The 121,896-nt window shown below is 33.7% G+C and overlaps 2 protein-coding genes across 4 annotated transcripts; one reads left to right on the top strand and one right to left on the bottom strand.

Annotated features, from left to right (window-relative positions):
• Positions 1-6,253: 6,253 nt before the first annotated feature.
• On the bottom strand, positions 6,254-15,286 carry LOC145252444 (uncharacterized). 2 transcript variants are annotated; one of them, XM_080111846.1, is made up of 2 exons: positions 13,731-15,286; positions 6,254-6,898 (listed from the first exon to the last, which is right to left on the bottom strand). In XM_080111846.1, the coding sequence occupies exon 2, from the start codon at positions 6,886-6,888 to the stop codon at positions 6,328-6,330; it is 561 nt and encodes a 186-aa protein (XP_079967972.1). In that variant the 5' UTR covers positions 6,889-6,898; positions 13,731-15,286; the 3' UTR covers positions 6,254-6,327. The 2 variants fall into 2 exon arrangements, with proteins under 2 accessions (XP_079967972.1, XP_079967973.1); XM_080111847.1 differs by having other exon boundaries at positions 13,694-13,844.
• Positions 15,287-25,929: 10,643 nt separating this feature from the next.
• LOC145252442 (sec1 family domain-containing protein 2-like) lies at positions 25,930-116,484 on the top strand. Of its 2 annotated transcripts, XM_080111844.1 has the most exons (18): positions 25,930-26,015; positions 29,454-29,661; positions 34,519-34,767; positions 40,884-41,027; positions 44,954-44,977; positions 53,876-53,947; positions 56,813-56,944; positions 58,373-58,545; positions 74,780-74,903; positions 80,858-80,979; positions 81,288-81,509; positions 85,435-85,534; positions 95,292-95,355; positions 98,129-98,231; positions 98,400-98,555; positions 100,997-101,129; positions 103,753-103,947; positions 115,931-116,484. In XM_080111844.1, exons 2-17 carry the CDS (start codon positions 29,488-29,490, stop codon positions 103,837-103,839), a joined length of 2,079 nt encoding a protein of 692 aa, XP_079967970.1. In that variant the 5' UTR covers positions 25,930-26,015; positions 29,454-29,487; the 3' UTR covers positions 103,840-103,947; positions 115,931-116,484. The 2 variants fall into 2 exon arrangements, with proteins under 2 accessions (XP_079967970.1, XP_079967971.1); XM_080111845.1 differs by lacking the exon at positions 44,954-44,977.
• The last annotated feature ends 5,412 nt before the right edge of the window (positions 116,485-121,896 follow it).

Here is a 121,896-nt window from a genome sequence, read left to right as displayed (position 1 = left end):
ATTATAATTGTTCTGCTTAGATGTAATTTGTAATTAACTCACCAAATGATCCATTTTCTTACTAAGCTTCTTGAATAGTCTATGATAAATAAAAAGATTGGAAAAGTCCATGATAAATAAAAAGATTGGAATAGTCCATGATAAATAAAAAGATTGGAATAGTCCATGATAAATAAAAGGGAATGTAGCTTTGGAGAGTAAAAGTGGGGGATGGGTATAGTGAGCAAAAAAACACTAATTTGAAATTCTATCTTTCTTTGAAAATTTAACTTGTTCCATAAAAAATTAAATTTTTTTTAGCAAAATGATTGGATTTGACACTAAATTAACTGAAGAAAAGTGTTGATATGCCGTAAAATAATGAAACTAAAAATCGTGCTCCAGTTTGTATGAAACACATTAACGGTTGCACACTGTCTACCAAACAGCAGCCTCTGTCCTATCACCGCAATGTTGAATTCCTGTGCTTGTTTTACAAGTACGTTCACAGAATGTGCTCCAACAAACTGCACTTGTACCCTCTATCAACCTGACTAGCAACAAAACCCCACCTCTTTATTGTAGCGACCCCCAAATGCCAAAATACTTTCTAATCTAGTAACTTCTCCTTTGTAACTGTTTGCCTTTGGAATTCCCTCACGGTAACAACATGCAGAAATTTAAAAATGTGAACCAACACCTTGTGCACCCCCCCCCTCACTTAAGATGCTCTTTAAAAATCCAGCAATCATAACCCAAATTCTCACTTAAAAATTGCTTAGCCATAATAAGAATTCTCAAAGGTGTCTGCTTGATGTAAAGTACACTGTCACCAGCCATGCGATCAATTTTAGAAGAGCTGAAACTCATTCTGGTTATTAAGGAATCTAATGACATTGGGAAGCCGACAAGTTCTCTCCAACTATGAGGAACACAGCAAGTTAGCATGGCTCATTTATTTGGGGAATATTTCGATAAAATTTTGATTTTTTGTTTTTTTACAAAGGAGTCACCACTTATCAAGTAATGCTCGGTAGTGGTGGAAATGTGATAGAATTTGATTATTTAAGAGTGGAGCGTAACAAGAACTTGTTCACATTGAACTTGAAAGTCTCATATTATAGTAAGCTGGGAAGTATCTCTGCAGTATTGTGTTCCACAGATGGGTAGTTCTAGGAAGGAAACTTTGCTCATGGTATTTGTGTTTAGTTTCAGGCACAGAGAGTAAGGGAATTGTTGACAGTGGTTGTAGCTAAACGAGTGTTTGTTTTACAGGCAGGGACCATACACCGAAGCTCAGTGGAGCACCTGCTATGAAAATAATGATAGAGCAGAGAGAGGCTCACAACGTCTCTTCCATGACAAAGAGGTTGTAAGGTGGAGAAAAGGATCACCCATTAGATTTCAAAGCCAGTTTTGAACCATGTCAAGGGAGGAAAGGGTGCTTTGATCAACAGTACTCCATCTTTGGACATGTAGAAGATTGTGTTGGGAGTGAGAAACCTTCAAGAGCAGTAGAATGATCCAACCATTTTACCAGCAACAGATTTGAAGCAAACCTTCCACTCCAGGCCAGTTCCCAAAGTTTGTCAAAGCAGAGTGCTTTCTCAAGACAAGAACTATTCATTTCAATTGGGGCAAAGTGAGGATCAGAGCATTGGTGATGAAAAGAGAAGCTTTGGATGCATTAAAATTAGCCACATTTTACACTATTGCACCACAAGCGCAAGGTTGGAAGAAAGAGATTTAGAAAGATTATGGGCATTAATTTTTTATATTTATAAATTCTTTTTCTTGTATCATTAAGTTTTTTTTTTTCAGGTTACTTTAAATTAAGTTACTGTTTTCAGTGAAGGGTGACTAATTTTATTAAACTGATGTGTTTTCAACTTAATACAAATGATACTGTATGTCTTTATGCATATAAAAACACAGTTCCATCTTAAAGAAAAATAGCTTGATTTCTACTTTGTTATCAATCATATTAGAAAGGTTCAATGCATTAGTTGTTGAATCATACATAAACAATTACGATTAATTTTCATTTATCACAAGATGACATGAAATTTTCTTTGATTTTTAACTTTTCTAATTTCTAGCAAACTTTGAACAAATTCAGTGGCTAATTGTGCTGCCAAAATAAAATTGCTATCATGTTTTGCATGAGTTGGGTTTTTTTTAAATTTCCAGAACCAAACTTTTCAAAATTTCAAGAATTAGGCCTTTAAAATTTGAAAACTCAAGCGTTTTTAAATTTTCAGAATCAGATCTTTTAAAATTTCCAGAATCGGATTTCTGTTTTAATTTCCAGAATCACACCTTTCAAAATTTCCAGAATCACACCTTTCAAAATTTCAAGAATCACAACTTTCAAAATTTCAAGAATCACACCTTTCAAAATTTCAAGAATCACAACTTTCAAAATTTCAAGAATCACACCTTTCAAAATTTCAAGAATCACACCTTTCAAAATTTCAAGAATCACAACTTTCAAAATTTCAAGAATCACACCTTTCAAAATTTCAAGAATCACAACTTTCAAAATTTCAAGAATCACACCTTTCAAAATTTCAAGAATCACAATTTTCAAAATTTCAAGAATCACACCTTTCAAAATTTCAAGAATCACAACTTTCAAAATTTCCAGAATCACACCTTTCAAAATTTCCAGAATCACAACTTTCAAAATTTCAAGAATCACACCTTTCAAAATTTCAAGAATCACACCTTTCAAAATTTCAAGAATCACAACTTTCAAAATTTCAAGAATCACACCTTTCAAAATTTCAAGAATCACAACTTTCAAAATTTCAAGAATCACAACTTTCAAAATTTCCAGAATCACACCTTTCAAAATTTCAAGAATCACAACTTTCAAAATTTCAAGAATCACACCTTTCAAAATTTCAAGAATCACACCTTTCAAAATTTCAAGAATCACCTTTCAAAATTTCAAGAATCACAACTTTCAAAATTTCAAGAATCACACCTTTCAAAATTTCAAGAATCACACCTTTCAAAATTTCAAGAATCACACCTTTCAAAATTTCAAGAATCACAACTTTCAAAATTTCAAGAATCACAACTTTCAAAATTTCAAGAATCACACCTTTCAAAATTTCAAGAATCACAACTTTCAAAATTTCAAGAATCACAACTTTCAAAATTTCAAGAATCACAACTTTCAAAATTTCAAGAATCACAACTTTCAAAATTTCAAGAATCACACCTTTCAAAATTTCAAGAATCACACCTTTCAAAATTTCAAGAATCACACCTTTCAAAGTTTCAAGAATCACACCTTTCAAAGTTTCAAGAATCACACCTTTCAAAATTTCAAGAATCACACCTTTCAAAATTTCAAGAATCACAACTTTCAAAATTTCAAGAATCACAACTTTCAAAATTTCAAGAATCACACCTTTCAAAATTTCAAGAATCACAACTTTCAAAATTTCAAGAATCACACCTTTCAAAATTTCAAGAATCACAACTTTCAAAATTTCAAGAATCACAACTTTCAAAATTTCAAGAATCACACCTTTCAAAATTTCAAGAATCACAACTTTCAAAATTTCAAGAATCACAACTTTCAAAATTTCAAGAATCACACCTTTCAAAATTTCAAGAATCACAACTTTCAAAATTTCAAGAATCACAACTTTCAAAATTTCAAGAATCACACCTTTCAAAATTTCAAGAATCACACCTTTCAAAATTTCAAGAATCACACCTTTCAAAGTTTCAAGAATCACACCTTTCAAAGTTTCAAGAATCACACCTTTCAAAATTTCAAGAATCACACCTTTCAAAATTTCAAGAATCACAACTTTCAAAATTTCAAGAATCACACCTTTCAAAATTTCAAGAATCACACCTTTCAAAATTTCAAGAATCACAACTTTCAAAATTTCAAGAATCACAACTTTCAAAATTTCAAGAATCACAACTTTCAAAATTTCAAGAATCACACCTTTCAAAATTTCAAGAATCACAACTTTCAAAATTTCAAGAATCACAATTTTCAAAATTTCAAGAATCACAACTTTCAAAATTTCAAGAATCACACCTTTCAAAATTTCAAGAATCACACCTTTCAAAATTTCAAGAATCACAACTTTCAAAATTTCAAGAATCACAACTTTCAAAATTTCAAGAATCACAACTTTCAAAATTTCAAGAATCACAACTTTCAAAATTTCAAGAATCACAACTTTCAAAATTTCAAGAATCACAACTTTCAAAATTTCAAGAATCACAACTTTCAAAATTTCAAGAATCACACCTTTCAAAATTTCAAGAATCACAACTTTCAAAATTTCAAGAATCACACCTTTCAAAATTTCAAGAATCACACCTTTCAAAATTTCAAGAATCACAACTTTCAAAATTTCAAGAATCACACCTTTCAAAATTTCAAGAATCACAACTTTCAAAATTTCAAGAATCACAACTTTCAAAATTTCAAGAATCACACCTTTCAAAATTTCAAGAATCACAACTTTCAAAATTTCAAGAATCACAACTTTCAAAATTTCAAGAATCACAACTTTCAAAATTTCAAGAATCACAACTTTCAAAATTTCAAGAATCACACCTTTCAAAATTTCAAGAATCACAACTTTCAAAATTTCAAGAATCACACCTTTCAAAATTTCAAGAATCACACCTTTCAAAATTTCAAGAATCACAACTTTCAAAATTTCAAGAATCACACCTTTCAAAATTTCAAGAATCACAACTTTCAAAATTTCAAGAATCACAACTTTCAAAATTTCAAGAATCACAACTTTCAAAATTTCAAGAATCACAACTTTCAAAATTTCAAGAATCACAACTTTCAAAATTTCAAGAATCACAACTTTCAAAATTTCAAGAATCACACCTTTCAAAATTTCAAGAATCACAACTTTCAAAATTTCAAGAATCACACCTTTCAAAATTTCAAGAATCACAACTTTCAAAATTTCAAGAATCACACCTTTCAAAATTTCAAGAATCACAACTTTCAAAATTTCAAGAATCACAACTTTCAAAATTTCAAGAATCACAATTTTCAAAATTTCAAGAATCACAACTTTCAAAATTTCAAGAATCACAACTTTCAAAATTTCAAGAATCACAACTTTCAAAATTTCAAGAATCACAATTTTCAAAATTTCAAGAATCACAATTTTCAAAATTTCAAGAATCACAATTTTCAAAATTTCAAGAATCACAACTTTCAAAATTTCAAGAATCACAATTTTCAAAATTTCAAGAATCACAATTTTCAAAATTTCAAGAATCACAACTTTCAAAATTTCAAGAATCACAACTTTCAAAATTTCAAGAATCACAACTTTCAAAGTTTCAAGAATCACACCTTTCAAAATTTCAAGAATCACAACTTTCAAAATTTCAAGAATCACAATTTTCAAAATTTCAAGAATCACAATTTTCAAAATTTCAAGAATCACAACTTTCAAAATTTCAAGAATCACAACTTTCAAAATTTCAAGAATCACAATTTTCAAAATTTCAAGAATCACAATTTTCAAAATTTCAAGAATCACAACTTTCAAAATTTCAAGAATCACACCTTTCAAAATTCCAAGAATCACAACTTTCAAAGTTTCAAGAATCACACCTTTCAAAATTTCAAGAATCACACCTTTCAAAATTTCAAGAATCACAACTTTCAAAATTTCAAGAATCACACCTTTCAAAATTCCAAGAATCACAACTTTCAAAATTTCAAGAATCACACCTTTCAAAATTCCAAGAATCACAACTTTCAAAATTTCAAGAATCACACCTTTCAAAATTTCAAGAATCACAACTTTCAAAATTTCAAGAATCACAACTTTCAAAATTTCAAGAATCACAACTTTCAAAATTTCAAGAATCACAACTTTCAAAATTTCAAGAATCACACCTTTCAAAATTTCAAGAATCACACCTTTCAAAATTTCAAGAATCACAACTTTCAAAATTTCAAGAATCACAACTTTCAAAATTTCAAGAATCACACCTTTCAAAATTTCAAGAATCACAACTTTCAAAATTTCAAGAATCACAACTTTCAAAATTTCAAGAATCACACCTTTCAAAATTTCAAGAATCACAACTTGCAAAATTTCAAGAATCACAACTTGCAAAATTTCAAGAATCACAACTTGCAAAATTTCAAGAACCACAACTTGCAAAATTTCAAAAGTTGGCATCCTGTAGATATGCCAACCTTATATTATCTCATGATAATTCTAAAAGAAAATAAACAAAATAAAAGATAAACATTTCTTTTGTATTTCTCTTTATTATCATTATTTTGTTGTTTCCTTAGCAAAATTAAACAAAAAAATCTTTCTACGAATCATATTTTCCTTGTAACCAATCAAACCTTGCCCATTGGTTATTTCCTCTCCGATACCAACACTCCTTCGACCATTTCCAAAATGCGGCTGGTTTCACATGACCTTTTGAATAATCTTCCTTCCATAATTGATCTTTGCTCTGAAGCTCCATCTGCTTATGACGTGGTTTCAGTGTGCACTCAACAAATAAACGTCCATTTTTCCGAACAAAATAGCAGCCTTTACATCGACGTTTCGGATTGAGCTTAACTTTGTAAGTTCGTACTTGTTGATTTATGTTGTCGTTTTGAGGCAAAGCGGAAATGAGGGATGGACTTTTCGGCAATAATATCCGAGAGTTTCCAATGAATAGAGAACATTGTCGAAAGGTAGATGAGTGCCGAGGAAATAAACCAAAGTTTGTTGTGTCGGTCAAGAAGTTATTCGCTTTGAAAGGCAATATTCTTTTTAAGGAAGAGAGCTGTCTTCCTTGAGTCGTTCTCCCGGCAATTCCAACAAGAAGAGGAGTCACCAGTTTATTGGCCTCAAATAAGGTTTTCCGCACAAAATTCATACTGACAAACCTGGAATAAAAATAATAAGAAATTATTTTTAATGGAACAAAATGTATAAATTGTTGTTACATGTGGATTCATTATGAAATTTAAACAAAAAATATTTTTTATGTTTTTGAATTTTTGAGATGAGGATTGATAATTTGGATTATTCGGACTACTGTTCTCATCTTGTATATTATTCTTATGTTCCAATTAATGTAAACTCCAAAATTAGAAATCTGAATTTTGATAATTTGGATTATTTGAAATATTCAGATTACAGTTTTCATTTTGAGTGTTATTTTCACAACGTTTTGGCTGATGTAACCTTTGACTTTCCTCAGATATATCTTGTTGAACTCTGGAATCTTTTTGTTGCTCGGGAATTCACATGGAATTTTGAACAAAATTCTTTATTTAATCAACATAAGAGATATCATGTTCTCGTTCCATCAGCCATGACCAGATAGAAAGCTTAAGTAATTCGTAATTGCATTCTTAGTATCGCCTGCACTAAGGATTGAACCTTTAACCATCAGATAAGTTTCACTTAAAACTGTATGGTAACTAGTACTTTTTCTGTTACTAGTCCTTGCATAACCGTAGTTCACTTTGTTGTCTCGGATGTCTGTCTACAAGTTACAACTGTTGGTTTGGAATAGCTGCTATAAATTTTCCACCACAAACAGCAAAAAAGTCTGTGACATTTTGACTTGTCATCAAATCACATTTTGCATTATTTTCATCACATTTGCAAAGACACTTATCCTCAGAACAACTTTTCAACTTCTGGAGGCTATTTATTTTGATATATATCTATAATATAAAGCTGAATGTGTGTGTGTGTGTCTGATCACGAATAGGCTGCTATATGGTTGACTATTTAAAAAAAACTGATTACATATAATGATAGATGTATTGAGGCACAGGAATGGGTATGTTTGATCTGGCAGAACAGTGGTTTATTAAAATTGTGGGGTCCGCGTTCGCGCCTGGTCCACAAAATATGGAAATAAAAAATTAAAAAAAAAAAAACGTTTACAAGTGTTTTTGATATAGATGTACATAAGAATACTTTGATAAGTATGTTTTAACTTAAATAGGGATGGTATAATAAAATTGTGGGGTCTGCGTTCGCACATGGCCTCCATAGAATGGAAATAGGCACAAACTTTAATAAAGACTTTTCATATCTATCTGCGTAAGTATACTTTGATAATTATGTTTCAGTTTGAAGAAATATGGTATAATAAAATTATGGGGTGTTCATTCATGTCTGACCTCCATAGAATGGAAATATGTCACAAAGTTTAACAAGGTTTTTAATATAGATCCACAAAATATTGTGATAAGTGTTTCAGTGTGAACAGGTATGGTATAATAAATTATGGGGTTTATCTATTTTATTTTTACTTTCATCATATTTTGCTTCGGTTTTGATACCCCCAAATTCAACACAAATTTACAACCCTTCCTTTTCATAACCTATCATACTTTCATAAATCAGAGTCCATTTTCTGTAGGCTGTTTTTGAACGCAGTTAACGACGGGTACTTTTGCTCGTATATATATATATATATATATATATATATATATATATATATATATATATATATAATGTTTTTTCGTCAGCACATACTATTCTTAGATTTTATTTCTGAGTATTTTATGTATAAAATTCTCCCATTCATTCTCCTCTACACCTATTAATTACAAGAAAATAATAAAATTCAACGCTATCAAAGAATCAATAAGTTCTCTTCCGTTTCATTTCTTGAATGATGTTTTTATTTTGAGTCGTTGATTTCGGGGAGTTGTAACACATTTGACACAACTCCGATTTTTTGTGTGGTGAAAATTCAACTCTTTCCCAAAAAAAAAAAAAGAACAAAAATTAAAATTGCTTCAATTTAGAAAGATTTCTCCTTTGATAAGACAAGAGTTTTTCTTTTTATTACCTGCCTTCTACAGCGATAAGGTCAGTTTCTAGTAGAAATCCAATCTGATTTTCATTGTAAAACATTCACAGCAAGAGCTCGTCTTATTACCACAACCACTAAGAACTTTTCTTTCTTTTTTTGTCCATATGTAGAACATCAAATAGAATTTTCATGAACACAATTTCTGGCGCTTGTTAAGATATACTCAACAGATTGAGTTTTTAAATATATCCTTGAAACCAAAAACAATATTACTTAATTTTTGTCGACAATAATAATATATCTAAATATTACAAAATTTTATCAAGTAGAAAAACTGCTATTGTGTGTTTAATAAAAAAAAAAGTTTATCACTATAGGCTAAAATATTGGCCGCCATTCAAAGGTGACAAACATTTTAGCCTCTGAGTTATGTCCATTAAGTTTGTAATCTTATCGTCTATGTTAAAACATCTACAAAAAATGCAATTTTCACCCATTTTTCGTAAAAATTATTTTCAATGATAATTTTCTACTTGATGAATTTTTGTAATATTTGGATGTATTACAATTTTTAATATGACAAGTAATATTATTTTTTGCTTTTTTTTTTTTTTTTACACAGTGATCACCACTTATCAAGGCCCGGAAGCCACTCAGGGATAAGAGTTATTGCAAGTACATTACGTTAGTGTGGAGATTTGATGGAGTGTTTACTTAAGGGGCGGTTCATTAGGAATTTGTTAACGTTGGACTTGAAGACATCCAAGTTATAGTCCGGAGGGAAGCAGGCAGACGGAACAGAGTTCCACAGGCGTGCAGTTCTAAGAAAGAAGCTTTGTTCATGGAATCCACGTTTTGATTTAGGCACAGATATAGAGTGGGGGAAATTTTTCACAGTCGATTCAGCTAGATGGGTGTTTTTCGTGAAAGATTGGCGAGGGGGGACCAGAGATTGGAGTTCAGACGAGCACCTGCCATGGAAATAACGATAAAACAAGGATAGGCTCGCAACATCTCTTCTGTGGGAGAGAGGTTGCAGGGTAGAGAAAAGGGCATCCTCCACTAAGCCACGAAGTCTATTTTGTACTCTGTCAAGGCATGATAGGCTGTTTTTGGCAGCTCCTGCCCAGATATGGCAACAGTATTCCATCCTTGGATGTACTTGGCTTTTATATAGATAGAGGATTGCATCAGTAGTGAGATATCTTCTGGAGCGGTAAAAGGATCCCACCATCTTTCCAGCGACCTTGGTTACAAGGACATATTTAAAAAAAAAATCAATCTGTCGACTATCTTAACAAGCATGGCATTTCTTTCCAAGAAATTTTAATCTGTAGAACACCTTATTACAAGATTTCTTCCCTGTGGACTACAACATGGTTGTCTGCAAATCCAATGTACACAAATAATCGTCAGCATAAGTAATACAATTTTGTTTATCCCCTTCATTTTTAATCCTCTCATATTTTTCAATAAATTAACAATCTATTCATTTGCTTTCTCCTTGAGTGACTTTTATCCTTGATAAATGGTGACTTATTAGCAAAAAGGTGAAAAAAAAGTTCCTGAAAAGGGGCTCTCCCACGGCCACCTCGGTAGCCACGACTCGCCCCAATTCGGCTGAAAAAAATATAGATGGTCAGTTTTGCTAGCATTCCTTCACAACTGAGGACTTGTGTTTACTCGCATCGGTCTTTCTACAGCTGAGGCTCCATATCAGTTTGATTAGTCCTGATTCCAACGGAACAAACAGGAAATAGCGAGCTGTTACCGAACAATCAATTAGTACTGACATTGAACGAAACAACTTTGCATATTTTTTTTCAGATTTAAGGATCGGAACAATTACCCAACAAAATAAGTGGTGCTAATGCACTTACTGATCCGCGCTATTTTTGAAATCATCTTTCCAAGTTTAATTAAAGTTTTATATGTTTTTTTATTCAATTGTAAGGTTAAAGTATAGAATATGTACAAAACACCCTCTCCTCTCCATGTTAAGAATGGCTTTTTAAATAATAACGTTATTATTTCAGTACGGATCAATAAGTGCACTAGTACCAAATAAGTTTTATAACATGAATCAATTTTATTAAATTTCTTTTCTGGGTAAACTTGCTGGAAACTGATTCCGGGTGAATGCCGGAACCATCACCATTTTCTTTTCTTGGGTAAGGACTTTGTGCCATGACCTTTGTAAAGAGGAGGCTGTGCTTATGCAGTGCTTATAGGCAAGCACCTGTTTTTCTTCCGTTTTATCATGGTATAAACCCCTGAACCTTGGGTCTTTTTTTTGCCATTTCACTGACTTCATTTATGTTACGCACAAGCATAAACACAGGCCATGAAATGTGCACTCGCGTACCAAACTGCCTTCTCACATAGCGTAGTAATCTTTGGCGAACAATTTAAAATTAGATGAAAAACATGCGCACTTGCGTGTATAAAAATGGTCACCACTGATAACATAAGGAATTACATGTATCTGTATACAGATTTTTCATTATTTTTCAATTTTCTTGTGTCTTTATTGAAAGGTGAAAGCATAAAAAAGCCATTCTTAACATGGGGGGGGTGTTTTATACTTATTCTGTACTTTAACCTTACAATTGAATAAAAACGGTAAATATGAAGAATTACTCCACCCTCGAAAATTCCTTTAAAATTACCATTCGTATAGGTTTTCGGGGTCGCTGACAAGTACGACAAACGAGTAGTTTCCAAGATATGAGGAAATGTTAGTTTAAAAAAAGTGGGGGATCACTTTTCTATAATAATTTAACGTAAAATGAGAACCCACATTGTGGTCACAATTTGAGGAGGGGGGGGGGGCTTTCTTTCCACCCTCGGAAAATCCTTTAAAATTTCCACTAACGTTTAAAATTCCAAGAAACAAGTAGTTTCCAAAATACGAAGAAATGCACCCACTGTATGGTCACTTTTTTGTTGTTGTTGTTGTTGTTGTTGTTGTTGAGGTGGGGGGGGGCTGCCGGTTTGTTTTTCGTTCTTGTTTTTGGAGGGGGATGTTCAATTGTAGTTTTTTAACAGGTGCTTATGCAGTTTAATTAACCGTTTTAACGCAAGTAACGCGCCGACATTAACCAAGCAGAAGAACTGTTTAATATTTTACACAACTGTTTACATTTGGTGGGATGCGCCGGTAGAGGGGCGGGGGGTGTTGTGGCGGCCGCGGCCCCTCTACCGCATCCCACCAAATGTAAACAGAAGTTTTGTAAAATATTAAACAGTTCTTCTTCATAAGCACCTGTTAAAAAACAGTACAAGTTTTATAGTTGAATCTTTCTCGCTCCAAAAACAAGAACGAAAAACAAACCGGCGGGTTTGTATTACTGTACACATAGATTCGAAAAAGTTGTCAAAAAGCAAATATATAACAAATACATATTATCAAAGGCAAGATAAGTTACTTTTCTACCAAACTGGATACATTTTTTTTTGTTTTTATTCAATGTAACATGTTTATTCAGCTCGTAAAACATACAGTGTTTACCGATGTATTGGAAAATTCAAAATGGCGCCCGACACTCTCTTTAACATAGTAAGTTTGGGAAAAGGTGTTATAAATAATAAACTAGACAAAATACTATTAAAAAAACACCGAATATATATCAACTTATGTCACGATAACATATAAAGAGCGAATTTCTAACAGTATTTTTTCTAGTTTATTATTTATAACATCTTTTCCTGAACTTACCGTGTTAAAGAGAGTGTCGGGCGCCATTTTGAATTTTCCAATACATCGGTAAACACTATGCTTTTCGAGCTGAATAAACATGTTACATTGAATAAAAACACGAAAAATATATCCAGTTAGGTAGAAAAGTAACTTATCTTGCCTTTGATAACATTTATTTGTTATATATTTTTTGACAACTTTTTCGAATCTATGTGTACAGTAATACAAACCTCTTGGAAACTACTTGTTTCTTGGAATTTTAAACGTTAGTGGAAATTTTAAAGGATTTTCCTAGGGTGGAAAGAACCCCCCCCCCCCGGAAAAAAATCGTGGCCACAAAGCGGGTACTCATTTTACGTTAAATTAATATAGAAAAGTGATCCTCCACTTTTTAAAAACTAACATTTCATTATATCTTGGAAACTACTCGTTTGTCGTAACTTTAAACGTTATTTTCGTTTTCAGCGGCCCCGAAACCCCATAAGAGTGGTAATTTTAAAGGAATTTTGAGGGTGGAGTAATTCCTCATATTTACCAAGGTAAATATGAAGAAAAAAACACAAAACTTTAATTAAACTTGGAAATACGATTTAAAAAATAGCGCGGATCAGTAAGTGCACTAGCACCGCAGATTCGTTTTTATCACACTGAAATCTATAATATATATATGATTTTGACATGAACGTGAGACGAGCCTTAAAGTAAAATTTTACCCCTACCCCCACAAAAAGGGGAGCACCCTGAGCATAGAATCCATGCTCGAATCTGCAATAATAAATCTACTACAACAACAAGAGACGAAATGAATACTTATGCAGAGAAGATACCGTGCTATTTTTTTTTATTTTTTATATATAGTATTTTCAAGTTGATTAAATTTTATGGTATCTTTTGTTGATTAAATTGTTAGGTGAAAGTACAGAATAGTTACAAAACACCCTACTAAAGTTAAGAATGGATTTCTAAAAATTAACGTTATTATTTCAGCACGATACCTTCTCTAAGTATCAGCCTTTACGTCTCCAAAAGGAGTAGGTAATGTCTGGGAGGATAATCCTCTGGAACGAAGAATGGGAAACTAGAATTGTTTTTGTTTTTTCTATTTTGGAGGTCACTACACATTGTCATTGGGAAACATAATTCGGGGTTTCATGATAGCCGGACACTTCAGAGGATATGAAACAAAAAAGAAATACATACTTTTTTACTAAAATCCAAATCCCAAATAAAACAATACCTTTGGTTGCTTTGGTACGAGTATGTTTGGAAAATGTTAAATCCACATTTGGGGCAAATTCACTAGTCGTCGGCCATTTTGGGTTTTCTGAATAAAGGGAGATAATTCATAACGAAACACGTAATCTAAGTTTTTCTTTACAATTATCCCGCCACGAACAAGATCAATTTTAGGGAAAATTCCTATTTCAATCACGTAAATCATTTTGAGTGAAATGGGTTTTGGCAGAGTTTAGTAATTATTCCTAAGTAGGGAATCATTACTATTACCGATATAAATTATTTTAAAGGTTGTGGGTGCTTGTTTACATTGGTGATCTTTAGGGTCTGCCAAAAGATTGTGAAAAATGGACCGCATATTTTCGTGACGTCAGATTTGTATTAACTATACGAACTATGGAAAAGGAAAAGCAACTTAATGGTTCTTTTAAAACCTTTGTTTATCTTCTTCAAACGGCAATTAATAATTAATCTTTGTTATAATTTTGTTAGGTTTTAAGATTTACACAGTTTAACGATTAATAATATTATAAACATTTGTATATTAAATATGAAATACGGTTTTACTGAATGTTCATTTGGTTACCTGCGGAGTTCCATATTTTGTTCGGTAAAAAGAGACGTACAAAATATGAGGAGGGGGGGGGCCTACAAAATGCTTAATATTTGTGCAATAATATTTTCAAATTGGTTTTAATCTGGCGATAAAATAGCTGACAAGAGTATCAGAATTTTTGTAGGAATTTTTGACACCCCTAACACGAAACTGCGAATACAATATAAAAATCTCGGAATTTCTCTGTTAAAAGTGGGTTATTTATTTTCTTTATGGATTATACTTCCAAAATAAACTATTACAGTTGTTTTAAAAGTAATAGAAATATTTTATTTTTTTTTTTAAACAGTAATGAATTTTCCCGAACTCAATATTTTTCAATTTTTAAACTCAATATTTTTCAATTTTTAAATTTTAAAAATCTATCAAAATTTTTCTATTGATTCTATTTTTACGATATTTTCAGGGTCAATGTGAAATTTTATGTTCTTTCCAATAAATCGAATATAATATTTTAGACAAACGTTTTTTTTTTTAAATTCACGAACCCCCCCCATCCCAATTTTTAAGTGTCTATTAAAAAGTAAATACTTAATTTAGTAACCCGAAAGTAAATAATTAATTTACTCACAAATTGAAGAGAAAAGGTCAATACATAATATATTCAAATTAAAAAAAACAAAACATAGTGTTCTTTTAGAATTTTACCTGTAAAGTTTGAAGTTTAAAACCTTTTTTTTAAACCACGTTATTTGTTTTTTCTTTTTTTTTTTTTTAATGGAACCTTGGTCCTTGCTCCTTTAATTGAAAAAAAAATTAGGGCTTGAATTACATTTTTCGAGGAGTTATAAGCTTGGAAAGACAGGGGTCGAATAATTCACGCCTCCCATTTTGTAAATGTCTAACATTAATTAATTTAGAACCCGATAAGTACATAATTATTTACTCACAAATTGAAGAGAAAAGGTCAATACATAATATATTCAAATTTAAAACAAAAAAAAAACATAGTCTTCTTTTAGAATTTTACCTGTAAAGTCCGAAGTTTAAAACCTTTTTAAAAAAAAAACACGTTTTTTTTTTTTTTTTTTTTTTTTCTTTTTTTAATGAAATCTTGGTCCTTGCTCCTTTAATTGAAAAAAAAAAATTAGGGCTTGAATTGCATTTTTCGAGGAGTTATAAGCTTGGAAAGATGGGGTGGAATTATTCGCTATTTTCACGAAATTTCTGACACTGCTAGTAAAACTTGATATTAAAAAAAAATTAAACACAATTAATTAAAAATTTATGTTGTAACGGAACATTTTGAAATAATGGAATTTTAATCTTTTAAAATTTAATTAATGTTTACGAAGTTTCTTTTTCTTGGCAAGTCAACTGATTATAGTATATATTAATTCGAAAAAACGCTATTTAAAAAAAAACAACATAATAACATTAAGTTTATATCAATTTTTTAATTGCAACTTCAAGGTAATGTTTTGTTCAATATGTGTATTTAAATTTAAAAAAAATATTTTTTTACTTATTTGAACTCTTATGTTTCATAATAAATAGAAACTTCGATAGATTTAAATATATTTTGTTCAAATTTGCAAAAAATAAATAGGGAGGGGGGGGGGAAGACGCACTAAAAAAATATTTCCCCTCGTATATTTTACGAAAACTGCATTTTATATGTAATTTCATTTCAAAATGGATAAGTATCGAAAATTTCACAAAAATCTGACCATTAGTTGATTTTTGCTAGATTTATTAAATATGGGTATGTTTTCACATGGGTCTACTACATGGGAACATTATTTTAAAGCGCCAATTATGTAAACACGATTTTCGTCTCGCAATTTCATCATTTTCGTTTGACGAAAAAAATTTGTAAAAATTGTTACTGGTTTATTTTGCCCTTCTTTTAAATGGTACAAAAGTTATACTGATAATATTAATTTATAATAAAGTTACATCGTGTTACATATAGGGTGGGGTAATTCTGTGGTGAATTTTGGCAGTTTCTAGTGATCTTTTAAACCAACACATTTCAAGTGAAAACATTATTACGTACTTCCAAAAATTGTGAATAATGACCCAGTAGTTGACAGATCAGTTTAAAAAAAAAAAAATGTCGTTTTAAGCAAAAACAATATTACGTACTTAATTGTCATGTCGAAAATAGTAATATATGTGCATATATGTATAACATTTATTGCGACATGGCAAAGAAACAACCACAACCATACACCTAGCCTCAGACGACAAGTTTTCCAACATCTCCACACTTTATCTCACTCAGGAGAAAAAGCTACTCTAAAGTTAATTACACAACGTTTCGTGTGGCTGAATATGAACACAGATATTCAAAATTGGACTAAGACGTGCATACCTTGTCAAAAACACAAAATTCACTGACACACGAAATCACGACTGGGTTCCTTTATCACACTCAATGCTAGAGCTACCAACATCCACATCGATTTGGTAGGACCGTTACCCACTTCAAAGGAACACACCCACATCCTGACTATCGTCAATAGATTCAGCGGATGGCCTACCACCATAGCCGTTAAGGATACTTCAGCTTCAACAATAGCCAGAGCCCATACTTCAGGACTGGATAGCCATTTTTGGAGTACCCACAGTCATAGTAATCATAACAGAGGTTCGCAGTTCCAATCGACACTCATTACGGAATTCAATCAATTACTGGGAACAAACCACATCAAGACTACAGCATATCACCCATCCTCGAATGGCTTGGTTGAACACTTTCACAGGCAGTTAAAAACGTCCCTGGCAACGAGTCTGAACAGCACAGAGTGAGCAGACAATATACCTTTGATACTATTAATGATACAGAACTCTGTAAAAGAAGACTTGCAAAGCACACCATCGGAGGTAGTTTTCGGTTCCACTTTGACTCTACCGGGTCAATATTTTGAGCAACACACGGAGATCTCACCTACAACCACGTTCGTAACAGAGTTGAAAGACAAAATTTCACACCCACCAGGAGGACAGACAGACAATCCTATATCCCAAAAGATTTTCGCACCACCAAACACGTATTTGTCAGGAATGACTCAGTGAAGAAGCCATTTTGTCCAAATTATTCGGGTCCATACCCAGTTCTGGGAAGGCAGGATAAATATTTCACTGTTTCAAAAAATGGGAAAAGAGATACTATCGCGTTGGACTGACTTAAACCAGCATACGTTGACAAAGATTTTCAAACCATTCCCCCACTGAAGCAACATCTTACAGAACCTATTGTTGTACAGAACGCCGACATGAATACCAAAACGAAAACCAGCAGGAAAGTACACTGACCGAAATGTTTCAAGGAATACATTACATATTGAAAAAAAAAGATAGAGAAGAACAGTTTTATATCTTTTTTTCAATCTGGGGGGAGTATTTGTGCAGTCACTCACATACACACAAACACACACACACACACACGCTCGCGCGCAAATAAACAAACCCTTATTCATTTCAATTTCCCCGCGCATTTTGCACAAAAATAAGTTCTCCCAACAACGGCACAATTTCAAATACGCCCACACACTTTTTTCACAACAACAAAAATAAAATTAACATATTTCTGGCTGACGTAGTTGGTGACAGTATCACGTGACACAAGCGACCAATGAGAAAATTCAGAAGATCGTCTTTTTAATGCTTTTCCAAAAAAACAAAATATCAGCTGTAGCAATCTTGTTTTTGAAGCCCAAAATGTATAAAAACGCATGAAACAGTCTTCTAGGAAGAATTCGATTAATTCAGTTCATTTCGTTCATTCAGTCACTTCAGTCTTCTTCCTTTCTTCTCGCTTCAACGACACACGAGAACATGCCTCTCTGCCAAAGCCGTCAACACCATGATTACACACGCTACGTGGACACTCAAAAATCACTTTTGCACACATGCATCCATTCTGCACATTTTCTAATTAATAACACCGAATTACTTTCCTCACAAATTACTTTCCTCATGGGACTTTCAAGTAAAGCGAACTTCACCAGATAAAATACAAACTTTAAAATAATCCCTTTATTTTCACACAGTACTTTAACCTTCAAAACTCCTTGATTCCATGAAAGACTTTCATCTAACATTTTAATCATAATGACTTCAAAAGATCTTTCACTGATCGGACCTTTGTTCATTTACCTTGTTGTTTTTGTTAAAAAATAAATGCGGTGCATTTTAAAGCAGAAGGAGGTGTCGTTTTCTTTCATTTTTTTTTATTATTTTGTTTGGGGCAAAGAGATTTAATTTTATTTGAACTTCTGCAACGCTACACATATAAAAAATTATGGAAATTCATTGAGTAAAAAATTATTTAAGAAGTAAAAGTAATTTTTACGGAAAATTGGGTAAAATTGCATTTTTTTTATAAAGTAATATTTGAAGGAGAGGAATGAAACTTTCAAGTTATGAATGCATAAGTTTAAATCATCATAACAATGCAATTTGCAATCAGTTTTGATCAATTCGGCAGAATTAGAATGAGATACGTGCAATTGGGTTGCTTAAACAATTACTTAATGCAGTCTGTTGTTTGAATAAAAACATTTGAGTGACCTTTAAAAGTGAGAGGTGACCCCACAACAGAGATCAATGAAACCATGTGACTTGAGATATTACTTTCATGCATTTAGTAGCATGCAATGAAATTTAGTGTAGCCAATCCCCACCTGCTTATGTTAAACATAGTTTTGCTAATCAGGGTTCTGGCTATAAACAAGCAGTCAGCACCCTAGAAAGTAACTGACACCCTGCTGCCTTGCAGTCTAGGTTCTTTTTTTCAGCCAAAGGCTAAGAGTAAGGTTCTTGACAGAAACCTTGGAGGATCCACATTATTGTACACGAGCATGTGGGCACACCCTGGTGATTGTGAATGCTGACCCAGCTATGGACTAAATAGTATCAACCTATAGGGTATCACCACGTGGACGGACTTCCGACAGTCTAGATTTCCGACAGGATGCTGCAGCCAACTAATGAGTCAGTTGTTGCGGCTCCCATCCATGCCACTGGAACCTACTGAGGGCGGTTAAGATAGTGGACTGAGGTTTGTGCACCCCCCTACACTTACAATTTCTTTTTGCACAGGTATCTTCTTCATCACTCACATCCTAAGATCTGCAGCAATGCGATAATGGGTGACGGGGACAAGCTCCGGATAGAGCTTTAAGCCTCTAGCTTGTGTCCTGCATGTTAGGTGGCCCTAGCAAGATAGTCGCTGAGAGTTTGGAACCGGAACAGTATCTCTCTTTGGTCCTACCAGGGTGACTGAGCAGCCCTATTCAGGAACTGTACTCCAAATGGAAGAGAAGCCTGTTTGTTTTGTTTTTTTTTACATGGTAGTCACCACTTATCAAGGCCCGGAAGCCACTCGGGGATAAGGGTTATTGTGTGTACAGTAATCAATGGGATAGTATCGTAGTAATCGTTAGTCTTGGAGATTTGATAAAGTGTCTTATTTAAGGGGGCGGTTCATCAGGAATTTGTTTATGTTGGACTTGAAGACATCCAAGTTGTAGTCAGGTGGGAAACAGACAAACAGAAGAGAGTTCCACAGGCGTGCACTTCTAAGAAAGAAGCTTTGTTCATGGAATCTACGTCTTGATTTAGGCACAGATAAAGAGTGGGGAAAATTATTAACAGTGGTTTCAGCTAGACGGGTGTTTATTGTGAAAGATTGGCAAGGAGGGACCATAGATTGGAGCTCAGACGAACACTTGCCATGGAAATAACGATAAAACAAATACAGGCATCACTGAGATGAGGTTTGCTGGTGAGAGGTCACTTGAGGAGGTCGGTGAGGGCTACACCCTTTTCTGGAAAGGTCTCCTGGGGGATGTCCGTTGCATTCACAGTGTCAGATTTGCCATCTGGTCATCTCTGCTTCGCCATCTAATTGAGACACCAACTGCCATTGATGAATGCCTCATGACATTGCACTGACCAGGAGTCATTATGCGACCCTGATCAGGGCCTATGCTCCCACACTTGACTTGAAGGCGGACATGAAGGACCGTTTCTATGACAACCTCACAGCTACCATCAGGAACACCACAGGCAGTGATAAGATCATTCTGCTGGGCAATTTTAACGCCAGACTTGGCAAAAACCATGAGATATGGCAAGGAGTCATTGGACGTCATGGAGTCAGAAATGTAAACAGAAATGGCCTCCGACTTCTGTCCCTCTGTACGGAGCTGGATCTCATCATTACCAACACTATCTTTCAGCTATGTGACATGTACAAGATTTCCTGCATGGACCCAAAGTCCAAATACTGACACCTTATCGATTTCATCATTGTCAGACACTGTGTTCTGCATGACATGCTCTTGACCTGTACCATGCATGGTACTGAATGTTCCACTGATCATCGCCTGATTTGCTCAAGTCTCCAGCTAAATGCACATCCACCTGCCCGTCAGCAGAAGCCAAAATGACGTCTTCTCTACAAGATCCGTGTGTGATGCCACTGCCGAATCCATCCCCTCCCCCACTACTGTCTCATCAGTGACCACTGCTACCCTTACGGCAGAATGGCAAGAAATCTCAACCACTTTTCATGGTGCCTCAGAATCCATTCTTGACTACTCTAAGAGGCGACACAAGACTGGTTCGACAATTGTACAGTGGCCATCAGTTCCCTCATATGCGAGAAAAATGCCACCCATGATGCCTTTCTTAGAAATCCAGCATCTTCCACACTCCGCAAGCATTTCTCCTCCCTCTGTGCCATGATGCAGCAAGAATTGTTTCAAATAAAAAATGAGTGGTGGCTGAGAAAAGCTAGGGAGATCCAAAACTGTGCAGACCTTGGCGACACCCATGGTTTCTACGATGCAGTAAAGATGATTCATGGCCCAACGCAATGCTCCTTGCACCATGTGTGTAGTAAGGATGCTGCTCTCATCAAAGAGAAGAGCGTTATCCTTGAAAGATGGGCTGAACACCTGTAGGAACTGCTTAATAAGATCAATGCCACCAATCTTTCCATTGTTACTGATCTCCCCACTCTGCCATCCATCTCCATGCTGGACAACCCACCATTCATCAGCCTAAAAAACAACAAGGCAGCTGGTCCCGATAGCATACCCGTTGAGATCCTCGAGTGTAGCGGAACTGACCTCCTCCTACGTCTCCACAGACAAAAACGAACATTCTTAATAAATTTCTTATAAACAGAGCTCCATCCAAGATGTGACACTAATACTCCAAGAAGTATTTGACTCTTGTACAGGTAGAGAATTGCGTTGGGATTAAGATACTTTCTGGAGGGGTAGAATAATCCCATTATCTTTCCAGTGATTTTGGCAACAGATCTGATGTAAGTCTTCTATTTCAGATGAAGAGTAAAGGTCCGTTCCAGAAGTTTTTGAATCTGGGTGGTTCATCGAGGCGAGAGGCATTTATTGATGCTGGGGCAAAGAGGGTATCTGAGTGTTTGTGATGAAAAGATGAAACCAGTGTTTAGAATCTATTTTTTTAAGCTTGGAAAATCTCCTAAACTTTCTTGCATGCAATGCTGAACTTGATTGGTTTCAGATAAATCGTTTAATTCAATAAATATGGCATGCTTTACTCATAAGAAATTCACACAGAAGATTGATGCATTTACTTGGATCAGCAATGAGGATTTAGTGTTTGTATTATTTGGATTCTTTGGACTACTGTTCTCATCTTCAGTGTTGTTTTCACAACATTTCGATCAATGTAACCATCGACCTTCTTCAGGTGTATCTTGTCGAATTTGTTGTGAACTATTCATACTAGAATTTTCCACAAGGACCCATAATGGATAAAGTACTAAGTAAAATTCAGTTGTAAGTGACAGTCTTCTGAATGTTCAATTCTCATTGTAGACGATGATAAGAATACAATTGTGAATTACTTAAGACTGTCATGGCTGACAGGACGAAAGCATGCTACCCTCATGGATTAAATAAAGGATTCAGTTCAAAATTCTGTGCAGATTCATGAGTTTGATAAGATACACCTGAAGAAGGCCGGAGGTTACATCAGCTGAAATGTTGGGGAAATAACACTTAAGATGAGAACAGTAGTTTGATTAATCCAAATAATATTAATTATGAGAAAAAACTCTGACTTTCCTTAAAAACCTCTCTGGCCTAATCACCAGTTCTCATTAGATCACCAAAATTAAGCAATGTTAAACCTGGTCAGTATAAGTTAGGTGACCATTTGGGAATACCAGGTGCTGTATGTATAAGGATGTTGACACCTGCTGCAAAAACCTAATGTTATCATCTCCCCAGGCGGGGATATGTGACTGAGGATCGTTTGTGAATTTCATACATCCATGAAACTTCCTTCTTTGAAGGAAGTTGATTCAACCTGCCTAGGTTGAGTGCTGCTTTGATACAGTATGGAGCGGCGGCAGGGGAGGGGGGTACTTCCTTAACCCCCCCAAACTGTGTTAGTAGTCAAGAATGTCAGAATTAGGATATACAGAGGCATCCTTCTAGTCTCAAGAGACAATGGATACCTCCTGTAAGGGTGTTTATAGTGAAACAACGTATATGATTGCACCTCTCTTAAATTAGCATTGGTTGAGTCCAAAGTTAAGAGGAAGTCCACAGTGGTTGCAAACAATACTGGTATAAGTAGAGGTTTGCTTCTCCTAGATTAGTTGCATAAGAAAGGCTTGAGAGTCTAGTCTACTCTACTATTCAACCCATAGCTGGAGAGAGGATGTATAAGTTCATACCTATCCTCAGAGTACTAGTTAACATAATCCAATAGCCCAATTATAATTTGGACCGGTTGTTCGGATCAGGGTAAAGACCGTAGTGCATAGTAATAATGACACAGATAAAATGATGTTGATAAAAATGACACAATGAATGAAAATAAAAAAAAATTGCATAAGTGAATAAAAGAAAAAATGGCACAATGAATAAAAAAGAAAACATGGTACAAGTGAATAAAAAGAAAATGGCACAAATGAATGAAAGAATAAATGGCAGAAGTGAATAAAAAGAAAAATAACACAAATGAATAAAAAGAAAAAATGGCACAAGTGAATAAAAAAGAAAAAATGGCACAAAACAAGAAAATAGAACAGCGGTTATCAAATTTTTTTATGCAATGTAAACCATGCACTTGTTCGAACATGTTTTCCCTCACATATACACACCCACATGTACGCACGCATGCACACACACACACACACACACACACATATACACAGCCCCATACACACACTCACATTCATGCACACACACACACACACACCCGAACTGTGACATCACTTCCTTTTAAGTGAAAACCAGACATGCGCACCCAGAACACTAACTCCAGTATAAAAGTCAACAAAACCTGTTAACTTCCCTTTTTTTGTCTGGACCAGCGTTCAAGCTGCTTAGTCGACGAACCGACCACACATTCTAACGTCACTTTCCCTGCTACTCTAATGTGGGGCAAGCGCAAGTACACTTTATACGCTTTCTCTCTCCATGAACTGGATTGACTTTTCTCACTCTATCTCCCCTTCGCTTTGGTCCATCAAACAGACATGTGCGCGATGTTCTACTGAGCTTAACCCTCTCTTTCTACAGGCCGTCTTGCCGCTTCGCGTTTCTCTATTGCATTCCCCTTTTCCTTCCACGCGCGTAGTCGTCAACGGCTGAATGAACACGTGTACACCGAAGACTTTCATTTCTCAACATAAAATAAACGACATGTTTATTTTATTCCAGCATTTGAGTTCCTTGTTTCCTTCATTCAATTCGTTTCATTATTTTTTCTTGTAGCAAGTTAGGGTATTTTATATCCTGGTCCGCAACAATATACAAATACTTCAAGGCAGGACAATGAACCAATGAGTTTTAGTTGTATACGTGTTATTATATCTGACTAGTTGTTGTATCTTGATAACTCTGTTCAGTCTCGAAAGACAAAGGATACCCCCTGTAGGGCAGCTGCGCATTTAATTGTGAGGCAAGGGTTGCACAATCCTCAATCCCATTCAATCTTGAAAGCAAAGGATACCCCCTGTAGAGGCAGTAGTGCATGTAATTGTGAAGCAAGGGTTGTGCAATCCCAACCACACCTCTCCTGAATCGGCACTGGTTGAGTCCAGTAGCAAGGAGAAATCCAGGACGACTGGAAACAATGCTGAGATAAGCAGAGAGCACATACAGCACCTGGAAGTCCCAAATGGCCACCCATTTAATACTGGCTAGGTTCAACGTTGCTTAACTTGGGTGATCCAGCAGGAATCGGTGTGTCAACGTGATTATGCCGTATCGGTTGTTGTATAGGGAAGTGAGAAGGATAATAAATAAACATAGAGATGTATTTAGGAAAATTTAGAGTTAGGGTTTAAATATTTTACTTTAAAATGTAGATATAATTTTGGTTTTTATTTGTCAAACTTTTATTGCTTTTCCTTTATATATATTAGCAGGGAGACTCAACATTGCCCGGGATTGAATGATGATTAATTGCCTACTTTACTCTGGGATCTATAAGCAATTTTCAACTGCTACAAATAATTGCTACAGATTCATCGCAGTGCATCTGGAGAAAGCTTCACATGCCTCGCTTCAGCGACTTGGTCCACAATATATTGTAGTCTACATTGCACTGTAGAGAACCTACTGTTGATTTTATAAAATTACTTTTATATAATAGCATGAATTAAAATTTAAAATGCAAAAGTCAAGTATCATGGTTCAATTGTGCTAAAATAGAAACATTCATTTCAAACGTGTTCCTGTTTTATCAAAGAACCTACTATGGACGTTATACAATGAACCCTTTCCCTTGTGCAGTGATAAAACTTTTCAAATCCATTTTGGATATTTTGATCAAAATCGGACTGTTCCTTTCTTTAACTAGACTTTTTTGATTTTCAATTTTCAATACTTATCAGAGGCATTCCAATACAAAACCTATTTAAGAACACTACTTTCAGATCTATAAAGTATACGTGAGTGAAATTAAAATAAAATCATCCCAACTGTTTCGGAATCCATAAGGAATAAACACACACAGAGTACCTTTTATATATATTTAGAGATAAAAATAGAGATATCCTAGATTATGATAAACTCATTGTGAGATTTTCATCTATTTTTTTTACACTTGTGCCATTTTTTCTCTTATTTATTCACTTGTGCCAATTCTACCTGTGCCATTATTACCTAAATCATAGACCCTAAATTCGATGTTGCATGATAATTTAGAAAACCTGAAAGTTGTCAGAATTTTGTTTTTTTACTTTTATTTAGCTCAAACAAGGTGTTTTGGGACTATGTAGGGAGCTGAGCAACGAGATGCCTGTTCGCATTACATTTGAACGTTTGCATGTTAGTACAGTCAAGAAAGCAGGAAACCTAGAAGGAATTCCAAAGCCTAGTAGTTTGAGGAAAGAAACTGAGAGTAGAAGACTTTCTGACATCTAGGAATCTCCATAGTGAAGGGGTGGAATTTTGGTACTTGTAGGGTTAGTTAGGGGTATTTAAGTCAAGTGCTACAAGTTCGGCAGGAAACATTCCATTCTCCACCCCCATCAGATGTCATTTTTTTTCTTTTTTGTACCATTTTTTTTTATTCTTGATTTTTTTTTAAGCATTTCTTCTGTTAAAATAATTGAAGAGTTCTACAATCAAGAACAAATTGAGACAAGTGTGTTTAGAGTTGCCTCCCTTGCGTCATGCTCGTCACAACAATGATTTCCATATTATGGTAAGCAAAAACCTTAAAAACAATCACTAATTCCCCGTTTCAAACAATATATATTTTTTTTTCTATCGATAACGAAGATGGGCTTTGTGCAAATATTTTTTCTGGTTGTATTGTTATTTATAAATGTAACTGAAATAGAAACTTTCAAAAGAAAAACGTGTTGTCTGCTTTTTTTTTTCCTCCCGAGAAGATGCAACTTTTCCCCCCTTTTGTTTTATGACTTTTTTTTCTTTTCGTTTTATTTGCAAAAAAGTATTACGTGTACAATTCCGCTATTTTCAAACACCCGCTTTTTATTCTTTTTTAAAATTAAAAATAAAATCCATAATAATATTATTTTCATTTTTTTTTGTTAATTCGGAATAATGTCGAACATTTTAAAACTTTAAAAATGAAAACACGACTGTTGTTTTTATAATTAAAAATTGGTTCTTATGCACTTTTGTTACCGTGCTGAAATAATAACGTTATTATATAGAAAACCATTCTTAACATGGGGATGGTGTTTTCTAACTATTCCCTACATTCACCTAACAATTTAATAATAAAAGATATCGTAAAACTTGAATTTATCTTGAAAAAGTGCATAAACGACTTAAAATTTTAGTTTGTATTTTCAAATTTAATTATTACGAAATTATTTTAAATATTTGCCCGTTAAAACAACACTAACGAACTAACAATAAAATTGGGTGCTAATATAGATAAGCCCCCATGGCTGCCCATATTGGCTCGCTCGGTGTTTCAACAGCTGAAAGGTCACCAGACAAAATGAAATCCGGGTTCATGAAACAAAAAAAATAGGGGGGGGGGAAATAGTACGTTGCATGTCCAAAATTCAACCTAATTAAAAAAAAACACACACACATATTTTTGATGTATGTACCCATAACAGAAGGAAAATGTCACATTCCAAAAATCACGTAAATTAATCAAGTATTTGTTTGAACTACGAATATAAAATTTTGGTAATTTTTTTACGACCCTGCACTACTGCAGTACTCCTGCACTCCTGTGCCGTGCTGAAATAATAACGTTATTATTTAGAAAGCCATTCTTAACATGGGGAGTGAAGGGTGTTCTGTACTTCTACCTAACAAGTTAATAAAAAAGATCGGTACTAATGCACTTTTTTCTCCTTGTTGAAATAATAACGTTATTATTTAGAAAGCCATTCTTAACATGGGGAGGGTGTTTTGTACCTATTCTGTATTTTTACCTGACAATTTAATAAAAACAGATATAAAACTTTAATCAAACTTGGAAATATTATTTAAAAAATATCACGGGTCAATAAGTGCATGAGCACCAAAAGATATCATAAAACTTGAATCTAACCTGAAAAAATAGCGCAGTAACATAAGTGTAAGCACCTTTTTTTTTCACCTCAACACTCATCTTTAAAATGACGCATTTTACAGGGTTTTTGGGCTTGCTTAAAACAAATATCACATTTATATTGGGGGCATACAGTTTTCTGGGTATTAAGACATTTTTTCCAATGTATTAATTTATCAGTGGCCATTCACCGTTCTTAACATGAGGAGGAGGGTATTTTGTAACCTGCATGCGCATTAGTAAAACATGGCCTCCAGTAAAAACATAATGGATTACATTGGATAAAAAAATGTCTTAATATCCTGAAAATTACTTGTCTGCCTCAAATGTAAATGTGATATTCGTTTTCAGTATATCCGAAAACCTTCAAAAGTTGTTGATTTAACGGTGAATGGTGAGATGAAAAGAAAGTAAAAAAACCCCCCAAAAAAACCTAAATTTTATAAGGAAGTGAGAACGATGTGTGTTGATCCGCCATATTTAATAAAGGGAGACAACTCATATCAAACTAGCCTGTAATGGCTACAATATAGTATGATTGATTTTTTAGCAATTAATAAGTGTATTCAATATACTTATTTCTGATAGGTTCATAAGAGTAGTGGTTGATGGGCAGAAATAAGAAGCTCATAGTATTAATGCTGGAGTCTCTCCGGAGTCCATCCAAGGCCCAACTCTCTTTCTAATCTACATCAATGATCTTCCAAATCATATCCTTAGATCATTCGTAGACATTTATACTGACACTTCCATCTATGGCAGCACATCAAAGACTGTAAACTACCAAGTTCTCTCCGATTCTCTGTCTTCTGATCTTAAGCATGTGGTACAATGAAGAAAGAGGTGGCTAATTACTTTTAATGCATTTAAAACCAAGCTTCTGTCTTTACATCATCAACACTGATCCCCATCTGGCATCAGTTGAATCACTCTCATCTTGGGGAGGCTCCATGTGTTGTCATTAAACTAACCCCAACCCATTTCGTTGTCATTAAACTAACCCCAACCCATTTCGTTGTCATTAAACTAACCCCAACCCATTTCGTTGTCATTAAACTAACCCCAACCCATTTCGTTGTCATTAAACTAACCCCAACGCATTTCGTTGTCATTAAACTAACCCCAACCCATTTCGTTGTCATTAAACTCAGCAGTTTTCAGTTTTCTTTTCAACATCATTTGATGAATGTTTCAAATGAAAACAATGTAACAAAGCACATGTAGAAATAACAATGAAATATAAATGGCTAGCGAAAATATTAACAGCAGCCGTTAAAGCACATATGCAAATTAGCAGGTGTGCGTGAGCTCGTGTTGCAGGAAAAGAAGAGAAAAATACTTCATATGGTCGAGAGAGAAGCAAAGTGCATGCCGAGCAAGATGGATGTGTGAAAGTCAAGGGCGAGAAAGTGCTGCCTGGCGCCAGCATGGGGTAGCAGCGGCAGAAACTTTTAAGAAAACCCGTGTGTGTAAAGTGATTTTGGAAAAATAATGAAATGTGTTATTTTGGAAGAACCACAGAATAAATGCATTTCATTTGCACTTTTAAAAAAAAATGCTGAGTTGGATTTATTTATTTATTTTTGTTTCTTTGCGATGGTACCAGATAGCGTGGGGTAAGTCCTAGAGATATTTGAACTGTAGCAACACAGTTAATAAGTTATGATCACGCCACATTACAACAACAGTTCTTGCAGAAAGGTGTTGATGTCCTTCTGCATACAGCACCTGGTATTTCCAAATGGTCACCCATTTGGTACTGACCAGGCTCAATATTGCTTAACTTTGATGGCCTAATGAGACCTGGTGTGGTAATGTGATTATGCTGTATAATGCTGTCCTCATAAATAATCAAACTGTTCATTGTTTGCAATCCTTTCATAATATTCATCATTCAACTGACAATTTATCTTATTAACCCTTATCTTCCAGTTGCTTTTAGCCTTGATAAGTGATCACTCATAAGTATAAAAAATCTTCTCATAATATTCTTCATCATTCAACTGACAATCCCTTCATCTCATTAAGCCTTTTCTTCACATAACTTTTTGCCTTGATAAGTGGCAATTTATTAGTAAAATAAAAAAATTTGTTTTTCAGATTTTGCCTTAACTCCATTTTGTACATATCAGTCATGAAGCCGCTTTTACAGTGTGCATCCGAATTATGGATCTCTGTCTGCCTTCACGTCAAACGAAGTGTTGTCTTCATTGACAGCGTGTGTTCGGAGATTCTTCACTGGAATGGAGGGGTGCTAAAACTTGTGGAAGCTGGAGCAATGGATGTGAAAGAATTTTCATCGTTCGAGGTAAGCTGTCATTCCGCATCTTTGAAATGTTGAGATGTAAAAGCTAACCCTTGTGATCACGGACGTTGGATGTAAAAGAAAAAAATGCACATTAGACATCTATACACAGTTTTTTAATTTTGAAACTTTGCCAGGAGAAATTCTGAAAGCCTTTATGTTACTAGCAAAAATGTGTGACCAGAAATTGCATGGTTCTGCTTGTATATAATTATAGCACAACCAATAAAAAAAAAAAAGGCAATTCCTGGAAAGACCACAGAACAGATATTACAGACTCCACCCCTACCCACCCCCAAAAATCAATAATTAAAGAATAAAATAAAGGAGAAGATACTGCCTGGGAGAACGGTATCATCACACATATACTCTGCTAAAGCCAAGTCAAATTTATTCCACAGGTCCAACTCTGTATATCAAGTTTCAAGTCTGTATGCCAAAAATTGACATAGTTTGGTAGAGACCGTTCTGCATATAGAAAAGGTCACTTTTATATATATACTAGCTGTAACTACTCTAGCTGAGATACAAAACCAAAATCTAAAGACAGTAGCATTACAAACGTGTGCTGTGTTTCTGTGGACATTGGCAATATTACATACCTAATGTGCTTCAACAAGTCATATCTTTTTTATTTGTGGGTCAATTTTAAAAAGAATTACATCGATGGAAACAGAATGGAATAAGCATTCCAATGATGTTAATTTATTTTTCTTTTATGCGTTCAATATTTTTATGCTCCAAGTTAAAAATGAAAAAACGGTAAAAAATATGACGACAACAAAAAGGGAAATTGTTTTTTCAATATTTACATTTCATACATTACGTTTGGATACAAATGCGCGGGGTCAAATTTGATTGGATATAGCTGAAATTTTACAGGCTATATAAACATAGAAGTCCATTTCTACTGGACTTTGATTTATATTTTTACGACCACAGGAAGCAAAGTTACGACTGAGAAAAGTTGATGAAGAATATTTCAAAATTGATAAGATAAATTGGCATATATCAATTTTCATATAGATAATAGTTTCAGAATTATTTTCATGTATGATATGTAAATATTTGATAATTATTTATTGTGCGGAAATTTCTTTAAAATGTTATTTTTTATATAAATTCAAATCTGCTTAACAGGAAAACGGCTCGCTATGCGCTGACCAGCGCTGAGCTGACTAAAGTCAGCGCATTAACGAGTTTCGTTTGTATTCTCTTAAAAATAGCAATGGCTAAGAACACATTACCCAAAAGTACTTCCTTTAAACTCCTTGGCCTAATATTTACAGGGAATATGAACTGGAATAGATATATTGAGAGCATTGCCAAGGCTGCTGTGAAGAAGGTGGGCTCTCTATACCGTGCTAGAAAACTACTTACGCCTGAAAGTATTGTGTACCTCTATAAGGCTACCATTCGCCCATGTATGGAGCACTGTTGTCACATTTGGGCTGGTGCATCTGCTACTTGTCTCTCACTCCTGGACAGGGTTCAAAAGAAGAGTTGCCAACCTGATAGGTCCTGAACTGTCATCTATGCTTCAGCCTCTGTCCCATCGACGAAATGTTGCATCCCTCTGCCTGTTTTATAAGTGCTTTAATGGTGAATGCTCTGAGGAACTACAAGCACTTGTACCCCCTCGACGTGAATACCCTCGACAAACCTGACAAGCAGCTAAATCACAGTAGTGTAAGAAAGTCTTCTACTCCAATAGTTTCTTCCCCAGGACTGCTAAACTTTGGCACTCGCTTCCGGGATTCTGCTTTTCCAATTGTACTGACATGCAGAAGTTCAAGTTTAATGTGAACAAACATCTTGCCACTCATCTCTCTTCATAATACCCCTGCAACTTATGTCCCTGATAGTAGCCCCCCTACTTCAAAGTGGCACTTGCCTTGTTTAGGGTGAAAATTTGAATTTAAAAAAAAAAAAAGTAGAAAACTGTTTTTTCTGCTTTCGAAACGAAAACAGAAAAAACAGTTTCATTTTTTATTCTGAGTTTGTCAATTTAAAAATTATTTTCAACTTTTTCAAATTTGATTTCCAAACAATACCCCTAACCCTAACCCGAACCAAAACAAATTATATCTGTCAGTCTTAGTCCAATATGACTTGAGTTTGCGTGTCACAACTATCACGTACAAAAGTAATATATCTCCATCTTCGTTTATCCGAATTTAAAATGATTCTTTTGTTGGCACCTGCTAGCGTCTGTCTTGTCTCGTTCACGTGTCTCCACGCAAGAATTCACATAAGAGGTAAAATCTCCCCTTGATCATAGTTCTATCGTCATAACAATAGCAGGGTTCTGACTTCAGACAGACAGATACCAAATCTTCATTATTAATAGATATTGAAATTTATATTTTCTTTTTCTGTATTCATTTATTAATAACATAATATACAATTGTATTTTCTATACACAGTTTTTTAATTTTGAAACTTTGCCAGGAGAAATTCTGAAAGCCTTTATGTTACTAGCAAAAATGTGTGACCAGAAATTGCATGGTTCTGCTTGTATATAATTATAGCACAACCAATAAAAAAAAAAAGGCAATTCCTGGAAGGATGCTATCATGACCACAGAACAGATATTACAGACTCCACCTCTACCCACCCCCCGAAAAATCAATAATTAAAAAATAAAATAAAGGAGAAGATACTGCCTGGGAGAACGGTATCATCACACATATACTCTGCTAAAGCCAAGTCAAATTTATTCCACAGGTCCAACTCTGTATATCAAGTTTCAAGTCTGTATGCCAAAAATTGACATAGTTTGGTAGAGACCGTTCTGCATATAGAAAAGGTCACTTTTATATATATACTAGCTGTAACTACTCTAGCTGAGATCAAAACCAAAATCTAAAGACAGTAGCATTACAAACGTGCGCTGTATTTCCGTGGACATCGGCAATATTACATACCTAATGTGCTTCAACAAGTCATATCTTTTTTATTTGTGGGTCAATTTTAAAAAGAATTACATCGATGGAAAGAGAATGGAATAAGCATTCCAATGATGTTAATTTATTTTTCTTTTATGTGTTCAATATTTTTATGCTCCAAGTTAAAAATGAAAAAAAACGTTAAAAAAAATGACGACAACAAAAAGGGAAATTGTTTTTTCAATATTTACATTTCATACATTATGTTTAGATACAAATGTGTGGGGGTCAAATTTGATTGGATATGGCTGAAATTTTACAGGCTATATAAACATAGAAGTCATTTCTACTGGACTTTGATTTATATTTTTAAGACCACAGGAAGCAAAGTTATGACTGAGCAAAGTTGACGAATGTTTCAAAATTGATAAGATAAATTGGCATATATCATCCATTTTCATATAGATAATAGTTTCAGAATTATTTTCATGTATAATATGTAAATATTTGATAATTATTTATTGTGTGGAAATTTCTTTAAAATGTTATTTTTTATATAAATTCAAATCTGCTTAACAGGAAAACGGCTCGCTATGCGCTAATGCGCTGACTAAAGTCAGCGCATTAACGAGTTTCGTTTGTATTCTCTTAAAAATAGCAATGGCTAAGAACACATTACCCAAAAGTACTTCCTTTAAACTCCTTGGCCTAATGTTTACAGGGAATATGAACTGGAATAGATATATTGAGAGAATTGCCAAGGCTGCTGCGAAGAAGGTGGGCTCTCTATACCGTGCTAGAAAACTACTCTCACCTGAAAGTATCGTGTACCTCTATAAGGTTACCATTCGCCCATGTATGGAGCACTGTTGTCACATTTGGGCTGGTGCATCTGCTACTTGTCTCTCACTTCTTGACAGGATTCTAAAGAGCGCACCAACCTGATAGGTCCTGAACTATCACCTATGCTTCAGCCTCTGTTTCATCGATGAAATGTTGCATCCCTCTGCCTGTTCTATAAGTATTTTAATGGTGAATGCTCTGAGGAACTACAAGCACTTGTACCCCCCTCGACGTGAAAACCCCCGACAAATCCGACAAGCAGCTAAATCTCATCCCTACACAGTAGAGATCCCTAGGTGTAAGAAAGCCTTCTACTCCAATAGTTTCTTCCCCAGAACTGCTAAACTTTGGCACTCGCTTCCGGGATTCTGCTTTCTCAACTGTACTGACATGCAGAAGTTCAAGTGTAATGTGAACAGACATCTTGCCACTCATCTCTCTTCATAATACCCCTACAACTTATGTCCCTGATAGTAGCCCCCCTACTTCAAAGTGGCACTTGCCTTGTTTAGGGTGAAAATTGAATTAAAAAAACAAAAAAGTAGAAAACTGTTTTTTCTGCTTTCAAAACGAAAACAGAAAAAACAGTTTCATTTTTTATTCTGAGTTTGTCAATGTAAAAATTATTTTCAACTTTTTCAAATTTGATTTCCAAACAATACCCCTAACCCTAACCCGAACCAAAACAAATTATATCTGTCAGTCTTAGTCCAATATGACTTAAGTTTGCGTGTCACAACTATCACGTACAAAAGTGATATATCTCCATCTTCGTTTATCCGAATTTAAAATGATTCTTTTGTTGGCACCTGCTAGCGTCTGTCTTGTCTCGTTCACGTGTCTCCACGCAAGAATTCACATAAGAGGTAAAAGTTTCCACCTGAAACTGAAAAGGAGTTGTCTCCCCTTGATCATAGTTCTATCGTCATAACAATAGCAGGGTTCTGACTTCAGACAGACAGATACCAAATCTCCATTATTAAAAGATTATTGAAATTTATATTTTCTTTTTCTGTATTCATTTATTAATAACATAATATACAATTGTATTTTCTAAATGCAAAATCTGATTTGATCACAACAATTTTGTTGACTTTGTTTCTTGAAGGTTTTTCTTTTTTTTATTTAGAGTGCCGCTCCCGCTCAGAAGAAAGGTGTGTTTATTGTCAGCAGCATCCTCCACGATGTGACGGCAGCAGTCATTCGAGACGTCATCCAGGCCAGTAGCTTTCAATATGTTGTCGTGATCACGGCTGTCAGTCCTCAGGTCCATGTCTTCAGCAAAATGGGAAACCACAGCCCGGATCTTATGGGATCTCTTGGGCTTGACCTTTTCCAACAATTTGAAGAGAATTTATTAGAATGGATGGGCAACATGGTAAGTCGGACATTAGAATGCATTTCACTTAGTTTGCCGTCATCTTATTTTAGATTTTTCATTTTTATTAAATGTTCTTTGATTCTTTTTCTTACTCGTTAAACTACTTTCATTAAAAAAATTTTTATATATACAAAAATCCCAAAATTTTTCAAGTTTACAAAATGAATAATAAACTTAAAGCAAGTATAAATATAGATATTAATAATAACCAGATGAAAAAGCTCAATATTTGAGACAGAGCATTGATATAAGTAAATCGCATTTGTAAACCTAATCCGCCGGTCATTGGTATGTGACCGACCCACATGTTACATTAAATGTCCTGGAAAGGGTCTGCGTATGAAGATCTGTTGATTAGACGTCTTTTTGTCTAGGTGAAGAGAAAAAGCATACCTGAGATGTTGGCTCCTTCTCTTTCAGAATGACATCTTGTTCTTTGAGGGTTTGACATGGTTGGAATCTTCTTTGTCTTGCGGCCCGCTTCGTTTGACTTAACGCAGACATTCAATACAGGCACAAACAACCCACAACACAATTGTAATCTATAAGATCTTAACTATTTTATTTTACAAACATATACATTACAATACAATTAACATATACATTACAATACAATTAACATATACATTACAATACAATTAACATATGCATTACAATACAATTAACAGATCATAAATAATTTTATTTTACAAACATATACATTACAATACAATTAACAGATCATAAATAATTTTATTTTACAAACATATACATTACAATACAATTAACATATACATTACAATACAATTAACATATACATTACAATACAATTAACAGATCATAAATAATTTTATTTTACAAACATATACATTACAATACAATTAACAGATCATAAATAATTTTATTTTACAAACATATACATTACAATACAATTAACAGATCATAAATAATTTTATTTTACAAACATATACATTACAATACAATTAACATATACATTACAATACAATTAACATATACATTACAATACAATTAACAGATCATAAATAATTTTATTTTACAAACATATACATTACAATACAATTAACAGATCATAAATAATTTTATTTTACAAACATATACATTACAATACAATTAACAGATCATAAATAATTTTATTTTACAAACATATACATTACAATACAATTAACATATACATTACAATACAATTAACAGATCATAAATAATTTTATTTTACAAACATATACATTACAATACAATTAACAGATCATAAATAATTTTATTTTACAAACATATACATTACAATACAATTAACAGATCATAAATAATTTTATTTTACAAACATATACATTGCAATACAATTAACAGATCATAAATAATTTTATTTTACAAACATATACATTACAATACAATTAACAGATCATAAATAATTTTATTTTACAAACATATACATTACAATACAATTAACAGATCATAAATAATTTTATTTTACAAACATATACAGTACAATACAATTAACAGATCATAACTAATTTTCACAATTAATTTAACAATAAGCTCTTCAAAATTAACTAGCCCCAACTAGTGCTGAGGGAGGGGCTGCACCCTCCCCTCATTTACAGAGGGACAGAAAATATGTACTCACATCCTGGCTGTTCAGACAAAAACAGAGATCAAGAAAAGGAAGGGAATCGTGGGATTGCATTCTGGTTGCTTATTTCGGAGTATCCCCTCTGATTATGGCCAAATCTCCTCCTCGCCATGCTAGAGGGGGAGGGGGGAAACCCACCACAACCGGGGTACTAAGGTATAGTGCCACACATTTACCGTCAAATAACTTAGATCATTACGATTTCTATTGCATCTTTATATTCACGCAATCAGCTTTTTCTATGGATTATACCACATTTTTCTATCTTCATCAAACCTGGACTTCATTTTGAATATCCTTTTAACGCACATATTTTTTTGCATTATCATCAACTTTTATACAAATATGACTTCTTGCATAATATATACTTTTAATTTATGTGCTAACCAGTAAAATTTATAGTCTGCCTATGAATATCGTTTTGCTAATTTCCTCTGAGGATAAGAGCCATTCTTTGAAACTCCATAGAATAAGGAGAATTTAAAAACTTTTTGTATTCCTTGTCAAATAATAAATTGTAATTTTGAATTTACAAAGTTTATACTGAATTTCTTAAGCTAAATGTAAACATTACGCAAACATACAGCAGATATTTAACACTTGTAACGAACAATTATAAGTGAAACACACGAAAACATTAATTATTAATAAAAAAAAAATATTATAATAGTTTCTAACAACAACACTTAACATAAATCACAATCCATATTTCCAAAATTAACAAATATGTGAACTAGCCCGACTGCGTAATTAATATCTACCTCCTACTTCCGGCCACGGATGTAAATATGGAAGCCCTGTCTGAATAGTTGTACACACCTTTTTATCATTTCTTGACAGAGATTTATCTTGAAAAATTTGTATAAAAAAAGCTGATCTAGAAAACTTCTAGTTTGGAGATGATATCTTCGGAATGGAGTGGGGGAAGACTAAATTGGTATTGTTAGTTGTTTAGATGCATTTTTTTTTGGTGGGTGGGGGGGCGTTAATAAAATTTTAAATTGCACTTCAGACAATAAGTTTTTTGATTTATTATATCATTGTTTATATCATCTAATTTTGTTTTGAAAACTTGAATTTTCTCTGAAAAAGGCCTTGTGAAACTTTGAAAAGTCCTTGAAAATTTATACGAACCCTGATACTCATTAGTTTTAAAAAATCCTCTCCTAATATTCTTCATCATTCAACCGACAATCTGTCCATTTTATTAATCATTATCCTTAAATTGCTTTTAGCTTTGATAAGTGTTTATTCATTAGTATAAAAATTCTTCTCCTAATATTCGTCATTCAACTGATAATCTATCCATCTCAAGTAACTTTTTGAACCTTGATAAATGGTGAGTGAGTAAAAGAAAAGATCTTGCAAAACTAACGTTGTCATGACTTACGTGCTGACAAATAAGTGTTATCCTCTATATAATGTTTTTCTTGATGTCTACGGCTGTAAAAAGACTGAAGATAGATGTAGAATCTTACACTGCTACATCAACAAGGCCGGTGGCAATGTGCTAGCGTCCAAATTCTGGTGAATGCGAAACTGTCGGGTTAGTAGAATGCAAATAACGTTTCTGTATCATTCCTTTGTGTGTTCTCAGTCAAATCTTCCCTGATTTCGTATGTGACTGCTCAGTCTTGCTGTTCTCAGTGTTTGGTGTAAGCACTTGTGTTAGATGGCAAGTGCTTGATTGAACTCCAATCTATGGTCCACCTTGCCAAACTTTCACAAAAAAAAACTCTACTAGTTACAATCACTATATATGATTTCTCCCACTCTCTAACTATTCCTAAATCTAAATGTAAATTCCATGAACAAAGTTTTTTTCTCGGAACTGTCTGCCTCTGTAACTCTGTTCCACTGGCTTGCCTCTCAGTTGAATACAACATAGTAGCCTTCAAATTGAATGTAAACACGTTCGTGTTGAGCTGTTCTCATGAATACTCAAATTCTACCCAACTTACACGATTAACGATTACTACACTACCATCTTACATTCATTAATCCTTATCCTTGAGTGGCTTTCAGGCCTTGATAAGTGGTGACTCCCAAGTAAAAAAAAAAAAAGAAGATATAACCTAAAAGTCAAAGTTATTTATCTTGGACCGGAGAAGGGAGAGTTATTTCCCTTGGGGTAGAAGTAAGCTCTACCATGACAGTTTTGAAAAGTTAACAAATGTTTCACAGGTTTTAATCATCATGCATCCAATGGCTTCTACCTTTTTAATCTGTCGGGTTGTTGAATAAATCTGTTAAATGTTATACTTTTCCCGATGATAATTTTTTGAGTTGGCATTAAACTAATCATGTGTATCTTCAGATGTGACAACGAGGTAACTAATATCATGTGAAATGATCTTCAATGAAATGACATGAGTTTCAATGAAATGACATGCGTTTCGATGAAATGACATGAGTTTCGATGAAATGACATGCGTTTCGATGAAATGACATGAGTTTCGATGAAATGACATGCGTTTCGATGAAATGACATGAGTTTCAATGAAATGACATGCGTTTCAATGAAATGACATGAGTTTTTATGAAATGACATGAGTTTTTATGAAATGACATGAGTTTCGATGAAATGACATGATCTTCGATGAAATGACATGAGTTTTTATGAAATGACATGAGTTTTTATGAAATGACATGAGTTTTTATGAAATGACATGCGTTTTGATGAAATGACATGAGTTTTGATGAAATGACATGAGTTTTTATGAAATGACATGAGTTTTTATGAAATGACAGCGTTTCAATGAAATGACGTGAGTTTTTATGAAATGACGTGAGTTTTTATGAAATGACGTGAGTTTTTATGAAATGACATGAGTTTTTATGAAATGACATGAGTTTTTATGAAATGACATGAGTTTTTATGAAATGACATGAGTTTTTATGAAATGACATGAGTTTTTATGAAATGACATGAGTTTTTATGAAATGACATGAGTTTTTATGAAATGACATGAGTTTTTATGAAATGACATGAGTTTTTATGAAATGACATGCGTTTTGATGAAATGACAGCGTTTCGATGAAATGACATGAGTTTTTATGAAATGACATGAGTTTTTATGAAATTACATGAGTTCTTATGAAATGACATGCGTTTTGATGAAATGACATGCGTTTTGATGAAATGACATCAGTTTTGATGAAATGACATGCGTTTCGATGAAATGACATGCGTTTCGATGAAATGACATGCGTTTCGATGAAATGACATGCGTTTCAATGAAATGACATGAGTTTTTATGAAATGACATGAGTTTTTATGAAATGACATGAGTTTCGATGAAATGACATGATCTTCGATGAAATGACATGAGTTTTGATGAAATGACATGAGTTTTGATGAAATGACATGAGTTTTGATGAAATGACATGAGTTTTTATGAAATGACATGAGTTTTTATGAAATGACATGAGTTTTTATGAAATGACATGAGTTTTTATGAAATGACAGCGTTTCAATGAAATGACATGAGTTTTTATGAAATGACATGAGTTTTTATGAAATGACGTGAGTTTTTATGAAATGACATGAGTTTTTATGAAATGACATGAGTTTTTATGAAATGACATGAGTTTTTATGAAATGACATGAGTTTTTATGAAATGACATGAGTTTTTATGAAATGACATGAGTTTTTATGAAATGACATGAGTTTTTATGAAATGACATGAGTTTTTATGAAATGACATGAGTTTTTATGAAATGACATGAGTTTTTATGAAATGACATGAGTTTTTATGAAATGACATGAGTTTTTATGAAATGACATGAGTTTTTATGAAATGACATGCGTTTTGATGAAATGATATGCGTTTTGATGAAATGACAGCGTTTCGATGAAATGACATGAGTTTTTATGAAATGACATGAGTTTTTATGAAATTACATGAGTTCTTATGAAATGACATGCGTTTTTATGAAATGACATGCGTTTTGATGAAATGACATGCGTTTTGATGAAATGACATCAGTTTTGATGAAATGACATGCGTTTTTATGAAATGACATGAGTTCTTATGAAATGACATGAGTTTTTATGAAATGACATGAGTTTTTATGAAATGACATGAGTTTTTATGAAATGACATGAGTTTTTATGAAATGACATGCGTTTTTTATGAAATGACATGCGTTTTTATGAAATGACATGAGTTTTTTATGAAATGACATGAGTTTTTTATGAAATGACATGAGTTTTGATGAAATGACATGCGTTTTGATGAAATGACATGAGTTTTTATGAAATGACATGAGTTTTTATGAAATGACATGAGTTTTTATGAAATGACATGAGTTTTTATGAAATGACATGAGTTTTGATGAAATGACATGAGTTTTGATGAAATGACATGCGTTTCGATGAAATGATACGATCTTCAAATCTATGCAGAAATAAAGTTCAACTCATGTTGTTATACAGATTAGATGTCTTTTCATAATTTTTTTTCTAATTTTTTTCTTCAATAGAATTACACAGCTGAAGTGTTCCATGTTCCACTCTCGACTATTTGTCTGGGACAGAATCTGTTTGTAATGCCTGCGTACCTTCCAATGTTTCCGCTCTTAAAAATTGATGTGAGGGATATCGACATACGGCTGAGAATTTCAAAAGTGAGTCTTTTTTTTTTTTTTTTAATTGACGTTTTTTTATATTTTTTAATTAGTTGTGTATATCATGTTTAAGCAATGTTGGCCCAGGCTCAGATGGGTGACTTTTTGGAGTGTCTAGTTGACATAAGTAATTATTGATTATATAATGGGAAGTTGTTTGTGTGTATGTTTGTATGTTCAAGTAAAAATAAAAACAACAAAAAAAATACCCATAAAGTTGGTAAAGTTTTTAATCAAGAAATTAATTCCCTTATGCCGACTCATTCTTTTATAAAGTGTGTGTGTGTATGTGCATGTATATGCCTAGAGAGAAGAATGGGTTGGGCAGAGAAAAAAAGAATAAGGCAAAACTGGTATGTAGAAGTTCTAATAGAAATATGTTATACTTTTTCTCTGAGCAATGCCGAGTAGCCTTGCTAGTGTTAAATAAAACAGTTTCTTTTTGACTTCTGTTTTCTGAACATTATTATTATTTTAACTTTTATGTTGAAAAAGGTATGCAGAGAGAATGTTTGGAAAGAAAGGAATGTTTAGTAAAATATTTAGGTTAACTTAGAAACATAACAAGGAAAGAATGTGATGGACATAAGCAGATTAGGTTTTCAAACCTAGGGATAAAAACAAAAAATTTGGCTAGAAAAACGTGTTTCAAAGTCGCATGTTAAAAGATGTGAGTTGAATTATGCCATAGCAAGAATTGGTTTTAATGTATACCAGCAGAGTTAGGAGTTAGAACAGAGACGGGAGATGGACGAAGAGTTAGAGTTTTTTTTTTTTTTTTTTTACAAGGGTGTCACCACTTATCAAGGCCCAGAGGCCACTCGAGGATAAGGGTTAATAGATATACATTAGTCATTGTGATTTTAGCATAGTAAACAGTGGGAATTTTGAAACTTGGATTACTTAGGGGGACGATTCAATTAGAACTTGTTCACATTGGACTTTTTCTTTTTCTTTTTTTTTTTCATAGGTATCAACTCATTATCAAGGCCAAGAGGCCACTCAAGGATAAGGGTTAAAGAGTGTACAGTAGAAATTGGACAATATAATAATCATTAGTAATGAAAATTTGTTAAATTTGATAACTTATATGGAACGGTTCATCAAGAACTTATTTACGTTAGACTTGAAGACAACCATATTGTAGTCAGCCGGAAAGCAGGAAAACGGAAGACAATTCCACAGGCGTGCAGTTCTAATAAAAAAGCTTTGTTCATGGAATCTACGTTTAGATTTAGGCACAGATGAGGCCTGTAATGGCCGTGAACGGGGAGAAAAAGCAGAATCTGAAAGATGTGTGTAATCTTCCAACAGGAAAATATTTGGAATAAAAGCTGTCCGAAAATATAGCTGGAAACTTCTAGTCATTTCTTTGGAAGGAATGTTCATTTCAGCATTGGCAGGTTCGTCAATCAAAACCCTAAGATGAATGTAGCTAATGTTTTCCTGTTTAGCAAGATGGATTTCCCCAGAGAGATGTTTCATCCCTTCGTTGTTAAGGAAAATGTTTGTTGATATATTGTTATACATCCTGTTGAACTGTACCAATATGTGCAGTGTAATCAGTTATACACATTGCTATAAAGCACATTATATACCCATGCTCACATTATATATATATATATATATATTTCTTTTTTGAAGCAAGTCATTATTCAAGCACGTCTGATTGAACACGACAGAATTATTCTTTTTTCGGATTTTTCTGGATATCTTTTCCATTCGCCGAGCAGTCTCTTTTATTTCAGCTGGCGTGTTGCATAGAATGGCGTCCAATAGAAAGCACTTGAGAAGAATATGGCTGAAGAGCAACGTTTGGGTGCCATTTTATACAATACACCAGCTGAAATAAGAAAAACTGCTCGGCGAATGGAAAAGATATCCAGAAAAATCGAAAAAAAAGAATAATTCTGTCGTGTTCAATCAAACATGCTTGGATATATAAATATATATATATATATATATATCTCAAAATTAAATTTTAGTCATTCAATGAATTTAAAAATTTATGAAGTGAAGTGTTTGAATTTCAAATCAAATATTTTTATTATTCTATGTAAGACAAAGAATACATTAGAAATATTTTAACTCCTTATCCTATAGGATTTCGATGTCTACCATCTCTTCAGAGGAGAAAATATTAGCAAATAATTATAATGGTTTACACCTTATTTGCTAAAGTCAGTGAGACATGGAAAATCACAATTAAAATTTGTTTAAGTATTTAAATGTCATAGAGTAATGGAAGTTAAGAAAAGGATATAAAAATTCACATCCAAATTGCATGGTAAAATCCGAAGTGAATGTCTTTGATAGCAGTGTTGTAAAATGATCCAAACTGTATTTTGAGTAATCCACATCACAATGTAATGGTCCGAAGTAGGCATTTTTCCTGGAGCAATTTTCTTTGTTTATATAATGGGTCCAGTAAAAGAATTTTGATAGTTAGATAATTTTATTCTGAAGATTATGTATGTATAACATTACATTCCTGCAACATAACACTGTCGACCAAAGGATGACTTTTTCAGGCATGTTTACAAAGTGTGATAATTTATGGAAGTGAAAACTGACCAATAAGAGTTGAGGACATGCGTTGCATGATCAAAAATGGTATAAGAATGATATAATAGATGTGTAATGTGAATCTTAATGGCAGACTTAATCTGATGACGTCAGAAGAAAATTAAATCTGGAGAGTATGTGTGCAGGACAGGAGACTTTGTTGGTTCGATCATACTGGAAGAATGAATGGATGAAAGTTCTTTGGTTAGTATATATAGACCAGTTGTTGTAGCAGGGTCTGTTGGTTGGGCTGGCCAAGGAAAGCATGGTAAAAAGTGATAAGACATGAGAGAAAGAGGAATAAAGATCTTCTTAAGTGACACTCATCATAGGCAGGTTGAACTAGCTTCCTCCAAAGGAGAAAGTCTCATGGGTTGGAAGTCAAAGCTGTCCAAAACATGCCAACATATAAAATAAATGTTAAACTTAATATGATGATAAAAGGATAGATAAGAGTTCCTGGGTTATATGTGGACCAGTTGAGATAGCAGGGTAAGTTAACAGGGGAATAGAGGGAAAAGATGGGAGGAAATTATAAGGATGAATTTGTAATAAAGGGGGATAAATAAAGACCTGGTCAGAGATAGGTTAGCTTGGAAGTCATTTTCTAAAAGTTGTCCACCACATGCCAGCATGTAGAATGGATGTTAAACCAAATTTGATAGTGAAAATCTGTTTTTCATTGATTTGATTGAACCAAAAAAAAAAAAAAAAATTAAGTGGTAGGGGAGGTAATTCTTTAAGAAACTAAAACTCAGAATGTTTTAAGAGGTACTTGTACAGTTTAATCAATACATTAAAAAATGAAAATATCAAAAAAAGTTTATATTGTACGTATCCATTATGGAATGAAGTTCTAAAAAAAAAATGCACTCAATTTCATCAAGTAGTTTTTATTTTACAGTGAAAAAAACAATTTGTTATGATACCGAGCAAAAGGTTTGATTTTTAGAAAGAAAAGCTAGAATTAAAGATAGGGAGGGAGTGTCGGCGCTTAAACTGGAGTTATCTCCCCGTGGCGTTTTTAACTCCAAACAAAAATTAAGAAAAAATCCAAGATGTCTGCCTTCAATGCACTCTCATAAAAACGCGTTTTCCCGCTGTAAAAAAAAAAAACTACTCAATCAAATTAAGTGAAGTTTTTTTTCAGAGATCTTCAGTTCAAAACGGATACGTACAATATAACGTTTTTTTTGATATTTTTATTTTTTAATGTCTTGATTAAACTGTACAAGTGCCTTTTTAAGAATTAAATATTTTTTGTGTTTTTTATTTTTGTTCTTTGTATTTTTTGCTTCCATTATTTATCATACGATGTGCAAACCATTATTTGATCAGCCGTCACTTTCTTGTTTCTGTAGAGTCAGTCACCCAATCCAGAAACTGTAAGAATTTTTGTTTTTACCTTTTCTTTAAATGCATGCACAGGTGTTGGTAGCCAAAAGTTGTGGGTGCAGTTTATTTTCTTTTTTTTTATAAAAACTTGAATTGCATGTGGTATTACTTATTGTTTTACTTTTTTTTTTTTACTTTTGTTTTTATTTTGTGTACACTGCTTCAAATTTTTGTATTATTTTGAATTATTCAAACTACTGTTCTCATCTTGAGTTTTATCTTCACAACGTTTTGGTTGATGTAACCTCCGACCTTCTTCACGTGTATCTTGTTGAACTCAGGAACCTACACAGAATTTCGAACCGAACCCTTTTTTTAATCCATGGGGGTAGCATGCTCTGATTCCGTCAGCGATGACTGAGTAGAGTAGTACAAGTGTATTTTTGGGTCGCTCACACTGAGGATTGAACCTTCACTCTTCAGGAATGTAACTTTTACAATTGAATTTCACCAAGCACTTTATCTACTATACCATGGGTCCGTGCAAGGGTTTTGTTTAAAATTCTGTGCAGATTCACAAATTTGATAAAAAAAATTCCAGAGTTTGACAAGATACACCTGGAGAAGGTCGATGGTTATATTGACCCAAATGTTGTGAAGATGAGAACAGTAGTCCGAAGAATACAAATAATCAATCCTCATCTCAAAAAATCCGAAACGTAATTTCAAATTTTTGTTTTCTCATTTGATGGAAAATAAAATCTACATAAAAAACATTTCTTTGAATCAACGTGCAAGAATAAACCAAGAACATTTTTTTGTTTTTCCATTTGCAAAAAAGAATATTTGCCACTCTTTAGTGATTTGTAAACATATTTTCTTACTCAATGATAATATAACACTATTTCATACACCGGGCAACACCAGATTACCTTGCTTACGGACTGAGGGTCAGATGTGGTCGTCGGTTTGACACTTGGTCAAAAAGATCCCAAATTGCAGAGAAATGATAAAACTGGTTCATGTTGAAATTTTCTCGATGAAGTGTGATGCTTGGTGAAAAGTCTGAGATTCCCAGAGAAATGCTAAAATATGTTCTTATGTGGTTAGGGATGCAACATATAGCGAAAGAAATAATTGGGCATGAGAGGAAAAGGCTAGTTTATTGAAACTGTTGGGGGAGGGAATCCCTATTATGTTACCCAGCATCTTCTCTCCTCTTCTGATGAGAAGCATTAGGCTTCGAAATACCATGGTATAAAGAGTTTTACTTATTCTACACCCCTAATTGATGCAACATCCTTATTGAATAAATCTATATACATTAGTATATATTTTTTTATTGTCGTTTTCTTATTTTATTGATATTCTATATAAACTCCAAAGAAATTTGCTGAACTTTGCTTTATCCTTATGAGTCTCCTCCTAAAGAATCAATCATTCTTTAACCCCCCCCCATATATATATATATATATATATATATATATATATATATATATATATTTGTAGTCATCGGCATACAGTCCTGTTTCGTTGTATCACAACTCATCAGTGCCGCTAGACTAGCACCTCTCTCAAGCCAAGGATCGAACCTAGAACTGTTGTGTTGACAGTCGGCAGCTGTACCTCTCGACCACGGAAGCGACACCCACAAATAACTCGTCCGAATGTCTATTTAAACAAACATCCGTCCGCTACTTGTACAGTGCTCAAACCGCCTGTTTGTAAACAAACCGTGAGCTTTGCATTTTTCAGCCAATTAAGTAGCGAGTAAGAATTATTTATGTTAGTGCTCTACCAAATAGGGGGGGGCTTTAAAATATATTTGTAGTCATCGACATACAGTCCTGTTTCGTTGTATCACAACTCATCAGTGCTGCTAGACTAGCACCTTTCCCAAGCCAAGGATCGAACCTAGAACTGTCGTGTTGACAGTCGGCAGCTGTACCTCTCTACGACGGAAGCGATAAAAAAACCACTAAGGTGAAGATGCTATTTAACCATATTATCGATTAAACAATCAACAAGAAATCTATATGAATTTAAAAATGATAAAAAATAACAGTAAAATTATCTAAGAGTTTCTGGCGTAACGGATAACGCGCCAGACTGTAATACATATGGTCTCAGGTTCAATCCCAAGAAACAGTCACACCACGCTGAGGAGAGATAGGATCTCGAAATATGCATGTCAGTAGATTGCTGTTTTGCAAGTAAAATAAAAATAATAAATGCATAAATAAAATATTGTTTCCGTCCAAATAAAATATGGGTGATTTTCTAAGAAAAAAGATCTTCAAGGTGAAGACGCTAATTAACCATATTATCATTTAAAAAAATCAACAAATCTATATAAATTTCTCTCTCTCTCATATATATATATATATATATATATATATATATATATTTATATATATATATATGAGATATATATATATATATATATATATATATATATATATATATATAAATAAATAATAAACCTAGTCAATTAATAAAACCATGGTTTTCATGAAGAGACTCCTGTTTTCTATAAACTAGACTGAGTCTCCTCTTGAAATTCTGGTTTCCTTTATATGTAAAAGTTGTTCCTAAAGTAAGGCCTCCTATTTTTTAACTCAAAAACTAAAATGTTGAAGAGCTATGAAGACGGAAGTGGTACTATTAAAACAAGCGACCTTTTGTGCCCCAGAATTTATTTTTTTTGCATAGTCACCACCATTCTCAATGCACTTTATCACCCTCTTTTAATGCCTCAGTCATAAAGTTTGGAGCACGCTTTGTTACTGATATCTCTGTTATCACTTTGAAATCAACAAAGCCATCTCCTAATTGTGTTGACATCAACTGTATTGGTTTCATAAACTTTCAACAGGCACTGGTGAATGTTGATTGGTTCAATTTTTTCTACATGGAAGAATTCAATGACACTTCTCTGTTTCTGACATACATCCATGACGGGTTGCTTTCTTAGATTTCACACTGTCAATATCTGCAAGAGAGAGATGAAACTTTTGGTCATGAATGCATAAGTTCAGTCATCATAGCAATGCAATTTGCAATCTTTGATCGATTTAGGTTGAATAAAAAATAGGAGAAATTGCTTTTGGAACATGCGTCATACTTGGCTTCTATTTTTATAAGTAAAGAAATATGCTTTTATCTTGATAATTGAGCACTCTATTTGTTTTTTTGCACATCTTTAAAATTTTATGACTGCAAGAATTTTTAAGAGAAAAAAGTTTTTTGTTTCTGCATTTATTTTGTGTTGAGTTTTCGTATTTCTGTGGATTGTTTTGCATTCGTGTGTATGATTTTTTTTGTCTTTTTATTTTGTTTTCAATCATTTTGTTAATCATGGTAATATCATGTTTACCCCCCACCTCTACCCTGCGCGCATACGCTTCAATCAGATTGAACGCTTACTATATATATCTGAACAGGCATAATTTCTGGTGAAATCCGACTTTGAAAGTTTTGTAACCCAATTTGTGAAATCCATAGAAAAGTTTTGTAACCCAATTTGTGAAATCCATAGAAAAGTTTTGTAACCCAATTTGTGAAATCCATAGAAAAGTTTTGTAACCCAATTTGTGAAATCCATAGAAAAGTTTTGTAACCCAATTTGTGAAATCCATAGAAAATGGTTGTGGAAAAATATTAACAATTTTGAAATTAAATAAAAACCAATGACTGCTATTTTTGTTTGTTTTTTTCCCCCCCTGAACCTCCACATTGTTTGTATTTGTGCTACGTTTTGACTGATGCATTCTCTGGCCTTCTCTTGTTGTATTGTTCATTTATGAATGTTTGTCCTGTATTTAAATATTAACGTCATTGATTATTTGTGTAAGTCGATATTTCTTACATACTTAAATATGATTATTATAATAATTACATTTAATTTTCAAAATGATTTGAAAAAAAAAAATAGAAAATCGGAAAACAAAAATAAATTGGGCAACACTGGATGAGATGAACTCTTAGTTAAAATCTATAAAGAAAATTGTATATACAAGCCATATGTGTGTGTATAAAAAAGACAAAAGGAAAAACAAACGTTTTTATTATTTCTTCCTGTGTTTAATTGTTTTCCTTCTTCTCTCTTTCATTTTATGATGTATTGTGTATTGTATCCATATATATATATATATATATATATATATATATATATATATATATATATATATATACTTGTTTATTGTTATATAAACATGGTCACATCCTGCTGCTACAAATAGCCACTTGTTTCAATCAAACAACAGATATCATCAGGCAGCGACTTGACTATTCAAAAGTTCAGACTTGACTATTCAAAAGTTCAATGAATAATCTTTATTCATTGAACTTTTGAATAGTCAAGTCGCTGCCTGATGATATCTGTTGTTTGATTGAAACAAGTGGCTATTTGTAGCAGCAGGATGTGACCATGTTTATATAACAATAAACAAGTATTATCAGCTCTTTTTATTGAGCACTATCTAACAACCTCGTTGAATTCATTAGTCCATTACTTTTGAATAAAAAAACCCGAGTATATATATATATATATGGATGGATATGTAAGCATCCAATGTAATTATGTGTGTGTAAGTATGTATGTATGTATGTATATACACACACACATATACATATATATATATATATATATATATATATATATATATATATATATGTATATCTACACATATGTTGTAATTTAAAGTTATAAATTAAAAAAAATTTTTTTTAAAAACTGTAAATTCCATACCATTTTGTAAATCACACTTTTAAACCATTTTACTTTTATTTTAGCCACGTTCTTAACACGTTAAAGCATATTTTTTTTTTTTACACACAAGACTCTTCACTGTTTCAAATAATTTAAATGTAATTTGAACTCAAGCATATAAAAGCATCCAGATTTTAAACGAAACAGAAATCAAAAACTGGAAAAAATTACAAAAAAGATCATCAAGCAAAAACACTCCATGCTATCTCACAATATCTGTCTGAATGAAAATATGCTACCTAAATACACTATATATATATATATATATATATATATATATATTTCTATAAAAATTACAATAAGTTTACCAAGGTAATCAAAATGGTAAACTTAAAATATATTATAAATATTAAAGAGTTAATATTTACAAGTAAAATAAACTCAGCCAGATTTAAAAGCTCAATAAAACGAAAAGGAAATAAAACTTATAATATGAACAAATGTTTAATAAAACATGTTAAAAGACATCTTGAAAAAGAGTTAAAAACATATTTAATTTTAAAAAAGGAAACACAAGATAAGTGGATAGTCCTTAATCCGCAGAGTTTCGAAGAAATACTCTCCTTCTCATCAGAGGGCAGGAATAAGCAAAATGCAGGATCGGATTTTGCATATAAAAGTATTTAATGAAACTACAAGTAAGTCACAGATCTTACTTGGTTAAAAAAAAAAGGTGAGGTAAGGGGAACAGGAGGCAAAAGAAAAATGATAAAAAGATTTCACATGAATGAATAGTGCGGTGAAGGGTAAAAATCCAGAAATGGTAAAATCCAAAACGGTCGAATTTAAAATTTCAATCCAATGGGTAAATTCCAAATAGTCCAAAATAATCCAAAAGGCAGAGTTCCTTGGAAAAAAGCGCAAATGGAATGAATTTCAAATCATTAAAAGAAAAGTACTGGAGAGAATATTTAAAAACACGTCTGTCAATGAATCAAAAAAATTGAAATATGTTTTTAACTCTTTTTCAAGATGTCTTTTAACATGTTTTATTAATCATTTGTTCATATATATATATATATATATCTTGGTTTGTTAGTCATAATTGCCCGAATCATAATTGATAAAAATCCCGAGTATCAAAAAATATATAAGGTTTTTCATTGTACAAATCTGTCGATAAAAAGGGCACTTCTTCATTATTGTCGTGAATTCGGTCAGCCGAAAAGGTGATATTTAATTAAAAAAAAAAAACAATATAATTAGGTATATTACATTCGTTATTGTTGTCATTGATATTTTTTGTCAATGACAACAATAACGAATGTAATATACCTAATTATCGTGTCACAATTATTTCGATCTTCAATGATTTCACGAAAAAGGGATTTCGGCTATGGTCATGTGACATGTGATAAAATTTCTTCGAAAACTATTTCATTTAATCATTAATTTCTCCCTCATCGTTTTTCGTAAGTTTTGGCTATTTTCATTACTGTGGCATGGCAATTCAGTAGATACTATTGGTTTCACTTGAAAATCAATATTTCGATTTCTAAATTAGCAACAATAAAAAAAAGCATCAAATTGTTTATGAATATTCTCATTAATTATATTTGAAAGCAATATATTATATTTTCTTGGAATAAAACAAAAACAACAGTTTACCAAACTTATTTCCTTTTTTTGAAAATATTATCCTACAACATTTTTACATTCTTTTCTTCTTTATTTATTCTGAATTATCATTGGTTTCCCACTTACTTTGTTAGTTTATTTTAGAAACAGTTTTCTTTTCAATTTTCCATCAGTTTATCTTTGATAAAACACTATACTACATACAAAAAGAAAATCGGCTAATTTTTTTTTACTTTTCGAGATTTTCCAGTGCGTGTTCACATACAAGTCTATAGTAAAATTAAACCCTCATGTTTCCCTTCTGTCAACCGTCAGGAAGAACAGGCAGTGAACGTTCATTGTATGATTTAAACGGATATACCATTTTAATTTGAGATATTGCGCTTCACAATTGCAATAACCATTAACACGGTTCAGGGACAATTTTTACATTCGTGTGATTTTACATCTACACCATGATGTTTTCTCACATGGACAAGTATGTGTTGCGTGTTCTACAGTCGGAAAATCAGACAATCTCTACATCTGCACAGAAAAAGGGAAACCTCCAAATATTGTGTATACAACAATATTGAGAACATAAACATAAGATATATATTTTTTCTTTTTCGTTTTGTGTTCCATTTAAAGAAACTGAGCCACAGCAATGCGTGGTTGAGTACAGGTAGTATATATATATATATATATATATATATATATATATTAGTCATATGTTATAAAAATATATGGCAATGAAGCTACACAGAATCTTCCGTGTTTTATGTCCGTAGTGTTTATGCATATATATATATATATATATATATATATGTGTGTGTATATATATATATATATATATATATATATATATATATATATATATATATATGCATACATATGGTGCTTAGTTTAGCTAGCTAACCAATCAGATTCATTGTTATATCCGTGGATTTATGTTTTCATCATCCAATGGCTGAGCTTCACTCAGACATGTTCAGCTGATTTCTATTTCTTGTTCTATCATTCTGTTTTTTATAGGATAGCATACGTTTTTTTTTTTAATATGTCGAATTAATAGTTGATCTTATCTTAATACTTGGTATATGCTTGCTTTTCTTTTGAGTATTTAGCATAGTGTTACTTATATGGTGGATTTTTATTTTGTTTATTTTTAAACTTTTGAGCCATTATTGATGCTCTGAAAACTTACCAGCTCGATACTGCTTGTTTTTCAAACCAAATAAAAGCTTTAAATTCCGTTAAAACACAAAAGTGGAAAAATAAACAAAATACTGATAAAAATCCACCATATAAGTGTCAATCAGTGTCACAGTGACGCTTATTGAATGGATTTCCACAAATATTTTGTTTATTTCTGAACTTTTCAAACATTTTTTTATACTCCAAAGACGGTGTGTTTTCATCGGCCATCTTGATTGCTGGTTTAACTTACCAGCAATCAATACTGCTTGTTTTTAAAACCGAATAAAAGCTTTAAATTCTGTTAAAACATAAAAAATTATTCAGGCAAGCAGAAGAGTAATTTATCTTGCCTTTGGTAATGTTTAGTTGTTATAAATTTAAATTTTTGACACTTTTTTTGTTTGTTGGCTTCTCTGTTAAATCCCCGAAGAGCCGGTTTCATTTCTATTGTTATATGACTTGGGACTCAATATTGTACCTGAATCTGCAGTTTCCTTTATGGAAACTTTGCCAAAGTTTTTAACGACAAAAACAAATGTTTGTCATGTTTTGATCAGACTATTCTTATCTCGAGTGTTGTTTGTGCAACGTTTCAGTCGACATGGCCATTGAGATAATCCCGTCAACTTTATTAGAGTTCCTATTTACAATGACTCCCCACGGGACAGAGTTAGACACCAGGGTTGGTTTTTAACATGGAGAAATGGAACAAAAATTAATTATCTCCCTTTAGCAACTAAATTTCTTTTCACACATATGAAACCATGGCAAAAAAAAACAAAAAAAAAACAAAAACAACTTGGAGCCAGTGACTTTTCTCCTTTCTTTTCCAAGATGGCGACCAACATGCCTGACAAAGGTCGAAGGCTAAACTGACTAAAACGTTACACAAATAACACTCAAGATGAGAACAATAGTCCAATCAAAATACAAAAGTAATACAATCAGCCCTCATCTCCAAAATTCAGAATTGTAAGAAGAAATGTATTTTTATTAATTTTCTATCAAATAAAATTGTATCCCATTTTTAATTATTTTACAATAGTGACATATTTCCATAATGATCGACAAAAATATAGAAGCAGCAGCATTTGTTAAGGCTTAGATTCATCATATAAGTAAGCTGTTGTGTATAGATCATACCTCACCCCTTCACTGTAAAGGTCCCTAGATGTTGGAAAGTATTCTACTAAAATAATTTCTTCCCTTGCACTGCTAGACTTGGGAATTCCCACCCTCTTTCCTGCTTCTCTAAGTGTTCTAACATGCAATAATTTCAGTATAATACTAACAGATATCTTGCTGTTCAAATCCCTACATAGTTGCTCTGTATAAATTACTTAATATTTTGTTTAATCCAGGGCAATGACAGTCAGTTCGACTTATGACTTGAGTACATTTTCGTTTTTATATCTTTCAGCCTGAAAAGACCAGTTGTCTTCCAGATCTTGAACTCCACCAGTTATCAAGAAACACACAAATATTTTTTAAGGTGAATATAATATTTGTCTCCTTGTTTTTCTGTCTTTTGCATTTATTTTCTTTTCATTTTACTTATAGTTTCATTATTTTCTTGAAGCAAAATATTTACGTGAATGGACAAATGGATAACGTCACAATCTATGGAATCAAATATGCTGCAAAGGTCAAATTCTATGACTTCTATTTTTGCAATCATTTATTCATTATTATTGTGTCCTGCTGTCCTTTGCCAATAACTCAATCTGAAGTCATTGTTGTCCATCTTGCAATGATGTTTCCAATGGTTTAGGATTGCACGGATGGAATCACGATTGGGTAACCATCTTTTGCGACTTCACCCAGGACAGCCGTGCATGGGCCACCGTGGTGCAGGCCAGAGAAGCTAGCTCAACCCAATCAGGATGAATGTCATTACAAGTACATCTAAGTAATTATTACCACTGGGAAAGATGTGCACTCTAAGTGCCCCCCCCCTTCCCACAAAAATATGAATAAAATAACAACTTTTGTTCAATTAACTGTGTACAATAAATTGTTTCCAATGGTCCTTGGTATTAAACAACAACAAAAGGATTGATATGCTGTAAAACAAAGAAAGCAAACAGCATTCATGTATGGAATTTATGTGTGGAATTCATGTGTGGAATTCATGTGTGGAATTCATGTATGGAATTCATGTGTGGAATTCATGTGTGGAATTCATGTATGGAATTCATGTGTGGAATTCATGTGTGGAATTCTTGTATGGAATTCATGTGTGGAATTCATGTATGGAATTTGTGTGGAATTCATGTATGGAATTCATGTGTGGAATTCATGTATGGAATTCATGTGTGGAATTTATGTGTGGAATTCATGTATGGAATTTATGTATGGAATTTATGTATGGAATTTATGTATGGAATTTATGTATGGAATTTATGTATGGAATTTATGTGTGGAATTTATGTGTGGAATTCATGTGTGGAATTCATGTGTGGAATTCATGTATGGAATTCATGTATGGAATTCATGTATGGAATTCATGTGTGGAATTCATGTATGGAATTCATGTATGGAATTCATGTATGGAATTCATGTATGGAATTCATGTATGGAATTCATGTGTGGAATTCATGTATGGAATTCATGTGTGGAATTCATGTATGGAATTCATGTGTGGAATTCATGTATGGAATTCATGTATGGAATTCATGTATGGAATTCATGTGTGGAATTCATGTATGGAATTTATGTGTGGAATTTATGTGTGGAATTCATGTATGGAATTTATGTGTGGAATTCATGTATGGAATTTATGTATGGAATTTATGTGTGGAATTTATGTGTGGAATTTATGTGTGGAATTCATGTATGGAATTCATGTATGGAATTCATGTGTGGAATTCATGTATGGAATTCATGTGTGGAATTCATGTATGGAATTCATGTGTGGAATTCATGTATGGAATTCATGTATGGAATTCATGTATGGAATTCATGTATGGAATTCATGTGTGGAATTCATGTGTGGAATTCATGTGTGGAATTCATGTATGGAATTCATGTGTGGAATTCATGTATGGAATTCATGTGTGGAATTCATGTATGGAATTCATGTGTGGAATTCATGTATGGAATTCATGTATGGAATTCATGTGTGGAATTCATGTGTGGAATTCATGTATGGAATTTATGTGTGGAATTTATGTGTGGAATTCATGTATGGAATTTATGTGTGGAATTCATGTATGGAATAGAAAATTAGATTGAAACTGGATTATTGTAATATTTTTTTTCACCCCACACAAGGCATATTATCGCTTGGATGCAAAGGATTACTATTTGCAATCATATCTAGCAAGGAATTGTGGGGAGTTGAGTAGCAAGATGTCTGTTCACATGACAATCTCTGGTCTCCCCTTGCCAAACTTTCACAAAAAACACTCCACTATCTATGATATGATATATAATACTATGTTTAATCGAGATCACTCTAATGATACCAGATTTGTGCCTATTCGATGCGAATGACAAAAGTTTTTAACGAACATACAAACACAGACGAGTGTTCTTTTATATAATAGATACCAATCAGCAAAACAGATTTTGCTTAACTTATTTAACCCGATCTCTTATGGAAGTGTGGGATTATCACTTGGAGTCTTCAGAACATTGTTAGTTTATATTACTTGAATGGATCGGATTATTGTTCTTATCGTGAGTGTTTTTAGTGCAACGTTTCGATCGGATTGTCCTTCGATCTTCATCAGGCATGTCGGTAAGTGTTTGGAAAAGAAAGCAGAAAAGTTACTGGCTCCGTAGATATTTTCGTATTTCTGTGAGTCAGTCTCCACTTTTTAATCATTGTTTCGAATTTGTGAGAAAAAAAATTAGTTGGCAAAGGGGAGGCAACTCTAATAAAGATCGATCAAAAAAGTGGAAACTGACTCACAGAAATACGAAAATATCTACGGAGCTAGTAACTTTTCTCCTTTCTTTTCCAAACAACAACCAACATGTCTGATGAAGTTCGAAGGACAATCCAACCGAAACATTACACCAAAATCACTCAAGATGAGAACAATAATCCGATCAATACAAGTAATATAAACAATCGACGTTCATCTTAAAAATTCAGAACTTTAAATATCTTAAGTTAAGTATTATGTATGCAAAATCTAACAAAGGACTTGCAAATATTAAAAGTGCTAACTTAGCTCCCCAATCTCAAGTCAAATTAAAATCCTGTCCACCTAATCGTGCATATGAAAGTACATCCTATCCATGAGAACTTGAATACCTACTAGACAACATTCTTGGGTATTTTCGGTCTTTCTCTCTATATGTAGGGGTTTGTCTGATTAATTCAAACTATTCTATTGATTTTACTTAGATGTTCATATCATCCTTCAATGACATTTTGGAACAATTGTCCGTGAAAGAAGACGTCTATTCTGTGGGGCACACGAGTCGATTACTTGCCACGGAATTAGAAAATTACCCCCCTGCAAAAGCACGACGGAAGGTGAGGAAAAACTCATTTTAAAAAGTTTTTTATAATTTTTCAATTAATAAAAAATTATACAGCATTACTTGGCTTTCTAAGATTTTCAAACTTAACAAAATGATGCTTTCAAAAAGTGTCAATAAATCCTCCTTGTATTCAATATTCGCGCCAACCACATGAACACATCGGATTAGACTTTGATACTAAAAACATCAACGCGATCATATGTACAGTTTTTCTAAACTTAGTAACACAAGCAAAATGAAAAAGAAAATTTTTTTAAATGACAAAATAACAAAGTTTTCTTTGAAAAGGGTGGATACATAAATACTTCTGAAAATCTCAGAAAAAATAATTATACAGGGTGGCCACAAAGTCACGCACCAATGTTAATATTTATTTTTTATTAATATAATTTTTTAATTTTCTAATTTTTTTATTTCAGATCAGACATGCCATTGACTACAGTACTTGTAAAGAAATTTGAATAAATGTTACTACTATAACTTTTTTAATTTTTTAACATTGGTGCGTGACTTTGTGACCACCCTGTACTTTAAAAAGCAAGTTTAAACCAAGGTTAAATTTTGAAAATTTTAGAAAACCAAGTAATGTTGTATGATTTTTTGGCACTTGTACAGTTTAATGAAGACATTAAAAAATGAAAATATCGAAAATAAAGGTTATATTGTACGTATCTGTTTTTGACTGGAAAAAAAAATCATTTAATTTGATCGAGTAGTTTTTTTTTTTTACAGCAGAAAAACACATTCTTATGAGAGCGCGTTGAAATCAGCCATTATGGAAATTTTTAACACGCCACGGGGAGATAACTCCATGTAAAGCGGCAATACTCCCTTCCGATCTTTAATACTAGCATTTCTTCCTAAAAATTTAACCTTTTGCTCGGTATCATAACAAATTGTTTTTCACTGTAAAAAAACTACTTGATGAAATTAAGTGAAATTTTTTTTCTGGAGAACTTCGTTCCATAACGGATACGTACAATATAACCTTTTTTTCGATATTTTCGTTTTTTTAATGTCTTGATTAAATGGTACAAGTATCAAAAAATCATACAACATTACTTGGTTTTCTAAAATTTCCAAAATTTAACCTTAGTTTAAACTTGCTTTTTAAAATTTAAAAATTCTTTTCGTTTCTGATAAAAGTTTTACATTTTCCTATTCAACACAAAATTCCATAATTGTACAAATGGATATGCTTCGAATATCACATTTGAAGATTTCTGTGTATTTGTTTCACAATTTTCATCCTCTTTTCTTTTTTCTCTCTTACTTTGTTCTTTCTCTCAGGAAAAATCATGTTTTCTTAATCTGGAAACAAATATGTCAAAAATAAAATTAAAAAAAGATGGAGGTATATCCTTTTAGTTTGTATAAAATAATGAAAAACTGAATTCTCTTATATTTTTTAATCTTCCAGAATTGCAACCACAAAGCATCAGTGATATTTATTGATCGGTCATTAGACATTGTTGGTCCAGTTGGTCATCAAATGGAGACGTTATTTGATCAGCTTTTGGCCACACTACCTTCTCTGCCCGGTCATAGTATAGACAGATTGGTCAATATTGAACCTTTGCGCTCAACTGTTGAGTAAGTAAAGCCTTTTAAAAATATTCCTAAAAATGAAAATGACGGTTACTAATTTAAGTATGCTATGTTTTTTGGGTGCAGGTACATACCTTTCACCTTTTCAAAAAAATATTTTTTAAATAAAAAAATGGCATTTGTACAGTTTAATCAAGACCTTCAAAAATGAAAATATCGAAAAAAAAAAAAAAAAGGTTATATTGTATGTATTCGTTTTGGATTGAAGATCTCCGAAAAAAATTTCATGAAATTAAGTGAATTTTTTTCCAGAGTGACATGTGGCCGAGTGGTCCTAGACGACGTATCAAAATTTACAGTTACCCAAAGGTGCTGAGTTCAATCCTGAACGAAGGCAGTGAAAAAGTAACATTCAAAACAGAGAATCAGCAACTATGTCCCGAATCCTAGCTGGAGTCCGAACACGGTACCCCCGTAATAATAATAATAAAGGGTTGGGTTCAAGACTCCTAACAAACGGTTCCACAGTTCGATATGAAACACCTGACGAAGGCCGGAGGGCAAAACGGCCGAAATGTTGTGACAATAACAACCAAGATGAGGAAGTCAGTCTGACAATCTCAATCAGGAATGTTTGTTGAAACGGACATGTAGTGCAACACGTAAAAGTTTGAATAACAATAATTTCTAAATGACTGTCTTCTGAAGGTTGATGGTTCAATTCTTATTAGAGGTAATAACTATGAATAGCATAAACATCAACACTTCTACACAGTGAAAGAACGAGAACAATCTACCCTCATCGATTAAAAGTTTGAAATTTAGATTTTTAAGTTACAAAAATTCCAAAGTTCAACAAAATCTACCGGAAGAAAGTTGGCGGTCACATCATCTGAAAGATAACAACCAATTCATGTTTTTAATAAAAAAAAAAAAATAATCATTTTAAGTTTATTGACATAAATAATCTAAACTATAATTTTATGAATTGAAAAGAATTTCAAGGATTTTAAAATTTTATTTTGGAAGAATTTATCATTTTATGATTAAGTGTACAAGTTTGGTCAGAGAAACATTTTTTGAAATTGTTAATATTTCACATTATCTTTAAGGACTTTTTTTTTTTAAATAAAAAATTTTTTCTTTCAAATAATAATTATTCATAGAAATGAAAATTATTTTTACAAACTAAATCGAAGTGAGGTAAAGAAATATTCAATAATGAAAGTATATTTCGTACTTATGCAGAATAAGGACCATGCTATCATCCAAATTTTCGGGGCAGCTTACGTAAAATGTTGAAAGGTGCAGGACCAACGTTTTGTGATTTTTTAAAAAAAAATTTTAATTTTATTTTTTTTCAAACGCTGGCCAATTTTTTTGATGAAAATATATTATTTCTATTATTACAAAGATAATTCAATGAAAAAGTGAAAAGAGTATTCTTTTCATTGTTATGAAGAAAATACAATGAATTATTTTTATAGGAATTCTTTGAGATGAGTTTGTTTGTGGACTGTTATCCTCATCTTCGTTGTTGTTTTATGACGTTTCGGCCAACTATTTCTCTGGCCTTCTTCAGGTGGTTAATCGCGACAGGATAGAAATGCTGCGTCTCCTAACTGTACCCTCAGTAATTATTGCCTTCCATAGCTATTATCGCCCCACCACGTTTTGGCCAATTTAATCCTCTGGTCTTCATCAGGTGGTTAACCGCGACGGGATAGAAATGCCTATAGTGAACAGAGGTTCTAGGTGAGCATTGTTTCAATCCTACCCAAAGCAGGTCTGTGGATTAGTTGGCCAAAATATGGTGAGACGACAACAACTATGGAAGGCAGTAATTACTGAGGATACAGTTAAGACTCGGCATTCCTATCCTGTTGTGATTAACCACCTGAAGAAGGCCAGAGGATTAGTTGGCTGAAACGTTGTAAAACAACAACAACTTTGGTTTTTTTAATTTAATTTTCACCCCCAAAGAAGGCACAGTGCTACTTTGATGTAGGGAGCTACTATTTGGGACATACTTTGAAGGAGTACTAGTTAGGGAGTTGAGCAGCAAGATGTCTGTATTACATTACACTTCTGCATGTCATGAAGTTGGGGAAGTAGGAAGCAAGGAGGGAATTCCAAAATCTAGCAGTTCTTGGGAAGAAACTATGAGGATGAGGAGAACAGTCTGCAAATAGATTATTGGACAGTTTTTATGAATCTTTAAAAAATTTTTAAATTAAAATAAAAGACATTCATTCTCAGGTAAGTTTCATGAATGAATATTTATTTTTTTAAGTAATGATTTTTTATGTTGAAATCAAGATATTTGTTTTAATATCGATTTTAACTGTGTTTACCTAAACTGTTTAAAATTTTCTTTTTGGTTACAGGTTACAAAAGGATATATAAAATATATAACAAACAACCTTAGTATGTATATATATATATATATATATATATATATTATATACCTATTGTCTGTTGTATGTTAGTTGGAGTCACTTTATAGAGTGCATTCTTAATTTCTATTATTATTATGGATGTGGTCATGTGACAATATGTGACCCACTGACTGGTTGCCGACCCCCAAATGTTGTGTATGCCGTGGATTTCTTGTTCAACTTATCTTCTTATGGCCGTATCGTCATTTTCTTACTGGTGACTGTTGATGAGAACACACGCAGGTCAACAAGTAGAAAAATAAAATAGAAACAAACACAGGAAAAACACAACACCGATACTTCACATGCATATCGGTTGGAAACTGGGTGTTTGTGAAACAACCCTCTACATGCTGAGGTTCACATTTATATCTTTACTGTCGAGGCCGTCTTCATCAGTTATTCGATTAATTCATTTCTGGTTGTTCAAGGGCTCTCAGCCTGGTCCAAACCATAATCTGCCTTCAGTGGCATTCAAACTCCTACTGTCCACCTGTTGTCAACAGTTGCCTGCTGCTAACTAACTACTGACTACTCAACGTTGCGATCTCAAGTCCCCCATCTCGGCTAACCGGAAGCTGCCCTTCCCTTTCTAAGCATCTCATTGATTACCCCCCACCCCACACCCGGTCAAGTGTCATTGATTCTCTTTGTTATCCATTCTGTAGATTTCTATTGTCATTTGTCAAATCTAAAAGCTCGATTTAAAAATACCTACAGATTCATGGTTTGTCATTTCCTATCTCTTTGTTTATTGTAAGTCATTTCCTATCTGTCTATTGTCCCCCCCCCTTCTCAGCACTTAGTGACGCAGGTCATCTTCATAGTATGACAGTCATATATTAATCTCATTACACGCAGGTCATCTTCATAGTATGACAGTCATATATTAATCTCATTACACGCAGGTCATCTTCATAGTATGACAGTCATATATTAATCTCATTACACGCAGGTCATCTTCATAGTATGACAGTCATATATTAATCTCATTACACGCAGGTCATCTTCATAGTATGACAGTCATATATTAATCTCATTACACGCAGGTCATCTTCATAGTATGACAGTCATATATTAATCTCATTACACGCAGGTCATCTTCATAGTATGACAGTCATATATTAATCTCATTACACGCAGGTCATCTTCATAGTATGACAGTCATATATTAATCTCATTACACGCAGGTCATCTTCATAGTATGACAGTCATATATTAATCTCATTACACGCAGGTCATCTTCATAGTATGGCAGTCATATATTAATCTCATTACACGCAGGTCATCTTCATAGTATGGCAGTCATATATTAATCTCATTACACGCAGGTCATCTTCATAGTATGACAGTCATTTATTAATCTCATTACATGCAGGTCACCTTCATAGTATGACAGTCATATATTAATCTCATTACACGCAGGTCATCTTCATAGTATGGCAGTCATATATTAATCTCATTACACGCAGGTCATCTTCATAGTATGGCAGTCATATATTAATCTCATTACACGCAGGTCATCTTCATAGTATGACAGTCATATATTAATCTCATTACACGCAGGTCATCTTCATAGTATGACAGTCATATATTAATCTCATTACACGCAGGTCATCTTCATAGTATGGCAGTCATATATTAATCTCATTACACGCAGGTCATCTTCATAGTATGACAGTCATTTATTAATCTCATTACATGCAGGTCATCTTCATAGTATGACAGTCATATATTAATCTCATTACACGCAGGTCATCTTCATAGTATGGCAGTCATATATTAATCTCATTACACGCAGGTCATCTTCATAGTATGGCAGTCATATATTAATCTCATTACACGCAGGTCATCTTCATAGTATGACAGTCATAGATTAATCTCATTACACGCAGGTCATCTTCATAGTATGGCAGTCATATATTAATCTCATTACACGCAGGTCATCTTCATAGTATGACAGTCATATATTAATCTCATTACACGCAGGTCATCTTCATAGTATGGCAGTCATATATTAATCTCATTACACGCAGGTCATCTTCATAGTATGACAGTCATATATTAATCTCATTACACGCAGGTCATCTTCATAGTATGACAGTCATATATTAATCTCATTACACGCAGGTCATCTTCATAGTATGACAGTCATTTATTAATCTCATTACACGCAGGTCATCTTCATAGTATGACAGTCATATATTAATCTCATTACACGCAGGTCATCTTCATAGTATGACAGTCATATATTAATCTCATTACACGCAGGTTATCTTCATAGTATGACAGTCATATATTAATCTCATTACACGCAGGTCATCTTCATAGTATGACTGTCATATATTAATCTCATTACACGCAGGTCATCTTCATAGTATGACAGTCATTTATTAATCTCATTACACGCAGGTCATCTTCATAGTATGACAGTCATATATTAATCTCATTACACGCAGGTCATCTTCATAGTATGACTGTCATATATTAATCTCATTACACGCAGGTCATCTTCATAGTATGACAGTCATATATTAATCTCATTACACGCAGGTCATCTTCATAGTATGACAGTCATATATTAATCTCATTACACGCAGGTCATCTTCATAGTATGGCAGTCATATATTAATCTCATTACACGCAGGTCATCTTCATAGTATGGCAGTCATATATTAATCTCATTACACGCAGGTCATCTTCATAGTATGACAGTCATATATTAATCTCATTACACGCAGGTCATCTTCATAGTATGACTGTCATATATTAATCTCATTACACGCAGGTCATCTTCATAGTATGACTGTCATATATTAATCTCATTACACGCAGGTCATCTTCATAGTATGACAGTCATATATTAATCTCATTACACGCAGGTCATCTTCATAGTATGACTGTCATATATTAATCTCATTACACGCAGGTCATCTTCATAGTATGACTGTCATATATTAATCTCATTACACGCAGGTCATCTTCATAGTATGACTGTCATATATTAATCTCATTACACGCAGGTCATCTTCATAGTATGACAGTCATATATTAATCTCATTACACGCAGGTCATCTTCATAGTATGGCAGTCATATATTAATCTCATTACACGCAGGTCATCTTCATAGTATGACAGTCATATATTAATCTCATTACACGCAGGTCATCTTCATAGTATGACAGTCATATATTAATCTCATTACACGCAGGTCATCTTCATAGTATGACTGTCATATATTAATCTCATTACACGCAGGTCATCTTCATAGTATGACTGTCATATATTAATCTCATTACACGCAGGTCATCTTCATAGTATGACAGTCATATATTAATCTCATTACACGCAGGTCATCTTCATAGTATGACTGTCATATATTAATCTCATTACACGCAGGTCATCTTCATAGTATGACAGTCATTTATTAATCTCATTACACGCAGGTCATCTTCATAGTATGACAGTCATATATTAATCTCATTACACGCAGGTCATCTTCATAGTATGGCAGTCATATATTAATCTCATTACACGCAGGTCATCTTCATAGTATGGCAGTCATATATTAATCTCATTACACGCAGGTCATCTTCATAGTATGACAGTCATATATTAATCTCATTACACGCAGGTCATCTTCATAGTATGACTGTCATATATTAATCTCATTACACGCAGGTCATCTTCATAGTATGACAGTCATTTATTAATCTCATTACACGCAGGTCATCTTCATAGTATGACAGTCATATATCATTCTCATTACATGCAGGTCATCTTCATAGTATGACAGTCATATATTAATCTCATTACACGCAGGTCATCTTCATAGTATGACAGTCATATATTAATCTCATTACACGCAGGTCATCTTCATAGTATGACAGTCATATATTAATCTCATTACACGCAGGTCATCTTCATAGTATGACAGTCATATATTAATCTCATTACACGCAGGTCATCTTCATAGTATGACAGTCATATATTAATCTCATTACACGCAGGTCATCTTCATAGTATGACAGTCATATATTAATCTCATTACACGCAGGTCATCTTCATAGTATGACAGTCATATATTAATCTCATTACACGCAGGTCATCTTCATAGTATGACAGTCATATATTAATCTCATTACACGCAGGTCATCTTCATAGTATGACAGTCATATATTAATCTCATTACACGCAGGTCATCTTCATAGTATGACTGTCATATATTAATCTCATTACACGCAGGTCATCTTCATAGTATGACAGTCATTTATTAATCTCATTACACGCAGGTCATCTTCATAGTATGACAGTCATATATTAATCTCATTACACGCAGGTCATCTTCATAGTATGACAGTCATATATTAATCTCATTACACGCAGGTCATCTTCATAGTATGACAGTCATTTATTAATCTCATTACACGCAGGTCATCTTCATAGTATGACAGTCATATATTAATCTCATTACACGCAGGTCATCTTCATAGTATGACAGTCATATATTAATCTCATTACACGCAGGTTATCTTCATAGTATGACAGTCATATATTAATCTCATTACACGCAGGTCATCTTCATAGTATGACAGTCATATATTAATCTCATTACACGCAGGTCATCTTCATAGTATGGCAGTCATATATTAATCTCATTACACGCAGGTCATCTTCATAGTATGGCAGTCATATATTAATCTCATTACACGCAGGTCATCTTCATAGTATGACAGTCATATATTAATCTCATTACACGCAGGTCATCTTCATAGTATGGCAGTCATATATTAATCTCATTACACGCAGGTCATCTTCATAGTATGACAGTCATATATTAATCTCATTACACGCAGGTCATCTTCATAGTATGACAGTCATATATTAATCTCATTACACGCAGGTCATCTTCATAGTATGACTGTCATATATTAATCTCATTACACGCAGGTCATCTTCATAGTATGACAGTCATTTATTAATCTCATTGCACGCAGGTCATCTTCATAGTATGACAGTCATATATTAATCTCATTACACGCAGGTCATCTTCATAGTATGGCAGTCATATATTAATCTCATTACACGCAGGTCATCTTCATAGTATGGCAGTCATATATTAATCTCATTACACGCAGGTCATCTTCATAGTATGACAGTCATATATTAATCTCATTACACGCAGGTCATCTTCATAGTATGACTGTCATATATTAATCTCATTACACGCAGGTCATCTTCATAGTATGACAGTCATTTATTAATCTCATTACACGCAGGTCATCTTCATAGTATGACAGTCATTTATTAATCTCATTACATGCAGGTCATCTTCATAGTATGACAGTCATATATTAATCTCATTACACGCAGGTCATCTTCATAGTATGGCAGTCATATATTAATCTCATTACACGCAGGTCATCTTCATAGTATGGCAGTCATATATTAATCTCATTACACGCAGGTCATCTTCATAGTATGACAGTCATATATTAATCTCATTACACGCAGGTCATCTTCATAGTATGACAGTCATATATTAATCTCATTACACGCAGGTCATCTTCATAGTATGGCAGTCATATATTAATCTCATTACACGCAGGTCATCTTCATAGTATGGCAGTCATATATTAATCTCATTACACGCAGGTCATCTTCATAGTATGACAGTCATTTATTAATCTCATTACATGCAGGTCATCTTCATAGTATGACAGTCATATATTAATCTCATTACACGCAGGTCATCTTCATAGTATGGCAGTCATATATTAATCTCATTACACGCAGGTCATCTTCATAGTATGGCAGTCATATATTAATCTCATTACACGCAGGTCATCTTCATAGTATGACAGTCATATATTAATCTCATTACACGCAGGTCATCTTCATAGTATGGCAGTCATATATTAATCTCATTACACGCAGGTCATCTTCATAGTATGACAGTCATATATTAATCTCATTACACGCAGGTCATCTTCATAGTATGGCAGTCATATATTAATCTCATTACACGCAGGTCATCTTCATAGTATGGCAGTCATATATTAATCTCATTACACGCAGGTCATCTTCATAGTATGACAGTCATATATTAATCTCATTACACGCAGGTCATCTTCATAGTATGGCAGTCATATATTAATCTCATTACACGCAGGTCATCTTCATAGTATGACAGTCATATATTAATCTCATTACACGCAGGTCATCTTCATAGTATGACAGTCATATATTAATCTCATTACACGCAGGTCATCTTCATAGTATGACTGTCATATATTAATCTCATTACACGCAGGTCATCTTCATAGTATGACAGTCATTTATTAATCTCATTACACGCAGGTCATCTTCATAGTATGACAGTCATATATTAATCTCATTACACGCAGGTCATCTTCATAGTATGGCAGTCATATATTAATCTCATTACACGCAGGTCATCTTCATAGTATGACAGTCATATATTAATCTCATTACACGCAGGTCATCTTCATAGTATGACTGTCATATATTAATCTCATTACACGCAGGTCATCTTCATAGTATGACTGTCATATATTAATCTCATTACACGCAGGTCATCTTCATAGTATGACAGTCATATATTAATCTCATTACACGCAGGTCATCTTCATAGTATGACTGTCATATATTAATCTCATTACACGCAGGTCATCTTCATAGTATGACAGTCATTTATTAATCTCATTACACGCAGGTCATCTTCATAGTATGACAGTCATATATTAATCTCATTACACGCAGGTCATCTTCATAGTATGGCAGTCATATATTAATCTCATTACACGCAGGTCATCTTCATAGTATGGCAGTCATATATTAATCTCATTACACGCAGGTCATCTTCATAGTATGACAGTCATATATTAATCTCATTACACGCAGGTCATCTTCATAGTATGACTGTCATATATTAATCTCATTACACGCAGGTCATCTTCATAGTATGACTGTCATATATTAATCTCATTACACGCAGGTCATCTTCATAGTATGACAGTCATATATTAATCTCATTACACGCAGGTCATCTTCATAGTATGACTGTCATATATTAATCTCATTACACGCAGGTCATCTTCATGGTATGACTGTCATATATTAATCTCATTACACGCAGGTCATCTTCATAGTATGACTGTCATATATTAATCTCATTACACACAGGTCATCTTCATAGTATGACAGTCATATATTAATCTCATTACACGCAGGTCATCTTCATAGTATGGCAGTCATATATTAATCTCATTACACGCAGGTCATCTTCATAGTATGACAGTCATATATTAATCTCATTACACGCAGGTCATCTTCATAGTATGACAGTCATATATTAATCTCATTACACGCAGGTCATCTTCATAGTATGACTGTCATATATTAATCTCATTACACGCAGGTCATCTTCATAGTATGACTGTCATATATTAATCTCATTACACGCAGGTCATCTTCATAGTATGACAGTCATATATTAATCTCATTACACGCAGGTCATCTTCATAGTATGACTGTCATATATTAATCTCATTACACGCAGGTCATCTTCATAGTATGACAGTCATTTATTAATCTCATTACACGCAGGTCATCTTCATAGTATGACAGTCATATATTAATCTCATTACACGCAGGTCATCTTCATAGTATGGCAGTCATATATTAATCTCATTACACGCAGGTCATCTTCATAGTATGGCAGTCATATATTAATCTCATTACACGCAGGTCATCTTCATAGTATGACAGTCATATATTAATCTCATTACACGCAGGTCATCTTCATAGTATGACTGTCATATATTAATCTCATTACACGCAGGTCATCTTCATAGTATGACAGTCATTTATTAATCTCATTACACGCAGGTCATCTTCATAGTATGACAGTCATATATCATTCTCATTACATGCAGGTCATCTTCATAGTATGACAGTCATATATTAATCTCATTACACGCAGGTCATCTTCATAGTATGACAGTCATATATTAATCTCATTACACGCAGGTCATCTTCATAGTATGACAGTCATATATTAATCTCATTACACGCAGGTCATCTTCATAGTATGACAGTCATATATTAATCTAGTAATACACACGGACGAAAAAACGCTTTGGATAATCACAGATTTCAAGGTAGTTCTACTAAAATAGCCATATCTTTTAAACCAAAGCACTTCAAGTCTTCAAATTACTACTGTTTTGTTCGGAAATGAATATACTTTCAAATGAATTAATAAATATGAATGTACATTATATATTTTAAGAGTTTTAAGCAAATAAAGTGATAAAAATGTGAACGTCATAAAATGGCGTTTTCGGTAAGGTTTTGTAATGACCCCCCCCTGTTTTCTAAAAGTCCGTACCGTGATTGTATGAAGAATTTCGTCATGAAATTTGGGAACCAATTAGAAGAGGTGTTAATCTTAATACTGTCAAGTGTCCGAAATATTTTTGACCATTTCTTTTTTTGTCGTGTTAAAAATAAGACTTTAATATGACGAGTATTGAACATTTTGAAAAAAAAATTATTCGGACACCCAGTAGTAAGTAAATCAATCTTTTTACTATCTTTATCAATTAAAAGTATTATTTTATGTTGAGTAGGACCGCGGTAATTGATAATTTAAAAGGACCTACCCGAAAAAAAAATTGTTTATATTTCTCGAATTTGGTCAAATGAAGTTAGTATTTTAAAGAAGCAGCAGCAGCTCCAGCCTGTAGAATCAGCCATAGCACAGCACAGTGTAAACAACACGCGTTCTTTAATTTTTATTCAAGAACGAATTAAGAAAAATATGAAAATATGAATATAAATGTTCTTATACGTTTAATGAGAGCTATTTTGTTATCAGAATAACATTAGTTTAGAACTATTCGGTTTTCAGAATGTATAATAACAATCCCAACCAATTCGGCATTATGAATCTGTTGCAATTTCTTACATTGCTCGTCAAATTTAAAAACATGGTTAAAAAAACAAAAACTACAATTAGGAAGCTTGCATGCACTTTTATTCTTTAAATTAGTCTTGAACAACGAATTAAAACAATGTTTTACTGCGAACAGCCACAAATGTTTTTTTTTAAAATCAAAATAAGTATCAAAATCTCGTTCATACATAGATTCGAAAAAGTTGTCAAAAAACAAATATATAACAAATAAATGTTATCAAAGGCAAGATAAGTTACTTTTCTACCTAACTGGATATATTTTTTGTGTTTTTATTCAATGTAACATGTTTATTCAGCTCGAAATACATACAGTGTTTACCGATGTATTGGAAAATTAAAAATAGCGCCCGGCCCGACTCTCTTTGACACGGTAAGTTTGAGAAAAGGAGTTAAAAATTAAAAAACAACTATACAAAATACTGTTAAAAACTCACCGAATATATGTCAGCCTATGTCACGGTAACATATTGAGCGAGTTTCTAGCAGTATTTTGTCTACTTTTTTATTTTTAACTCTTTTCCCCAAACTCACCGTTTCAAGAGAGTCGGGCGGCGGGCGCCATTTTAAATTTTCCAAAACATTAGTAAACACTGTTTTCAAGCTGAATAAACATGTTACATTAAATAAAAACACTAAAAAATTATCCAGTTAGGTAGAAAAGTAACTTGCTTTTGATAACATTTATTTGTTATATATTTGTTTTTTTTTGACAACTTTTTCGAATCTATGTGTATAGTAATACAAACCCTCAAAATCTATATCAATATTCTTGAAATTTTAAAAGCAGTTAGAAAACACATCAAACTACAATTAGGAAGCTTTCTATTTTGTTATTTTTTTTTCTACTTATTAAGCGAAAGATATTTTACAACCTGCTCCAGCGTAGTATAAACGGCCTATGGAATTAACACCTTCAATCTCAAAAATAGAAATCAACAAATTTTTGAACGCTCTCTTTGAAAAAAAGCTCTCTTAACTTTACCTCTAATACAAATTATGTGTGGCAAGTCTCCTCCTAAAACACTCTTTAACCCTAACAATAACACTAAGTTCGAGTGGCAAGCGCCCCCCCAACAAAATACCTCTGTAAGCCACATACAAGCATCTAAAACAAACAAACAAAAAATAGACCCTTCCTTAAAGAAAAATACACATAAAAATAAATTGGTTAACTGTCCTAAAATGCTAGAATGGCCAGGAAATGATGAATTATTTTACATTAAATTTTTGTGAAACTAACCGCTCCCCCTCTAATATTGTTTTTGTTAGCTTTGTCTCTGTCAAGTTTTCAGTATGTTCACACATAATTTTCCTTAGCCCTACAATTAATTCAAAGTCCGAATGGCAACCCTCCACATATTCTCATTGCATAGAAACCCTCTTAAAACTACACATAATCATCTTAAAAAAAAAAAAAGCATGCATATTTTCCCATAGAAAAAAAAAGTTAACTGCCCTAAAATGCTAGAATGACCTGTAATAGGAACTTATTTTACATTCAATTCTAAAATAATTTGTTTATCTTTCATTAAAGTATTTCATGGCATTTTATACATAATTTCCTAAAAAGGTAGAATCACATTTTGGAGGGGTGGTCAGAAGGAGTTGAGTGGGGTTAAACAGAAGGTGTTAATCTACAATAATACCAAAGAAATATTGCAATATATTCATTTTTTAAATGGTCTTATGTTTAGATTTAAGTTTTTTGTACATAAAGCACATTACAATTCAACTTTGAGTTCTCCAACTTCTTTTCTGTTTATGGATACATGGCATTTTTAAGGAATTGCTGCATATTTATGCACATTTACTGCAGATTATTTGGAAACCATAAACTTTGGGAGATTTTCAGTTGCATATTCTGATTCCTTGTACAAAAATACACTTATATGGTAAATTTCATTTCTTAGTCTTGTGTTTTAACAAAGATATGACATTTTTACTGAAAAAGTAGTGCAAAAAATGTGACGAAACGCATATGGTCTTAAAGAGGGAAAAATATCCAAACGTGTGAGGTACAAAAATAGCCATAACTTCCTTAATTTTAATCAGATTTCAAAAATTTAAAAAGATTCTTTCTTAGCTCATCAAGCTCTTTCTATGCATACCAATATTGAAATATTCAATGCTATTTCAATTTTTTCATGTGTATTGCTAATTAATCTCATTACACGCAGGTCATCTTCATAGTATGACAGTCATATATTAATCTCATTACACGCAGGTCATCTTCATAGTATGACAGTCATATATTAATCTCATTACACGCAGGTCATCTTCATAGTATGACAGTCATATATTAATCTCATTACACGCAGGTCATCTTCATAGTATGACAGTCATATATTAATCTCATTACACGCAGGTCATCTTCATAGTATGACAGTCATATATTAATCTCATTACACGCAGGTCATCTTCATAGTATGACTGTCATATATTAATCTCATTACACGCAGGTCATCTTCATAGTATGACAGTCATTTATTAATCTCATTACACGCAGGTCATCTTCATAGTATGACAGTCATATATTAATCTCATTACACGCAGGTCATCTTCATAGTATGACAGTCATATATTAATCTCATTACACGCAGGTCATCTTCATAGTATGACAGTCATTTATTAATCTCATTACACGCAGGTCATCTTCATAGTATGACAGTCATATATTAATCTCATTACACGCAGGTCATCTTCATAGTATGACAGTCATATATTAATCTCATTACACGCAGGTTATCTTCATAGTATGACAGTCATATATTAATCTCATTACACGCAGGTCATCTTCATAGTATGACAGTCATATATTAATCTCATTACACACAGGTCATCTTCATAGTATGGCAGTCATATATTAATCTCATTACACGCAGGTCATCTTCATAGTATGGCAGTCATATATTAATCTCATTACACGCAGGTCATCTTCATAGTATGACAGTCATATATTAATCTCATTACACGCAGGTCATCTTCATAGTATGGCAGTCATATATTAATCTCATTACACGCAGGTCATCTTCATAGTATGACAGTCATATATTAATCTCATTACACGCAGGTCATCTTCATAGTATGACAGTCATATATTAATCTCATTACACGCAGGTCATCTTCATAGTATGACAGTCATATATTAATCTCATTACACGCAGGTCATCTTCATAGTATGACAGTCATTTATTAATCTCATTACATGCAGGTCATCTTCATAGTATGACAGTCATATATTAATCTCATTACACGCAGGTCATCTTCATAGTATGACAGTCATATATTAATCTCATTACACGCAGGTCATCTTCATAGTATGGCAGTCATTTATTAATCTCATTACATGCAGGTCATCTTCATAGTATGACAGTCATATATTAATCTCATTACACGCAGGTCATCTTCATAGTATGACAGTCATATATTAATCTCATTACACGCAGGTCATCTTCATAGTATGACAGTCATATATTAATCTCATTACACGCAGGTCATCTTCATAGTATGACAGTCATATATTAATCTCATTACACGCAGGTCATCTTCATAGTATGACAGTCATTTATTAATCTCATTACATGCAGGTCATCTTCATAGTATGACAGTCATATATTAATCTCATTACACGCAGGTCATCTTCATAGTATGACAGTCATATATTAATCTCATTACACGCAGGTCATCTTCATAGTATGACAGTCATTTATTAATCTCATTACATGCAGGTCATCTTCATAGTATGACAGTCATATATTAATCTCATTACACGCAGGTCATCTTCATAGTATGACAGTCATATATTAATCTCATTACACGCAGGTCATCTTCATAGTATGACTGTCATATATTAATCTCATTACACGCAGGTCATCTTCATAGTATGACAGTCATTTATTAATCTCATTACACGCAGGTCATCTTCATAGTATGACAGTCATATATTAATCTCATTACACGCAGGTCATCTTCATAGTATGGCAGTCATATATTAATCTCATTACACGCAGGTCATCTTCATAGTATGGCAGTCATATATTAATCTCATTACACGCAGGTCATCTTCATAGTATGACAGTCATATATTAATCTCATTACACGCAGGTCATCTTCATAGTATGACTGTCATATATTAATCTCATTACACGCAGGTCATCTTCATAGTATGACAGTCATTTATTAATCTCATTACACGCAGGTCATCTTCATAGTATGACAGTCATATATCATTCTCATTACATGCAGGTCATCTTCATAGTATGACAGTCATATATTAATCTCATTACACGCAGGTCATCTTCATAGTATGACAGTCATATATTAATCTCATTACACGCAGGTCATCTTCATAGTATGACAGTCATATATTAATCTCATTACACGCAGGTCATCTTCATAGTATGACAGTCATATATTAATCTCATTACACGCAGGTCATCTTCATAGTATGACAGTCATATATTAATCTCATTACACGCAGGTCATCTTCATAGTATGACTGTCATATATTAATCTCATTACACGCAGGTCATCTTCATAGTATGACAGTCATTTATTAATCTCATTACACGCAGGTCATCTTCATAGTATGACAGTCATATATTAATCTCATTACACGCAGGTCATCTTCATAGTATGACTGTCATATATTAATCTCATTACACGCAGTTCAAGGGACATAATCTTGTTTATATATGTGTTGTGCATGGGACAGGTACGTAAGATCCGCAAAGTATGTAGATAAAAATAAATTATATGTATGTGAAATACGAATGTAAAAATCATAGAATATAAACACATTCTGAAATCATCGTCACTTTTTGTTTTTGTTTTAAATTAGGTCTCCCATGGATACTTGTGTTGATCGATTGGATACGTCTGGAGTTGCTCCCGGTTCCCTTCTTTCTGGCGTTGATGAAAATGAACAAGAACTTATAGAAACACTTGTCATCAATAAACAAAAGGTAAAAAGATCCCCCCCCTTTTTTATATAGAGCATACTTTGGTGCTAGTTAATAGTACCATCGCAAGAAAAAACAAAAATAAAGAAAAATCTGCATGATGTCGACACCCATGACAGAAAGAAAACGTTGTACACCAAAAATCATGTAAATTGATAAGTAGTTTTATATTTATAAAGGAAATGATTTTTATGCGGTTAATGGGAATTCGTAGGCATTACAATGATGTACAAGGCTGATTTTAAACTCTATTTATGAAAAAGTTTAACAAGTGATGAATTGGAGTTTTTCCAATGCCTCCTCCCCATATTAAGAATGACTTTCTAAGATGTAATAGTTGCTTCTGTTGTCTACACATTATTTCATGGTTGTTACTCCATTGCAATGCTTAAATACTGCCCTGTGCTGCAGCTGAACAGACCAAACCTATACATTCACATAGGACGCTCTGCATAATCACGTTTGCTAGAGATGTACTGACAATTGTCTTTCGCATTGTGTTCTACTGTCCTGAACGTACTGCTTCAAAATAAAAATGTATCCCTGTCATATTTTCGCTGTTTTGTATTGTCTAACATAATATTCCTAAGTTTTATGCATCCTCTAATTTGCTTAGTAGCCTCCGTCTATTGCTAATGGTTTTATGGCCATCTATAAATATAAAAGCGAAAATGTATGTACCTATTTACTATGCCTCCCCACGGGACAGAGTTAGACACCAGGGTCGTTTTTTAACGTGGAGAAAAGGTACAAAAATAAAAATTGTCTCAGTCGTGAAGGACTAATGCTCCACGGAAAGAGAACAAGAAATGGAAGTGCAGCATCTGAAGAACAGATACTACACTTTGATCTTGTCCCGAATGTCTGTATGTATGTATGTGTGTTGACTTTTTCTGTATGTCTACAAAAGGCTTTTTTTTTAAAACTTTTTATATCACATGTAAATCGTAATATCTCACAGTTGTCAACGGAGCTCGCCTGTCTATTTAATTTGCTCGACTTTGGGAAGATAAATATTCAACAGTTTTCGCTCACCGCATGTGGATTAAGCCTTTTCCTATAATTAATTCTGGCGGCATTTTCCGGTTTTCCCCTACCCCCGCGTTCCGCAGTAAATGAAATGCTACTCTGCAGTCAACAGTTGACCTCATTAAGTCATTAAAACGTGCACCTGCCAAATCTAAGTAATTAAATAAATTCAAATACATTTCCGTTGGTATGTCACGGTGGTGCAATGGTTAACGTCGCACGTTTTTTTTTTCACACTTTAATTTACAATTTTGCCTCAAGGGTTCCGATTCGATCCTCATACTTACCTACCAAAACATTTTTTTTTATTTTAACCCCATCCCCTTGGAGTTTTCATTTACCCAAAACCACACATACCTCCAAACACCCGGGCAACGCTTTTTTCCCCTCCTTTTTTTCCCTTTTATTAAGCTAGTGGCTTAATAAAGGGGGAAAAAAAAATTTGCAAATGTTTGAATTATTTATAATTATCTCCCTTGGCTTTCAAAACTACTTCATCCCAATCTATATATTAATACCGTAATATCAGCGCTATGAGAATTCCAGACGATTATGTAAGGGAGATAACTAGTATGAACTAAGTAAAAATAGCATTATAGTATATAGACGCTAATTTAATGTTCGTCGTATGGTATCACCTTCTATCCTCCTTTGTAATAAATAGGACGTCTCAATCACAGAAGACGCAATGTAAAGAAAGAATAAAAATAAAAACATGAGGTTGCTTTTGGGGCCGTACGTGAAATTAAAATATACTTTCTTGGTCTTCTAGCTAGGACGGAGTAGTGATGACAGATTTCCTGGCAAAGGCTACCACAATTACACGAGCCTATTATGCTTCACTTTTGAGGGAATTAAGGGAAGCTATCAAAATCAAGAGGCAGGGCAAGATCAGCAAAGGTACCCTCCCCCTGCAGGACAACACTTTGGTCCACAACTCGCATGTCGCCAGATCAGAAGCACGGATGTGTGGTTATGAAATCCTTTCCCATCCTCCCTACTCTCCTGACCTTGCACCCTCTGACTTTCACCTCTTCCCAGCCATGAAGTTGTTTTTGAAAGGAAAGTGTTTCCCAGATGATGCAGCCTTGATTTCTGAAGTCACGTTGTGGTTGGAGGACCAACCTGGGGTGTTCTACAAAAACGGTCTCCAGAGCTGCATCAAACGATGGGAGAAATGCATAACTCTGGGTGGTTCCTATGTAGAGAAAGACTAATAACTGTGCCAAGTTTCATTGCTCTACTGCTATGGAAAGTGGGTCAGAGGCATTACTTATTGCACGCCCCTCGTATGTATTTGTGATGGAAAGAAAAAGCAAAACGAAGTCCGAGTCTTAGTCACAGTAAAATAAAAAATTCCTCACTTTAGGAGTCAGTTTGATCGTTTAAAATTCTGAGGTCAGAGTCAAATAAATCTTTGGCTTTGACAATAAAAAAAGGTTCTTGTCCAGAATTGCCCCAATATTAAAAAACAAAAATACAAAAAAATATTTATAATGTACATACCCATGACGGAACAAAAATATCATATTCCAAAAATATGTAAATTGATCAAGTAATTTTATTTTTATAAAGAAAATAATTTTTAAACAATTTTAAGCAATTTATGGGAAATCATAGGCATTACAAGGTAAAGCTTGCAAATTTGAATTATTGTGGAGTTATCTGTTCTTGTTTCTTCAAGCTGACGATGAGAGATAATCTCTTTTTGCTTACTCATAAAATAATTTGATTTTCTTATTAAAAAATAAAACTACTTGATCAATTTATATGATTTTTAGAATATGACATTTTCATTATGTCATGGGTATGTACATCATACAGATTTTAAAAAAAAATTTGTTTTTAAATATAGCAAATTCTGATGAGAAAAGAAGTAGAAAACATTGTTATCTATACTAATGCTAATGAAACTCAAAATATGCTTGTGGGACACATCAGCATCTTACAAACGTTTTATCAACCAAAAAGAAATAGCTATATTTGACAATTTTACTTACTTAGGAAGCTCCATAAGCAAGGAAGGGAGTATGAGTCTCAGTATAGAAGAGGTAAGGCCTCAACAGCATTTAATCAGCTTTACAAGATCTGAAGAAACAAAAATTTACTCTCAGATCTAAATTAAGATTTTATAACCGCAACGACTTGTCTACTGCTATGTGGAAGCGGAACTTTGCATCTCCAAATCATTCAATAAAAGAAATTAGATGCATTTAATTTCATGTTCATGAGAAAGATTCTAGAAATCAAATGAATTGATCGAATTATCGACCAAGAAATCAGAAACTACACTAACCAATAGGTAGTATCATTAATAATCTGCAAACGATGTCTAGGCTAGCTCGGACATATCCTAAGATTGGCTTCAGAGAGAATTGCTAGCCAAATGCTCCAATGAACTTCTGATGGAAAAAATAGAAAAGGAAAAAAATAAAAATGAACTGGGAGAAACTAAATCGAGATTTGATTGCAACAGAAAGAAACTGGAGGAACGTTGTGGATCCGACTTAAGGTTGAAAGTTATGAATATTTTGACTGCCGCATGCATCGTAGGAATGTCTAAGTCATTTTGTGTTAATATAGTGAATACAACTTGTTTATATATAGTAGACTAGCGGGGGTACCTGGCGTTGCCCAGGTGTGGAGAGGTGGTGTAGTAAGGAGTCAGTACAACTAAAAAAAAAAAAATAGACGCAGCCTGGGTGGAGAGAGGTGTTGAAAAAAAAAAAGAAAAAAAATTTAAGCGAACGGTAAAATAATTCAGTTTTTGTTTTCAAAGGAAAAAAATCCCATTATGTAATAAGAAAAACAAAAAAAGTGGTAGGAATAGGCAGGCAGGCTCGAACCTGTAACGTGAAGAAGGAAAAGGTGAAAAAAAGAAAACCACTTAACGCCTACGACGACCATGACATACGACTTCGCTGCTGTTCAAATTAAGGCTAGTCATTGCAAGCACAAATGACTTTGCAAAAATGTCAGTGTAAAAGTAACTCCTCCTTGTACAAAACTGTCCAGTTGAGGGTGAAGAAATGTTTTTAGCCAATTTTTTGATATTTGTTGTCCAAGACATTTAGCTTAAAAAATGATACTGATCTCTTGAGGATCTGTCGTGTGTGTGGGAACTTTTTGTGAGACATACAAACACAAATATACACACACACACACATTTTGCCTTTTATATATTAGAAGATGAACCAAAATGCTCAGTTGTAGTATAAGAGCCCAATATGTGCTTTATTTGCATACTACGCAATTAAGATTTCATCGTATCATATTTGGTTTTCATAAATTGATTCTAAAATCCGTGTACCATAATATGGCAGAATCTTATTGTTTTTATTTTTTCAAAATGGCATAAAAATAAACGACAATATGATGATAAAATATGACAATTAAAAACGTTTCATCACGTTAAAAATAACAATAAAACACTCAACGGCAGAAAGCTATTCACCAAGTCCAGCTGCTGACTCTTAACCGCATTATCAATGTTTTGAGAGAGAAAGGGTGGGTTGAGGTATATGCAAGAGAAGAAAGTCTCACTGTGACGTTACGAGCAAGAAAACGAATGTCCCCTGATTTGATTCGCTTTCAAGTGAGCTGAATAAAGAATCTTTGTGAGTTGATGTAAAAATGGTTGCTAATGAGTGATACACATCCGCATCTGAATGTAAATGCGGGTTTATCGTATAAAAAAAAAATGAACAATGTAAGGCTCTGAACATTGCCGAATTTTTATAAATGGCCGTCAGAGAAAAATTATATAAAGATGAAATAGAACCAACATATATGTTATCGAAAATATCACAAATGCACCAGATGATCAGCAGGAGTCAACAAAGAAAAATGGTAAACAGCAGGGGAGGGGAGGGTGTCTTTAGGTTGCCAACTCTCTTTTGAACCCTGTCCAGGAGCGAGAGACTAGTAGCAGATGTACCAGCCCAAATATGACAACAATACTCCATACATGGGCGAATGGTGGCCTTATAGAGGTACAGGATACTTTCAGGCGTAAGTAACTTTTTGTCACGTTAGAGAGAGCCCACCTTCCTTGCAGCAGCTGCGGCAATGCCCTCGATGAAACTGTTCCCACTTGTGTTCCCTGTGAACATTAAGCCGAGAAGTTTGAACGAAGTACTTTCAGGTAATGTATCATTAGTCATAGCTATTGGTGGTTGAGAAGATTTCTTGTAATTATTAAAGGAAAGAAGTTTAGTCTTGGCAGCATTGAATGTGACCATCCATTTTTGTCCCCATTCCTCTACAGACTGGAGGTTTTCCTCTCGGGTTTCCGTCATGGCCTTAGATATGTATTCATTTGTTTTCCCTTTGTGCCTGTCATAGAGCGTGGTGTTATCAGCAAATATACACATCTCAAAAACAATTTTATCAGTGAGGTTATTTATGAATACCAGGAATAATAAACGCCCAAGGATCGACTCGTGAGGTACACCCGGATTTGGATTTTTTGTTTTCTTCATCATTCTTCCATGATGCTGATTCCTTTTTTGGTGCTACATCTGGCATGATGTTTGATGGAGAACTGTGATGTTGCTTTGGGATGAAACAATAAATGAATTATAGACTGTAAAAATTGACATCTGGATTTACTTTCGGCAATTTCATAATTTTTGTTTCCTTTATTTTGTCCTTTAGTTCTCACATTCTATGAGGAGTAAAAATTGCAAAGGGAGCATGCTTTTGTTCTGTAGGCATGAGTAAAAGTCTTACATAATTTGCAATTGTATTTTGAGTGTCACCGACACTGAGAATTGAACGAAAAACACTCAAGATGAGAACAATAATCAAAATAATTTAAATAATACGAATTATCATTCTTGATCTAAAAAATTTACAAACAAAAAAAAATATTTAATTTCTTTTTCATGGAAAAACCATTATCAACCACATTCATTTTTTTTATTCAGGATGCATTGTCAGAAGTCAATCATCGACTTCTTGAAGCAGCAGTACAAGAAAAGCTTCCCGTCAAAGTGTCTAAAAATCGTAATATTCACGAGAATTTAAAAGCAACACTTAATTTATTCAAGTAAGTAAAATTTATATACTATCTTGTATATCTTGTATATCATGTATATTTTTCTTGTATTTATAATTAATCTTCATTTGTTTAATTTTTAATATAAATGTACATGCATATATATATATATATTTATTAATTTGTTTTTCAGTGTAATTAATAATTTCTAAGTTTTAAGTTATTTTGAATTTTAATTTATTAGAAATGTTTTGTTAAAGTTACTCTAAAGTTCTGTTATTTTTATTTTGCTTTGTATTAATTTTTAATTTTAAAATTTTATATTTGTATAATTATTCATCTATTGTTTCCGCACACAGAGGTCGCTATAAAGTGATGCAGCCGCATTTGAGCAGCATCCAAATTGCGTTGGCGCTGGTGCAATTAGCCAAACATCCATCCAACAGTCAGTTTACACATTTTCAAGCAATGGAGAAAGTCTTATTACAAACAACGGCAGAGAAAAGTGTCTCCCCGCTCAACGAAATTTCTGAAATCCTTTGCATGTGTCAAAGTCAACAACATAAAACTCCTCGGGAAAGGTAAGACGGAAAAACAAATTCTGATTTTATTTTAACATTTTAACACCCTCATGAAAATATTTTTTTTTTTTTTTTTTTTTACACGGTGGTCACCACTTATCAAGGCCCGGAAGCCACTCAGCTTGCTATAAATATATAAGTTAAGATTTTGTTATTGGCATTTTTTAGCGGTATTAACAACTTCGAAACACTGTTGTTTTATTTTATTTTCCGCTACGAGGGGATATAAGTAATTCCCCTGACCCACTTTCAGTTGTCTGATCTAGCTGAAATTTTGCATGTGCAATGATTTATATCTCTACGGGTTATGTGGCAAATTACAGCTCTGAACTAATTGTGGTTTCTGTTTTACAGGTGTTTGAACTGAGTCAGGTGTGAAATGGAGCCTGTTGAATGTCGAGCAGTGATCTGGTTTTTTGTATTTGAAAGGACGCAAATCACAGAAGACTTTTGATGAAATGAAAGAAACTTATGGTGATAATGCCCCATCATATGACCTTGTGAAACGTTGGTATCGTGAATTCAAACATGGCCGGAAGTCTGTGGAAATAGCTCCCAGACCTGGTCCCCCCCACCTTCTGCCATTGATGAGGCATCTGTCTGTCAAGTTGAGGCTGCCATTTTGGAAAATCGGCGCATTACTATTCGACAAATAGCCCAAGAAGTCAAGATTAGTACAGGGTCTGTGGAAACTATCATTCATGACCATTTGCATATGCATATGCCAGATGGATTCCCAGGTTGCTCACACCATTCCAGAAGCGAGAACGCGTTGAATGCTCAAGGATGAATTTGGAGATGTGTCAAGAAGATGAGTTTTTCAAATGACTGATTACACAAGATGAAACCTGGGTCCATCACTATGATCCAGAGACCAAAGCCCAGTTAATGCAGTGGAAGCACTTGAACTCACCACCTCCAAAGAAGGTAAGAGTGCAGCCCTCCGCTGGCAAGGTCATGCTCACAGTCTTCTGGGACCAGGATGGAGTAGTGATGATAGATTTCCTGGCAAAGGGTACCACAATTACAGAAGCCTATTATGCTTCACTTTTGAGGAAATTAAGGGAAGCTATCAAAATCAAGAGGCAGGGCAAGATCAGCAAAGGTACCCTCCTCCTGCAGGACAACGCTTCGGTCCACAACCCGCATGTCGCCAGATCAGAAGCACGGGCGTGTGGTTATGAAATCCTCCTCCATCCTCCCTACTCTACTGACCTTTAACCCTCTTCCCAGCCATGAAGTTGTTTTTGAAAGGAAAGCATTTCCCCAGTGATGCAGCCTTGATTTCTGAAGTCAGGTCGTGGTTGGAGGACCAACCTGGGGTATTCTACAAAAACGGTCTCCAGAGCTGCATCAAACGATGGGAGCATAACTGTGGGTGGTTCCTATGTAGAGAAAGACTAATAACTGTGCCAAGTTTCGTTGCTCTCCTGCTATGGGAAGTGGGTCAGGGACATTACTTATTGCATGCCACTCCTACCTTAGCGTTTTTTTTTTTTGTTTTTAAGAGCTATAAGCTCTTATTGTTATTCCTGTATATATGAATAGATTGCCCTTATTTTTTTATGGGACATATTTATTTATTTATATTCTTAAATATAATTTTACATGCATAAAAGTAGACACGCATGTTTCGATCCTGACCTGTGCTGACGAAGGCTAAAAGCGAGAAACACGCGTATCCATAGGTATACTTTTATGCACGTTAAATAATATTTAATAATAATATACAGGGTGTTCCAAAAGTCTTGGGAACATTCCAAGTCCGCATAACTGCTTAATTGTGAATGTTAGTAAGATGAAAGCGGTGCCATTAAGTTTTTTGTAAGGCTATACCAAAATATACCAGATATGTTTTTTAGTTTTAGAGATATTCAATGTCAAAATGTGCCCAAGACTTTTGGAACACCCTGTATATATATATATATATATATATTTATATATATAATAAAGTAAAGTTATTTTTTTTCCTCCCTTAATCACCATAGGACTATAAACAGAGACACTACATAAATTTTGATTATGATCACACTTCCTGCCAATAATTAATGCATGTTTCCATAAATTAATTGTAACTTTAGTTTAGTTTCAGAATTTCCTACAGTTATTCTGTCCAACCTGACTTACTCAAAATAGTCATATTTAGTAGAAGTTACTTTTACTCACTAAAAAAGATTTACTCCCACTCTTCAATCATACACTAGAAATTCTCCTTCTTTGGATACACTTTTTAAACTTAGTTCGTCATTGTTTCATTTTTTTATTATATGATATTATCTATCATCAAAAATGAGTTCTCTCAGTAAATATGGACCATGCGATCTTTAACGGTGATTTTTTAAAAAAATGTTCTAAACAGGATGGCCACGTGGCTCATGTGAAATCGTCGTTAAAGATCACACAGTTTACTTTTCCAGTGACACCATACCATGAGAAAGGAAAAAGTAAAAGAAAAAACGCAAACTGTTTCTATGCCTGATGAAAACAGTTGATTTTAAATAAATGTTTATTTTTAAAAAATCTGCGTTATATTGGCTTCTTAAAATTACAAATTTCAATTCAAATTTACACAATGTTTACATTGAAGGGAAAAATCTATTAAATAAATCTCACACATCTGTGTGTTTGTGTGTGTTCGTATGCCCGCTAAAAACTTGTCTTATTCGCGTCAGACATGCACAAGTGCAGCATTGTTAGAAAGAGTGATCTCTCGGACAAAAATATAAAAAAAACTTTGCTTTCAACACGGATTGCAAATCGCACATGCGCGAATCTTTAGTTACATTCTTTTGTTTTAAATAGCTAAATTTGCGATGATATAACATAGGTGGTTTCGTAGGCCCATCAATAAAAGCATTTGCTTATTAACATCAGAAAAAAATGACAGGTGTGAACTCGTGTTATGTAGTTCATGCCTGTCATTTTTTTTTCTTTTTTTTTTTTTGGCTTAAAAAGTTTTACTTTTGGTTTCATTTCTAGCTGATAGCACCTAAGTCTTTTTTTGTTTTTCTGTTTTTGCAACAGCGCCAACATTCTCATGCCCCCGTTGTAACAATTTTTTTACGATCGTGCAATAAATTTCTCTTTTGTCGATTATATTTATTATTACTTTTTTAAAGTTTTATTTTTTTTTAAGTTTTTCTTATTTAAAGTTTTATTTTTTTTAAGTTTAAAAAAAATAAAACTTTAAAAAAAAGTTTTATTTTTTAAAAGTTTTATTTTTTTAAAAGTTTTATTTTTTAAAAGTTTTATTTTTTAAAGTTTTATTTTTTAAAAGTTTTATTTTTTAAAAGTTTTATTTTTTAAAAGTTTTATTTTTTAAAAGTTTTATTTTTTAAAAGTTTTATTTTTTTATTTTTTAAAGTTTTATTTTTTAAAGTTTTATTTTTTAAAGTTTTATTTTTTTTAAGTTTTATTTTTTAAAAGTTTTATTTTTTAAAAGTTTTATTTTTTAAAAGTTTTATTTTTAAAGTTTTATTTTTTTTTAAGTTTTAGTTTTTTTTAAGTTTTAGTTTTTTAAGTTTTAGTTTTTTTTTAAGTTTTAGTTTTTTTTAAGTTTTAGTTTTTTTTAAGTTTTAGTTTTTTTTTAAGGTTTGTTTTTTAGTTTTAGTTTTTTAAGGTTTTTTTTTTTTAAGGTCAAATTTAAAAGAAATTCTTTTGCAAAATTATTTTTAAAAGTTTATTTTTTTTAAAGATCAAATTTAAAAAATTCTTTGGAAAAATTATTTTAAAAGGTTTTTTTTTTTAAGATGAAAATAAATACTTTTGAAAAATTTATTTAATTCTGTTTCACATTTTATAATTTTCTTTTGCAAATTTGGAACTATTTTTGTTTTTATACCATGAAAATATTTTTGTTTTTATATCATGAAAAAATCTTTTAAAATAAAATCGTTTTTCACAAAATAATTTTGTTGTTGATCAGGTTGTACAGTTTAGATGACGTCTGGTGTCTCCTCCTTTTCTGTTATTCGCTTGCGGGAAAAGATCGCTTTTTGTGGGCAAAAGAAGAACGAGGATTACAGGTATGCAATTTTAAATTTCACCCCCCCCCCCATTTTTTCTTAATGAAAATCGCTCCAGACAAAGCATGAAGTCACTTGATATAAAGATATGAGATGCCTATTGCAAAAAAATATTAAAAAACCAAACTTTAAAAAAAAAAAACTTAAAAAAAATAAGGCTATAGGTAGGAGGAAAATGATCAGCAGAGGGAGGTCTACAAGGCTGCAATTTGTGGAAAAAAACTACTAGAATCTGAATGTGTCTTATAATGAAGTATCAGAATAGTGGGTGAAGACTACTAGACTTTACAACTAAAGCCAAATTAGATGATGTAAAAATCACTCCTTCTCATGTTCACGATATCATAAAAAACTTAGACACCTCAAAGGCGTGTGGGCCTGATCTCATCTCTGCTATACTAATTAAGAAATGTTCAGCTGAGCTAGCCGCCATACTTTCCAAGCTCTATAATAAATGCCTTGCTGAATCTTGCTTCCCTAATAGCTGTAAGATGGCCTCTGTGGTACCAGTGTACAAGAATTCAGGTGAAAGAACAGACCCTTTCAATTATCGCCATATTAGTTTCCTCCGACTCTTCGTTAAAATCTTTGAGACCTTAATTAATCTGGCAAACAGTATGGATTCAGGCAATGTCGTTCTACTGCAGATATTTTAACAGTCATCTCTGAATGCATTTATCGTGTACTGTAGCCCTTGATATATTCAAGGCCTTTGGCAAAGTCTTGCATAAAGGGCTGCTAATGAAAATTAAGTCATACGGTATAACTGGACGTATACTAAATATAATTAGATCCTTCTTAGACAATAGAAGCATACAGGTTGTCATTGACGGACGTACATCCAAGCAGCATAACATTGATATGGGAGTGCCTCAGGGGTTGATCCTTGGACCATTATTATTCCTGGTATTCATAAACGACCTCCCTGATAATACTGTGTCTGAGATGGATGTATTTGCTGATGATACAATGCTCTAGTGCAATGATGAGGAAAGAACAGATGTACATAAATCTAAGACAATGGCAGAATCATTAGAAAATTACCTCCAGACTATAGTGGAATGGAGACGTAAATGGACGGTAACATTTAATGCTAGTAAAACTAAGCTGCTCTCCTTTAACAATTACAAGACACCTCTCCAACTGTCTATATCCATGACAAATAGCACCCTACCTGAGAATTCTATTTTCAAACTCCTCGGCCTTACATATGCAGGTAATATGAACTGGAAAAAATACATAAAGGACATTGCAAAGGCTGCTGCAAAGAAGGTGGGTTCCCTCTATCGAGCTAAAAGACTACTCACACCTGAGAATATCCTGTACCTTTACAAGGCCACCATTCACCCATGCATGGAGTATTGTTGCCACATATGGGCTGGTGAATCTACCACTAGCCTCTCCCTCTTAGATAAAGTCCAAAAAAGAGTTGTCAATCTAATCGCTCCCGCTTTATCAACGAAGCTCTAGCCCCTGTCTCATCACTGGAATGTTGCATCACTGTGCCTGTTTTACAAATATTTTAATAGTGTGTTCTGATGAACTCCTTTCACTTGTACCCCCTCGACGTACATATCCCCAACAAACCCGCTTAGCAATAAGATCTCACCCCTTCACTGTTGTTGTCCCTAAATGCCAGAAAGCTTTCTATTCTAATAGTTTCTTCCCTCGAACAGCTAGACTTTGGAATTCCCTTCCTGCTGCCTGCTTTCCTGGATGTACCGATATGCAGAAGTTTAAATGTAACATAAACAAATATCCTGTTAATCTTTCCTAGACATGGCCCCAAATAGCATCCCCTTACGTCTAAGTGGCGGTATGCTTTCTCAGGGGTGAATATGAGTAAAAAAAAAAATAAATAAATAAAACAAGCTGGAACAAAGGAAGCTGGAAATAAGACAATTCTGATGAATACTTGCAATATTAGTATTTATAAAAAAGACTGAGACTAGCAACATCACATCTAAAAAAAAAAAAGTATGGGACCAATCAAATTACAGATATGTTTCTGCACCTTATCAAGAACCCTTAAAAAAATAATGGCAGCAATACCCCATGCATGGTTTAATAGTAGATTTGTAGAGATAGAGAATAGCACCGAGTGCGATAAAAGTGTTCAGAGTGATTGAGAGAACCGATTTTACAGTGCACCTTTTTTTTTTAAAAAACAACGCAAACTTTAGAATGTCCAAGCCAAGCTTCAATTTGAATGGATTTTTTAAATTAAAAAAAAATTTTTTTTTATTACATTTTCACCCCAAACAAGGCACACTGCCACTTTGGTGTAGGAGGCTACTATCAGGGGCAGCAACTGCTGGGGCACTATGTTGGGATTTGGGCAGCAAGATTTTGGTTCACGTTATACTTGAACTTCTGCATGTCAGTACAGTTAGGGAAGCAGGGACCAGGAATGGAATTCCAGAGTCTAGCGGTTCTGGGGAAGAAACTACTGGATTATAAAGATCTTTTACATCTAGGGATCTCTACTGTGTGGGGGTGGGATTTAGCTGCCTGTCGGGTTTGTCGAGGGTGTCTACGTCGTAGGGACACAAGTGTCTCCAGTTCGTCAGAGCATTCACCATTAAAATACTTGTAGAACAGGCAGAGGGATGCAACGTTTCGTCGATGGAACAGAGGCTGAAGCTTTGATGCCAGTTCAGGGCCTATCAGCTTGGCGACTCTCTTTTGAACCTTGTCTAGGAGTGAGAGACTAGCAGCAGATGCACCAGCCCAAATGTGACAACAATACTCCATACATGGGCGAATGGTGGCCTTATAGAGGTACAGGATACTTTCAGATGTCAGTAGTTTTCTAGCACGGTAGAGAGAGCCTACCTTTTTCGCAGCGGCCCTGGCAATGTTTTCAATATAATTGTTCCAACTCATGTTTCCTGTGAACGTTAGGCCAAGCAGTTTGAAAGATGTACTCTAAGACAGGGAGTCACTGATGATTGCTATTGGTGGCAGAGAAGGTTTCTCGTAATTATTGAAGGAAACCAGTTTAGTCTTGGCAGCATTTATGTCCCCATTCCACTACAGATCGAATTGTCATACCTCTCCCTAAGTAAAATAACAACTTATGTTCAATGAATTGTTGGCAATAAATATTGCTTTCGTGTTAAATAATTAAAAAAAATTGTTGATAGGATGTAAAACAACTTGAGCTAATCTTTGGCATCCTACAGTTGTTGAAGTTGAATATCACAAGATGCGTCTAATTGCCTACTATGGTATGGTCTCATCTCAGGTGCAGCTGAAGTGCATGTTTTTCCATGAAATCTTATTTTAAATGCACCACTGACTTCCAAACTGACCTATCTCTGGCCAGGTCTTTATTTATCCCTCTTTCAAATCCATCCTTATCACTTTTTTCCATATTTTCTTTAGCCTTCCCCATGAACTGGACCTGCTACCTTAACTGTTCTACATCCTCTGATACAAGAATTATCTCCTGTTCTTTCAGCATGGTCATATCATCAAAGTCTATTTGCCACACATCTGCTTATACTGTCCATCTGCTGCTACTAGATCAGTCTTCTGAAAATCCCAGTTTTGGGATCTAAAATGTACAAAGCAATGATGTTTTTTTTTTCTTTTGCAAAACTCAGTTCATAGTCTAAGAAATCAAAAATGAAAACATTTTTTAAGAATCATGCATAAATATTTTAAGATATAAAGAACTTGAAGCATAAAAACATTTTCCAAAATTACTGGATCGGCATTAAATAAATAATAAAAAGGATTGAAATGCCATAAAATAAAACAACCAAACACTTCCGCTGAGATTTTCAGATTTAAGTTTACAAATCCCTCCTCATCTGATGCAAACCAGAATCCAAAACTTTTGTGCATTTGTAACTTTATTGGTAACTTCTAAAACTGACATCATCATCATCATCATCATCATCATCACCACCACTGCGACAAACCTGTCCACATTCATTACAAGTTAAATTAGTTTATGATCTTAGAGATTCTAATTGAATCCTGCTAATCTTGTTCTTAACCATAAATCTATTGCATTAAATTCTGCAAGTTAAGCTGACCTTCTGAAATGCAACTTCTGTTTTGAATTTGTTGTAAAATTTTGTAAATGTCATCGCTTCTAATTTTCAAAATTTGTTCTTTTTTTTTATTAGCTTCAAAGTAAATCGACTATAAAAGATGAAAGTTCTGTGAATTTCTTGTTGTGTTATCCGCAAACAGACCTCCCCTTTCTTACTGTGTACTCCCCCCCCCCGTCGCGGCCGCCTACGTTGTTGTTAACGCTCCATGAATGTCGGCAGTTTGCGTGCAGACACATTGCAGTAAAAATATGCAAAGTTTCCTGTGGTTTTTTGCTGTTATTCTCAGTTATCTCCCTTTGTGCTTGATAATTTCAAACGACCTTCACACTGTTTAGTTGCAAACGACCTTGGCATTCCTAGAGCAACAGAGACATCAGTTAGTTTGCATGCTGATGTCACGTTCACTGTGGAAGAGGAAAAGAAACTGAATCTATTGTTTGCCATCGAGACAGACAACCGTTTTTTCTTTTCTTTTTTTTTTTCTTATTTGTTTTATTCTAACTGAAATAGCTATGATGTCTACAATTCACCTTATTAAAATTTAGAAAAAAATATCATTGTTATTCATTTGGGTTAGGAAGTGTCTGTATTGACTAATATTTATAGATTTTTATAGTACATTTTAATGTAGTATCTGTTCTGGTGCAACATGTCATCTTTTATGTCTTCTGTCAGCGAAGGAATAATCTTTCTAGACTAAGTCAATTTAAAGTTTTTTTCCAAATCCAAAACGTCTCTTTTGGACTAACTGAATTTTCTCAACATCAAAAACTGACCTTTTGCTTAACTCTGCCCTCGTGGGGAGACAAATGAATAAAAACTTAATAGATTTTGGATATATAACTATATATTATTCTAAAGCTGAGCTGATTAACATTTGTTTCCCTAAGGTTTTTTTTTTTTACACAGTGATCATCACTTATCAAGGCCCGGAAGCCACTCAGGGATAAGGGTTATTGCAAGTACATTACGTTAGTGTGGAGATTTGATAAGTGTTTACTTAAGGGGGCGGTTCATTAGGAATTTGTTAACGTTGGACTTGGAGACATCCAAGTTGTAGTCCGGTGGGAAGCAGGCAGACGGAACAGAGTTCCACAGGCGTGCAGTTCTAAGAAAGAAGCTTTTGATTTAGGCACAGATATAAAGTGGGGGAAATTTTTGACAGTGGTTTCAGCTAGACGGGTGTTTTTCGTGAAAGATTGGCGAGGAGGGACCAGAGATTGGAGTTCAGACGAGCACCTGCCATGGAAATGATAAAACAAGGATAGGCTCGCAACGTCTCTTCTGTGGGAGAGAGGTTGCAGGGTAGAGAAAAGGGCATCCCCCACTAAGCCACGAAGTCTATTTTGTACTCTGTCAAGGCAGGATAGGCTGTTTTTAGCAGCTCCTGCCCAGATATGGCAACAGTATTCCATCCTTGGACGTACTTGGCTTTTATATAGATAGATATAGGTTTTTTTCCTAAGATATATATGTTTTACAGAAAATCAAAACAACATTGGTTTCAAATCCAAACAAAAGAGAATCTCTTTACTGGAATCCAGTAAAGGAGAGTAATTTTGTTTGGATTTGAAACCGATGTGATTCCAATCTTTTGTAATACATATATAGATAAATATTATTATCATACCTCTGATGTTGAGGGTGTAATTCTTGTTGTTGGTTAGGTTTCCATCTTTTTATTTATTTATTTAGATTTTGACTTTTTGCAACATGTAAAGATTGTGTCTGAAGAGTTTGCTACATTCAAAAATACAGTGATAACATATTTTTACTGTTTGTTCAAGATTGCTAACGAAACAAATCTGTAACATATACTCTTGTGAGAAAATAAAAGAATGCGTTTGTTTTTTTTAATTTGTTTTTTTTATTACATTTTCACCCCAAACAAGGCATATTGCCACTTTGTTGTAGGGGGCTACTATCAGGGACATGGGCATCAGAGGTACTGTGTAGGAAGTTGGGCAGCAAGATGTTGGTTCAGGTTACACTTGAACTTCTGCATGTCAGTACGGTTGGGGAAGCAGGGACTCGGCAGGGAATTCCAAAGTCTAACTGTCCTGGGGAAGAAACTAGAGTAGAAGGCTCTCTTACATCTAGGGATCTTTACTGTGAAGGGGTGGGGTTGTACTGCTTGTCGGGTTTGTCGGGGGTATTTATGTCGAGGGGGGCACAAGTGCTTGCAGTTCGTCAGAGCATTCACCGTTAAAGTACTTGTAGAAAAGGTAGAGAAATGCAACATTTCGTCAATGGGACAGGGGCTGAAGTTGTTGCCAAAAATTGTGAATTGGACTTATATGTATATATATATACATATTTTATTTTATTACCGTTTTATCTGCTTAGTTACTCCTTTCTTCTTTCTTTATTCTTTTCCACTCTCTTTCTCTCTTATCTCCGATCCGTGTCTGGCTGAAGTTTTTAAACTCTATTTCACTCCTTTTCGATGTTTATTTAATTATTAAATCTTAAAATTTAAATGTTGTAAAATCAGAATTGACCCCCCCCCCCTTTTTTCTTCGTCTTCTTCTAATATCGTTTTTCCAAATCATAATAACCACTTCTGTTAAAGTTCGACAAAGTTGCTGAATCGTTGATACGATTCCGTAACTGAAACATGTGTAACTAAGAAGATAAAATGGTAATAAAAAAAAAATATATATTTGCTCTGCAATAGTATTGAGCACTTTCTTTATATTTGGTATTGTATTATTTATAGTATTGTCTATCCTGCTATAACTGGAAAAATGTTACTCTTGGAATATGTTCAAGAAAATCATTAAAGTGTGTGTGTATATATATAAATTACAATTAAATTTACCAAAATGATCCAAGATGGTAAAACTAAAGTATATTATAAATATTAAAGAATTAATATTTATAAAGTAATCTCAATCAGATGTAAAAGCTTGATAAAACCAAATAGAAGATAGAGCTTATAATAAGAGCAAATAGTTAATAAAACATGTTAAAAAACACTTTGAAAAAGAGTTAAAAACATATTTAATCTGAAAAGGAAACACTTAATAAGTGGATAGTCCTTAATCTGCGGAGTTTCGAAGAAATACTTTCCTTCTCATCAGAGGGTAGGAATTAGCAAAATGCGGGATCGGATTTTGCACACAAAAGTATTTAATGAAACTGCCAGTAAGTCAAAGATCTTACTTGATAATAAAAAGTGAAGCAGAGGGAATATGGTGAAGAAAAAAGTGATTTCACGTGAATGGATAGTCTGGTGAAGTGTAAAGTATCCAATGACGGTAAAATCCAAAAAAGTAAATCCATACTTTTTTACTGTCAAAAATTGTAAATGTTAACTGAATTAAAGGAATAAATTATAAGATGGCCAACATCATGAACTTTGGAATATAGTCTTTTGTCATTTATTCATTCTCTCTCTCTCTCTCTCTCTCTCTCTCTCTCTCTCTCTCTCTCTCTCTATATATATATATATATATATATATATATATATATATATATATATATATATCAAATAAGTTTAAAGAATATGGATAAATTCTTTGTATAGGTATCATCATTATCAGAGTATTTGAAGCTCAACCTTTGAAGGTGGAGCATAATATAAAAATAAATTTAAAACAAAATATCAAAATAAGATAGATATATATATATAAAAATATAGATATATATACAAATTCATTTGCAGGAAATAGCATGATGTAGAAATGATTTTCCTCCATCTTTTATGCGTTATACGTCATTTATCTTCCCTGTATTTCATTTTACATTTCCATCCTAATGTATCCTCAACTAGATGTCGCATTTCACTATATCTGTAACCTAGCTCTCTTCTCCTCTTCTGATGAGAAACATTAGGCTTTGAAATGCCTAGCTACATAGAGCGTTTTTTTCTATATAATGTTTTTCATTATTGAACTAACAAATTAATTCATATATATATGTATATATATATATATATATATATATATATATATATATAAATATATTTATTTCCATTCCAGTTAATTCAATTGTAGAGAAAAGAAAATTATTCTATTATATAGTCTTTCCGAGCAGAGTTTGGCAGCATTAATCCAGTCAGAAAAGCTTTGAATTTTTTTTTTTTTTACATTTTCACCGCAACCAAGGCACATTGCCACTTTGATATCAGATATAAGCTACAGGGGTACTATGTGGGGAGTTGGGCATCAAGATGTCGGTTCACGTTACACTTGAACTTCTGCATGTCAGGACAGTTGGGGAAGCAAGAACCCGGAAGGGAATTTTAAAGTCTAGCAGTTCTGGGGAAGAAACTACTGGAGTAGAAGGCTCTCTCTTACATCTATGGATCTCTACTGTGAAGGGGTGGGATTTTGCTGCTTATCGTGTTTGTCGGGGGTATTTACGTCGAGGAGGTACAAGTGCTTGCAGTTCGTCAGAGCATTCACTGTTAAAGTACTTGTAGAACAGGCAGAGGGATGCTACATTTTGTTGATGGGACAGAGGCTGAAGCTTAGATGACAGTTCAGGATCTATCAGGTTGACGACTCTCTGTTGATCCTTGTTCAGGAGTGAGAGACTAGTAGCAAATGCACCAGCCCAAATATGACAGGCAAGCATGTTAGCCTTCTCGGTTGCTGAGCAAACAACCTCATGATTGTTAGATAGTGGGGGGATTGTTGATTGCCCATTATTTACTACACTGTTGTAGATTTTCCAGAAGTCACAGGTTCCTAATTTTTGTGCTTTGATGCGTTTTTGGGTGGTTTCAGTAAATTCTCTCTTAGCTGTCGCTATTTCTTTCTTACAGTTACTTCTAGCTTCTATATACTTCTTCTTTCTGTTTGGACTGGACTTACGTCGGTTAAATCTGCGGTACGCATGCTGCCTTTGCATGATGGAAGCTGCACATGTAGAAGTAAACCATTGGGGAGAGTGGGGCTTGCTATAAAATTTCCGCGTGGGAACATGTGCTTCAATTGCAGTTTTGAACCACTCAGTGGTCTCATTTGCACACTGTTCAGCTGGAAGTGAGAAGATATTTCGCCATAGGGTGTCTCTGATGAGATCCCTGATAGCTTCCCAGTCAGCTTTTTTATAATATCTTATTGTTTTGAGCAATGGCTCTTCAGTTTTGACCCTAGAGTTTAGGGCGATTTCGACCATTATCAATACATGATCAGCGTTCCCAAGTGGGCTGTGGGCATTCGTAACACAATCGTCGGGAACTGTGGTCAGAAACAGATCTAAAAGTGATGCGTGTTGTTCTTGCTGGTCAGGGAAACGGGTTGGAAACGTAATCATCTGTGATAGGGAATGAGATGTAGAGGAGCTATGTGTTGTGCTACCAGCTGCGTCTGTGTAAATAATTGAATTTGTCACAAAGAAAAAGTCAGTCGGTCAAAGAAAGAAAAAGGCTGTGTGGCCATCTCTTCGCTATCCAACAACTGCCTAAACCCACCAAACCCCATGCGCCTTTCCGAAATTCCTTGTAAAGATTGGTAGTATTAATCCAGTCTGGATCAACATGTTGAGACAAAAAGCTATGATTCAAAAATTCAAAAAAGATTCAGTATATTTTATTCAGCACCTCTAGTATCGGATTGGCTTGTACTTATCACTCCTGGCTATAAATATAATCGTCCAAATTATAAGTATTACAGTATTATGCAAAAAATATTGCAACTAATTTTTCCTGTGTATTGGTACATTTCTCATATTTTTTCTAGGCTGGAATTACAAAAGAAATCATGTCAGAACTTAACAATCTTCCTCCTGTTACGAAGTCGCTTGGTAAGTAAAATGTCGATATTTTCTATTTTGAACTTCGTTGTGATCTTTTTGTCATAGAAATTTTTCATTTTTTTTTTTTTTTGTTTGAAAGGTTATTTTCACCTTTCTTCCGCACAAGACTAAGGTTGATACAAATTTTGTTTTATGTAGCGTTTCCAGGTACTAGTGATGGGACGATTCCAATATTCTTCCAGATTCCGATGCAATTACCAATTCTGTACTAAATTCCTGATTTCGATTCTTTATAAATATTTAATGATTGGCGTAAAAACACATATTAAATGTGCAGATATGTTCTTAAACGAAAAAGCAACACTTGTGGGGGTCGGGTGATCTATTGATTTTCGTTTTACTGATATTTTGAAATCAATAAATACTTACTATTTCAGCGTTACTACGAGTAGTGAAAGGTTTTGCTTTAAACAATATTAATAAAAAAAGGCAAAAGAATCGTTTTTTGGATCGGAAAATTTTTCTGCTGCCAATTCTGATTACTTGTCCGAACACTATTAGACACTAATTAGGTTTTAAAATATAATATTGGTTCAGTATTAGATCCACTGCTCTTTCTGCTTCTTTCTCTACAAATCTGCTATCAAATTATGTATGGAGCACTGTTGTCATATTTGAGTTGGTGAATCTGTATACCATTTGAGGGTTCATGATAAGGTGCAGAAAAGTATCTGTAATTTGATTGGCGCCCTTTTTTTTCTCTGCTTTCTCTCTCACAGACGTGATGTTGCTAGTCTCAGTCTTTTCTACAAATATTATTATGGCAAATGTTCTTCACAATTGTCTGCTTCCTTTGTTTCAGTTCGTTTAACTCTTTAGTCTAGTGGTCTCCATCAATTCACTGTTTTCATACCATTGTAATACAACTTCCTATTTTGGTAACTGATTTCCAAGAACTGCTTGTGGAATTCTCTACATGCTGACCGTTTTCCTCTTATAGCCTTGGTCTTTTCAAAACTAAAGTTAATAGGCGTCTCCTGTCTTTGCGCTAATCATCTTTCGTTTTTATTAAGCTTCTTACATCAAGCGACTTCACGCCTTGTTTGAAGCAATTTCCATAAAAATAGAATTAAGAAAAGATACAAATCTGAGATTGATCGGGATTCCTTATTTAATGCAAACGGAGACAATCATAGCTGCGTCCGATATTGAGTTTGGAGTCCTTGTTGGCATGAGTAGCAATGGCCATAAGCTGACCTACTGAAGTTTAGCATCTGTTTTGAGACTGCACTTCATTTTTTTCTGTCCTCAGTTAGTGGAGGAGATATCCTTTTACACTAGGCAATTTTAAAAAAAATTTTTTTATCCAAATTACCCCTTTTTGAGGACCTGGATATTATCCACATTAAAAAACTTTCCAGCAAAGGACAATCTCTTTCATTGATTTCTGCATTTAACACTGTTGACCTCTGGAAGGTTATGCAAACAGATGGTAATCCGCTTATTTTTTTGAGTTGGTGGGTGAAGATGTGATTTTTTTTTTTTTTTTTTTTTTTTAACGCAGTGTCACCACTTATCAAGGCTTGGAGGCCACTTGAGGATAAGGATTAATGAGTGTACAGTAGTTAATCGGACAATATCATAGTAATTGTTAGCAGTGGAAATTTGGTAAATTGGATTATTTAAGGAGACGGCTCATCAAAAATTTGTTTACGTTGGACTTGAAGACGACCAAATTGTAGTCAGCTGGAAAGCAGGCAAATGGAAGAGTTCCACAGGTGTGCAGTTTTAAGGAAGCTTTGTTCATGGAGTCTACATTTAGGTTTAGGCACAGATAAGGAGTGGGGGGAATTATTGACAGTGGTTTCAGCTAGACGAGTGTTTTTTATGAAAGCTTGGTGAAGGGGGAACATAGATTGGAGCTCAGTCGAGCACTTGCTATGAAAAATAATGAAAAAGCAGAGACAGGCTCGCAACATCTCTTCTGTGGGAAAGAGGTTGCAGGGAAGAGAAAAGGGCATCTCCCATTAGGCTACAAAGTCTATTTTGAACTCTGTCAAGGCAGGATAAGTTCTTTCTAGCAGCTCCTGCCCAGATGTGGCAACAGTACTCCATTCTTGGGCATACCTGGCTTTTATATAGATAGAGAATTGCATCAGGAGTGAGATATCTATTGGAGCAGTAGAAGGATCCCATCATTTTTCCAGCGACCTTGGCAACAGATTTGATGTACGTGTTCCATTTCAGATCAGGAGTAAAAGTTCAAGCCCAGAAGCTTGTCAAAACATAGAGCCTCCCAAAAATAAGAGCCATTCATTTCAATTAATACCAGATAGGAATCAGAGCATTGATGATGTAAAGATAGGAGCTTGCTTTTAGATGCATTAAAAGTAACCAGCCACCTCTTTCCCCATTGCACCATGTGATCGAGATCAGAGGAGAGAGAGAATCAGAGAGAACTTGGTCATTTACAGCCTTTGATGTGTTGCCATAGATGGTAGAGTCATCAGCATAAATGTCTATGAATGATGTAAGAATGTGATTTGGAAGATTATTGTAGATTAGTAAGAGAGTTGGGCCCAGGATGGACTCTCGAGGGACTCCAGCATTAATTCTGTGAGATTCTGATTTCTGCCCATCAACCACTATTCTTATGAACTTATCAGAGAGAAATGATTTAATAATGATGCAAAAATTATTTTATAGTTTCGTTAACATTTCAAAAATGTCCTCATTATAAAATTGTTTTTCAAAAAGTTTCTCTTTTGAAATTGTAATTTTTAAGTTTATATTATACAATGTGTTTTTTTTTTTTTTTTAGTGAAGGACTGTCATACAGAAAGTGCAATTTTAGCCGTAGTTGAAGACGTCTGGGAAAAACTGCGGTCAATAGGAGATGCCCGGGAAGACCTGAAGCTCTTTAGGTATGTCCAACTCTTTTAATTTGTCAATACTCTAATATATTTCTCATATAAAGGCTGAAAAAAATTTGAATCAATTTCAAATTGGTTTAATATAAAAAAACAAAAGCTGACTTGAACTTTCGTTATTGAAAACAAAAAATTATTTAAAAATTTGTTTTATTTTTACAGTTCGGTGTTGAGTTCTGGTGATCAAAACAATCCCCCGATGTACAGACCAATTTTAAAACAGATGATTGAACATATCTATGCGGCAGGAAAACCTGATTTAGGGGACATTGAATGCAAGTCTGGAGGTTTAAAGGATTTATTAAAAACCGGTTTTAGGTGAGTTACACAACTGGTTCAAAAGTGAACGACTGTTGCATGACGAAAACCTAGTTGTGATCATTAATATCAAAAACACATGAAAATTCCCAATTATTGTCTTTACTTTGTTAACTGCTTTATACTAGCCAGTGTTGCCCAGGGCAAAAGTATGACATACATCTATTGAAAATTTTATCACTCTCTTTTTTCTCTTTCCCTGTTTGCAACTTTCCTTTTGCTACCCAGCCCATTCCTCTCTCTAGAAAAAAAACAAAAAAAACCCCACATACACATGTTTTCTAGATTCCTTGAGGAATAAGTAAGCATATGGAAATTAATTCCTTGGTTAAAAAATCCAAGTTTATTCCATTTAATCAGTACATAATCTAGCCCCTTACTCCTGATGAAATCAAACTAGTTTTAGGTTAAAAAAGTTAATAATCCTTATTAAATTTAAAATATTTTTCATCGGAGGCGATGCTGATAAAGAAAATTCCAACTTTGTGGGTATTCATTTTGTGGTTTTTGAGTTTTAACTGGACATACAAATGCGTGCACATACAACAATTATAGGAGAAACCGAACTTATGAAAAAGAATTTCAAAAACTCTGTCAAATATACCTGGTGAACCAAGTGCAAGAGAAATACAAACACTTGTACGTAAAGGGAGGCTTGGATTCTTAAAAAAAATCTCTTGATTGGAGTGACTGAAATTGTGAGTGACTATCTGGTATCCAGTAGGATGTTCCATCCCCAAGCAAAACAAAATGATAAGAAAATGAAAACAAAAGAAAGACAGCTGCCCTTTATATTATAGACTAGCCTGGGTGCCTGCCATTGCCCGGATGTTTGTGTATTGAACAAAAAAAAAAAGAAAAGTTGTAGGCAGGCTCGAACCTGTGACGCAAAGACGGAAAAGAAAGTGGAGGTGTGTGTAAAGGTGTTGATTGAGCAAAAAATGGGAAAATGGGGAAATTCCAAGCGCAAAAAAGAAAATGGGAAATTTTCAAGCGCAAAAAAAAAAAATGGGAAAATTTCAAGCGCAAAAAAAAAAAAAATGGGAAAATTCCAAGCGCAAAAAAAAAAAAATGGGAAAATTCCAAGCGCAAAAAAAAAAATGGGAAAATTCCAAGCACAAAAAAAAAAATGGGAAAATTCCAAGCGCAAAAAAAAAAAAATGGGAAAATTCCAAGCGCAAAAAAAAAATGGGAAAATTCCAAGCGCAAAAAAAAAAAAAAAATGGGAAAATTCCAAGCACAAAAAAAAAAAAAATGGGAAAATTCCAAGCGCAAAAAAAAATGGGAAAATTCCAAGTGCAAAAAAAAAAAAAAAAATGGGAAAATTCCAAGCGCAAAAAAAAAAAAAATGGGAAAATTCCAAGCGCAAAAAAAAAAAAAATGGGAAAATTCCAAGCACAAAAAAAAAAAAATGGGAAAATTCCAAGCGCAAAAAAAAAAAGAAAAATGGGAAAATTCCAAGCGCAAAAAAAAAATGGGAAAATTCCAAGCGCAAAAAAAAAAAAAAAAATGGGAAAATTCCAAGCGCAAAAAAAAAAAAAATGGGAAAATTCCAAGCGTAAAAAAAAAAAAAAAATGGGAAAATTCCAAGCGCAAAAATAAAAAAAAAAATGGGAAAATTCCAAGCGCAAAAAAAAATGGGAAAATTCCAAGCGCAAAAAAAAATGGGAAAATTCCAAGCGCAAAAAAAAAAAAAAAAATGGGAAAATTCCAAGCGCAAAAAAAAAAAAAATGGGAAAATTCCAAGCGCAAAAATAAAAAAAAAAAAAAAAAAAAAAGTCGTAGTAGGCAGGCAGGCTCGAACCCGTACTGCGAAGGAGGAAAAAAAGAATGTGAAAAAAAAAGTGACGTGTTAGCTGTTGCGCCCATCGCCAAACCAGAAGTGATGATGTAGATTTAAATTAAGGCTAGACACTCAAAAAGAGATGATGACTTTTGAAAATATTGGCGAAAAAAGTGTCTCCACCCTGTAGAAAAGTTGAGGGTGAAGGAATTAATGTTTTGGGCCAATTTTTCAATATTTGTCATCCGAAAGGTCAAGCTTCAAAATGATACTGATCTTGTGAAAATTTTTCTCCTCTGTCGAAAGTTTTTGCAAGACATACGTTTAAACAGACAACTGCCCTTCATATAATAGATTAGCAAACAGCATGAATGATACTTTAAACATCCGAAAAAAATGGAAATTGCTTACAAAAATCAAACAAAATCACTTATGAATAATATTTAAAATATCCACAAAAACAAGTTGTAAAACTAAATGGAATCGTCATTAAAAATCAAACTCATTCATAAATTTTATATTTCGTTAAGTTATTGTGTGACGAACATCTGCAGAGATTTATTTGTAAATAGTTTTGGAATTTTTTTTTTTTTTCATCTGAAAGAAAAATTATAAAAACTGAAATTTTTTCATTTCTTCTTTTTTTTTTTTTTTGCAGTCTTTTTATGAATGTTGCCAAGCCGCGTCCGAGCGACAATCCATTAATAATCATTTTTGTCATTGGAGGAATCACGTCGACAGAAGTAAAACAAATCAAAGAAACCCTTGCAGCTGTTCGAGCAGATTCAAGGGTAATAATTTGTCTCTGTATTCTGTCTATCATTTTTTAAATTCCTTCTTTCTCTCTCTTTCTTTTCCACTCTTTCCTCCATTTCCATCTTTCTTCTCCTGTTGTTGTATTTTAATGTGTTGGACATTTGTAACATAGCATGTATTGAAAAATTAGCAGCAGCTGTAGGATAGCTGATTGGTGAAAATATTAACAGCAGCCATCGTTTTAGCACATATGCAAATTAGTAAGTGTGCAACAGCTTGCATCACAATAAAAGGAAAGGAAAAAACATGTGATCGAGAACAGAAGTAAAATGCGTGCTGGGGATGATGGATGTGTGAACACAAGGGCGAGAAAGTGATGGCTCTTTTCATTTGCATTTTTAAAAAAAAAAGTTTTGGTAGGTGAGTATGAGGATCGAACCCGAACCCTTGAGGCAAAGTTGAAAATTAAAGTGTGAAAAAAAAAAAACGTGTGACATTAACCATTGGACCACCGCAACATACAACACAGACACGTTTGAATTTATTTATTTAACTATTAAAAACAGGTGTCCGCAATAAAAGTTAATTCTGCTGCTCCAATTTGACCTAATTAAGAAGGTCAACTAGAGGTCACGCAGTTAACTTTTGCTAAGAGGCAGTGTTTGGGTTTGTTTGCCCAAATTTGACTGTTTTTTTTCCCCAACAGATGTTGGGGAGGGGGAAACCAGCTCCCAATTATTCAGATTGAATAGCAATTGTCTGATATACAAGATTGATCAAAGCTGATTACTTCTGGACGTTTCCCAGCATGATGCCGAGAACACCTCCGTTTGAATTAGTTTCGCTTTTTATACGAAAAAACCCAATCAACACGCGGGAAGCCAAAATAGCAATAATTTTGTAAAAGTCGATGTAAATAAATCTAGATACGACACGCTTTCCCAAGTCCTAGATATTATTATCTAGGGCGTATATAAATACTTGTAAGCGATCGTTGGAACTACTGGAGTATGAGGCTCTCTTACATCTAGGGATCTCTACTGTGAAGGGGTGGGATTTAGCTGCTTGTCAGGTTTATCGGGGGTATTTACGTCGAGGGGTACAAGTGCTTGCAGTTCGACAGAGCATCACCATTAAAGTATTTGTAGAACAGGCAGAGGGATGCAACATTACGTCGATGGGACAGAGGTTGAAGCTTAGATGACAGTTCAGGACCTATCAGATTGGTGACTCTCTTTTGAACCTTGTCTAGAAGCGAGAGACTAGTAGCAGATGCACCAGCCCAAATATGACAACAATGCTCCATATATGGGCGAATGGTTGCCTTATAGACGTACAAGATACTTTCGGACGTTAGTAGCTTTCTAGCACAGTAGAGAGAACCTACCCTCTTTGTAGCGGTCCTGGCAATACTCTCAATATAATTGTTCCAAGTCATGTTTCCTGTGAACATTAGGCCAAGGAGTTTGAAAGATGTACTTTCAGATAAAGTCATTGGCCATTACTATTGGTGGTAGAGAAGGTTTCTTGTAATTATTGAAGGAAACAAGTTTAGTCTTGGCAACATTGAATGTGACTATCCATTTTTGTCCCCATTCCACTACAGATTTGAGGTTGTCCTCTAGTGTTTCTGCCATTTCTTTAGTTATGTGTTCATTTGCTTTTCTGTCGTGTCTGTGATAGAGCTGGGTTTCATCAGCATATATACCCATCTCCCAGACAATTTTGTCAAGGAGGTCATTTAGGAATATTAGGAATAATAGAGGTCCAAGCTTTGTAAAGATATAGAATAATCTCTGGTACGAGTAATTTTCTAGCATGGTAGCGGGAGCCCACTTTCTTTGCAGCAGCCTTGGCAATGTCTTCAATGTATTTGTTCCAATTCATGTGGCCTGTGAATGTTAATCAGTGGTTGAGAAAGCTTTTTTAGTTAACAGAAAGTTTGGTTTGGTTGTTTTGTTTTATGGCATATCAACCCTTTTCGGGTCATTTAATACTGATGGTTATTGAATGCAGAATCCAATTATTTTTTGAAATCGTATTCATGTTGCATCCAATTATTTAGTATAAGGTTTTTTATATTTCAAGCTTTTTGTATCTTCAATCGCTAGTTTGTAGTGTTTGGTTTGGTTGTTTTGTAGTGGATTTTAACATTTTTGTTCCCTGAATGAGTTTTGCAATGGAAGAGGGGAAAGGGTTACAGTATTAATGTTTGATACATTTTAAGTTAGGAAACCAGTCAGGAAGTGGGAGAGATAGAGAAAGGGGGGAAATAGGAAGAAGAAAAAGGGATTTTTGTTTTTGTTTTTGCAGGACATAATTAAGTTTTGCAAATGGAAGTTGAAAAACAAAAAGGCATCAATGTTAGGTGCATTTCGTCTCAGGAAGCCAATATCTTCAGACAGCCTGATCTGGTAGCATCAGAAGTTAAAGAAAAGAAGCTTAGGCTTAGTAGCATTAAACATAACTTTTGCTAATTTCCAAAATAGCTCTGGACCACATCAATAACTTTCGCCAAGTCAAGCCATTTTGTCTATGTTTCGACTATATTCACCGTTTCCCTTGCCACGATAATCTGTTATCAGTCTTTGTAAGATGAGCATGTCGTGTGTTCATATGCATATGTTGATTTTTTTTCTTTTTTTTTTTTTTTTACAGGTTTTGATTGGAAGTACTCGAGCTGTGGAACCAAGAGACCTGGCCTCATCAATATTGAGTGGAGACAGAAATAATCCGTGGATATAACCGGATGTTGACCCCAATCCCCAACACATACATCGCCTCTCTTTCTTTCTCTCAGACATGATTGACAGATTTTGTGCAAAACTTGAAGTTCAGATTGTAATCAGCAAAGCAAGTGTAAATTCAATATTCCCATTTCTGTTGGCCTCATAATGGAACAGGTTTAGCATGACACGTGAATATACCTTTACGAAAGTTGTTTATTGGCATCTGTAATCCTCAAAAATTTTGGGAGTTATGTTCAGAACATAGTTTAATCAAGTAAATATGGAAAGCAACTGTTACCTTTTTTCTCCACGTCATTGGAATGGTTTGTTGAAAAAACAAGCACTGATACACATGATTCTCGTGTTGCCGCTGGAGTTATGTAAACATTGTCTTTAACTGCCTTAGCGACTCCAGATTTTTTTCTCAGCGTTGACTCTCTAAGCCATTATTGTGAGCATGCATGTTCGCACAGCAGTGAAGGTTTGAGATCAGAATTTTCCTTCTTCCTATAAGACACATTCTCAGACAGCTTTATCTACTGAAAACCCTATTTCACCCATTTGTACATCAGTAATCACAGTTCTTTCCACTCTGGCTTATATCGGAGCCACTTTAGCAAGCTAGGAGGCGGACACAGTTGTTAGCTGCTGTTGGAGATGAGAGTTATTTTACAGACACTACAGGTGTGTCTTCACTGCCATCCTTTGGCAATGAAAATGTTCATTTCTTTTTCAAATCTAAACTAAATCTAAATATTTATTTTCAAATTCATTATGGTGGAGAATAACATTTTTCTTTTATTAAAAATCCAAATTCATTAAATATTTGCCTTAAAATATTTTAACACTAAAAATTTTTTTCACTCTTTGTAAACGTTATTAAAACTTTGAAAGTCAGTACAATGCAGTATATTTTAAGAAATAAATATTTATTTTTTTATAATCCAAGTTTTTGGTGATATAACACCTTCTTAAGGGATTTCTTTTTTTCTTCCTCTTTAACCTTCTATGCGGTAATGGTTGAACAGATGCTGCCGCTTGATCTTTTCGAGACTTGAACATTTAAAATATCACCATCGAAACAACATAGGGATTAGAAAAAGTGCAGGGAGAATACTTCAAGCGACTTAAAAAAATTCTCTCATCAGAATTATCACCAAAAAACAAAATCACTGGCATCAATCAATTGGCAATACCCGTTGTCTCTTATGGATTTGGCATAATCAATTGGCCACAAAACTGCATCAATAGCCTTGACGTAAAAACTCGGAAAATGCTGGCCCTTCATAAAGTCATTTACAAACATCAGTGCATGGACAGGCTGTACTTACTGAAGACAAGACTAGAAGGATGGCAACAACATAAGAGAGCAGGCAGGTTCATGGAAGAACTGAACCAGAATTAAAGTGATAAGGAGGCTTCACTGCAATGGCTTAAAAGTGACAAATTTCCATTTGGTGAAGAACGATTAATTATAGCTGCACAAGACCAAGGCTTGCTCACAAATGGATTTAAGAAAATGCCCGGTCTACAAAAAACAGACCAATGCAGATTCTGTCACTCAGCTGTTGAAAGCCCAAGCCACCTAATGTCTGGATGCAAGATCCTTCTAGCCGATGGTCATTACACTGCTCGCCACAACAAAGTATGTAGATACTTACATTAGAAGATCTGTGGAGAGATGCAACTAGATAGGTCGTCGAACATCTGGGAACATGATCCACCACCGATAACATCAAATGGAAAAGTAACAGTGTTCTACGACAAAGACATACAGGCAGGCAGATACATAAAAGACAAGGCCATCAAGCCAGATATAGTAATATGGAACAAACCTGAAAGGACTGCACTCATTATCGACGTCACAGTTCCAAACAACTTTGGTCTTAATAGAGCAGAACGGGAAAAGATAACAAAATATCAGGACCTAAAAAATGATCTAAAAACAACATGGTCTCTGAAAGAAATAAACATTATACCAGTTGTGACAGAAGCAACTGGCCTAATAAAAAAGAATCTTCAAAAATACTTAGAAGCAATCCCTGGAAGACCAAGCTGTAAGGAAATACAGATAGCAGCCATAAAGGAAACAGTGTCTTTTCTTAAAAGAACCCTCAGATATAAATTTAAACTGTAATAGAATCAAGTGTTAGCCCCAGGAAGGAGTCCGTTGATCTCTTCAAACTAACAAAAGTAAAATAAATAAAAAAAAAGGGACTTTGTTTCACTATTGTCATGTAGGAGGATGAAAAACAAATGATAAAAAAAAAAACAGAAGAAAATTTGGATTATAAAAAAAAATAAAAGTTTTTTTGTTTTTTTAAATCCTGCATTGTACTGGTCAACACTGCTTTAATTAAATTCATTCGATTTAAAACACAATTATTAAAAAAAAGAAAAAATGTCTCAAAATAGATAATGTTTAACTAAAAAAAAAATCTTAATGAAAAAAAAAAAAACAATTTTTTTCGATTAAAATAAAAATAACAAAAAATTCTGCTAAGTACTTTAACACGTAAAAAAAAATATGAACTACAAAAATCAAAACCCAACTATTGTCTTCTTCATCCAGTTTTGGTATTTAACATGCTGCAAATGTCCCAAACTGGCTCTCCATGCTGTCTGATTGAAATGGTTGATATCAGTCATATTGCATCAAATCACTTATGTACTCTAGCCATGGTCGACTATACTCCTAAGTGCCTGTGTTATCCAGACATATTATGGAGTTTATGCAAGCTGTATATAGTCAAACTACCCGATACGTTAGCTTAAATGCTATTTAGATCCAACTTTTAAAATCGCACCAGATAACTTCATGTTATTAACATGGTTCAGCTTAAATGCTATTTGGGTCTAAATTTTAAAATTGCACACAATAACTTTATGCCATTAACATGGTTCAACGACGACTCAGCTTAAATGCTATTTAGGTCCAACTTTTAAAATTGCACATGATAACTTTATGCCATTAACGTGAGTCAACAACGACTCAGCTTAAATGCTATTTAGGTCTAACTTTAAAATTGCACACAATAATTTATGCCATTAACATGGGTCAGCAACAACTCAGCTTAAATGCTATTTAGGTCCAACTTTTAAAATCACACACAATAATTTATGCCATTAACATGGGTTAACAATGACTCAGTTTAAATGCTATTTGGGTCTAACTTTTAAAATTGCACACAATAACTTTATGCCATTAACATGGGTCAACAACGACTCAGCTTAAATGCTATTTGGGTCTAACTTTTAAAATTGTACAAGATAACTTTGTTATACCATTGACATAGTTTGACAATGAGAATTGGCTAGTCAGACTCAAAGTTTGATACTTCAGCTTAAATGCTATTTGGGTCTAACTTTTAAAATTGCACAAGATAATTTTAAATATTAAAAGTTTAATATTAGGTTTTGGTATTTAAGGTGATGTGAGTGTCTCGATATCCATGGTGGGCAATACCAGGGAACATCTCACACCTATTCTCCATGCAGTCCGATCCAAAGTATTGATTGATATCAATCAATACTACATGCAGTCAAATTATTTCTTACACACACTCAAGCCAGATCTTTCTTGGTCTTCCACACTCCCTAGTGTCTGCGATATCCAGACGTATTACGAAGTTGATGCAGGAGGTTGCACGCTGTACATGGTCATACTACTTGAGACACTAAACGCATAAGACAGTCCAAATTCCACAAATATTAAGTTTTTGTTAGAACATGGTTGAAAGGATTCTTTTGTCTGATTTGCAGTCGTACATCCACACGATCATTGCATGGTCATTACGCTGGAGCCATTATATATCAGAAATGTTTGGCGTCCATGTTTTGCTGCCATGCAACCAAATAATTTTTACACTTCTAATTTCTCAAGTTAGAAAAATAGCAAGTGTTTTGTGTAAGATATAAATCAGAGGTTAATGTGTGACGTAAGGGAACCAACACACTGTAGCCTCAGTCACAAATTAGACAAACAATAGGAAAAAACTTCAACTGACTTTTTTTTTGCCGTTGTACAACAGCATTTATTTCCTCTATCTCCCACCATGCGTGACTTCTCATTATGGCTGTAACATCTCTCACATGATCTTGAATGTGATCGTTTTCTCGAATGTGCTCTTTCTCCTTTTTATAGTCTTTTTTTTTTTCCTTACCCTGACATCATTTTGCTCACGGCTTGGTATTTGTTATAAATGTAGTTTGCTTGAAGCATTGTTTAGTGTGTATATAAATAAAATTTATAAAAGGCGAAACAATGCAGAGGTGTAACGGATAAATGCACACTCAAGCAAATGAAACATATAATAATGATGGAATAAGCTATGCAGATTCAGCTTTTGTACTGACATTGTGTTCTTACTTGCATCAGTGTGGTCAGATGGAATTTCCATGTTGTATGATATTTCGAGAAAATTGTCCTTCATCAGATATATGTTTGACTTTAATTCAAACATGCATACTGGGGTTGTCAGTTTTGCAGAAATTGAAAATTAATTTTATTTGTTTAAAAATTTTTATTATTATTATTCTTTAAATTTAATAATGTAGTTTTTTTTTGTTAATATTTATTATTATTTTTATTTTTTATTTATTTATAACTGAATTTGCACATTAAGTTATAATTGCTTTTTACTTGGTAGGCACCACTTATCAAGGCCTGATAGCCATTTGAGGATATTAATAATCGTTAATGATGTTAATTGGGTAGAATTTGATTATTTATGGGGATGGTTACATTAAGTTTGAAGGCTACTACGTTGTATTCAGCCGAGAAGCAGACCAGTGGAACAGTGTTTCACAGGTGAGCAGTTCTAAGAAAAAAGCTTTGTTCATGGAATCTGCGTTTACATTTAGGCACAGATAGAGAGTGGGGGAAATTGTTTATAGTGGTTGTAGCTAGTCAAGTGTTTTTTGTGAAAGTTTGGCAAGGAGGACCATAGATTGGAGTTCAGTTGAGCACTTGCCATGAAAATAACGATAAAGTAGAGACAATCTCACAATGTCTCTTAAATGGAAAACGGTTGCAGAGAAGAGAAAAGGGCATCACCTACTAGGTTTTGAAGCTGGTTTTGAATTCTATCAGGCTGGGTAGGGTGTGCCCAGCAGCTTCTACTCAGATGTGGGAACAGTACTCACTTGTAGGACTTACCTGGCTCTTATATAAATAGAGAACTGTGTTGGAAGTGGGATACCTGCTGGAGCTGCAGAGTGATCCAACCATTTTTCCAGTGATATTGGCAACAAATTTGATGTTCCATTTCAGATCAGGAATGAAGGTCGATCCCAGAAGCTTGTCAAGACGAGGAGCTTCCTCAAGATGAGAGCTGTTCATTTCAATTGGAGCGAGGGGGGGGATAAGAGTGATTATGACGAAAGGAGAGAAGTTTGGTTTTCGATGCATTGAAATAACCCAAAATTATTTTCTGTGTTCTTATTAAGATGGTTAATGATTTGTAAAATAATAAAATAATTTGTTAAATAACATAAAAAAGATGATAAAATAGAGAAAATGTAAATAACTACTTTATTAAGTCGTGAAACAAAAGACGTATTTACAATTTATTAGGCGTTAACTACAAGTTTATGTTAATGGAATACAAACTCTCTCGCATGCTCTGCGCACCTTATTTTATGTCTCCGGTGACCGAAAGTCATATGATACCACGCTACGTCACAACAATAATATATATTATATATGAACAATTTTTTTAAAATGTTATTCTGAGACAAAGTATATTTGAAAAAAAAATGTTTTATTGTTTAGGAATTAAATTTGAGTGATGTCATGTACAGTGTAATGCTAAATCTGTTCCTTTCACAGACCAACAGAACTAATTAGTATTTTTTATTTATTGTTAACCATTTTCTTTTATGTTTTTGAATTTTTGAGATGAAGATTATTTCGTCCAATGTTTTCACATCTTGAATGTCGTTTTCGCAACGTTTTGATCGATGTAACGTCTGGCTTTTTTTTTAGATGTACCTTGTCGAACTCTGTAATCTTTCTGTTGAATTTGAGAAAACGTTTAATTGCTTCCCCACGAGTAGTATGTGACACAGGTCATTTTTAATGTGGGGGGAAAACCAGCTCCCCAAAAGGGGCACTCTGGCAACAGGCAACAATACAAATTGCCTTAGTATAGAAGGGTTTCTTCTACATTGACTAAAGACAAAGTAACTTAAGTGTAGCATCAGAACAGATACTACACAGGGATCTCAGCCTGAAGGCCGATATTTACCTCTCTCCCACTGTGTGAGGATGTGACACAAGGTCGAAAAGTGAGAAAATGAGTTAGTGCTCCGAGCGGAGTACTTTGGCCCTGCAAAAATATGTCTGTATAGCCCCGTTGGCATTCCCTGGTGAGAGCACTTCAGGCAACAAGTGATAAACTTGCTCCTCCCGGAAGCCGAGAGGCAAGGCCTGGGAGGGTGGACCTTCTAGGGCTACACAACTTTTTGCAGAAGTTTGACAGCAAAAAGGTCACCGAAATGGCCTAATTTCCGCCGGACTGATTGTTGAGGTTGGAACCTCGATTAATGTTAACTGCAAAGCTAATAACCTATATTCAACTCGAAGGCCAGATACTTTTTTTTCGGATGGAACTCTTTATTTAATCCACATTGTCAGTTAGGGTAGAAGTCTTAAGTTAATCTGCAATTATATTTTTAGTGTCACCTGCAAATATACACTCTTTTGGATGTTGAAGGTTCAATCCTCAGTGTGGGCGACATTCAAAATAAATTCGGTACGGACCCGATTATCAGATAATAAATAAACATGAATTCATAAGACTAAAAAATTCAGCCTGGATCACCCTTCGGGGCCCATGGCACAGTTGATAGAGATGTTGAATCTTTACGATTCCAGGTGAGAATTGTTTGAAGATAGTGGTTTCAATCCTACCCAAAGCCGGCCAGAGGCTTACTTGGCCAAAAACGTGGTGAGACGACAACTGTGGAAGGCAGTGATTGCAGTCAGGAGATTCAGAGTTTTTATCTGTCACGGTTACCACCTGATGAAGGCCAGAGGAATAGTTGGTCGAAACGTTGTGAAACAACTAAGAAAAGATGAGGATAATAGTCCGCAATAAATAAAATTTAAAAAATAATATTCATCTCAATGAATTCCAATTAAAATAATATATTCAAAATACAATTGTGAATTACAATTTCTACCCAATCATGGCTGACGGAACAAGAACATGATTCCCAAGTTCGCCATGATACACCTGAAGAAGGTCAGAGGTTACATCGGCCAAAATGTTATGAAAATAACGTTCAAGATAATAGCTTTTTACTTTTTTTTTTATTTCTAAATTCTTCAAATTCAAACTTTATGAAATGAATCTTTTTATTAAGAAAAATGAAAATTGCACGTTTTTTTAAAGAAACAAAAATAATTTGGGTTCTTTGGATTACTGTTCTCATCTTAAATGGTATTCTCGTAACGTTTCGACTGCTGATTTAACATTCAACCTTCTACAAGTGCATCTTGTTGAACTCAGGAATTTGTACAAAATTTCAAACTGAATCCTTTATTTATGGTGGTAGATTGCCCTCGTCCTGTCAGCCATGGCTTAAATAATTCTTGATTATTCTTAGTATCACTTGTACGAGGATTGAACCGTCATCCTCCAGAAGAGTGCCACTTAGAACTGATTAACTTAGCGCCTATATCCGTTACGCCATGTCAAAACGTGAAAATCTAATATGAATACGCTAATATGATATGTGCGATGATATATGGAAGTGAAATCTGGCCAGTGAGGGTTGAGGACATGTGTTGCATGGCGTAAAATGTTATGATGGATGTGTACGTCAGCCTTAAAGATAGGCTTAAATCTGATGACCTCAGAGGAAGATTAAAATCTGGACAGTAAAAGGATTTTTGTCTTCCGCTGCAAGAACTTCGACACCAGGGTTGGAAAGTGGGATTGAGAAATCAGTGCTCAAGAGGAGGGGCACTCTGACTTGCAAAAAGTGTCTGGGCAGCCCTGTCTGCATTCCCCAGTAAGGGTGCCTCAGTCGATTAACAATAAATGAACCCCTTCTCAAAGAAAGAAGGCAAAGCCTGAGAATGTGGACCTCTTAGAATTGCACAGAACTAAACTCCTGCCGTGAAATCAAGAGGGACCAGATCATTACAGGAATGGTCTAATCTCTGTTGATTTTGGCGGCTGAAGATAAAAATCCTTTGGTGGTATGGCCACATTGAAAGCATGAATTAGATTCCATGAACAAAGCTTCTTTCTTAGAAGTGCACGCCTGTGGAACTCTGTTCCGTCTGCCTGCTTCCCACTGGACTACAACTTGGATGTCTTCAAGTCCAACGTTAACAAATTCCTAATGAACCGCCTCCTTAAGTAAACACTTCATCAAATCTCCACACTAACGTAATATACTTGCAATAACCCTTATCCCTGAGTGGCTTCCGGGCCTTGATAAGCGGTGATCACTGTGTAAAAAAAAAAAAAAAAAAAAAAAAAAAAAAATTAGATGTAGAACAGTTGAGGTAGCAGAGTCAATTCAGAGCAAAAGGTTAAGGAAAACATGGAAATGTTAAGGATGGACTTGAGAGAAAGAGGGATAAAGACCTGATCAGAGATGCGTTAGTTTGGAAGTCAATTTCTTAAAGCTGTCTAACATATGTCAGCATTTAAAACGGACATTAAACAGATGTTGGTGATGGTGGTGGTGATGATGATGCTGATGGGAATAGTAGTTTGAGTTGTCCAAATAATCCAGTCTCATCACAAAAATCCCGAAATAATGAAATCAGTTTTAAAGTTTTACTAAAAAATTAAAAAAAAAAAAATTTTTACAACAGATCAATCCATTTAATATGAACTCTTAAAAATATTTGAATGTTTTGCAAATAATTTTATGTTAAACTTACGTTATGTTCAAATAATTTTATATTTGGATTTATTTTTGACATTATGACATTTTTATTTTTTTGTTAATGCTAATGTTTGTATGGGTAATATCATTAAATAGACGATTGATTTAATCCACAGGACTGGGAATAAACAAAGTGATAAATGAAAATCATTCAAAATTCAAACCTGTGCCTCAGAAGAGATATCACCTGACACGAGTATCATCTTAACAAATCGAAAAAGAAAACTAAAATTGTACAAATTGTTTACTGTTTCAGTTCGTTTATCAAGTAGTCTGAGACAATGCCCATATCTGTTCTAATCATGTTAACACACCAGTTTTTATTAGATCACCAAAGTTAAGCAATGTTGAGCCTGGCCAGTATCAGATGGGTGATTATTTGGGAATACCACAAGCTGTATGTAGGAGGACCTCTGCACTAGAACTGCAAAAACCTAACATCATATCTCTCCTGACCGGAATATACATGTGACTGTGAATTACTTGTGAATCTAATATTCCCTTCACAATTCCTCCTTTGTAGGAAGGCAGTTCAACCTGCATAGGTTGAATGTCGTTGGCATACATGTTAGGTGTTTCCTCTTTGGAGGCACAAGTTTAAATCCTGTACGAGTCTCATTTTTCACTTTGTGGTATTCTTTGTTTATATCCAGCCCTGTGGACTAAATTTGTCTTTTATTTAATGATATACCCCACTCAAACCATAACATTAACAAAAATAGGAGGCACGTAATTGTAAACGGATGTTCACTGCTGTTTTATATTTTGTAGGAACAAAGTGTGAGTTCATGCCTTTTCTGAAATATGAGTGAATTTAACAGAACTGACAGAATTTACTAATCACATAGTCTAACTTGATATCCATTAAGCCATTCATATCTTTTTAGAATAAGTTTTACTGCTCATTTAAGTTGATGAGATTCCATATTTACAGTGCGATAAGCGAAAATGTTTTTAAAAAAAATATTTTAATGAATCGTCACTTATCAAGGCTAAAAGCCACTTAAGGATAAAGGTTAATGGGATGGATTGTCAGTTGAATGATGAAGAACCTTATAAGAGGATTTTTTTTTAATATTAATGTTGCCACTTATCAAGGCTAAAAGCTATTTGAGGATAAAGGTTAATGAGAGGGATTGTCAGCTAAATGATAACGAATATTATAAGAGGATTGAAAATGATGGCTGGAGTGGACAAAATTTGAACATGTATTTGTTGATATTGGATTTGAAGATGACCATGTTGTAGCTCTCAGGGAAGCTATCTTATGTTAACATGTTCTGCAAATGGAAATTTGTGGAAATTTCTGTTTAATGTTAGGAAAATGGAGGAAGCATTGAAAATATTTGTAATAAAAAAATATGAAGATTTTGTGCTGTTGAGAATAGGCAAAAGTTTTTGTTTTAAAAAAAGACAAACTTATTCTACGTTTTGTTAATTAAAAAAAAAAAATAGAATCATTTTGAAAGAAAATACGACAAAATGAACATTTTTTTCTATTCTCAGCACATAAATTCAAGCATGTTTTTTCTTTATATTTAATATTGCATTATCACGTTAATACACCAATTCCCGTTACTTCACCAAAGTTAAGCAACGTTGAACCTGGTCAGTACTAAAATGGGTGACCATTTGGGAATTCCAGGTGCTGTATGTGCTCTCTGCTTATCTCGGTATTGTTTCTAGTCGTCTAGCACTTCTTGCCACTTAACTCAAGCAGTGCTGATTCAGGAGACGTATGGTTAAAGATTGCGCAACTCTTGCCTCACAATTACTCATGCAGCGACCTTTACAGAGGGTATCCATTGTCTCTCGAGACTGAACAGCGGCATCGATTCACCTTTGTAGTATTATTTTTATTTTTAAATTTGAAGTATTTAAGGGATTGAACGCTTGCACACATTAAAGCGTCCAAGTGTGTCACAGTATTATGAACCCCTTCATGGTCGAGATATTCACGTATAGATTTTGAAATGTTAGACATTTTTTTAAAAAAATAATTTTCAAGTGGCAACAATTTAATATTGATTTGTGAATTTCAGAATTGTAGGGAATTTTGAAGAATTTAGAGTTTTTAAGATTAATAGGCAACACAAAAGTTTCTTGGACTTCGGGCCAAGATCAAAGTGTAGTATCTGTTCTGATACTACACTTTGATTTTTTTGTTCTCGGCTAGTGGATGAGAAATCCTTCATGACTGAGACAATTTTAATTTTTTATTCCTTTACCCACATTAAAAAACGAACTTGGTGTCTAACTCTGCCCTCATGGGGAGGCAAATTGAATAGGAATACAAAAGCATAGAATAATCCACCAACTCTTTTTTAGAACAAAACAACGAAAGGTTTATTTCGAAAGAAGAAGGACTGTGTCCAAAAGTGAAAGAAAGAAAAGGAATAGAAAGTTCTAGAATGTTCTCATGTCGAGAAGCAGAAATTTTGTCTGTATCCCCAGAAGTCTGTGTCTGCAGGTTGTCCAGTGGAGGTCTTCAGTGAAATAGTCGCAGCCTGCGGGGATTCAGTCGACAGAAAGTGGGAGGAGAGAAGTCTGTCTTTTTTGGTGGTCTGAGCTCCTCTGCTAGCTGCTGGCTAGTTTCTAATCGGGGTAATTAGTTCCTTAAGGAACATATAGGATTAATACGACCCTGGTCAGTGCGTGGCCGCATTAGTCAGCAAGGGGGTATTAATCCACAAGAGAAAATAGTCGGGTTAGGGTTATTGCTGCTCATGTCATAAAAATTTACATTTTAATATTTCCGCTCTTTATGAAAAAACAATTTCTTGACAAAAAATGAACAACTACGAAAATAAAATATAAATTTTTTTCGACATTGTCAAACGTTCATTTTTTATTTCAACGTATAAATTGGTTCGCGCAAAATCTTTTTATCGAATTTGTATGTTGCACTTCAAAATCGCCTTTGAATTTCTCACGGCCACATCAAAACTTTGTTGACATTCACGTTTTTCATTATTGGTAATGCAGAAGAATAGGTGACTCAAAGTCGGCAGCAAACAGTGTCAGATGGAAAATTTACATTTAGCTTGGTTTTTTTTTGTATGAAATCAATGAAATTTTGTTTTTGAATTTGTTTTGATATTATAAAAAAAGTATTTACTTTATGAAATATTTATTAATTTTTTTTCCCTTTTTTTTAAGAAAAATAAAATTAAAAAATTTTTTTTTTTTTTTTTTAGAAAAATAAAATAATTTTTTATCTGACACTGTGACCTTCAAGTCGTCTACTCTGCATCATTATTTTATGGCAAATGAAGAGTCGGATATTTTGGTTCATATGCGCCCTGGAATAAAAAAGAATTGATATTTCTTCAAGGAACCTCTATTCATGACATTAAGCCTTTCATGGATAACTGCCAGAGCCATTATCTCAAAGCGAAAAAGTTTGAATCAACGTTTAAATCCAAAATATTTTCTATTTTGCATTTTGATATTCAAGTTAAAAAAGAAACGAAATCTTTTATGATTTTAAGCTGAGTCTTCAGTCGAGCAATATTTACTCAGTTCTTTTGCTGATGATTTCAAGAATTCCATTGATTGGTTGAAAAGAACTTGTTTCAAGAATGAACCAAACACGGAAAGGATTCTTGAAGTTGAATTGAATTTTTGTAATATGCTTTGTATTTTGGGAAAAAATTCAAATTTCAAATTAAAAATCAAGAATAACAACCATTTTGAAATTATGTCCATTTTTTTTTTTTTACTGTAAATAAAAAAAATTGTAAATTCTGAATCTTTGTATTTCTCATTTTATTTTTTACCTTCTCACCCCCACTAAAAAAACAACTTATTTGTTTATTGTATAATAATATTCAATGAATTTGTTTATTGTATAATAATATTCAATGAATTTGTTTATTGTATAATAATATTCAATGAATTTGTTTATTGTATAATAATATTCAATGAATTTGTTTATTGTATAATAATATTCAATGAATTTGTTTATTGTATAATAATATTCAATGAATTTGTTTATTGTATAATAATATTCAATGAATTTGTTTATTGTATGATAATATTCAATGAATTTGTTTATTGTATGATAATATTCAATGAATTTGTTTATTGTATAATAATATTCAATGAATTTGTTTATTGTATGATAATATTCAATGAATTTGTTTATTGTATGATAATATTCAATGAATTTGTTTATTGTATAATAATATTCAATGAATTTGTTTATTGTATAATAATATTCAATGAATTTGTTTATTGTATGATAATATTCAATGAATTTGTTTATTGTATGATAATATTCAATGAATTTGTTTATTGTATAATAATATTCAATGAATTTGTTTATTGTATAATAATATTCAATGAATTTGTTTATTGTATAATAATATTCAATGAATTTGTTTATTGTATAATAATATTCAATGAATTTGTTTATTGTATAATAATATTCAATGAATTTGTTTATTGTATAATAATATTCAATGAATTTGTTTATTGTATAATAATATTCAATGAATTTGTTTATTGTATGATAATATTCAATGTATTTGTTTATTGTATGATAATATTCAATGTATTTGTTTATTGTATAATAATATTCAATGAATTTGTTTATTGTATGATAATATTCAATGAATTTGTTTATTGTATGATAATATTCAATGAATTTGTTTATTGTATGATAATATTCAATGAATTTGTTTATTGTATGATAATATTCAATGAATTTGTTTATTGTATAATAATATTCAATGAATTTGTTTATTGTATAATAATATTCAATGAATTTGTTTATTGTATAATAATATTCAATGAATTTGTTTATTGTATAATAATATTCAATGAATTTGTTTATTGTATGATAATATTCAATGAATTTGTTTATTGTATAATAATATTCAATGTATTTGTTTAGTGCATGGAATGTTGATTGCCATATTTTTTTTTAAATTATAAAAAAAAAAAATCAGCTTAATTAGAGAAGATTTTTGTCTTTTTTAAAAATGGTTTAATTATTTGAAATTTTGTTGTGATCATCGTTGTTGTTTTTATTATATAGATATATAAAAGTGAACGTGTCTGTGTGTCTGTCTGTGTGTGCATTTCCCTACGCAATAACTCAATTTTTAATCTACAGACTCGAAATTTAATATACAGGGTACTGAGATTTGGGAAAATTTATGTGATCGGTTTTCGGCCAGAAATTTGGCTGTTAAGGGGTCAAAGTTCAACGATTTGATCTTTGAGAACTCTACCAAACTCCTCCGACAATTTTGGGTATAAACAATTGAAATTTTAGATATAGGTTCCTTGGACATGGATCTAACTTAATAACTTGATTTGAGCCCAAAACAATAAATGCTTAGGGGTCATAATAGGGGTCAAAGTTAAAAAATTGACTGTTTTGTTTTGCTTTTTTCCTCAGCATACACCTCCAAATACCTGGGCAACGCCGGGCACCCATGCTAGTATATCTATATATTTACAGGGTCAGGCAAAATGAAGTTACACAATTGTAGATTTATTAAAAAGCAAATAAACAAAAAAGTGTTTCATTTTCGAAAAGTACGTATAATATCATTCTGTTTTATTAGGTTTTCAAAATTAAATCACATGGAATCCATTATTATCCACACACTGTTGAAGGCCTTCGTGAAAGTTGTCTATAACTCGGCGGATCATTTCAATGCAGATCCAGAAGCTCTGAAGTTGGTAACTCATAACAAGATTGTGTTTCTAGCTGGTACGGGATCATTTCTACCAAGATTGAAGTGCAAACTGAACGCTCATGTTTTTGTTTTTTTTTACATGGGGGGGGGGTCACCACTTATCAAGGCCCGGAAGCCACTTGGGGATAAGGGTTATTGCGTCTACAATAATCAATGGGATAGTATCGTAGTAATCGTTAGTATTGGAGGTTTGATAAAGTGTCTTATTTAAGGGGGTGGTTTATCAGGAATTTGTTTATGTTGGACTTGAAGACATCCAAGTTATAGTCAGGTGGGAAACAGGCAAACGGAAGAGAGTTCCAAAGTCGTGCACTTCTAAGAAAGAAGCTTTACTCATGGAATCTACGTTTTGATTTTGGCACAGATAAAGAGTGGGGAAAATTAATGACAGTGGTTTCAGCTAGATGGGTGATTTTCGTGAAAGATTAGCGAGGGGGGGACCAGAGATCGTTGTGTTGCAGTTACGTTCCCACAATGAAAGTGCGATGCTTACCTGTCCAATTCAATTCAAAAACAAAAAATGGTATTCCATGTACTTTTTGAAAAATAAAAACACTTTTTTTTTTTTTTTTTTTTTTTTTTTTTTTTAACTTTATTTGTCTTTTATAAAACCTACAAATGTGTTGGACCATTTTGCCTGAACCTGTGTATATCTAAAAAGTGAATGTGTGTGAGGACATTTCTCAACCAATACATTCAACGATTTTTTTGCTGTACAGACTTGAAATTTGGTGTAAAGGGTATTCAAACACGTGGAAAACTTTTTAATCGTTTTTCATCCAGAAAAGCCTAATAGTTAAAAATTGAAAAATTGGTATGTGTGGGGGTGATCGGATTTTTATCTGTTTGTCAACTGTTTCACAACTGTACATGTGTGAATCGTTCACATGACAAGAATACTAAGTAGGTTTGAAAACACATTTTAAAGAATGTGTCAAGCTGGCCTAATAGTTATCATACTTTACTCACTGTCTTTAGATTTTGGGGTTTTGGTTTTGATTTCTGCTCAAGTAACTTTTTTTTTTACTTTTGTTTAAAAAAACATAATACTCACATCCACATGCCTTGGTTTCTTTCCATTTTTTTTTTTTTTTTTTAAAAGGAATTTTATATTACGTTTAATACCTACGGTATTTCTGTTTATAATAATAAGAATTCTGCATAAATTAAAATATAATATTTATGTATATTTTACGATTAGGCAACACCGGGCGGTCTGCTAGTATGTATGTGTGCGTGTGTGTGTGTGTAAAGTTGTTAACCCACACAACTGGTTTGATTAAAGTGGTGAAGGCTTGTGTAGCACCATCCACATTTTTTTTTTAGAGCTTTTGATTAACTAAGTCCGTGCAAATAATTGCCACAGAAACAGCAGACAATAGGTCTAAGGTTTTACATCAGTTTCCTTCTTAACAAAGATTAAAGGGTACATCTCTCTGCGTTTTTTAGATTTTTTTATTTATTTATTACATTTTTACCCCAAACAAGGCACATTGCCACTTTGATGTAGGGGCTACTATCAGGGACATAAGCTACAGGGGTACTATGTAGGAAGTTGGGCAGCAAGATGTCGGTTCACGTTACACTTGAACTTCTGCATGTCAGTACAGTTGGGGTAGCAGGAACCCGGAAGGGAATTCCAAAGTCTAGCGGTTCTGAAAAAGAAATACTGGCATAGAAGGCTTTCTTACATCTAGGGATCTCAACTGTGAAGGGGTGGGATTTTGCTGTTTGTTGGGTTTGTAGGGGATATTTACGTTGTGGGGGTACAAGTGCTTGTAGTTCGTCGGAGCATTCACTGTTAAAGTACTTGTAGAACAGGCAGAGGGATGCTACATTTCGTCAATGGGACAGAGGCTGAAGCTTAGATCTGAATACGTCCCCAGACACTAACCTGAGGATATTAAGTCCCAGCGCTATATATATATGTATATATATATATATATATATATATATTATGGTAACCCTCCAAAATCTCAGAGGGAGGCTAATAGGTGCTACACTTGCCCAAAGGTGACCTGGAACTGTGCAGGCAGGGCCGTTCATCTCCTGGATCTGCATGTATATATATATATATATATATACACACACACACACACACACACTGATAGCTGTAAGAATTGTCTTTTTTAATTGGTTAAAGATAATAACTAGTGAATTCAACCTCAACCTTAGAGATGAGGTTGAAGATCATTCTTACATTTAAATTTTCACCAGCTATGAGCAAATAGCTCCATTGTCTTGTGGATGCCCTGGGAAAGGCTAAGGGAGTAAACCCTGACAAAATCCAGTTTGGAGTTCCGATAGGCAGATGGTGAAGCACTGAAGCACGCCAACTCCCGCAGCTGCGTTGGCTCTGACTGTATTCGTTTGCCTGATGAGAGATAATTGGGAAAACCTAGCTCTTTTTATCATTCAACCAGGCTTAGACACTATCCTCGAATGTCTAAGGTTTTTTTATTTGTTAGAACAATATGGTATGAGGATACCCAGAAGTAAACCTTGACTAAAATATTCAAAATCACATAGTATTCGCAGCCCAAATAAGATCTTTCTGTAGCTAACCCACATTAGCTTTTATGAGGTATAGTACACTTTCCCCAAGTGATATTACCTCAAGTATTAGCACGAAACTGGATACTCCACCAGACAAGATAAATTCTTGTCCTGGATTCCAGTAAGACCAAAAGACCAAAACAAAAGATGTTTCTGAATTTTTGAGATGAGGATTGGTTATTTGTATTAATTATTCATTGGACTACTGTTCTCATCTCATCTCACACTAAAGATGAGAACACTAGTCCGATGAATAATTATACAATACGAAAGATATACTACAACATATGGAAATGGTTAATTGGGGTGAGGAAAATTATGTTCTCAATTTCTTTACTAACTAAGTGTTTGAGAGATAAAGAACTTTAATGGAACATTCGAATATCTGTGTATCTCATATAGAGTTCAAGTGCTAGCCCCAGGTAATGGGCCCCTTGATTTCTGAGAACTTCGACTGAAGTAAAATAAAACATAAAAGAGGCAACTTCTGTTTCGACTTTATGATCACAACAGACGCTGCAGTGCACCAAACTGGATACAAAACGCCATTGTCTCACGAGTAGAAGGTTGTCATCATCATCATCATCATCATCAAGGTAAACAATTCCGCATTTACCAATTTTAAAATGAATTGTTCCCAAATCAGATTATATTGTCTCCTCAACCAATACCATTTATTGATTTGATGCATATTTAGCAATTTTTGATGATTATTTTTACTCTAGAATATTTTCTCTAGAATATTTATCGTTAAAAAAATAAATTGCACAATTATAAATAAATAAAAAGATTATTCGTTTTTTGAATATTTTGATAATTTTTTAATAGTATTGTGCACAAATTATTACAAGAGAAATTTTAATTCACAAATGATACAATTTTGAAATAGAAATCAC

The sequence above is a fragment of the Euprymna scolopes genome, chromosome 29, assembly GCF_053919585.1.
Source record: "Euprymna scolopes isolate OS-2025 chromosome 29, ASM5391958v1, whole genome shotgun sequence".
Classification (NCBI taxonomy): domain Eukaryota; kingdom Metazoa; phylum Mollusca; class Cephalopoda; order Sepiida; family Sepiolidae; genus Euprymna; species Euprymna scolopes.
This window is presented reverse-complemented; position numbering and strand designations above follow the sequence as displayed.

Excerpts from the sequence above, each read along its gene's own strand:
- LOC145252442 (XM_080111844.1), top strand. The coding sequence starts at position 29,488 with ATGAAGCCGCTTTTACAGTGTGCATCCGAATTATGGATCTCTGTCTGC. Across the intron at positions 53,948-56,812 it reads ACACACAAATATTTTTTAAG|ATGTTCATATCATCCTTCAA; the intron begins GTGAATATAATA and ends GATTTTACTTAG. Across the intron at positions 80,980-81,287 it reads GCAACACTTAATTTATTCAA|AGGTCGCTATAAAGTGATGC; the intron begins GTAAGTAAAATT and ends TTCCGCACACAG.
- LOC145252444 (XM_080111846.1), bottom strand. The coding sequence starts at position 6,888 with ATGAATTTTGTGCGGAAAACCTTATTTGAGGCCAATAAACTGGTGACT.